This window comes from Archocentrus centrarchus, unplaced genomic scaffold (assembly GCF_007364275.1).
Source record: "Archocentrus centrarchus isolate MPI-CPG fArcCen1 unplaced genomic scaffold, fArcCen1 scaffold_33_ctg1, whole genome shotgun sequence".
NCBI classification, from domain to species: Eukaryota; Metazoa; Chordata; class Actinopteri; order Cichliformes; family Cichlidae; genus Archocentrus; species Archocentrus centrarchus.
In genome coordinates, this window is record NW_022060261.1 from 1,945,036 (window position 1) to 2,074,289 (window position 129,254).

The 129,254-nt window shown below is 42.9% G+C and overlaps 1 protein-coding gene and 2 long non-coding RNA genes across 4 annotated transcripts; 1 reads left to right on the top strand and 2 right to left on the bottom strand.

Moving 5' to 3' along the window:
- Positions 1–29,188: 29,188 nt before the first annotated feature.
- LOC115776503 (CD226 antigen-like) lies at positions 29,189–90,482 on the bottom strand. Its single transcript, XM_030724223.1, has 4 exons — positions 90,413–90,482; positions 89,603–89,968; positions 30,299–30,646; positions 29,189–30,061 (listed from the first exon to the last, which is right to left on the bottom strand). Exons 1-4 carry the CDS (start codon positions 90,480–90,482, stop codon positions 29,928–29,930), a joined length of 918 nt encoding a protein of 305 aa, XP_030580083.1. The 3' UTR covers positions 29,189–29,927.
- Positions 78,129–80,938, top strand: LOC115776513 (uncharacterized). Its single transcript, XR_004019470.1, has 3 exons — positions 78,129–79,040; positions 79,130–79,247; positions 79,632–80,938. It is a non-coding gene; the product is annotated as an uncharacterized LOC115776513 (long non-coding RNA).
- Positions 82,860–84,005, bottom strand: LOC115776512 (uncharacterized). Of its 2 annotated transcripts, XR_004019469.1 has the most exons (4): positions 83,945–84,005; positions 83,688–83,867; positions 83,427–83,595; positions 82,860–83,273 (listed from the first exon to the last, which is right to left on the bottom strand). It is a non-coding gene; the product is annotated as an uncharacterized LOC115776512 (long non-coding RNA). The 2 variants fall into 2 exon arrangements; XR_004019468.1 differs by having other exon boundaries at positions 83,688–83,972.
- Positions 90,483–129,254: the final 38,772 nt, after the last annotated feature.

The following is a 129,254-nucleotide window of genomic DNA, read 5'->3' on the forward strand; positions in this document are numbered from 1 at the left end:
AGGCATCCTTGTCAGATGCCCGAACCACCTCAACTGGCTCCTATCAATGTGGAGGAGCAGCAGCTCTACTTTGAGCTCCTCCTAAATGACTGCACTCTTCAGCCACCCTTTGGAAGAAGCTCATTTCTGCCCCTTGCATCCATGATCTTGTTCTTTCAGTCACTACACAAAGCTCATGACCATAGGTGAGGGTAGGGATGTAGATAACCTAGTAAATCAATGGCTTTGCTTCGCATTGACAACACTGCATACACAGACACAAGTCTGTCAATCTCCCACTCCCGTCGTTCATGAACAAGACCCTGAGATACTTAAACTCCTCCACCTGGGGCAGTAACTCGTCACTGAGCCAGAGTGGGCACTCCACACTCTTCCATGCTTTAATCTAAAACAATTATAAAGGCATGTTTCTTTTTTAATGTTTAACAAATTAGATTTAGCTGCATGGGCAAGAAATGAAAATCTAAAAAAATCAAATCTAATAATAAGAGATCATAATAAATGTATGAATTATCCAGCAAAACAAAACCATGAATCCAGAAGTCTGAGTCTCACCTTCAGGTTTCCTGTGAACACATCGTCTCACCAGAAGAACCAGTAACACCAGTAGAACCATAACACAGACTGATCCAGTAAATGACATAAAAAAGAGAACAGCAGGAGAGGTGGATGTAGGTGGAGGTGTGGATGTAGGTGGAGGTGTGGTGGTGTGTCTCTCTAAAATAAAGCAAACACAGTCATTAAGTTCTGGTCACATTGTGAATGCTGAAACCTGCAGAAACACAGACAGGTGAGTGTGTCACCTGTGACAGTGATCCAGCTGGATGGAGACTCTCCATGACCGCTGATGTCACACTTGTAGAGGCCTTCATCAGACCTGGAAACATGCTGGATGGTCATGTGACCTGTAGGCTGCTTCCTGATGAGGGAGCCATCTTTATAGAAAGCAGCTGGGAGGTTGGAGGGAGTGGTCTTTGTTTGACAGAGCAGAGTGACGTCATCTCCCTCCATCACAGGGAGGACAGGACTCTGCAGGATCACTGATCCACCTCAACACAGAGACAAACTACAGCATTTCATCCATTTACACACAGCTTCATCAACACTAACTCCACACACTCAGCTTACCAGAGACTGTGAGATTAACCATGTTACTGATGGCACCCTCTCTGGACTCACACCAGTAAAAACCACTGTCCCATGGGAAAATGTGACTGATGTTACAGGAAGAACCAGCTGGAAGTCCCCACTCATCTCCACACTGAGCCCTCTGTACATTGCTTGTGTTCCTCCTCAGAGTCCATCCAGCAGAGCTGTCGTCCTCCTCACAGCTCAGAGACACAAAGTCTCCTTCAAAGAACTGAGAGCTGCTGGGACTCACAGTCAGACGAGCTGTGAGGGTTACAATGAAACATGAAGCCAAACAGGTCATATTAGTGAGCATTTATCAGGTTGAAGCTGTGACAGAAGAAGGTTACTGACCTTGGTTTGTTGTGCAGCTCAGCAGTGAGATCAGAACTAAAGAAAAATGACACTCAGGTTGGTTTGAGGTGAACACAAAGAACAACTCCACACAAACAGCTGACAGACCCACAAACTCGTCTCTCTCTGATAGATCTGCTCATTTTAGAGTTGATGCAGCAATGAGGTTTTTAACTATTTATCCTATTCAGGATCTGGAGAGCTGGAGTGTCTCTAAGGTGAGTACAGGTCATCAGTCCATGACAAACTGACACAGAGACAAACATTCACTCTCACATTCACACCTGCAGCCAGTTTAGAGTCACCAGTTAACCCAACATGCCTTTGGACTGTGGGAGGAAACAGACACTAACCACTGCACCTCTGTGACACCTGCGCTGTTAAATATCATTTACACATCATTGAATTCTTTTTTTTTAATTAACATTTTAAACCACATTCAAATGTTTCAGGAGAGCCTCTATTAACAAATGTTTTTACACAGTTTTGACTGTTTAAGCTTCTCTAAATGTTTATCTAAGATGCAGCTCTCAAAGTGATAATGAGTAGATGATGTAACTGTTCTCTGACTATATAAAAAGTATCCTCTCCTGTTCAGTGTCACAGTAAAGTCATGTGTCCTCTGTGCAGCTGTGTTCATGTAATCAGTGAATGATCTGAGCTTTTCACTGCCTGCTGTGTTTCCTGGACTCCTGAGCAAAGATAAAGAGTCAGTTCAGACCTGCAGTTGGTCCTCATGGTGTTTGAACTTGAATTCAGCCTGATTAGTTTTTCATGTCTTCTCCTCCATCATCAGTTATCAGGAGAGCAGACAGTCAAAGGTCAATAATTCAAACAAACACAGAGATTCTACTTACAGAGCAGACACAGCACAGATGTTTCCTTCATCGTCCTTCTCACTCATTTGAGCTTTTTTTCATTTCTCTCACTGACACCAAGTAAAGCCCCGCCCTCTTCCTCTGAGCACCAGCTTTACTATTGGTGCAGAGGCAGTGGGGGGGACTCACTTTTTTCTTATCCAAAGATAGAAGTTAGTAAAGTTAATTAAATATACTTCATATCTGTAAAAACAGTTTAATGTATTTTTAATTTAAAACACCGTGGCTTTAAGCTGCCACACAAACACACAAGAACAGGAGATCATGAGTGATCATTCAGAAAACCCAGAAACATGTATAAGAAATGATTTTTTCATGATAATCTAATTATATCTCATGTCTGTGATCGAACATTTATCCTCCCACATGGCTCTGATATATATATATATATATATATAAAACCAGTAGGGGGAGATGTCTGACTTTAGATACATGATACAAGCAGGTTATTAATGAGTGTGTGCTGTTCCTAATGAAATGTCTGTATGTGATTTAACTGTGAGTAAAGTTTACCTTCACTTGTCTGTGTAGATTCTCAGTTATCCAGGTCATAGTAGTCTCTGGAGCTTGAAAAAGGCGACTGGACTTCTTTTTGTTTCTTGAAGACGTTTCATTCACACCTTTGTTCCAGTGACCTCAATAGGCCACAGGAAACAATGGAGCGGAGTCCTAAATTGGTTTCAACTGAAACCACTGATTAAATATGCCCCACGCCCCCTTCACCCCTGGGCACATGTGTTCAAGCACATGATCAATAGAGGGTCATAACCACCTCCAGGGGACTACGCCCACAGGGGTTTAAATACCTGGGTCTCTCCACCATTTGGTTGAGAACTGAAGAAGCCTTTCGGATGAGAGGTGAAACGTCTTCAAGAAACAAAAAGAAGTCCAGTCGCCTTTTTCAAGCTCCAGAGACTTTACCTTCACTTGTATATGTGTTCATGATGATGATGTAACAAACTGTGGAGGCTGTCTCTGTGGTTTCTGATCAGGTGGTAATGCTTCTAATATAAACTGAAAGAAAACTCATTTATTCCAGTGAACATATTTAATAATCACAGTGAGCAGTAACAAATACTTTATGCTTACAGTCTGCACTCTGCTGATCGACAGCAGCAGTGTTGATGTTCCACCTTAAAAGTTGCTGGTTGCCTTTCAACAGCGAGTTCATTCATTTTTAAATGTGAAGATGAGACAACAGGATATTTTTTTCTTAATGAGGCAAAAAAAAAGGTCAAAGTTAACTTCCTGCATCGATTTAAAATTAAAAGACCCACAAGGCTTTTATTGTGAAATGTTTGCAGTAATGTATTTTTGAAAACGGAAATGAAGATGATGAGACAGCAGAGATGAAGATGAGGCTGATAGAGATAATTTTATGATCTGTTCATAAAGTCAGTCTGATCAGGAGCTCAGTTGCAGCTGTGAACTGTCTGACTGGGAACAGAGATTGGTGCACATGAGCACATCATTGTGCGCCAGTACTTAAAGACCACACCCCTAATGATGACATCATCATCAACAACAGTGAAGCCACTGAGTTTTGAGTTCAAGCTCAGCTGAGCAGCATTATGGTGTTAGTGGGTAAAAGAACTTGGAAAGTAGAGTAAATGTACTGTTACAATCTGCTGGAAGTTTTTTTTTTTTGTGACTCATCTTGAGTTATAAAAAAAAAGTAAAATATTTGTCTTTTAACTCAGCCAATAACAAATCTTAAAATACTTAAATTGATACCAGCTGATGAAGTTTCAGATGTTTAAAAATGAATTTTGGAGCTAAAAATAAACTGAATATGTCACTGAAAAACATAAAGACCGGTGAGCTTCAAACAGCCTGAGAGGTGATCAACAAAAGTATCTATGATGATGATGATGAGAGATGAGAATAAGGAAGGTTTTAACGTGTGAAACTGAAGCTGATTTAAAGCTGTTGACAGCAGCTTAGCAGCAGATCCACTCTGTGAACAATCCTCCATCCTGCTGGTTCTTGTTGCAGGAACAGACTCAGGTCTCAGCTTCATGTCTCAGTCTGATGCAGGGAGACGGTCTCAGAGCAGCTTCACTGTCAGCTTTGATCTGTTTCTTTCAGCTCCATCAGTTCTTCAGACCTGCTCAGTGGTTTGTTTGGACTGATTCCAGCTCACAGGAAATCTGCATCAACGGCTTCAACAGGTCAGAAAACTGATGATGGAAAAACTTCCACAGACACAGAAAACAAATGAAGACTGAAACATTCAGTACTGCAAAACTTTATTAGCAATGAACAAAGTCATAGATAAAGACTGAAATGAATGAATCAATAACATGTGATCAGCTGTTGAACTGTTTAAGCTGCAGTAACAAACTGAAGAGTCTCCTTCATGAAGGAAAAGCTGAACAAAGCTTCAGAGGAAACATCTGCCTGCAGCTGCATGGAGATGGTTTCTCTGTGCTTCATGATACTGTCTGTAACACTCACTCAGCTGGAGCTGATCAGTGAGTCCTGAACACTGTCAGGCACATTAGTGACTGTCTGTGATCCACACACAGATCATCACACTCAGTGTGTGTGCTGTCAGTGTGTTCAGTCAGTGTGTGTAATGATACTGGAACAGCTGATCTCTACATGAGGATCAGTTTGTGTGGTTCAAAGCTCACAGAGCAGGTTTGATCTCACACAGCTGCTGAACCTGAAGATAAACACACACTGATCCTGATGCTGTAACACACACAACACTGAACTCAGCAACAATGAGGACAATCAAATTATACACAAAGGAAATAAAAGGCAGATCATTTTAGTGTGAAATGCTTTCAGAAACTGAAATGTGGCTAAAAGCTGAAATAAATCCCTGATTCTGATGCTGTGCTGTGAGATCTTACAGTGAAATCAGGAGTTGATGTAACGCAGTCTAAACAGCTCTGATGATAATCAGAGAAATGTGGAATCAAACTAAACCTGGACGTGTTTGACGTCTGATTGGTATTTGCTTTGTATCACATTCACTCGAGCGTGTCCCATCCTGAGTCACAGGGACTGCTTTATAAATTCAAGCAAACACTCAAATCAATGCTGCACATGTTTTGGTTGGAATCTGAGAAGTACAGGGATGATGGGGTTCATTTTCTGCTCTTTACAGTGAGGAAAGTGATAGAAGTCTTTAGGATTCAGTCCCTCTTAGCTTGTGTTTGCTCAGTCTGTGTGTGGCTGTTGAAAAAGAAATGATTTGATGAAGATGAAGCTCAGAATTTGCAGGATTGTGTGTGTGGTTCCCCTTTTAAAATTGTGTCACCCAAGTGAATTAGAAAGAGAGAATCTTGTGGTTTCTCAAGTTGAAAGCAGTTTTCCCAGCTGGTGAGTTTTTGACAGCTCTGGTTCCAGTCTGTACCCTTATGTCAGCGGGCCTTATTTGATCCAGGAAAAAGTGGGTGACCATGATTATCTGGTTGCTACCTCTGATCAAAAGTGCAGGAAAAGGCTTTGCCATGTTAATGTGTTGAAACTGTATCCTGAGAGTGGGGCTGAACAGCTCAGTGGTCCATTTGATAAGTCATCAGGTCCTGACAAAACCATCATGGGGAGCTGTCCGGTGCTGAACCAGGAAGGTCTGTCTCTACCAGCGTGCTGCACGTGTGACTCCTCCTGTGTCCTTGGTGGCACTGGGCTCTGCAGGGGGAGGAAGATGTTGATGTTTCCTGTAAAGCAATTAAACAGGGAAGGTTAAAAGAAATTCATAGTTGGTAACTAACCTGGATTCTCACCTGTCACATTTGTCTGATGTTCAGCAAGCATGTATGAAAGGGCTGATTTGATACAACAGCCATTATTTTCTGATGTGCCTTCCTGAATCGTGATACTGATGTTGGTGACTCTCAGCCAATTAAAAAGCATTTATATTGTGCTAATCCTGATGATGGTGGTTTAAGAGGAAGGTAGAGTACATGCTCAGGGATGGGATTGCTGGATCAAGGCCAGTCTCATGGAGTTCTTCCTTCATCTTAGTGGAAAAATCTGATAAATCTGATCCGTTTTGTACTGATCTCTCTCTGTTTGTAGAGATGCACTAACTGATTGGCCAGGGACAGGAATCAGCTGATTTCCAGTGTTCTTGTCCCAGACTGATGACCGGCCTGTCAGTCTCCCATATGACTGATTTTGAACCATTTCCTGCATGTATAAGATGTGCACAGCAGCACAGGCTAATGTACTCACAGACACGCTAATATCCACCAGATCACATCTTAACATTTTTTACATTTATACATGCTGTAGTACCATCTTGTGGAATATTTCAACTTACTATACATCAATAGAATCTTCATCACCTTAATTTTAATAATATGTATGAAAGAAATTCATAGGAGCTACAGAAAATAGCTAAAAAGTGCACTAACCCACAAAGAAATTGAAAATAGTTTTTTTGTATCTACATATTATGCTAGATACAGAAATGCCATAGCTGTACATGCTAATGAAAATGATGAAGTGCATGGAGTACGTTTGGTTGTTTGCCCTTTTTTTCCTTGATTTCTGTGAACCTGTTAGAGGACGTCACTCTGGGCCATAGTGAATGCATGATATGTAAGTATAAATTCTCTGGTTTTATATGCAAACAGAATTATTGCTCTATTCTTAGAGGTTTCAATTCACAGCAGCTAATAAAGGGCAACCATAGAAGCTTCTCACTGTAAAAGGACACAAACTTTGCCAAATTTCTCCCAGTAGGACATGCCTGGAGCACCTCACCCAAGAAACGCCCTGGAGGCTTCCTAATCAGATGATCAAACCACCTCAAATGGCTCCTTTTGATGTGGAGGAGCAGTGGCTCTTCTCTGAGCCCCTCCTGAATGGTTGCACTCCTCACTCTATGCTATTTCTAAGTTACAAAAAAAGTCAGGTAGAGGTGGGTGTACATCAACTCATTTTCAGTTAATTCTCAGTTATTTATACCTCTGTCCTGTGAGTTACTGCAGTCTGGGGGAAACTGTAAAGTTTAATCATTTCTTTTATTATGAAAATAATATTTAGCATTGAAGAGAAGTTGATTTTTATTTGTATATGCTGTCAAATATAATTCATAGAAATGCAATCAGAATCTGTTAAAATCAGTATCAGCAGGTTGGCCAATCACTGCATCTCTGGTTATCTTCAGGTCCCATTAACACAGCAGGCTGTGGTGATTTCCACATTTGTGACAACTGATGATTTCCTCCATTACATAGTGATGGCTTTGGGACTGGACAATGCATGTGTTACATTTCAGAGGCTGGTTAACACTGTACTGTTGGGTCACTCTGAGTGTGAAGCCTATCCGGACAATTTGTTCATATATTATAATTCACTTGGTGTGGGTGAAAATAAGTCTTTGAGTGGATTTTGAGTGGCAAAGCAAATTTAACAAATGTGAAATGTGACTTTGGTCAGGTGACTGTAATCACCTTGGAGAAAGTAGTGGGCCATACTGGTGTTCCCTGTTCCAGAGTCTGTTTCTTTGGGATGGCCGATTACTACAGGTGATTTTGTAATAACTTCTTTGTTGCTGCAGCGTGATTTTTATGGCCTCTTTGTCTTAGGACAGGGTGACAAAACTTTCCCTGGGAAAGTCGACCTCCGATCTCTAACATACAACATGCAAATACAGTTTACTTTTTAAAATGCAAAGTGTGTTTATGGCTGGGTTGTTGTTATTTTCTTAACAATTAGGGGATGAAGTGTACACTTTTGAACACTAGGGGGCACTCCATCTATACAGGAAGGCATTCATTCAGGTGTGTCACTGCAGGAACACAACAGTTTTTGACCTTACTAACTACAGCAGGTATGTCAGCAGTGACCATGTTAAGTTAGGCTGTATAATAACTAATGCTGGAACATGAACAAGAACAACATGTTTTGTGTGTTTGAATAATATACAAGAAGCAGTAGGAAAGATGCACCCAGCAGCTTCTCACTGAAAAGTTGTTACAGTGATTACAAGCTTTGTAGTTCAATCATGATCTCCAGTCTCCACCTCTCTGGGTCTCACACACACTCCCAGCTCAGATGTGTGCGTTGAGCTTTTAGCTGGTAAAGCGTCAGGATGTGGTTTGGTTAGCTTAGCTTAGCATGATGGCTAGAAACAGGGTGAGCAGCTAGCTTGGCTCTGTTACAGAGCAGCTGTACCTGGGCCTCCTTGATCTGATGGTTGTTGGTCCATAACTGATGTCTTCATTTCTCACTGCTGAGTAGACTGCAGCTGAATCAGTGTCTGCAGAATAAAACAATTAAATTACTGCAGGTACAACAACTGCAGCAGTACTGTTCACTCTACAGCTACAGAACAACAGTTTTATCATCTGTAATGATGCATTATGGAGAGATTAAGTGATGATTGGTTTTTATAAACCACAGCAGCTTTTCCGTCTTATTAACAGCTCTGCTCTGAAACAACAGTTGGCAATAAAGATCTGGGGGGTGTTTCTGTGAAAATAAAAAGTGGACGACCACAAAGCTGCCACCTGCTTTCAGTGCAGACTCACACTCTTCACCACAGAGAACAAAGCAAACAGCTTCTCACAACAGGAACACTCTTATTGGCCAAAGCAGTCCAGACTGTGGTGAGAGGCCTCATTAGTTTCAGACTGCAGTTAACTAGAATCAACAGGATGAATGTAGGTGGTCAACATGTCAGGATGTCACAGAAACTACCAAATTATGAACTTTAAACTATATATTCAGAGTTTAAGCATAGGTACTGAGATAGACTGGATTTAAAATGTTGGAGTCACTTAAATATAAAAAATTCAGAGTAAATTAATTCAATAATTGTGTGTATGACTTCATTTTTGAATGAATTGCTGGTCTGTGTGCAGAGTTTAGAGAAATGTTCCTTCCTCTTTTTTAAATGAACAGCTCTGTGCTGAAACACCTGCAGCTGAAGTGTTTTTATCAGAAACAGGATGCTGGACGACTGCAGAGCTGTTAGCTTCAGTTAACCACAGACCACAAACACGCAGTCCAGCTCACAGTCAGCAACACTCAGTAAGCTCAGTGTGAAACACACATGATTACATTTGACCAAGTTTGCAAACTTTAGATAAAACAAACAAATTCATAACAGAAGTATGAACTGAAATATTGTGATTTCAGGATTTGATTACATCAAATAAGAAAAGTGTTTGTTTCACTGTTACAATTAACATTTTTACAGATCAGAGAAAATGTTCTTATAATCCAAATTATGCTGATAATGCACATTGTCCACCCCTCCGTGAAGCACCACCTTATTGTGGTAGAGGGGTTTGTGTGTCCCAGTATTCCCAGTGGCTATGTTGTCGGTGGAGCTTTTGCTCCCTGGTAGGATCTCCCGAGGCAAAATGATCCTGGGTGAAGGGCCAGGCCAAGACAGAGTCAGATACAACCCTATCAAAGGAAATAAATCATACTGCGCCACCATGCTGGAGCCATTCCTGAGGAGGAAGCTCGAGGGAGAGCACCTGGTGGCCGGGCCTTAGCCCATGGGGCCCAGCCAGGTGCAGGTCAAAGATGAGACATGGACCTGATCTCCAGTAGGCTCACCACCTGCAGGAGGTGCCTTAGCTATTGGGCACAATATCTGTGTGTTAGGCGGTGATTAAGGGAGGAGGCACGTGGCAGCCCGATGCCTGGCTATTCAGGCTGGTTATTGGGACATGGAATATCACCTATTTGGTGGGGAAGGAGAGACCGGCTAGATATAGTAAGGTTCACCTCAATGAATGACTGGTGTTTGGAACAGTCTCCTGGGGAAAGGCTGGACTCTGTTCCAGTCTGATAAGTGGCAGGCTGGTGTGGGTATCCTAGTATCCCCACGGCTTGCTGTTTGTGCACCAGAGTTCTGAACTAGTGGACAAGAGAGCCACTTTCCTGCGCCTTTGGGTTGGAGAATGGGTCCTGACTGTTGTATTCGCTTAGGCACTAAACAGCAGTTCAGAGTGCCCAGACTTCTCAAGACTGCTCAAGGGTTCTCCATCTGGTGACTGCTTTGTCCCACTGGGAGACTTAAACACTCACAAGGTCAAGAACAATGAGACCTGGAGGGGCCTGGTTGGGAAGTACAGCCTGTCTGATCTGAACCAGAGTGCTGTTCTGTTACTGGACTTCAGTGATAGTCACATTTTCTATAACGAATACTGCGTTTAAACATTAGGATGTACATATGTGCACGTGGCACCTGGACACTTTAGGCCACAGGCCAATCCAATCTCATTGTACATCCTGTATAATGACAATAAAGGCATTCTATTCTATTCTATTCTATTCTATTCTATTCTATGATTTTGTAATCATATCATCAGAATTACGGTCCTATGTTCTGGACTAAATTCTCAACTGAACAGCACCTGGTGGGCTTGGATCAGGTGGTGGGGGGAGGATGCTGGACAGACCTGGCATGCCCACCTCCAGCAGAACTTCGACAGCATTTCGAGGGCGGCTGAGGACAGTAATTCTAAATGGTCCAAGTTCCACACCTCCATTGTTGAGGCTGCTGCAGAGCTACAGGTGCAAGGTCATTGGTGCCTGTTGTGGTGTAATCCTTGTACCAGATGGTGGACAATGGATATGTCTGCAATGTCACGTGGAGATCTGGGGTGGCACCTCTGAATTGCCAGACTGAAGTGGTCATTCCCATCTTCAAGAATGGGGATCAGAGGGTGTGCTGCAACAATAGGATGACCACACTCCTCAGCCTTCCCAGGAAGGTCTATGCCAGGGTGCTGGAAAGCAGAGATTGTCCAGTAGTTAAACCTAAGATTGAGGAGGAACAATCCAATTTTTGTCCTGGTTCATAGAATGCTGAATCAGTCCTTTATTGTTTCAAGGATATTTGAGTCTGCATGTGTTTTGTGGTGCTGGAGAAGACATTTGACCTTGTCCCTCTGGGTATCCTGTTGGAGGTGCTTCAGGGTTTCTGGCACAAGTCAGTCAGTCCTTGCACAACTGCAGCAGGTGCTTGAACCACATTGCTGGAAATAAGCTGGATTCGTTTTTGGTGGGTGCTGGGCTTTGTCTTCGATTGTGTTCATGATTTTTATGGACAGAATTTCTCGCCTTAACCAAGTGGTGAAAGTCTTCATCTCTGCTTTTTTTGCAGATAATGCGGTCCTGTTGTCTACATCAGGTGGTGGCCTCCAGTTCATATGGGAGCAGTTTCTGTGTCGAGTGTGTAGCAGTGGAAATTAGAATTTGCACCCAGTCCTGGTCAGGGACAAGCTGCCCCAAATGGAGGAGTTTTACTGTACAAATGTCCTCTCATAATAAAAAAAAGTTAAGAAAACACTGCACTACCGTCATGTCTCCTGATTGGCTGTTGTTGATCATTTGATATTTTGATGGCACTACACATGATCTCAGTTATGGCGTCATCATCTCCAGCTTCTTCTTGGTCTGCTGAAATGATCCAAAATGAACAATAATATATATATATTAAATATCTGAACAGCGATTACATTAAAGAAAGTTGTTACTGTGATCATAATGAATGTGAACTTTATTCTACTAAATAAACTCATGAATGAAAGATCAGGATGTCTGAGTCTCACCTTCAGGTTTCCTGTGAACACATCGTCTCACCAGCAGAACCAGTAACACCAGTAGAACCACAACACAGACTGATCCAACAAATGACATCACAGAGAGAACAGGAGGAGAGAGTGATGGAGAAAGAGCGATGGAGGTGGAACCAGGAGGAGAGGTGGATGTAGGTGGAGGTGTGGTGGTGTGTCTCTCTAAAATGAAGCAAACACAGTCATTAGGTCATGGTCACTGTGCAGGGTTTCTGCAGGGTAGTAAAAGGCAGTAAATTAAATGAGTTCATGGCTTAGTGCTGTGAATCCACCCCCACACCAAAAAAGGCTCCTGCTCAATTACGTGCTGGTAGTAAAAGGTAGTAAATTGAACTCTAGGATTCCTGTATAAACCCTGCTGTGACGGAGCGCCGCAGTCATTGATTATGGACAGCGGAAATTTATGCGCATCCATACACTACCCGGCACATATGTCATGGTTTACTTACGTCGGTGGCTAGAGGTCGCCGTTATCATTGTGGTAGGTTGCGAGCGGATTGTCAGAGTCAGAATGTCTACATTCTGTGCTACAGAAGCTGACAGTGAGTGGCCTTTTTCTTTTTTTACGTACGTGTCGTCAGGATAGTGCGCGCAGTCGGCCGGGTGCCTCTGTTCGGGGAGTTGGAAGCGCAAGACGAGGCTCACAGGTTAGATAGTAGGTTTGCGTGCACGTTTGGGGTCACGTGAACTGCATTATTTTGTTTGTTTGTTTATTTTTCCATTTGTTCCCTTAAACTCACCCGTTTAAGTTACAGGTAAATATTTATGTAAATATGGTTCCTTTGTTGGTTAATTATTTTGCATTGTAAATGTGAAGACATACTGTCTAGTGGGAAAAGAGTCTGAATTGTGTAATCCTGATGCCTACTGGGAGGGGCAGCGGGTTTACTGCTGTAACGCAAATGGTCAGTCTGCTGATGGTTGCAGTGAAGGTAACCTGGTCATTGTGGCACCATAGATTTGAAGAGGGCTGAGATTCCAGTGACATGTAGAATACTTTATTTTATTTTTTTATTCTTTCTCATTGTTTCCTGCTTTGGCATTGTTGTAAATAGTTTGTGCACTCTGGGAGGCTGGATGAATAAATTCCACCTTCAGAATATTCCGATTACGCCCTCATTTTTTTTGGAAGGAGTTTTTTTTTTGAGAGAACCCCGTGACAGTCACTTTGTGAATGTTGAAACCTGCAGAAACACAGACAGGTGAGTGTGTCACCTGTGACAGTGATCCAGCTGGATGGAGACTCTCCATGACCGCTGATGTCACACTTGTAGAGGCCTTCATCAGACCTGGAAACATGCTGGATGGTCATGTGACCTGTAGGCTGCTTCCTGATGAGGGAGCCATCTTTATAGAAAGCAGCTGGGAGGTTGGAGGGAGTGGTCTTTGTTTGACAGAGCAGAGTGACGTCATCTCCCTCCATCACAGGGAGGACAGGACTCTGCAGGATCACTGATCCACCTCAACACAGAGACAAACTACAGCATTTCATCCATTTACACACAGCTTCATCAACACTAACTCCACACACTCAGCTTACCAGAGACTGTGAGCTTAACCATGTTACTGATGGCACCCTCTCTGGACTCACACCAGTAAACTCCACTGTCCCATGGAAAAACATTGATGTCACATGAAGAACCAGACCATCTTCCCCACCCATCTCCACACTGAGTGATATTTGTGCTTGTGTTCCTCCTCAGAGTCCATCCAGCAGAGCTGTCGTCCTCCTCACAGCTCAGAGACACAAAGTCTCCTTCAAAGAACTGAGAGCTGCTGGGACTCACAGTCAGACGAGCTGTGAGGGTTACAATGAAACATGAAGCCAAACAGGTCATATTAGTGAGCATTTATCAGGTTGAAGCTGTGACAGAAGAAGGTTACTGACCTTGGTTTGTTGTGCAGCTCAGCAGTGAGATCAGAACTAAAGAGAAATGACACTCAGGTTGGTTTGAGGTGAACACAAAGAACAACTCCACACAAACAGCTGACAGACACACAAACTCGTCTCTCTCTGATAGATCTGCTCATTTTAGAGTTGATGCAGCAACAAGTTTCAATAAAGTTTGGACAACAGTCTGTCCTGTTCAGTGTGACAGTAAAGTCATGTGTCCTCTGTGCAGCTGTGTTCATGTAATCAGTGAATGATTTGAGCTTTTCACTGCCTGCTGTGTTTCCTGGACTCCTGAGCAAAGATAAAGAGTCAGTTCAGACCTGCAGTTGGTCCTCATGGTGTTTGAACTTGAATTCAGCCTGATTAGTTTTTCATGTCTTCTCCTCCATCATCAGTTATCAGGAGAGCAGACAGTCAAAGGTCAATAATTCAAACAAACACAGAGATTCTACTTACAGAGCAGACACAGCACAGATGTTTCCTTCATCGTCCTTCTCACTCATTTGAGCTTTTTTTCATTTCTCTCACTGACACCAAGTAAAGCCCCGCCCTCTTCCTCTGAGCACCAGCTTTACTATTGGTGCAGAGGCGGGGGGGGGGGGGGGGGGGGGGGGGGGGGGGGGGGTCACTTTCTTTCTTTGTCTAAAGATAGAAGTTAGTAGAAGTAATCCATCCTCTGGTGTCAGTGAGCTGTAGTTTGGTTCCTGATCAAATCCATTTCCATGTAGTGGACGTCCCCCTCAGTGAGAGGCAGATATGAGCTGAAACACAGGAATCAAACCAGGGACGCTGCTGTTATGGAGCTGATCTGGAACCATTCACACACTGAGGCCCTCTGAACACATTTTAATGACAGCTGTGCAGAGACACACTGATGACTGACTGGAACACTATGATTCACATTTTAGATTAACACCATCCTCCCACAGGCTTTAGATATGGACACTAGAGGGAGCTGCTTTTGATGTATTAATACTAATAATAATACTACACCCCTGTCAGAATTCCAGATTTTGTAATGATGAAAAATTAGGCCACAATAAGTCATTTCAATTTTTTCCCACCTTTAATGAGACCTATAACCTGAACAGTGTAATTTAATTTCTACTGAGTTGTTCATGTTACAGGTAACACATTTGTTTGAAAAACAAACGACAAATTTGTTAAGAAGAAAAACATGAAAAATAAAACAGCTGGATGCATGAGAGTGCACACTCTTAAACTAACACTATTGAAGCACCTTTTGATTTAATGACAGCATTCAGTCTTTTTAGATATGACTGTCAGCACGGCACATCTGAACTTGGTAATATTTGTCCAATAAAACTCAAAATGTCTTGTGCACACTGGAACACCTCTTCAGGTCAGCCCACAGATTTTCTATTGGATTTAGGTCTGGGCTTTGACTGATCCACTCCAAAACATTAATTTTCTTTTAATGAAGCCATTATTTGTTGATTTGGATATAAGCTTGGGGTCATTGTCAGGTTGAAAGGTGAGATTGCTCCCACATGCACGGACCAGTATCTCCTCTTTGACTCCCACCACCCTCTGGATCACAAACTTGAGGTGATCATGACCCTGCAACACCGGGCAGAAAGTGTTCCTTCTAATGCAGAAGGGAAAAAAAAGGAACACACATGTAAAGAAAGCCCTCAGAACACATTGTTATTCCAACTGAGCTTTCATCAAATCAGCCAAGATGCACAGGAATGAAAGTCAAACACAAACTAGAGAGAATAAGAGGAACAACATTGTCATCCCTTATGTGTCAGGCTCAACAGAGAAACTCAGAAGAATTTTCTCCAAGCATGACATCTCAGTATACTTCAAACCAAGTCACACCGTAAGGCAGAAACTGGTTCATCCCAAGGACCAAACCCCTTAAATACAAGATCAGCGATGTAGTGTATGCTGTTCAGTGCAGTGAAGAGTGCTCGGACCTCTACATTGGTGAAACCAAACAGCCTCTTCACAAACGAATGGCACAACATAGAAGAGCCACCTTGACAAGACAAGACTCAGCTGTACATCTGCATCTGAAGGTCAAAGGTCACTCTTTGAGGATGCCAATGTTCACATTTTGGACAGGGAAGACAGATGGTTTGAAAGAGGAGTAAAAGAAGCATCTATGTCCACTGTGAACAACCATCATTGAACAGAGGAGGTGGATTACGTCACCAACTTTCCCCCGCTTACAGTGCTGTCCTGAGCTCCCTCCCCAGACTTTTCAACCCCCATTCACACCTTTGTTCCAGTGACCTCAATAGGTCACATGATACAGTGGAGCAAAGTCCCAAATTGGTTTCACCTGAAACCACTGATTGAAATGACCCACACCTCCTTTCACACATTGGCACACGTGATTATGCACATGAACAATAGAGGGTCATAACCACCTCCAGGGGACTACGCCCTCAGGGGGTTAAATACCTGGGTCTCTCCACCATTTGGTTGAGAACTGAAGAAGCCTTTCAGATGAGAGGTGAAACGTCTTCAAGAAACAAAGAAGTCCAGCACCTTTTTTCAAGCTCCAGAGACTATTTTCTCCAATAGTCACAGGCCTTCTCGATTCCTTTTTTATGCTAGTGCATCGCTGAACCTGCTGTTTGGCATGTGAGTAAAACGCAGCCTAACCCTGACCCAAGCCAGTGGATTGAACTCTTGAATTGTTACCATTCATGAAGCAGTCTCTCTGTTGTAACAACCAATTTCCCCAGTAGATGGCAGCGGACTTTAAAGCTGGTTTGTCTATCTTACTGAGAGGTTTGATTGGAGGAACTCTGAGCTGGTTCAGGAGATATGGTCCAATAGGAAGTCCAGCCTGAGTCCACCGACAGAACGAGGTTTACTCTCCTCTTTGCTTACAAATTATTGATAAACTACAGTTGGAAATTTTCAGCAATTGTTTTTTTTCTAGAGTCCAGGTTAACATGTTGAAATTTCTGACCAGCAGACAAAACCCCCAAGTTTAGATTCTGGAGTGAAAAAATATTCAGATTTATGAAGCTGCTACCAGAGACTTTTGTTTATTTGTTTAAAATGAAACGATGACAAAGAAAAATGTTGCTGTGCCAGCGGCTGCTGTTGGTTTGTGGTTGAATGAGCAAATAAAGACAATAATTCTTCACACACACTCTGTGCTGAAGCTTTCTGTGCAGTCTGCAGCCACTGGAAAGTTGTGGCTATTGTTGTGGGTTACTTCTTTGTGTTTGTTTTTTTCCGTACTGAAAAGGCGTGTGTATCAATTAACCACAACCAAAGTGAAACAGGCCAAATGTTCCACCCGGCACACTGATGAAACCCACAGAACCACACGAGAAAAACAAGTGAGAGCAAAGTTTATTAATCCTGCAGAGAAACCACATCTCTGCTGCATGAACAACAACCAACAAATAAAACATATAAAACTGTAAAGTTACATTATAAATCTTAACGTGTATTTTCCCACTGTTGGTTTAACAACTAAATATACCTTTAAAGCTCCAGTTAAAAATATAATCACATTTTTTTAGTCATTTAAGTATAATTAAATGAAAAAAATAGGAAAAAATCTTAACATATGGATGGTCAGTGAGGTGCTGGGGGAGCAGTCAGAGAGCAGCAGCTGGACGTCAGTGGTTGGACTGCTGGATACTTCAGTGAAGAGTAGAAGACGTCTGGCTCTGGTTTAAAGTCTGAACACAAACACACAGTTCAAACAACAGGAAACATGATCACAAGCTTTGGAGTTCAATCAAGACCTCCAACCTGCACCTCTCTGCATCACACAGTCCCAGTTCAGACTGTACTGGGACCAGTTCAGATCCAGTCACAGAGCTTCATACAGATTTATTAGTTTATGAACTGCAGCTTCTCCCTCTCTTCTCTCCACCCTGACAGAAGATTTCTCAGACTTCTACAAACTTCACCAAGTATTCAGTCTGTACATCAGTGGATCCTTATAAACAGGACTGCACCCAAATTTATATCCAGATATGTATTTGCTCTGATGGAGCAGCATTTCCATGATTTACAGTTCAAAATAATACTTCTTTATCTTATACTGAGGCTTAGTGCTGCCCCTCTAGTTCATCTGTCTGAAACAATATTTTCCCCTTTAAGAAAACATCTTTCTGATTGGCTGCCTCTTAGGTGGGCGGGGTTTTGTGCCTTTGATGACATCATACAGATCCAAGAGTATTTAGGGCAATCTGACTTTTTGGCTGACAGGGATCACTTTACATAAACTGACCTCATTATTAGAAACTTTGGTCATGTTTGGTCACCACTGAAACAGCATATATTTTTGTCTATATTTGAACATAAATCTGACAGGTTTCACTTCTGTTTCCACTCTGCAGGATATTTCTTAAGACAAATTTATCATCAATCTTAAATGCTGATGCTTACACACTATAAAGGAATAGTTCAACTATTTAGGGAATAGCTGTTTTGTCTCTCTGAGACAGTGATGAGAAGCTTGATATCCTGAGCTTGAGTCAGAAAGATAAAGAGCTGTACCTCTGCTCCTCTTTGGTCTGATGGCTATTTGTCCATAACTGACGTCTTCTGTTCTCACAGCTGTGTAGACAGCAGCTGGATCACTCTCTGCAGAATAAAACATAAATTACAGCAGCTAAAACTACAGTACAGTTTATAGTAGGGATCCTCAAATCTAGGCCTCGAGGGCCGGTGTCCTGTAGGTTTTAGATGTGTCCCTGATCCAACACACCTGAATCAAATGGCTGAATTACCTCCTCAATATGCAGTCAAGTTCTCCAGAGTCCTGCTAATGACTTCTATATTTGACTCAGGTGTGTTGAAGCAGAGACACATCTAAAACCTGCAGGACACCGGCCCTCAAGGCCTGGATTTGAGGATCCCTGGTTTATAGTATTACAGTAGAGCCTTTTGTATTTGTGTTTAACTTGACATCACATGTCATGAAGGTGCTGGAAAGACTGGTTCTGGCCGGGCTTAGCATGCCAGTACAACATGCTCTCGACCCTCTTCAGTATGCTTACCAGCCTTGTGTGGGGGTGGATGATGCAGTTACTTACCTGTTGCAGCGAGCTCACTCTCACCTGGATGGTACTAGTGGCATGGTGAGAATCATGGTCTTTGATTTTTCCAGTGCCTTAAATATGATCTAACCACCTATGCTGAGTGAGAAGCTGCTCAGGATGGTGTCACCACTTCTGCTGTCTCCTGGATTGCTGACTATCTGTCAGAGAGGTCTCAGTTTGTACGGCCGGGGGAACCCTGTCTGATGTCATGTCAGGGGACAGTTCTATCTCCATTCCTGTTTACCTTGTATACCTCAGATTTCCAGTACAGTGAAACATGCCACCTGCCACCTGCAGAAGTTCTCTGATGACTGCAGTGGCTGGGTGTATTAAGTGTGGACAGGAGTTCAGGGAGCTGGTGAGGAGCTTTGTGGAGTGGTCCAGCAGAAATCACCTCATTCTCAATGTCAGCAAGACAAAAGAGATGGTGGTTGACTCCCAGAGAAATAAAACTGTGACTAAGCCCATTAACATCTTGGGAGATGATGTGGAAACAGTGGACAGCTACAGGAACCTGGGCATTCACCTGAATGACATGACTGGACTGGATGATCAACAGTGATGCTGTGTATAGGAAGGGGATGAGCAGACTCTACTTTCTAAGGAAGCTTATATCCTTTAATGTGTGCAGCAAGATGTTGGAGATCTTCTACCAGTCTGTGATAGTAAGCGCCATCTTCTTTGCTGTTGTCTGCTGGGGGGGCAGCATCAGTGCCAGAGATGCCAGCAGGATCAACAAACTGATTTGCAAGGCTGGAACCATCATATGGCAGAATTTGGAGGCGTTTGAGTCCGTGAGGGACAGGAAGTCACTGAACAAACTGCTCTCTATTATGGACAATCAATCTCACCCAGTCCACTCCACACTGCTGAAGCAGTAGAGCTCCTTCTCCCTCAGACTGACTCAACCTCGCAACCATAAAGAACACTTCAGGAAATAATTTCTACCGTTCTCCAGAAAACTGTATAATAACTCTTCTTTCTGCAACAGGTGAACATACCTGTCAGGACATAATATCCTACCACAAATTTTGTATTATATTCTCTTGCTGCTGTCTCTGGATTCTTTTTGTACATATTCTGATTATAGTGTATATACACTGCTCAAAAAATAAAGGGTACACTCAGATAACGCATCCTAGATCTGAATGAATGAAATACTCTAATTGAATACTTTGTTCTGTACAAAGTTGAATGTGCTGACAAAATCACACAATGAACCATCCATCAATGGAAATCAAATTTATTAACCAGTGGAGGCCTGGATTTGGAGTCACACACAAAATTAAAGTGGAAAAAACATACTACAGGCTGATCCAACTTTAAAGTAATGTCCTTAAAACAAGTCAAAATGAGGCTCAGTATTGTGTGTGGCCTCCACGTGCCTGTATGATCTCCCTATAACACCTGGGCATGCTCCTGATGAGGTGGCAGATGGTCTCCTGAGGGATCTCCTCCCAGACCTGGACTAAAGCATCCGCCAACTCCTGGACAGTCTGTGGTGCAACGTGATGTTGGTGGATGGAGCGAGACATGATGTTCCAGATGTGCTCAATCGGATTCAGGTCTGAGGAACGGGCGGGCCAGTCCATAGCTTCAATGCCTTCATCCTGCAGGAACTGCTGACACACTCCAGCCGCATGAGGTCTAGTATTGTCCTGCATTAGGAGGAACCCAGGGCCAACAGAACCAGTGTATGGTCTCACAAGGGGTCTGAGGATCTCATCTCGGTACCTAATGGCAGTCATGCTACCTCTGGCGAGCACATGGAGGGCTGTGCGGCCCTCCAAAGAAATGCCACCCCACACCATTACTGACCCACTGCCAAAGTGGTCATGCTGAAGGATCGTTGCAGGCAGCAGATCGCTCTCCACGGCATCTCCAGACTCTGTCACGTCTGTCACATGTGCTCAGTGTGAACCTGCTTTCATCTGTGAAGAGCACAGGGCACCAGTGGCGAATTTGCCAATCCTGGTGTTCTCTGGCAAATGCCAAGCATCCTGCACGGTGTTGGGCTGTGAGCACAACCCCCATCTGTGGACGTCGGGCCCTCATACCATCCTCATGGAGTCGGTTTCTAACCGTTTGTTCAGAACACACATTTGTGGTGTGCTGGAGGTCATTTTGCAGGGCTCTGGCAGTGCTCCTCCTGTTCCTCCTTGCACAAAGGTGGAGCTATCGGTCCTGCTGCTGGGTTGTTGCCCTCCTACGGCCTCCTCCACGTCTCCTGGTGTACTGGCCTGTCTCCTGGTAGCGCCTCCAGCCTCTGGACACTACGCTGACAAACACAGCAAACTTCTTGCCACAGCTCGCATTGATGTGCCATCCTGGATGAGCTGCACTACCTGAACCACTTGTGTGGGTTGTGGAGTCCGTCTCATGCTACCACGAGTGTGAAAGCACCACCAACATTCAAAAGTGACCAAAACATCAGCCAGAAAGCATAGGTACTGAGAAGTACTGGTCTGTGGTCCCCACCTGCAGAACTACTCCTTTATTGAGTGTGTCTTGCTAATTGCCAATAATTTCCACCTGTTGTCTATTCCATTTGCACAACAGCATGTGAACCTGATTGTCAATCAGTGTTGCTTCCTAAGTGGACAGTTTGATTTCACAAAAGTTTGATTGACTTGGAGTTATATTGTGTTGTTTAAGTGTTCCCTTTATTTTTTGAGCAGTGTATATCATATTATTTATCAATGAAATTTGCACTACTTTCTTGTACAATGGCAGCCTTTATATAAGTCTTCCTTACCTATGTTTTTATATTTTATCTATTTTTGTTTCTATATGTAAAGTTTTGCACTCATCATTGGTTTTATCAGGTTTTCAGAGCTTTCCCCAGGTTTTCACACCTCTGCTGTGAAACAAAGAACTGGGGGGTGTTTGTGTGAAAAAGATTGTAGACGACCACAAAGCTGCCATCTTCTTTCAGAGCACACTGACACATTTCACCACAGAGTGCACAGTGAACACTTTCTCACAATATGAACAAACCAGTCCACTCATTGTGGTGAGAAGGCTCTTAAGTGTCAGACTGCAATCAAATGGAATCAACAGCAGGAAGTAGCTGCTGTCACATGCAGCATTTTAAAGAAGTCAGACCGATTCATTAAAGGGCCTTTGGTCTGTTTAGTCTCATTATACATCTCATATTAATAACAATTTTATCCTGATAATAACTTGTGTGTACCAGACCCAGACAACAGACACGTGCCCATAATCTTGGCAGCTTTTGGTTGAGACTACGTGAAATACTCTCTGAAAGTCTACTAGAAAGTTATGGATAATCCCTACCATGACTATGACTGAAACCAATCAAGTGATGTATACCATGGCAACAGAGATCCTTGAGATGCTTGGCTATAAGTAGAACAGCATTAAGGAGCAATACGCCCCATGGAAAAGATGGCTAGAGGCTAAGATCAAAGCAGCACGGAGGGAAGTTAGCCAATTATTAGAGTTGCGGAAAGGTGTGAAGAATGGAGCGCCTATGAAATACAACAGGCTGTCCATACCTGAGGCCTTAGAGACCACCAAGCAAAGATTCACAGTCTTGGCTAATCACCTGAAGAGGTATACCAGAGAGATAGAAGCCAGGAGAATAAACCAGATGTTCTCCACCGAACCAGCCAAGGTATACTCTCAGTGGCAGGGGAACAATATGAGAGCAGCACCCCCACCAAGGCTGGAGACAGAGCAATACTGGAAGAGCATATAGGAGAAGGATGTATCACCCAACACCAATGCTCAGTGGCTAGTGGATCTAATAGCAGACCACAGCAACCATCCTGAACAGGCTCCAACACAGTGGCCGAAATCCAGGAAAGAGTCTCACATATGAAGAGCTGGACAGCACCAGGCCCTGATATGATACACACCTACTGGCTAAAGAAGCTAAGTGCACTCCACGAGTGCCTGGCAGCACAAATGAACCAGCTGCTAGAGGCTAAGACACACTCAGAATGGCTGACTGAAGGCTGGATGGTCCTGATCCCCAAGGACCCCCAGAAGGGACTGGTTTCCATCCAACTACTGGCCCATAACCTGCCTCAGTACAACATGGAAACTCCTGTCAGGCATCGTAGCAGCTAAGATAAGTAGGCATGTGGCTCAATACATGAGCGAGGCCCAGAAAGGAATTGGCAGAGATACCAGAAGAGCAAAACTCCAGCTACTGGTAGATAAAGCAGTCACTCAAGACTGTAAGACCAGACTGACCAACCTGTGCACTGCTTGGATTGATTACAAGAAAGCCTACGACTTGATGCTGCACACATGGATCCTGGAATGCTTAGAACTATATAAGGTCAACAGGAGCCTAAGAGTCATCATCAAGAACTCAATGGGAATGTGGAGAACAACACTAGAATCCAGCTTCAAGCCTGTCGCACAAGTCGACATCAAGTGTGGGATTTACCAAGGAGATGCACTGTCCCCACTGCTGTTCTGCATAGCCCTGAATCCCCTCAGCCAGATCATCAACAAGACTGGCTACGGATGCCGACTACGAAATGAAGCAAACATCAGCAACCTCCTGTACATGGATGACATCAAGCTGTATGCCAGGAGTGAATGAGATATAGATTCACTGATCCACACCACCAGGATCTACAGCAATGATATCGGAATGTCATTCGGACTGGAGAAGTGTACTAGGATGGTAACTAAGAGAGGGAAACTAGTCAGAATTGATGGGCTTGCAATACCAGTGGTTCTCAAATCCAGGCGTTGTAGCCCGGTGTCCTGCAGGTTTTCGATGTGTCACTGCTTCAACACACCTGAGTCAAATACACACCTGAGTCACGACTCTGGAGGACTTGACTGCATACTGAGGAGGTAATTCAGCCATTTGATTCAGGTGTGTTGGATCAGGGACACATCTAAAACTGGCAGGACACTGGGACACGAGGCCTGGATTTGAGAACTACTGCACTACCGGAAGGCAACATTGCAAACACTAAGGACAGCTACAAGTACCTTGGAATCCCACAGGCAAATGGGAACCATGAAAAGGCCGCTAGGAAAGCTGCAACCTCCAAGTACCTGCAAAGAATAAAGCAAGTCCTGAAGAGTCAGCTGAATGTGAAGTACAGGATCTGGGCAATCAACACCTATGCCCTGACAGTTGTCAGATACCCTGCTGGGATAATAAGCTGACCAAAGGGGGAGATGGAAGCCACTGATGTCAAGACAAGAAAGTTCCTTACCATGCATGGATGTTTCACCCAAAATCCAGCACCCTGAGACTGTACGCTAAGCAGAAGGAAGGTGGCTGAGGACTAGTGAGTGTCAGAACCACTATCCTAGATGAAAGAATAAAGATCCATGAATACATCAGGAAGATGGCCACAAAGGATCATGTGCTTAGTGAGTACCTCAGGCAATAGAAACCTGAGAAAGAAGAGGAGCGAGAACAGGAACCGTCATGGAAGGACAGGCCTCTGCACGGCATGTACCACACCAGATACAGACAGACAAACTTCTGATGGCTAGTCAAACGGACATCATAGTGGTGGTGGACAAACAAAGAATGTGGAAGGTAAAGGTAGCAGTGGTCCCTGTGATAATCAAAACACTCGAGGCAGTGACTCCCACCATGGGAGAGCGGCTCCAGCAGATTCCAGGAACAACATCCGAGATCTCTGTCCAGAAGAGCACAGACCTGGAAACAGCTAAGATACTGCACAGGACCCTCAAGCTCCCAGGCCTCTGGTAGAAGACCTTAGCTAGGAGGACAAAGACCACCGTAGGGCAACTAGTCTGGGATCACTGTAGCTGAGGTTACTCAGGTTACTTTAAAAAAAATAAAGTGGCAGGGCCTGTAGGGTCTGTAAGATTCATCTGGAGTTCTTTAAGGCTCTGGATGTTGTAGGTCTGTCCTGGTTGTTATGCCTCTGCAACACTGCATATAATTCATCCTGATTGTGGAACTCTAGCTCTTTATCCTGTCAAAGAGGCTCTAGGGTTAGTGAGCAATGGTCCAAACAGTCTACATGTGTCTTTTGGCCTTGAGGTCATTTGACGTGCCTCTTCAGGTGTCTTTTGGAGAGGTGCTTTGGGAATATGGGTATCAAGGCCCCTGCTGTGGGCTATACAATCCCTGTACAACTGTAATGAGAGCTGTTTGTATTGCTAACACTAAGTCAAACTCATTCCCAGTGGCTTTTATGTTCTCTGGACAATGTTTCTAGATGCAGCAAAGAAGTGGAAATGCTAGATTTGGTGGCATCAGACTCTTCTTTTTGCAGTCTGAAACTTTGGTTCTCGGCCAGTAAAGGGGGTAGTGCCTGCTCTGGGTTGGTACTGAGTTGCTGCATCAAGTGGAGAAGTTCAAGTATCTTGAGGTCTAGTTCATGAATGAGAGCAGAATATGTGATCTGGGAGCTTAGAGAAGACTGTGCCCAAACAGCTTACTCCTGCTTTACAGAGACACAGTAAGACAATTTTCAGTCTGGGTTTGGAAAAACTGTACTCTGCTCAAACTGCTCTGCTCAAAATATCACATGAACTTAAGACCGGTGTGTTTGTATTTCTAGACCTTTGCTTTAACACATCTGACCATCAAACAGACATTACTGAGATAAATGGAATTTAAAATGTTGGTATAGTATAAAACAATTAAATCAGTTAAAAGGTAAACTGTGCTAATAATACTAGAGCATCAGGAAGAGGATGCAGGATGACTGCACCACAGACGACAAGCACGTAATCCAGCATAAAGTGAACAAGTATCTGTGTCTGTGTGATGTTCTCATACAGCATGATAACCAAGCAAAGATGTCATATGTTTAAAAATATTATGACATTATGAAAAATATATACAATTCTAAGAAGTGTTCTCTTAATAGAAATACAGTAGTCCTCACACACAATAATCTAAACTGACATGCCAGATCCACGGCCAAAACAAATGAAAACTCAAAACAGCACTACCTCCGCTTCGTTTGATTGGCTGTTGTTGACAATTTGATATTTTGATGTCACTGTACTTCATCTTATCTTCTGCAGCTTCTTCTTGATTGGCTGAAATGAATAAAATCAACAAATAAATAAATTATGGGAAAGGATGTAAATGAAACTTTACGAAAGACAAGTAAAATATGTTTACAGCTTAGAGATAGCTGCGTGGGCAGGTAATGAAAATCTAATAAATCTAATCTAATTATAGGAGATCATAATAAATGTATAAATTATTCATGAATCCAGAAGTCTGAGTCTCACCTTCAGGTTTCCTGTGAACACATCGTCTCACCAGCAGAACCAGCAACACCAGTAGAACCACAACACAGACTGATCCAACAGAGGAGATCACAGAGAGAACAGGAGGAGAGAGTGATGGAGACAGAGTGATGGAGGTGGGACCAGGTGGAGGTGTGGATGTAGGTGGAGGTGTGGTGGTGTGTCTCTCTAAAATAAAGCAAACACAGTCATTAAGTTATGGTCACATTGTGAATGTTGAAACCTGCAGAAACACAGACAGGTGAGTGTGTCACCTGTGACAGTGATCCAGCTGGATGGAGACTCTCCATGACCGCTGATGTCACACTTGTAGAGGCCTTCATCAGACCTGTTAACATGCTGGATGGTCATGTGACCTGTAGGCTGCTTCCTGATGAGGGAGCCATCTTTATAGAAAGCAGCTGGGAGGTTGGAGGGAGTGGTCTTTGTTTGACAGAGCAGAGTGACGTCATCTCCCTCCATCACAGGGAGGACAGGACTCTGCAGGATCACTGATCCACCTCAACACAGAGACAAACTACAGCATTTCATCCATTTACACACAGCTTCATCAACACTAACTCCACACACTCAGCTTACCAGAGACTGTGAGCTTAACCATGTTACTGATGGCACCCTCTCTGGACTCACACCAGTAAACTCCACTGTCCAATGGGAAAACACTGATGTTACAGGAAGAACCAGACCATCTTCCCCACCCATCTCCACACTGAGTGATCTTGTTTTTGGTCCTCAGAGTCCATCCAGCAGAGCTGTCGTCCTCCTCACAGCTCAGAGACACAAAGTCTCCTTTAAAGAACTGAGAGCTGCTGGGACTCACAGTCAGACGAGCTGTGAGGGTTACAATGAAACATGAAGCCAAACAGGTCATATTAGTGAGCATTTATCAGGTTGAAGCTGTGACAGAAGAAGGTTACTGACCTTGGTTTGTTGTGCAGCTCAGCAGTGAGATCAGAACTAAAGAGAAATGACACTCAGGTTGGTTTGAGGTGAACACAAAGAACAACTCCACACAAACAGCTGACAGACACACAAACTCGTCTCTCTCTGATAGATCTGCTCATTTTAGACTTGATGCAGCAACAAGTTTCAATAAAGTTTGGACAACACAAAAAGTATAATACTTAAAAAAGGTATTTGGCCTAATCAGAGCTAAACTGACATGTAAATATTCACAATTTGGACTCGTCATGCTCTTTTACTGCTGTTTTTGTTCTAAAATATTCTTAAATCAATCATTGTGATACAATTTCTCCTCTCCTGTTCAGTGTCACTGTAAATTCATGTGTCCTCTGTGCAGCTGTGTTCATGTAATCAGTGAATGATTTGAGCTTTTCACTGCCTGCTGTGTTTCCTGGACTCCTGAGCAAAGATAAAGAGTCAGTTCAGACCTGCAGTTGGTCCTCATGGTGTTTGAACTTGAATTCAGCCTGATTAGTTTTTCATGTCTTCTCCTCCATCATCAGTTATCAGGAGAGCAGACAGTCAAAGGTCAATAATTCAAACAAACACAGAGATTCTACTTACAGAGCAGACACAGCACAGATGTTTCCTTCATCGTCCTTCTCACTCATTTGAGCTTTTTTTCATTTCTCTCACTGACACCAAGTAAAGCCCCGCCCTCTTCCTCTGAGCACCAGCTTTACTATTGGTGCAGAGGCCAATAGTGTAAAGACAGAAGTCAATAAAGTTAATTAAATATATACTGTGCATCCAAAAAAAACCCTGCAGTGCATTTTTTTTTCTTAAAACACGTTGAATTAAAACAATGTGGCTTTAAGCTGCCACACAAACACACAAGAACAGGAGCTCATGAGTGTTCAGAAAATCCAGAAACATGTATAAGTAATGTTTCAAGATAATCTGATTGTATCTTTGTGATGGACCATTTATCCCCCAACATGGCCACTAGAGGGAGATGTGAGTGCAGTGAACATATTTGATAATCACAGTCAGCAGTAACAACTACTTTCTGCTTACAGTCTGCTGATCAACACAACACCAGCAATGTTAATGTTACACCTTAAAAGTTGCAGGTTGCCTTTCAGCAGTGAGTTCATTCATTTTTAAATGTAGACTAAATAAGAGAGAACAAAGTCAGTCTGACCAGGAGCTCTTATAGCTGTGTACTGACTGCAGGAGCAGCGGTTGGTGCACATGCGCACATCATTCTTGTGCTCCGGTACATAAACAACACACCCCTAATGATGACATCACCAACGTTGAAGCTACTGATTGGTCACCGTTTTGAGTTAAAGTTGAACCGTATTATAGTGTTAGTCACTAAAAGTACTTGGAAAGTAAATGTACTCAGCTGCTGTCTGCTTGATGTTTTTTTAAATTTTAACAAAATGTAGAATATTTGTCTTTTAACTCAGCCAATCACAAATCTTTAAGTATTCAATTTAACACCCGCTGATGTTAAAGAACCAAAACTACATTTAGTTAAAGAGTGAATTTTGCTCATTTTATATAAAATGTTTCAAAGTTTTTTTTAAAGAAGTTTAAGATGTGTAAAAGTTAATTCTTTCTGTCAGGTGGAGCTAAAAATATACTGAATATGTCCCTGAAAGACATGAAGATCAGTGAGCTTCAGTCTGACAGGTGACCAACACAAAGTATTTATGATGATGAGAATAAGGCAGGTTTTAATGTGTGAAACTGAAGCTGATTTAAAGCTGTTGACAGCAGCTTAGCAGCAGATCCACTCTGTGAACAATCCTCCATCCTGCTGGTTCTTGTTGCAGGAACAGACTCAGGTCTCAGCTTCATGTCTCAGTCTGATGCAGGGAGACGGTCTCAGAGCAGCTTCACTGTCAGCTTTGATCTGTTTCTTTCAGCTCCATCAGTTCTTCAGACCTGCTCAGTGGTTTGTTTGGACTGATTCCAGCTCACAGAAAATCTGCATCAACAGCTTCAACAGGTCAGAAAACTGATGATGGAAAAACTTCCACAGACACAGAAAACAAATGAAGACTGAAACATTCAGTACTGCAAAACTTTATTAGCAATGAACAAAGTTACAGAAAAATACTGAAATGAATGAATAACATGTGATCAGCTGTTGAACTGTTTAAACTGCAGAAACAAACTGAAGAGTCTCCTGCATGGAGGAAAAGCTGAACAAAGCTTCAGAGGAAACATCTGCCTGCAGCTGCATGGAGATGGTTTCTCTGTGCTTCATGATACTGTCTGTAACACTCACTCAGCTGGAGCTGATCAGTGAGTCCTGAACACTGTCAGGCACATTAGTGACTGTCTGTGATCCACACACAGATCATCACACTCAGTGTGTGTGCTGTCAGTGTGTTCAGTCAGTGTGTGTAATGATACTGTAACAGCTGATCTCTACATGAGGATCAGTTTGTGTGGTTCAAAGCTCACAGAGCAGGTTTGATCTCACACACAGCTGCTGAACCTGAAGATAAACACACACTGATCCTGATGCTGTAACACACACGACACTGAACTCAGCAACAATGAGGACAATCAAATTATACACAAAGGAACTTCTGCTGAAATCAAAGGCAGATCATTTTAGTGTGAAATGCTTTCAGAAACTGAAATGTGGCTAAAAGCTGAAATAAATCCCTGATTCTGATGCTGTGCTGTGAGATCTTACAGTGAAATCAGGAGTTGATGTAACGCAGTCTAAACAGCTCTGATGATAATCAGAGAAATGTGGAATCAAACTAAATCTGGACGTGTTTGATGTCTGATTGGAGTTCAGCACCATCAGTTTCTGTCCTCAGATCAGATTTATTGATACTCAAAGACGACACTGACAATTTGTAACAACACAAAGAGACTCACAGTTCAGCTACACAACAGTCTGAGACTTTTTAACCTGCTGACATTTTCTATAGATCAGAAAACCAACAGCAGCAGCAGCAACAAGAAGCAGAGCAGCAACTGACAGACCAACGATCAGTCCAACAGATCCTCTTGGCTGACCTGCAGGTAGAAACAGGTGTGAGGTGTCAGCTGTCAGGTAGGTGATGAGTGAAGAACAGAACAGAATCCATTTCCTCTTCAAACTGCTGTCAGACATTATCTACTGCACTCTGATCACATCACTCAGACCAGCTGCTTTCTACAAAGTCTCATCAACAACATCTTTAGAAACAAACAAAAACAACCAGGAAGCAGCTTCACCTCTGATCACAGACACACTGAACTCTGCTCACTCACCTGGAGGAGGATCAACAACTCTCAGGTAGATGATGCTGACAAATTCATTTGTTCCTGACATGAAAATGCGACACTCATATCTTCCAGTGTCATTAATCATCACGTTCTTCAGAATCACAGACACATCTCCATCCTTCATCTGTCTGTCTTGCAGATCCACCCGGTTCTTAAAAGATGGATGCTGGTTGGCCGGTTCAAAGTGTCCATCCCGGTACAAAAGGACATGTTCATCTTTCAGGTCAGCTCTGCTCCACTCTACAACTCTGACATTATCATTGTTGTTGTTGTTTGGAGCTCGACATGTCAGAGTGACGTTCTGTCCAGACTCAGCTGTGATGTTTTGCTGCTCTGAAAGAGGAAACAACAGAGAGCAGAGAGGTTAAAGGTCAAAGTAAAACTGTGCGGATCAGTTTTATTTATTTAGCACAAATTCACAACAGTCACAGTTTTTGTCATTTTTTGACCAATAAATCATGAAGCTGACCCTGAAGATCTCAGTGGATGTGAGCCAGATGTTAATGGATTGTTAACATGACCCCCCTCTGCACCCCTACACAGTTTTATAAGGAGTCATTCAAAACATTTGGAGCCATCGAGTTTGCAGACATGCAAACATTACCAAAAACACGATGAGGTAAAAATAAGTGAACATGATCTCTGAGAGAAAGCAGCCTCTGATTATCAGACACCGTGAGTCTCTGCGTGCTGCCTTTATGCAGCTACAGCTGTTTGATACACTCAACACAAGGATACCTTTGTCTCTGATCACAGTCAGAGACGTTAACACCACACAGACTCCACCCAGCCACGAGTCACCTTCACACACACACACACAAACTGAATCATTATGTAAATAATTCTTGAGGAAATATTAATATGCAGAGCAGACAGAAACTTTTTCCTCCACCTCACAGAGTGAATCTCACCTGCAGACACAAACACAAAGAGGCCGACAAACAGCAAAGTCGAGCAGAGCGACTCAGATCCAGCAGCCATTTCCGTGTTCCTGAACTGCGACACCTGGATTGTTGTAACTGTGTGAGGACGATGGTCTCTGAATACCTGAACCTGACTTTAAAACCTGACTACAAGAGATTAAATTAAGGTTTAAATGATGCTGAAAGTCTGACTGTGAGAACAGATCTGACTTTGAGACACTCGTTCAGACTCCACATTTACGATTCAGCGTCTCTGAAGGAAGTCACGTGACGTAGGTGGGCTGGACTGTAAGGTAACCAGAAATAAGTGCGTCATAACTAAAGAGGAGAATTTAAAGCTAAATCATCAGCTACATACTAAAGAGCATCATCATCATCAAAGGACTTCAGAATGATTTCCCTGTATAAAAATGTAGATTGTACTATGGAGGAGGCAGCATTTAGCTGCAGCCTCCATCAAACCACAGCTATGCTGGAGAACTTTGTCCTCCTTTGATTCTCTTTGAGTTGTGTTGGAGCCACAGAGAGCAGATCTTTGTTCTTCATGGAGAACCAGGGAGGCTGTAACCAGGAAGCAGTAAAGTGAAGCTTTAATCCTGCTTCATTAACATGAACAATCTGTTAATCCACTGAAGCTCACAGACTTCAGTCAGATCAGCTAAAAGGCTGAAAGAGGTCATTTTAAACACTTACTGTTGATGTGAAGGAGCTCTGAGAGCCTCAAACACTCTGCTGATCATCAGGAGGACAATGATCCATGGAGAGAGGAAACAGTGTCAGGTTGGTGTACTCCATCTGCTTCTTCTTCACACAAGCAAAAAGTTAAACTAAAGTCAAATGTTCAAAAATCAAAATCAAAGATAAAATGTAACAAATTCAAATCTAAACGTTCCCATCAGCCTCCAACAGGGAAATGCTCCTGTGTTTCCTTGTTCTCCTGTTTTACATGTCTCACCTTAGACCTGTGACAGCATCACCATAGCAACCACATCATTCCTGTCCCCTCATTGGCTGACAGCTGTCAGCTCACATATTTGACAAACAAATACCACAAATATTTTTTTTCTGACCTTCATTTGATCCAAACAAAAGAACTGTTTTGTATGGACACACCTGCTACTGTCAATATCACATACATGATTCTGTCACTGCTGTAAGTCTATTTCTAATAAATCACACATGCAAAGAAAAATAGACGGCGTATTAACAGAAAATTAACTTTTTAATAACACAGGTCGATGTGTAGAGACAGCTTTTCACTCCACTCTGTGAATTTATAAACTTATTCTAATGGATTACAGTAAAAGGTCATGACCTCCTGTACAGCTTAAACACTAATAACAGAAGAATATTTCTGATTTAATAGTACAAACTCCAAATGGAAAGACCTAATGTGAGAGGGAATATTTCAAAATTAAGCTTAAACCTCATTAAATTTTAAATTGCAGAAGTTATGAATCACGTAGGTTTGATTCTGCACTCAAACAAAAAAAATAAAGACAGGTTATTAATGAATATCTGTATAAAAGGCTGAAAGAGGTCATTTTAAACACTTACTGTTGATGTGAAGGAGCTCTGAGAGCCTCAAACACTCTGCTGATCATCAGGAGGAAAATGATCCACTGAGAGATTAAGAAGTGTCAGGTTGGTGTACGCCATCTGATTTTCAATAAGTCATAAAGAACTTGTTGAACTTTTATTCCACACAAGCAAAAAATTAAACTAAAGTCAAATGTTCAAAAATCAAAATCAAAGATAAAATATAACAAGTTCAAATCTAAACGTTCCCATCAGCCTCCAACAGGGAAATGCTCCTGTGTTTCCTTGTTCTCCTGTTTTACATGTCTCACCTTAGACCTGTGACAGCATCACCATAGCAACCACACCCTTCCTGTCCTCTCATTGGCTGTCAGCTCATATATTTGACAAACAAATACCACAAACAAAAATCCAGAAGAACTGGAAACAACAACAAGCTGACAGCAGCTGCTGACAGCATCCATTATTAATGATGATCATTATTATTGGTGCTCACAGACTCAGCAGGTTAAACCTGTTTCAGCTGCTTTAACACCAACAATCCATTAATGATCACACTCAGCCTGTCAGCTGATCCACCTTTAAAGAAATCCACTCATTAAGTTCTAATAAAAACGTCCTCAAAGACAAAGAAACAGCAGCTGCACCAAACTGTGTCTGCAGTCACTGCCAGGCTGCTGTACAGCAGACTGTACAGCTTCATCACACTGTAGGTTCCTCTAAACCTGATAGTGATGCTTCATAATCAGCAGTTTCACTCTGTGGGTGTGGGTGGAAAAGAGGAGTGTGAGTCTGTGAGTGTTCAGGTTAAACTGGTTCAGCAGGTGAATGCAGACGTTATCAAAGCTCTGATTTGTTCGTCAGAGTGACGGCTGCTGGGACAAAGATGTTTTTCTGTTCTGCACTTTGTGGCCACAAACATTTGCTCAGAAGGAAGAAACTGAAAGTCACTGTGCAGGAGGCGCATCACCAAGTAACAATGAAGCAGCCAAGAAAATAATAATAATGACTGATTCTCATATTTTTTCTTCCCCCACTGAGACTGATGCAGTCACTCTGAATCCACCATGATGACTAATCATTACAGCAGTTTCTTTTCTTTAGGGCGGGAAACACAATTATTTGTTTAAATGTTTTTAATGTATTGAAAATAAAACCTAAGAATCAGAACAGTGTTGAAGTGGGTGGGCTCTGACCCCTGAGGCCCCCCCACAGTAAATTACAGGACAGTCTAAATAGTGATGGTGTGAAACAGCATCAAGGTTTCAAAACAATCTGACACCCAGCTCCACAGCAGCAGCTATTACCATATGATAATCATATTCTGTCAGATGAGCATTGTTCTCAACAAGGCTGCTTATTAAACTGGACTTTTAATTGATGCCACAAACACAACAGAAATATCTATGTTTCATCTGGCCTGGGATCACATCGGGAGCATATTTAAATACTGATCCAGGACCAGTACAGTACTGTACAGTAAGGCAACAGGACAGCTCAGACACAGGCACTATCAGACCCTCGGACCTTGGACTCTGGCTCTGGGCTTTCTGCTGTGCTGTGATCACTGAAATTAGATTTTTATTGCTGTTAAATGTTCTCAGTAAACTGCTGCTCTCTGTGTTAGTCACTGCTGTTTCTATTGGTGTTGTATTGTTATATTATATAAATACATGATTTTCAGCTCCTCCAGCACCTCTGAAAGGAACTGAAGCATGTTTCATTTTCTGTTTTATTATGTTTGTCACTGACCACACACACACACACACACACACACACACACACACACACACACACACACACACACACACACACACACACACACACACACGACCTGAGCTACAGACACACCAGGATCCAGATCAAACTGGAATAAGCTGATGCTGATTTATTTTTGAAAGTCAGTGTAGTGGCATTCTAACCACCAAAAGGCCACTTGAGGGAATTTGAAGCTATTTCCAACACGATGATGTGAAAAGACTGAGGTCTGTGATGTGCATGATGACAATATAAAAGGTAAGCTCCAAAAACAGTATTAAAATAGGGCATAACCCTCAGAACCAACCACCAGGGGCGTGGTGGCCATCGGGAGGTTCCTGGTCGTTTCCAGGCCGGACCGGCCGGTGAGCAGAATTTTATTTTTACCCAACTAAACACAGCAGCGCTGGCGCTGCAGCTCTTGCGGCCACAGATGCAGTGCTGGTCAGTCGTGTTACGAATAACATAAACTTGTTGTTTTGTTGTAGTTGTTTTTTTTTTTATTGCCCTCTGGCTATACACAGCCTAATGACAGCCGGTTAAACTGTAAATAAAATGAAATTACAATATTTAAGATCATAATACAAATAAACACAAATTTAGAACCTTTCACTATAAACCGTCTGAATAACTCACATTTAAGGTTGTGCTAAATTAATCACTTATAACTCTGAGATTCAAATTCAGCATTTAAACACTTTACAATCTCTAACATTACATTTTCCAGGTTGATAAACTGTCAAGACGCTTAGCTTTATACTCTAAACAAATGCAACAACACATCAGATTACACATTATGAGGATCTTACAGATCTAAACACAAAATTAAACCGAATTTGTGCATCTCACAGATATTCTGATTGAATACAGCGACATATCTCCTTTGAAAACCCATGCGGGAAAACGTATTTCACTTTTATGCAAAACAACGATAGTTTACATCTTCAAAACAACACAACGTCCGTTTACACAATTAAACAAATGTTTGACAATAATCAGATCAACTTACCACGTTGGGGCAATGTTATTTGGATAGTTAAGTGACAGGTTTAATCTTTGTCTGCTTTGTTTTTTCTGTTTGGCTCTCTGTAGCTGAAAAGGCTATCGTGTCTCCTTCTTCCTTGCACGTCAGACAGCCCAAAAAATGTAAACAATGATTGGAGCCCTCTAGTGGAAGGGAGTGATACCAACATCCCGGCCCCGATGACCTCAACAGATGGTCATCCAAGTAAAATTGGTGAACGACTATGTAATAATACAGTAATACATGCACTTTAGAGCAATAACTGTTAATCTTGAACACACGGCTAACAACTATTGTAACAGTCTCATGGAAAACACAAGCTGAAAGTCTGTAGAGCTTACTTGTCCATATTCCCTTCCAGCAAACATAGTTTGTGGATGGGGCGAGTATAAATACCTGTTTGTGTCTTTACTTGTACTGAACGTACCAGTCCATCAGCTCCAACATTGACATCAATGACCAATCCAAGGGGCCACTGACTGCGAGGTGTTGATTCATGCAGAACTAGTACAAGATCACCTACTTGATAATTTCTGGAATGGTGGGTCCACTTCTGCCTCTGCTGTAGACTAGGCAAATACTCCTTTGTCCATCGAGTCCAGAAAATGTCCGCCAAGTACTGGACCTGGCGCCAGCGTCGACGGTACAGATCCTGCTTCACAAAGTGACCAGGGGGTAGAGAACACTCAGGTCTTAACAGAAGCAAATCGTTAGGAGTCAGAGGCTGACCATCTCTTGGGTCCTCTGACAGCTTTGTTAGTGGTCGTCCATTGACAATTTTTTCAATGATGCAGAAGAGTGTCATTAATCCTTCATCATCCAGAGTCTGTTGTCCTGTAAGGCCCATGAGGATTGAACGCACTGTTCGGATCTGCCTCTCCCATACACCTCCCATGTGTGAGGCTGCTGGGGGGTTGAACTTCCATTGTGTTTCTCTTTGGAGCAGATGTTCTTCAATCTTTTGTTGATTCCATTCATCCAGCGCTTTCTGTAGTTCACTGCGGGCACCAACGAAATTTGATCCGTTGTCCGAGCGCATCAATTGAGGTGTTCCCCGACGAGCCATGAAACGCTGAAGAGCATTTATAAAGGAATCTGTGTCCAAACTGTGCGCTACCTCCAAATGAATGGCTCTGGTTGTTAGGCAAGTGAACAGGCAACCATACCTCTTCACCTCACCGCGTCCCCTTCTGATGTTAATGGGACCGAAGTAATCGACTCCAACACTGGTGAAAGGTGGTTGACTTGGAGTCACACGATCGGCTGGTAGGTCGGCCATGTACTGCGTACTGATTGGAGCTCTGTGCCTTTTGCATGGTATGCACCGTGCTAGGACTCGTTTCACTGTGATGCGTCCTCTGACAATCCAGAAGGATTGCCTAATCTCAGAGAGGACCCTCTCAGCACCTGAATGACCTGTGAGTTTGTGGAAGTGCCATATGATGAGTTCACTGACATGATGCTTCTGTGGCAAGATCACTGGGTGTTTTGCTGCTTCAGGTATTGGAGCATTGGTGAGTCTGCCTCCAACTCGAAGTAGTCCATCACTGAGGCGTACTGGTGCTAACTTCCTCAAGTTATTAACCCTCAGTGGCTTGGTGATCTGGGAGCGTTGAACATAGTCAATGATGGAAATCTCCGCCCGCTTCAGATCATTAAGCGTTACAGGTGCACATAGTTTAGTTTTCATCTTCTTCAAAAGAATGTCTTTTGCCCGTAAGATCAATGCAATAGCTCGCTTGAGTTTGTACCAGGAGGAATACTTGTGGAAGAAACAATCAACTGCTGAATGAGTGGTGACTTTAGATGAGATTGTGTATGTCTGACTTGATTTCTTTACCTCAGCTTCTGAAGGTAAGCCACCTAGTTCCGGCTGGAGAGGCCAAAACTCTTCTCTCTGCCAAAGGAAAGCAGGACCTTTGTGCCAGCGCTCATTGCTTGCAAGTTCTTCAGCTGAAAATCCTCTAGAAACATCATCTGCAGGGTTGTGCTCTGTGCAGACGTACTTCCATTGCGAGGCTGCTGAAACTTCACGGATCTGTGAGATTCTATTTGCGACAAAGGTTTGATATCTTTTATCTTCATTTCTGATGTAATGCAGCACAATGGTGCTATCAGTCCAGAAGACGGAGTCCAGTAGGGGTAGCTCAAAGCTTTGGTGGATTTTCAGGTCAAGCTGCACTGCTACCACCGCCGCCGCCAGTTCTAGTCTTGGGATAGTGGTTGTTTTGACTGGAGCCAGCCTGTTCCTGGACATGATGATGTTACAGTATATGTTATTATGGCAAACGAGCCTGAGATAGGAGACGGCACCGTATCCCAACTCAGACGCATCGCTGAAGTGATGGAGCTGCATGGTGACTGAAGGTACAGTATAGACTGTTGGTCTGAGGCATCGAGGAATTTGTAGCTTGCAAAGTCTTGGCAGGTCATCCAACCACCGGCCCCATTGCTCAGCAATCTTACTTGGAATGGTTTCGTCCCAGCCTAGCTTCATGCGACACAGTGACTGGAATAGTGCCTTTCCTCGTAAAATGAATGGGCCAGCTAAACCCAGGGGGTCATAGACCGAGCTTATTGTGCTTAACATGCCTCTTTTGGTGCTGGGTTTGCCCTTAACATTCACACTGAATGTGAGGCAATCATTTTTTATGTCCCATAACACACCCAGAGCTCTCTCCATTGGTGGATCTTGATCCAGGTCCAATGACGGTGAGCGCTTTGCATGTTCCTGCTCTGGGATGGACTTCAGGACCTCTGCAGAATTGCTTGTCCATTTGGTCAAGTGAAAGCCTCCTTGCTTGAGTAGGTTGGTCAGCTGCGCTGCTAGATGGATGGCTTGTTGAGGTGAGTCAGAAGATTTCAGACAATCATCCACGTAGAAGTTTCTTTCAACAGTGGAGATGGTGTCTGCATCATACAGATGTGCATGGTCAGATGCACATTTTCTTAAGGCAAAACTTGCTGCACTTGGAGACCACACTCCGCCAAAGAGGTGAGATGTCATACGGTAGGTAACTACCTCATTCCTTTGATCATGGTCTTTCCACCACAGGAATCGCAGAATGTCTCTGTGGTCTGGTGTTACATAAATCTGGTTAAACATGCCTTCGATATCTGCCATCATAGCAATAGGACCTTGTCTGAATCGAATTAGCACAGTTATTAATTTGTTTGTTAAGTCTGGTCCTTGATGAACAACATCATTGAGCGATACTCCATCGTACTTAGCTGCACAGTCAAAGACTACCCGTACCTTTTCTGGCTTGCGAGGATGAATCACTGGATGATGCGGGAGGTACCATACCTTGCCATCATTGCGGTCAGGAAACGAAGCAGGGACTGCTTCCGCATAGCCATTGTTGATGGTTGACTTCATTGCCTCTACATACTTCATTTGCAAGTCTGCATTTTTTGTCAGTCTACGTTCCAGGAGTTGCAGTCTGTGTGCTGCTAAGTTGACATTGTTTGGTAGCGCCACAGCTTCGTTCTTAAAAGGTATGTCTAAGATGTAGTGTGAGCCATCTTTAGAGACTGAATTCTCCCACTGCTTAATCACCTTCTGGTCGTTGATTGATAGGCTGTCCTTTTGGGTGGGGTCATCAAGCTTCCAAAACCTCTCCACCTGCATTTGCAGACTGTGATCTGACTTGAGGAAATAGGCCTTGACATTCTTTCCGCCTTCCTTGTAATCAATTGGTCCATTTATGGCCCAACCAAGCACTGTCCTTGTAGCATATGGATCATTATCTCCACCTACACGATATTCTTCAGCTCTGAGAAGGCGTGGGGCATCCTGTCCAATGACGAGGTGCACATCATCAGAGTTAACACTGGGAATAGGAATGCCTGCTAAGTGATCCCATCTGGCAACCTCATCAGGTGTGGCAAGGCAGCTGAGACCTATGTTTAACTTTCTTAGGGTTCTCACACCATTGAGTGTATACATGTTGCCATCATGTAGAGAGTCTATCTCAAGATTCACACATCGAGTAAATATGCCTTCTTGGCTGCCTCCTACTGTGTCAAGATCCAGCCTTGCAGGTTTGCCTTTGACCTTGAGTTTCTTTGTAAGTTCTTCTGACACTAAACTTGTGTTGGCTCCAGGGTCAAGCAATGCATATGTGACAGAACTGATGTTGCTAGCTTTGCCTCTAACAACCACAGGAACAATAGGTAAGCAAACTTTACCATTTCCAGCACCAGCAAATCCACAAGTGACGTTAGGTGATTGGGTAGATTGTGTTTGTTGAGTTGTTTTATTGTCACCCGTGGCATTCTGACTTGCTGCTGTATTTTGCTTGTTAGTGTGGTTTGGGTGTAGCCATTTGTTATGTTTCTGTCCACAGCCAGGTACGTTGCATACCCAATTGCGTGTGCATACCTCAGCACTATGACCCATCATGAAACAGTTTTGGCACAGGTGCTTCTCCTGAACAAACATGAGGCGTTCTGGCACAGTCAGTGATCGGAAAGCTGGGCACTGGTTCAGGAAGTGGAGCTCTGAACACTTTAGACATTTTGAATTAACTGGCCGTTTGGTGGGTGTAAACTTGTTCTCTTGAACTGCAGCTGCCTTAACATTTGCAGAGTAGTTTGGCCGAGGTTTCTTTGAGCTTTTGGTGGATAACATAACATTGCTTGGTTTCTCCTGCTTCTTGTAACTCACTATGCCACCAAAGACTGGGTCAGATCTCTTCTCAGCCTCTGTCTCAACAAAGTTGACAACGTCCTCAAGTTTAGGTAGACGTCCCCCCTTAGTGATATCGTAGTTTACATTTAACCATTTGGACCTGAGATCTGGTGGTAGTTTACTGATGATTTCAACCAATGTGCGGCGACCACTGAGCTCTTCCTCACATTTCATAGCAGAAAGTGTATCTTTGCAGCCTCTCAGTTGGTCCGCAAAATCTCTGAGTTGCACATTGTCTCTTATCTCTTTAAAGTTCAAAACCTTCTCAACCCAAGCCTGGGAGATGGTATGAGGATTTCCAAATCTTGTTTTTAGTCGCTCGAGTGCTTCCTTGAAGCCTGCACTGGGATCGGGATTGTATAAGCAGTGACTAACAGCATCTTGAGCTTTTCCTTCAGTGTACTGGTGTAGACGAGTTAACTTCTCTTCTGCAGCAACAGACTCTTTGTCCACCATTGTGGTGAAAAGCCTCATGAACTTCCAGTACTGAAGGGGGTCACCATTGAACTTTATCATGTTAGTTGGTGGGAGCCTCAGGGAGTCCACTTGGGCTTGATACTGCTGCCTTGATAATTCAAGCAGGTGTGAGATTGAATCTTCTGATATTGGTGACAGTGATGGTCGTGTTGTTGATGGGCTCTTGCCAGCCTTAGGTGTAGAATATAGATCTGTTGTTACAGCTTGTATCTTTTGTTGATTGTGTAATATCTGTGCATCTAGCTCGGCCTTGTGATGCATTCGCTGGAGTTCCAGTTCAAACTCCTCTTTGTTGCGCCGAAGCAATAGCTCAAAGTTTTCTTGTTCTTTCTTTCGTAAGGCACGTAGGTTTTCTAGCTCAGCTGACATGGGGTTGTCATCATCCGTGTCATCTGGAGGAGTTTGATTTATGATGTCCAATTCACCAGCAATTAGCTGATCATCAACTTCACCAGGAGTGTAAACTTCTTGCAGCCAGGCTAAAGCATTGTGGCGCACATCATGAACACTCATCAAGATGACCTTCTCATAGGCTTCCGACTCTTCTTTGTCAATATCATCAGTGAGCCTATCATGATAAAGTCTGTGTGTTTCCTGGAGTCGAGTGACAGCTAGGTCAAGGCTCTCCAGTACTGCCTTCAACTCTTCAGGCTCATTTTCTCTTATCTTTATATTTGCAGCTGTAATCATTTTTGTTATGGCTGCTTTGGCTTGTCCTCGCCTTCTCCTCAGTGTCGCGAGGTCTGCTTCTCCCTCAGACTCTTCTTTGTTGGACATGTTGCCGTCGTGTTTAACTTTATGTTACGAATAACATAAACTTGTTGTTTTGTTGTAGTTGTTTTTTTTTTTATTGCCCTCTGGCTATACACAGCCTAATGACAGCCGGTTAAACTGTAAATAAAATGAAATTACAATATTTAAGATCATAATACAAATAAACACAAATTTAGAACCTTTCACTATAAACCGTCTGAATAACTCACATTTAAGGTTGTGCTAAATTAATCACTTATAACTCTGAGATTCAAATTCAGCATTTAAACACTTTACAATCTCTAACATTACATTTTCCAGGTTGATAAACTGTCAAGACGCTTAGCTTTATACTCTAAACAAATGCAACAACACATCAGATTACACATTATGAGGATCTTACAGATCTAAACACAAAATTAAACCGAATTTGTGCATCTCACAGATATTCTGATTGAATACAGCGACATATCTCCTTTGAAAACCCATGCGGGAAAACGTATTTCACTTTTATGCAAAACAACGATAGTTTACATCTTCAAAACAACACAACGTCCGTTTACACAATTAAACAAATGTTTGACAATAATCAGATCAACTTACCACGTTGGGGCAATGTTATTTGGATAGTTAAGTGACAGGTTTAATCTTTGTCTGCTTTGTTTTTTCTGTTTGGCTCTCTGTAGCTGAAAAGGCTATCGTGTCTCTTTCTTCCTTGCACGTCAGACAGCCCAAAAAATGTAAACAATGATTGGAGCCCTCTAGTGGAAGGGAGTGATACCAACAAGTCGCGAACTTAGCTGGCTCTTTGAAGTGAATGACAGGAGCTTCACTGAGAGCCGTTTTCATCAGGAGGGGCTGCAAACACAACAGCCAGCCAGCACACCACAGGAGAGGTGAAGGGCGAGACACCAGCTAAGGGGGGGGCTTTGCTGCTCATCTTTCACTCTCAGTGGCTCCACTCTGCATCCTGCTGCAGCATAAAATATATAACAAATTATCATTATTATTATTATCTGTTGGGTAGATTTGTTTGCAGTGTTTTGTTCATTTATTTTTGTGTTAAATAAAAAGTGAAACTTTGATTAAAATATTATACAAAAGTAAGAATGCCTGCTTTCGCAATAGAACAAATACATAAAATCAAGCAAGTAAGACTTCTCATATACTGAACACTGACTGCAAAAAGGATTTATCTTACAAAACATTCATGTTTACCGAGTTAAGCTAAAATATACGAGGCTGCACACAAACAGTTGTTTTAATGCTGCGGGAAAAAAAAAGTGTTTCTATAATGCAAATAAAGTTCTCTTGCTTTAAAATTATGGTTTGTCCGTTGTACGATTGGAGGCCGCTTCCGGGCTGAATTTCAACCCCAGCCCACCCCTGCCAACCACACACAGTTGAAAAACTGTGTGGCTTCCTCCTGACTCTAATTCCCTACACCTGTGCCCCTAAAGACTTAGAGCAAGCGTGCAATCTAGAAACTGTGCCCCCTAGTGCCCAAACGACACCACTACATACCAAAATTGGCTACAACAGTCTGGATTAGAGGCCAGTGATACAGGATACGCTCGGATACAGGACTCCACAGGAGCGATCCTAAAACTATGGACTTTTAAAAAGAATATCACAGAAGCTCAGCAGAAAACAACAAAAGCAAAACAAAACACTGGCCACTTTATTAATGACACATCACAGACAGTAAAGGGTTAAAGCACTGCTAACATGGAAAAATAAAAATAGTTGAAATAGCTGTTTATTTAAAAACATATGTTCATATTTTTCAGAGAGTCATTCATTTGAGTCATCTGGTTGGACATGCCTAGAACACCTCTTTGGTGAGGTGTTCCAGGCATGTTCTACCGGGAGGAGGCCCCGGGGCAGACCCAGGACACACTGGAGAGATTATATCTCTCGGCTGGCCTGGGAATGCCTCGGGGTCCCTCTGGATGAGCTGGTGGAGGTGGGGAGAGGGAAGGCTGGGCTGCTCTGGGCTACTGTCCAGCCTCAGATAAGCAGAAGAAAATGGATGGATGGATGGATGGATGGATGGATGGATGGATGAATGAATGGATGGATGGATGGATGGATGGATGGATGGATGGATGGATTGCTCAGAGATGAGATGTTTGACCCTGTTTCACTCTGTTGAAGCAGACTTGTTGGAAACTGTGTGAGGTCAGAGAAGAAGCTGTTTGAACCAAGAAACAGATTTGACTCTGGAATAAAAACTTCCCACTAACACATTCCCCTCATGTACGTGATCACTTTACCTTCACACTGTGGCACAAGGACATCATGAATCATTCTGCAGTGCTGAATTTGGATCTATTCATATTTTGTGTAAACATTACAATCATGAAAAGGTATATGAACCAAATCCAGAGATATCCTTATGATCATAATCATCATCAGTGGTTTCCACTGAACTGCAATAAGAGCTTCTGACAAACCTTCAGTCAAACCTCCAAAACACTGAAATACCTTCAGTCATCAGTCACAGAGCTGTCATATCTAAATCATGTTTCAGGCGATTATGAGTAACTATGAGTATGAACAGGACAGCAGATTGAAACATTAGTAAACTGACATGTGAAAATGTTATAACACCTTCATGGGTGAACAAAGAATGAAGACACAGCAGCTTCAGACTGAATGTGTTGCTTTTGTGTAGGAACTGGAATCAAGTGAGTTTGTGGCTGCTTTAACTGCAGCTGATCGCTAGATGTCGCTGGTAGGTTCTCTCTTCAGGGTTTGAATCTTTTTCAGGAAGAAGCCTGAAAAGCTTCAGTGACGGGAGTTCCGGCTCTTTTGGCTCAGCTCCCTTAGAGGATGCTTCATTTAGTATCACTCAGAGCTTCTGTTTCAGCCACATTTATTTAATATGTTTTTGAATTTGGTAATTAATTTTTTATTCAGCATTTTCACAAAAGCCTTTTTTGTACATTTTTTTCATTAAAAATACAGTTAATAGTTTTATTTTGAATCTAAATTTTTAAATGAACAATGAACCAAACCAAACAAAGCAATTAATTAAGACACTGAATTAAAATCCGGCTCCCCGTCTCTGTGTCTGGCCTCTACCATTACACTCTTCACTGAGTCTGTCCCCCCTCTTTCTTTCACATAATGGTATGAGCCTAGTCTGTCTTTGCATGTGATTGGCCGGATGGTGTGTCCATCAAAAGAAGTTCCGCCCCTGCCTGCACGGAGCAGAGTACTCAGAGCCATGCAGCTGAGCACAGGAGCGGCTGAGCGTTCAGCTCTCCTACGACTGGAATCGGTTGTGATGGTGAGATGAAGCTTCATGAAGCTTTCCATTCAATCAGTGAACCCAAGGGTCGAAGCTTCACGGTGCTTCATTTGCTCTGCTGCGCCATCAAGTGGTCAAAGTGCAAAGTGGAAATAAATTGTGGAGACAGTTGTGATGTGATTGTGTTACTTTGTAACTGGCTCTGGTTAGTCGCCCCTGTGCTCCTTCACTGCCAAATGCAACCAGGAAGAAGGCAAAGTGGCAGCAGAGGCTGAACAACAGGCGCCTCTTATTATCCAGCTCTGACTGCGGAGCTGAGGGAGGAGTCGATGTTCACGCTGTGTCTGACACAGGAATACTTTTCTTCTTCTATAAGTGCAGTTAAAGCAGATTTTAACTGTATTTAAATATGCTTCCAAGATGATCCCAGGCCAGATGAATATAAATATTTCTTTTGTGTTTGTGGCTGTCATTTATAAAGCGGCTGCTGTGCTGTAATACCCAGTTTCACCAACAGGTGGCAGACTGTGATTCAGGGCAATTTTGTGACAGGTTTAACAGGTGAGACTGTGCTGGTTCAGGTACTGTCCACTCACACGTACACGATGTGGTAGTTTATCACTACACAATGAAGATGCTCTGATTGTTGGCAGAGGAAGCCCTTAAAAAAAGATACTTTGTAAACAACCTCTGTTTTTGTTTGTAAACAACTGTTTTAACCAGATTAAACAGTTGTTTAATGAAGATGAACATTTATGTCATGTCAGCAGCTGTTTTATTTCCGGGTGACGTAGATCAGCCATGGAAATGTCACCGCTGTGGTTTCATGCTTGTTCTTTGTTTTCTGAGGGGAGCATCGGTTAGCCACGACAAACCAGAAGAAGTCATATTTTCCTTCTGACACCTCAGTGAAAGCCACAGAATGAAATGAAGAAAAACAAGTGAGAACAAAAGTTCATTAATTCTGTACAAAAAACAATGGCTGCCATAGTAAAAAGAGTGAATAAACATAAGTAAAATACATAAATATCACTGAAGTTACTGAGAACAAAGAGTATTTTAATATATTTATATTTTCATTGCTGAATTAGAGGTAAAATTTGCTTTTAAAAAAAAAATTTCAAACCTGGAACCCACACAACTGAAACAATTATCTTAGTCTTGTCCATCCTAATTGGGAACATCAAAAACCTGTTTTATTTGTTATTATCTATCGTCCACCTGGTCCTTACTCAGAGTTTCTGTCTGATTTCTCAGACTTTTTATCTGATTTAGTGCTCAGTTCAGATAAAATAATTATAGTGGGTGATTTTAACATCCATGTAGATGCTGAGAATGACAGCCTCAACACTGCATTTAATCTATTGTTAGATTCAATTGGCTTCTCTCAAAATGTAAAGGAGCCCACCCACCACTTTAATCATACTCTGGATCTTGTCCTAACATATGGCATAGAAACTGAAGACTTAACAGTATTCCCTGAAAGCCCCCTCCTGTCTGATCATTTCTTAGTAACATTTACATTTACTTTAATGGATTACACAGCAGTGGGGAATAAGTTTTATTACAGTAGAAGTCTTTCTGAAAGTGCTGTAACTAAGTTTAAGGATCTAATTCCTTCATTATTATGCTCTTCAGTGCCAACACAGTGCAGAGCAGCTACCTAAACTCTGCTCCCAGTGAGGTCGATTATCTCGTCAATAGTTTTACATCCTCACTGCGTATAACTTTGGATACTGTGGCTCCTCTGAAAAGGAAAGCTTCAAATCAGAAGTGCCTGACTCCGTGGTATAATTCACAAACGCACAGCTTAAAGCAGATAACCCGAAAGCTGGAGAGGGAATGGCGTCTCACTAAATTAGAAGATGCTCATTTAGCCTGGAAAAAGAGTTTGTTGCTCTATAAAAAAGCCCTCCGTAAAGCTAGGACATCTTACTATTCATCATTAATTGAAGAAAATAAGAACAACCCCAGGTTTCTTTTCAGCACTGTAGCCAGGCTGACAAAGAGTCAGAGCTCTGTAGAGCCGAGTATTCCTTTCACTTTAACTAGTAGTGACTTCATAGATTTCTTTACAAATAAAATTTTAGACATTAGAGAAAAAATTATTCATAACCATCTCAAAGACTATTCTTCATGTTCGGCTGCTTTCAGCACTGCTGGTATTTGTTTAGACTCTTTTGCTCCAGTTGATCTTTCAGAGTTAACTTCAATAGTTACTTCCTCCAAACCAGCAACATGTTTGTTAGATCCCATTCCTACTAGACTGTTCAAAGAAGTCTTTCCAATTATTGATGCTTCAATCTTAAAAATGATCAATCAGTCTTTATTAGTTGGCTATGTACCACAGACCTTCAAGGTGGCTGTAATTAAACCTCTGCTTAAAAAGCCATCACTGACCCAGCTGTCTTAGCTAATTATAGGCCAATCTCCAACCTTCCTTTTCTCTCAAAGACTCTTGAAAGAGTAGTTGTAAAACAGCTAACTGATCATCTGCAGAGGAACGGTTTATTTGAAGAGTTTCAGTCAGGTTTCAGAATTCATCACAGTACAGAAACAGCATTAGTGAAGGTTACAAATGATCTTCTTAGAGCCTCTGACAGTGGACTCATCTCTGTTCTTGTCCTGTTGGACCTCTGTGCAGCTTTTGATACTGTTGACCATAACATTTTATTACAGAGATTAGAGCTTGCTATAGGTATTAAAGGTACTGCACTGCAGTGGTTTGAATCATATTTATCTCATAGACTCCAATTTGTTCATGTAAATGGGGAGTCTTCTTCACACACTAAGGTTAATTATGGAGTTCCACAGGGTTCTGTGCTAGGACCAATTTTATTTACATTATACATGCTTCCCTTAGGCAGTATTATTAGAAAGCACTGCATCAATTTTCATTGTTATGCAGATGATACTCAGCTTTACCTATCAATGAAGCCAGATGACACACATCAATTAATTAAACTGCAGGAATGTCTTAAAGATATTAAGGCCTGGATGACCTCTAATTTCCTGCTTCTAAATTCAGATAAAACTGAAATTCTTGTTCTCGGCCCCACAAATCTTAGAAACATGGTGTCTAACCAGATACTTACTCTGGATGGCATTACTTTGGCCTCCAGTAACACTGTGAGAAATCTTGGAGTCATTTTTGACCAGGATATGTCCTTCAATGCACATATTAAACAAATATGTAGGACCGCTTTTTTGCATTTGCGCAATATTTCTAAAATTAGAAACATCCTTTCTCAGAGTGATGCTGAAAAGCTCATTCATGCATTTATTACTTCTAGGCTGGACTATTGTAATTCATTATTATCAGGCTGTCCTAAAAGCTCCCTGAAAAGCCTTCAGCTGATCCAAAATGCTGCAGCTAGAGTACTGACAGGGACTAGAAAGAGAGAGCAGAGTTCTCCCATATTGGCTTCTCTTCATTGGCTCCCTGTTAAATCTAGAATAGAATTTAAAATCCTTCTCCTCACATACAAGGTCTTGAATAATCAGGCACCATCATATCTCAAAGACCTCATAGTACCATATCACCCCAACAGAGCACTTCGCTCTCAGACTGCTGGCTTACTTGTGGGTCCTAGGATACTTAAGAGTAGAATGGGAGGCAGAGCCTTCAGCTTTCGGGCCCCTCTTCTATGGAACCAGCTTCCAGCTTGGATTCAGGAGACAGACACCCTCTCTATTTTTAAGATTAGGCTTAAAACTTTCCTTTATGATCAAGCTTATAGTTAGGGCTGGATCAGGTGACCCTGAACCATCCCTTAGTTATGCTGCTATAGGCCTAGTCTGCTGGGGGGTTCACATAATGCACTGTTTCTCATTCACCTTATTTACTTTGTTTATACTCCACTCTGCATTTAATCATTAATTGATATTAATCTCTGGCTCTCTTCCACAGCATGTCTTTCTCTCCCCTCAGCCCAACCGGTCGCGGCAGATGACTGCCCCTCCCTGAGCCTGGTTCTGCTGGAGGTTTCTTCCTGTTAAAAGGGAGTTTTTCCTTTCCACTGTCACCAAGTGCTGCTCATAGGGGGTCGTTTTGACTGTTGGGTTTTCTCTGTATTATTGTAGGGTCTTTACCCACAATACAAAGCGCCTTGAGGCGACTGTTTGTTGTGATTTGGCGCTATATAAATAAAATTGAATTGAATTGAATTGAATTGAATTGAATTGAATTGAATTGAATTGAATTCAATTCAATTCAATTCAATTCAATTTACCGTTCAGTCTGTGTCAGAGCCTCGTGTTGATTCTCTGCTCGAGGAGTCCGGTTCATAAATACACACACATAAATAAACTCCCCACGGCTGTGATAAAACTGCACACTGTGACACACAGGATCAGGAGGCTCCAAGGTGGAAGAAGCATGCACATAAAAAATATCATAATCAACCACAGACACCTTAAGCCTCCTGATCCTGTGTATCCTGTTTGTCTCTTTGCGTTAAACAAAATTATTTTGTGGGTTCTTTCTTCGACAATCTGATGTTTCCTGTTTTTCTTTCATCCTTTAAAATGTTACTTCTGTCATATTTCTGACTCCGAGAACATGTCAGCGATGTCTGGCTGTCAGGAACTGGTTTTTGTAACTTATTATTAATATTCTGTATTTTGGATGGAGGGATTCAAGGACGACTGATCTCTCTGTAGCTCCTCTCTCTGATTGGCTGCTGCAGAAGTGAACAGTTGCACTTTGACCTCTTTAACCTCTCTGCTCTGTGATGTTTCCTCTTTCAGAAAAATTACTTGTTACAATCAAAATACGCTGAAGAGCATCTCTGAGTGCACAGATGTGCTACAGCAACACCTTTCACCAAAGGAGTGAGTCTACAATTCACATGGACTCATCAAAACAGAACTATAGAAGATTGAAACAAATGTTTCCTCGTCTGATGAGTCCTGATCTCTGCTGCAACATCAGAATCAGGGACAGAATTGAACATGAACGCATGGATCCATTCTGCCTTGTATCAACGGTTCAGGCTGCTGGTGGTGTAATCATTGGGGGGATATTTACTTGGCTCGCTTTGTGCCAGCTGAGCCTTGTTTGAACCCAACAGCCTACCTGAATATTGCTCCCTGAATGACCACAGTGTGCCCACCTTCTGATGGCTGCTTCCAGCAGGATAATGCACTGCACCACAAATTCAGATCATCTCAAACATCACAATGAGGTCACTGTTCATGGGCTCCACAGTCACCACATCTCAATCCAATAAAACACATTTTTTTTGAATATTTTTGAATCTATGAAATGAAGAATTGAGGCATTTCTGAAGATAAAAGGGGGTCCAACCCAATACTGTACCTAATAAAGTGGCCAGTGAGCGTGTATTACCATAACTAAATAAAAAAAAAATGACCACATGTGGTGGTAGTTAAGTAGGTGACCCATATACCAGAAAGGCTCTGACTGGGGCCTGGGTTTGATTCTGCCTTGGGTCATTAGCTGCATGTCTTCCCCGTCCACACTCAGACTGTCCTGTAACAATGACGGCTAAAAGGAAAAAGTACTTACAGAAACCATTTTAGGACATTTATGTCTGTTAATATGAAGTTTCCACCATATCACAAACAGAACAGCTGCTGCGCATTCATAAAGAGGGACATATGAAACTTTGGTGCAGACTTGAAGCTGGAGTCTGTTGGAGCACGTTGGTGCCACTAGATGGCAGCACCGGCCCGTGGTTTAATCTGACACATTTTCTGATGGTGTATCAGTACTACATGAAAAGTATCAGATCAGCATGTGCAGACATGCAGTGATGCTTTGATACATTTTAACCACAACATGAATATTAAATAAACTGAAATCCTCACACAGGTCACAGAAAAAGAAACAACAGGAGGCTTCAGCACTTTACTCTTACTACAGTAATTTTTACTGCAGTGAGGACGTGTGTACTTTTTTCCCCCACTACTGTAATACTCTGAACTCAAAGTTTGTGCTTCCTTTCCCTTCTCATGCTGCTGATACACATCATAAAGGAAAGGTTCAATCCTGCGGTCCATAATGAACACCTGGTCTCACTGCTGAGAGGACCTCAGCTGGATCACTGTGTGTGCAATGCAACACAAAGAGTTTATTTATAATAATAATAATAATAATAATAATAATGTTCAAAGTAAAAGTCCATTATGAGTATGTGCTGTTTTAGCTCATCAGGAGATCTGTCCCACTTCCATCAACACACACTCCTGTGCTGCTCCCTGTAATACAAGCACAACTCCTCACAATGACTCACATGGAACAACAACAACAGAGAAACAAAACTGTGACACGGTGTTTTCACTGTGAAGGCTTTCTGCACTCATAGGAGACATAGAGACTGTGGGAGGAAAGCCACACAGACATGGGGAGAACATGGAAACTCCACAGAGAGACGCCACCGACAAGCTGGAATCAAACCTAGGACCCTCCAGTCTCATTGTACATCCTGTATAATGACAATAAAGATATTCTATCCTATTCTATTCTATTGCTGTGAGGCAGCGGTGCTAACCACCACACTACCATGCTGCCCTCCTCCAAAAAAAAAAAAAAAAACATGAATCCTTTTAATACCGGTTATGCATAAATTTATGTAACAACTCATTTTGGCTGAATTTGGAAAAAAAGTCAGATCTAAAACTGCAGCCAGAGGAAATGTGGAGCTCTGCTTCCATCTGACAGCTTCATGTTTTACATGCTTTGCATCAATCTGTGTGTATCAGGGTCACTCACTACCACAGGCTGGTGCTACAGAAATAAGATTTAATTGAATGATGAAAACATTTTAACTTATGTTTTATTTATTTTACAGCCACTGCATTGCTGTTACCAGTTACTGTGTATAGTTGGTTATTGTGTATATATTGAGTATATATTCTATAATTTATACTCAATACTTTCTTCAGCATCACCTGACAATAAAAGTTGAGTCCTGGAGAAACAAAATGGGTTGAAATTTCCAGCTGTCTTAACTGTTGTTCTCCAGGTTTTCCCATTTCGGATTCTGGGATAAATACGTCATAAAGAAGATAAAACCAATGCTGGTTTCTGACTGATCCCAGAGCAGCAGGATCACTGCTTTAGTTTGAAACAGTACACATGTCTGAGCATACCTGCTCGGATGACGCTCACTTCGGTCCTCCCCCTCCTCTCCTGCTCTGCCGTGTGTTCTCTAATGTGGCAACACCACCGTGTAAACACATGAAAGCCACAGGTGTGTGTGTGTGTGTGTGTGTGTGTGTGTGTCCTTTTCAGGGTCACGGGGAGGCTGGAGCCTATCCCAGCTGTCAGGGTACACCTGAGGCAGGATACACCTGTACAGGTCACCAGCTAACACAGAGAGACAGACAACCATTCACACCTATGGGCAATTTAGGGTGACCAGTTAACCTAACCCCAGTAACTGCATGTGTTTGGACTGTGGGAGGAAACCCACGCAGACACAGGGAGAACACGATCTTCTTGCTGTGAGTCAAAAGTGCTAACCACTGCTCCACAAAAAGAAATAACACAAAATTACATTTTGTGTGCAGCACTCCAAGAAAACAAACAACACTGAATCACAACAGCAAATATCAGGATATTGTTGCAGACGACAAAAGTCTGCAAGTAACTGGAACAGTTTAGAAAACGTGTATTTGTTGGAACTGAGGTCGAGTTCACCCCCCCCCCCCCCCCCCCCCATCATTAACAGTTAATATTTGCAGACATAAGGAGTAAAAAAGGAGGTCAAAGGAGGAGACGAGTTATTGTAGAGAGGAAGTATTTGTGGGTCTGACTCATAAAGCTGGCAGTTAATTTTCTCTGTAACAGCAAATACAAGAGGCTGCACACACACACACACACACACACACACACACACACAGTCTGTGTGCGTGTGTGTGTCTGTTCTTTACTCTCTTTCACTTCCTTCCTTTGGTAAATTGGCACTGCTGAGTCATTTAGTCTTTCCAGACAGGAAAGGAATGTTAGCCATGCAGTGAGGAAAGCAGCTCTCTGATTGGTTGATAGAAACTTGCTGATTTGGCTTTATTGGTGTTTATTTCTTCAACAGGTTTTTATTGCTGCACACGATTTGTTATTCATGCTTGTGCGATCTTCAGCACAGATATATGAAGATGATGAAATAGAAGCCTGAGTGCTGGATTCAGCCTGACAACCTGCTGAAGGTAACCACTCACAATGCTAACACTAACATCACTGCATGTGTAAGGCTAACATGCTCAAGCTGAAGCTTGAAGCAGCTCAAACTAGAACAGGCAGGGAGCCCTGTTACATTAATACACAGTGTTACAGTAACGCCTGCAGCCTCTAAAATCAGGGTTGAAATGCTTTCTGCAAACAGCCTCATCATGTTACCAAATAACTTCCTGAGAGACTGGAGACAGTTTCAATGATCGCTGTCAGCCAGTGGTGTAGTCTACATGTTTGTAGTGTGTATACTGTGCTTAGAAAGAAAAGTACACCAGTTAGTGCAACGTAATCGACAATTTATTTATTTATGTTAATCATATTTAACATTGTAAAATTTCTCTGATGCTTAAATTTGAATAAATGAACAACAAACTGTACAACAGTTGGCTTTGAAATAAAATAAGCAGAGATTTTCAGCTCTAACTCCTCTGTTTTCTCTTCTCTCTCCCCACATGTATTTGCATGTGTGTGTATGTAAACGTGTCAGGTTCAGTGTGACCAGGAACTCAAACTGATTCAACTATCAGGTCGTTACACATGTCAAATGTTATGCGGTGCACAACAAAGCAGGTAAGCAAAGCAGTCAGTTTACCCAGCCTGCCTGTTGGAGGGCTGAGCTTCATCCTGGTAAACTCAGCCTCTCTGCTGTCTTTAGACAAACTGCAGCCTCATCATGAGACTCTGACCCTGGAAACACAACATGGATGCTGGAAAATCTGGGATGCTCTGCTGGATTCTGCTGTTTGTCTTCTTTCCACTGCCTACATCTGCAGGTGAGAGTTCACTCTTCAGTTTAAGCATGTCTTTATTTATCTAAACAAAGTGAGCAGTCTGATGTGTTTATCAGGGTCACTGAGTGTAACTGTGTTCCTTTAATCCTATAAATATGATTAAAGTTCATTATTTTGGCCATAATGGAGTGAAAATCAAATATTGTTACTTCCCTTAAGTACTCACAGGCTGAGTCTATAAAACTGCTGATTTGTATGAACAGAGCCGTCATGATGGGATGAACTGGGCATGTGCAGAACTGGGCATGTTGCTGGGTGAACAGAGCAGTGAGCGAGCTGTAGCTGACACCAGCGTCCTGATTGAAATGATGTTTTTACTGGAATATGTTTCACACTCTTCTTACTGCAGACTGGCAGGAGCTGCTTTAAAGCTTATTAAACCAGAGGTCTCTCTGATCCTCACTCTGATTGGCTGCTGTAAAAGTCAACAGGTGTACTTTGACCTTTAACCTCTCTGCTCTGTGTTGTTTCCTCTTTCAGAGCAGAAAACCATCACAGCTAAGTCTGGACAGAACATCACGCTGCCATGTCGAGCTCCAAACAACAAAAAAATCATAGTTGTAGAGTGGAGCAGAGCTGATCTGGATTCAGAATACGTCCTTTTGTACCGGGATGAGCAGCTTGCTCCAGAAGAGCAGCATCCATCCTTTAAGGACCGGGTGGATCTGCAGGACAGACAGATGAAGGATGGAGACGTGTCTTTGATCCTGAAGGATGTGACGACTGCTGATAGTGGAACATATCAGTGTCGTGTCGTCCTGGGAGATAAAAAACACAGGAGCAGAGCTCACCTGAAGACTCACCCCATCATCACCATCAACCTGAGAGTTGCTCCTCCAGGTGAGTGAGCAGAGTTCAGTGTGTCTGTGATCAGAGCTGAAGCTGCTTCCTGGTTGTTGATGTTTGTTTCTAAAGATGTTGTTGATGAGACTTTGTAGAAAGCAGCTGGTCTGAGTGATGTGATCAGAGTGCAGTAGATAATGTCTGACAGCAGTTTGAAGAGGAAATGGATTCTGTTCTGTTCTTCACTCATCACCTACCTGACAGCTGACACCTCACACCTGTTTCTACCTGCAGGTCCAGGAGGATCTGTTGGTCTGATCGTCGGTCTCTCAGTTGCAGCTGTGCTCCTCATTGCTGCTGTTATTGGTTTGTTGATCTACATAAAGAAACAGAAAAAACAGAATCAGGATCCAAACCAGCCTAATGCTGAAGTGTAGCCTGTTTGACATGTCTGAGCTTTTCCAGCTGATCTCAGTCTCCTTCTCAGAGCTGACACTGAACATTCAGGGGAGAGACAGATGAGGATATAATGAAATTAATGTCTGTGAGTGCTTTAATTTGGTGCTAAGATTTTCTTCTTTTTCTTTTATGCAAAAAAAAAAAAATCAACAATAAGGTGAGGAAACGTTTTTAGTTTTAATGTTTAAATGTCTATTAAAAACTTTTTGTTTTTAATATCTGAAAAATAATCCAAAGTCAAAGTTGTGCCTTTAGCTCCATGAAAACCAGCTGGAAGTCTTCGTCCTGGTTTGAAGAGAGGAGTTTGTTAAGAACAAAAAACAGAAGAAAATCTGATGAATTATAAACATGTGTTCATGCTGTGAGGAGCGACTGTAGCTGCTGCTTTATGTGTGACTGCTGCCTCCTGCTGGGCTCTTTGAGTCTCTCTTTAACTGCATCCAACGATCTGCTTCAGCTCAAAGAGACGATTAAACCCTCGTCTCTGAATCACAGAAGAATCTGAAGATTATTATAATCCGCTTTAAGCACTGAATGCAGTTCTGAACTTTGTTACAGCAAATCTTTATTTGATGTTTTTCTGATGCTCATTTTATTACAAATGTAATGTTTTGTTTCTGTAAACATGAATCTCCTTTTAAATTGGATGTGAAGAAACAGTGTTTAAAGGTGTGTTTTATATCTTCCATTTAAAGCGTGTGTGTGTGTGTGCTGCTGTTGCTGTTGCTGGTTCTGTGATCTACAAAAAATATAAACAACAACACGATCCATATCAGCATTCTGTTGAACCTGAGATGAAATGTCTCAGAGCATTTCCAGCTGATCTGTGAGTCTCCTGCTGGTGGTCCAACCTCTTGGAGTTTCATCCATCCATCATTCTCTTCCGCTTATCCTGTTCAGGGTCACTGGGGGGGCACAGTGTGAGAGGCAGGAACTTCTTGGAGTTGTCACTGAGAATTCAGGTAAGAGAGAGATGAGGATATCTCAAAACTGAAATCCATAACATCCTGAATTTCAAAGGAGATTGTCTTAAATTTTCTTCTTCTTTGGTGCAAAACATGGAAATTCACGTGTAAGAGCCATTTCCTGTGTTTTTATTTTGATTTACCGTGATTTTTATTTTGATTTATTGTGATTGTAGTTTGAGAGTCTGCATACTAGGGGCCTGTAAGAGTTAACAGTTTACACAGGTTAGGAAATAATGACAGTCAGGTGTGCTGCTATCAGGGAGGAAGCACAATTTTTTGACCTCCACTGTGGTTTGAGGTCGCGGGTGGCCAGCAATAAAGCCTCACCTGTCGCTGCACGCAAGTTGTTTGTGTCGAGCTATTATGTGTTTACTTGTTATGGACACTAATATGAAATATATGAGATGAGCTTCACTGCATGGATGTGTGGATGGCATTCATTTAACCCACGGGGATGTGTCAATCAACCAGTCACACTGTCACAGCAGCCCCACAGCAGTGGCCTGTAAAGTGGTGGATCAAGTCACAATGTTACTATAAATACAATTTAACAGCAAATATTACAAATACATTATAAACTTGCTCACAGTTTGTTCCATTTATAAACAAAAGAGCTACCATGAATGCTATCAAACACATTGTTTATGCTTTAAGTTGCTAATGTGGTCATTAAGGTAATACATTAAGGTAGTATTAATGATTTCAAAAGCTGACAGTGATTCAGCTTCCTGTAAAATTGAGTTAGAGTCCGTTGGCAGACTGCCAAATCATCTTTTGTTGTCCTGTTTCAAAAATACAAAAATCATTATGAAGTCATTATCAGAAAATCATGTTCAGTTCCTCCTAATGACCTCGCCTTGAAATGTTTATAAATAATTAATGTGTAACTATCTATGTAATGCATGCTAGATGACTGGTAAAGTATCGTTCAAATGTTTCTTTTTTTTTCATCACATTTCAAAGTTTGAGTTTTCTTTATCATTTCATACGTCAGGCAACACTGACCAGCAGACCAAAAGGTTTTCAACAATAAATAACTCAGCTGTGAATGATAAAAATGAACAAAGTCCTCTCTGAGACCCTTTAGAACCAACCACACATTCATACAGCATCTTATATAATGCACTTCATCTACTTCACAAACACGGCTAACTTAGAACCACCAGTTAAACTTGATGTGTATGACATATTTAGACTGTGTGACAAAGCTTTAGTACCTGCAGGAAATCCACCACACTTAGCCAAATTTACTCTGGAGCGAGTCAAACATGCCAAGTCCACACAGAAAGGCCCAAGCCAGGATTGGAACCTGGAACCAGCTTGCTGTAATGGGACTGATAACCTCTGCAATTCAATTCAATTTTATTTATATAGCGCCAAATCATAACATGGTTGGTTAATGTAAAGACCCGACAATAATACAGAGAAAACCCAACAGTCAAAACGACTCCCCATGAGGAAGCATTTGGTGACAGTGGGAAGGACAAACTCCCTTTTAACAGGAAGAAACCTCCAGCAGAACCAGCTCAGGGAGTAAAAAGAGGTGAATGAAAAGAAGCACTCGGTGCATCATGGGAACCCCCCAGCAGCCTGGTGGTGATCTGAAAAGTGGCTAAATTGGCAACAGTGCAGCACAATCTGCAGTCTGGAAGGCTGGTTGGTAACTGGACTCTTACTTATTTTTATAATGGTACCGCCTCGCGTCTGCCCCGAGGTCTCAAAGCCCCACCACTGCCACCTAAAGTCACGTGACTACCAGTTTACCGTCCACCAGAGGGCGCATTAACACTGCAGGCTTATTATAAAATCCAGCACACTGTGCATGAAGGCGGTTTATTGGTGGAATAAAGAATTTATTTCACAAAAAAAAAATCTTGATTTGGATCCATTAAAATATGAGTTTGACTTAAAAAACGGAATTAATGTTGTATTAATTCATGTGAAACTTTTACTGCTACCTCACATGACATTTCTTAATATTCAGGCATTAAATCATGTTCATTTTTATGTTCGCTGTATTTCACACTGAAACAGTTGTATGAAGTTCACAGCCAAACATCACATTCATAAACAGGAATTCATTCTTTTATGATGTAGAAAACTCTGAGTCACATTATTTGCATTATTATCAGTCTGCTCTACAGTGAATCAGCTGTGAGGTGCTGTGTGGAGCAGTCAGAGAGCAGCAGCTGGATTCCAGTGGTTGGACTGGTGGACGACTTCAGTGAGGAGTAGAAGACATTTGGCTCTGGTAGAAACTGTGAACACAAACACACACAGGAGCAAAATATCAGCACAGAGTCTGTTTATACAGAGCAAAGTGAGAGGATGAGGAGATGTTAGTGAGGATCAGAGCAGCCACAGTTACAGTGACATGAAGGAGCTTTTTCAGGACAGGCTCATATCAAAGTAAAGCTCTAAAATCTTTCAGTGGATCCAAACTCAGCACTTCCTGTTTTCCTGCTGCTAATTCACCACCACAAAGACCCACATGTTCTGCTCCACATACCTGCTGAACTTTGGACACATTTTCTGATGGTGTATCAGTAGTATGAAAAGTATCAGATCACAGCATGTGCAGACATGCTGTGATGCTTGGATACATTTTAACCACATAAATATTAAATATACTGGAATCTTCACACAGGTCACAGATAAAGAAACAACAGGAGGCTGCAGCACTTTATTCTTACTACAGTAATTTTTACTGCAGTGAGGACGTGTGTACTTTTTCCACCACTACTGTAACACACTGAACTCAAGGTTTGTGCTTCCTTTCCCTTCTCATGCTGCTGATACACATCATTAAGTAAAGGTTAAATCTGAGGAAACAGGTTTATCATGTTTGCACTGAAAGAAGAGCAGCTGTGCCTGCAGGCTTTGGTTTCTCCTGTCTGATGAGACATCCAATAAATTTCATTCCACTTCACGATTGTGTCCCACTTGTTGTTGATTCTTCACAAAAAATTACAATTTTATATCTTTATGTTTGAAGCCTGAAATGTGGCAAAAGGTTGAAAAGTTCAAGGGGGCCGAATACATTTGCAAGGCACTGTAGCTGGCTGGCACTTAGAGTGCGGATCCATTGAGACGTAAGTTTCCTTTTCCTTTGTAGAAATAATTTGAATTATGGATGTATATGCTTATTTTGTATTATGGGCTGATGGTTGTAATGATAAAGTCGTGGTGCTGTTCAGTGTGTGCAGCAGAATTGAGATGATGGTCCCCAGTAAAGCCATGTGTTCATGTAATTTGGTAATGTTGAATAAGAAACACACAAGTGTGGAAGTGGCAGCAGTTATTTAACAACCAGAAAACATGCACAACTGTTGTGATGCAGGAAACACACACGATTCACCCATTGGTTACATTTTAACCACAGACCAGGATGCTCACCACCTCCACCTGTATGAGAAGTAAACAAACTGCTGACAAACCAAACGCCTCACATCTCACTGCAGTCTGACACCGTTTGGCCATCAGCTGCAGAGCCGGCCCAAGGCGGCTGCATAGGGCCCCCTGACCACCAGGGGGGCTCCAAGCTCACCGACATTTGTGATGAAACTCTGTTCTTTTTTTTTTTTAACATGCCAGTGTCCTAAAAGAAAGAAGAAACTATTCCACCTTTCATATTTGTACAATTGTAACAGCACTAATTTTATGTGTTGCTGACTGACTGCGTGTGTCAGCCTGGTAGTTTGGGCAGCATCAGCAATGCTCCAGGTGACCTGGCAGAGAGGAGGGTATGTTTGAGCAATTACAAGTTTAGTTTGTAAGCAGATCCAAACGTAGTTGGTTATTGCTAGCTGGTATGTATGGTATTTATCATGTGGCCTGTCAGTCTGTGTCACCGTCCTCAGTGTGTTTCTAGTTAATATATATTTTCTTGGCTGTTATTGTCATGGTCCTGGGTTTTTGACCCAGAGTTTTTAGTTTTTGGACTTTCATTTTTCCATTGTTAATGATGTTACTGTTTGATTCCTAGTTTACTGTGTTTTTTTTGTCTTTTTCTGGTAATTCCTGGTTGGTTTCATTGTTTCAGCCCTCAGGCTTCCTCTGTTCCTGGCTTCGTTTGGTGTTTTATTGTTTCTGATTTCTTCTCCTGTTTAGTGGATTTAGTCCTGGTCTGTGTTCCTTGTGCTGTAGTTTAAGTCTTTAAGAGTGATTTGTTACCTTAGATTGGTAGCTGCACACCACGTGATAACTACAGACTCTGTGTTAGTGGTTAAAGATGTAGTTTTTTTTTTTTTTTTAAATATTTGATAATTATAAACCTATTCCAGCTGTCATAGGGCGAGAGGCACGGTACACCCTGTGCAGGTCGCCAGCCTGTTGCAGGGCCAACACAGAGAGAGACAACATCCACACTCACATTCACACCTGTGGGTAATTTAGAGTGACCAATTAACCTAATCCCAGTAACTGCATGTCTTTGGACTGTGGGAGGAAACCCACACAGACATGAGAACATGCAAACTCCACTCAGAGAGACCCCAGACAAGGTGGAATCAAACCTAGGACCCTCTTGCTGTGAGGCAATAGTGCTAACCACCACCCCAAAACTAAAAAAATAAATATAAAAAAATCATGAATCCTAATAATACCAGTTATGCATACATTTCTGTAACTACTCATGTTGTTTGCATTTGAAAACAAAGCCAGAGGAAATGTGGAGCTCTGCTTCCATCTGACAGCTTCATATTTTACATGCTTTGCATGTTATCAGTGTCACCCTGATAACTGTGAGTAATCAGGGTCACTTTCTACCACAGGTTGGTGCTATTGTCAGCATCAACTGACAATAAAAATCGGGTCCTGGAGAAACAAAATGGGCTGAAATTTCCAGCTGTCTTAACTGTTGTTTTCCAGGTTTTCCCATCTCAGATTCTGGGATAAATACGTCATAAAGAAGATAAAAACCAACGCTGGTTTCTGACTGATCCCAGAGCAGCAGGATTGCTGCTTTAGTTTGAAACAGTACACATGTCTGAGCAGATCTCCTCTGATGAGGCACAGTTCCTTCCTCTCCTGCTCTGTTGTCTAGTTGCCCTGTGGTCATGTGACAGCAGTGAGGAAGAGGAGCAGGGTGTGGAGGAACTTCGAGGCTGTAAATGAAAATACTGCAAACAGTGAAGTGTGTTCTCTAATGTGGCAACACCACCATGTAAGCACATGAAAACCGTGTGTGTGTGTGTGTGTTTGTGTGTGTGTGAGAGAGAGAGAGAGAGAGAATGGGTGAAAGCACTTAGAGCTGCACGACTGATGATAATTGGTCCATATCTGACATGTTCAGTTCTCACTGCTGAGTGGACCTCAGCTGGATCACAGGGGACAGCACTGATGTAATTTAAAATGTAACACAAAACCATCCATCCATTTTCTTCCACTTTGCTTTTTCGGGGTGGGTGGAGGTGTGGGGGCTGGAGCCTATCCCAGCTGTCATAGGGGCATGGTACCTATTAGAGTTAATATTTGCAGAAATAAGGAGGAAAACAAAAGGAAGTCAAAGGAGGAGACGATGTGTAGCAGAGAGGAAGTACTGAGTCATTTAGTCTTTCCAGCAGGGGAAGGAATGTTAGTCATGTAGTGAGGTAAGCAGCTCTCTGATTGGTTGGCTGAATCTCGCTGGTTTGGCTCTACTGCTTTGGTTTGTTCATTCAACAGGTTTTTATTGCTGCACATGGTTTGTTATTCATGGTTGTGCGATCTTCAGCACAGATATGTGAAGAGGATGAAATAGAGGCCTGAGCGCTGGATTCAGCCTGAACCTGCTGAAGGTAACCACTCACAATGCTAACACTAACATCACTGCATGTGTAAGGCTAACATGCTCAAGCTGAAGCTTGAAGCAGCTCAAACTAGAACAGGCAGTGAGCCCTGTTACATTAATACACAGTGTTACAGTAACGCCTGCAGGATTGAAGTGCTTTCTGCAAACAGCTCCATCATCACTCAGGATGTTACCACATCACCTCCTGAGAGGTCAAAGACTGTGTGTGTAAATGATTGTTCCTTATAGTACTGCGCTCAGCCGAGACACAGGCTGCAGAGGGCGTTAATGATTCATATTCATCTGTTTTACTGATACAACCTGTGGTTTTACTTTCTACACGACTGTGTAAAGTAATCTCCAACAGCTGAGGAAGCAAAACTATTACAGACACACCAAGTTCACCATGCAACAAATGACATTCCACGTGGATGAATCATTAAACAGTCACAAGTGCAGTTTAGGACGAGGTTAGTTATTTAAAAGACACAAACAAAATGAGGTGCATTAAATTCATAGTTCACACTTTGTAAAGATTAGAGCTTTATTCTGCCTGCAAACTTTAAAATATGTCCATAAACAGTTTTTTGCTCTGTGGAGTGAGTTCAACACACCCTCAGGATCTTTCCATTATCTCCATTATCTATCACTTTCTCCAGCATTGGTGATCAGGTTAAAGGGTCACACTCATTATGAACTCGATAACCAACCAAGTGTGACACTTAATCACAGAGATAACACGTAGGTCCTTTTTTACAAGGTCGAGGTCGCCGACATTCAGGTGTCCAGGGTTCTAGTTAGAGGATCATCGTCCGGTGCTGCGCCTGGCTGAGAATTTCAGCTATTAGCAACCAAAATAGATCGCTATCATTACAGTTAGCTAGTGTCACAGCCATTAGCACCAGCAAGCTGTCTTAACTTATTCATTTTATTCTTTGGGTAAAAAATAAAACCCCAACAACTCCCTCCTTTGACACCTTTTACCAAGAAGGTGTCAAAATACACCACCATGGTTATTATCCTATTGATAAGAAAAACAATGGCATGATTATAATTTAGTTTAAAGCTCAATAAGTCATTACAAAGCAGACTTGCTCTCTTGTGTGAGCCACTGAGTTTTTGTTATCTACATTTATACTCCACATGTTCAGCACACACATTTGTTTCAGGCAGACAGCTCAGGACCCCCATATTTATGCAGCTAAGGATGAAAAAATATAAAAAGCAATTAAAAGCATCATTATTACATACTCATAATAATATATACTCATATTTTCCAAAATCACCCTCCTTTTCTATAAATTAAATCCAAACAAACAAAATGCCAAAGCACGGGACACAAAATCATGATTATTCTGCAAACGTAATTCAGAATATATCTGTTAAAAAGACATTAAATAAGATAATTATTCATTATCACACCTTCATTATTTGTTACTTATTAGGTAGATAATTGATCCTGACATTAGAGGTTCAGACCCTTTTTTTTTTTGTCTGTTTCAGAGGAATCAGTCGTCTAATTTTTACAGTAACTGTAATAAAGACTAAAAGAGAAAAACTAGAATTTGTCCATCTGATTTCCGAAAACATTTTCCCATCATTAAAGATGCAGGATTTATTTATTTATTCATGCTCTGGAGAATTGAACTGCTATGATTAAGTATTATTTAGACTGAGTCAACAGCACGAGTCACATCTATGTCATTCTGCTCTGCGGTCAATGACCTTCTAATAAGTTAATCAGCATTCCTGATTTAATATTATAATTAACCCAATCTAAATTTTCTTTAATCTTGGCCTGAAAGGCACACAGTGACTCAAACTCTGCTGCTGTACCTTAAATGTGTTAAGAGCCCCACCGGGCACTCTGTATGAGAAGGACCCTTTGGGGCTGATTGTTTCATTGGCATTACAACCTGGACCACTGAACAGACACCATTCCATTTTCTCGGAAAACTGAGGACACGGTCTGCATCCCCTCCTGTGGCGTGTTCCCACACCAATAATACAGGTATCCTAATCTCTCAGGTTTTGAATTGTTTTTTAGATCATGAAAATAAATTTAAAATTTCCCCTACTCTATATCTATTCTATTTCCCTCCTTTGAGACATAACAGAGTTATGTCTCAATAATTCAGCTCATCTATCAAAAGGCAAACTGACTCTTTGTATTATTACCCTTTTTTCTTCAAAATTTGATTTAACTCAATTTGTGCAGACATTCAAAATTCAAAATGATTAATTCTCCTTCCTCTTATGATCTATATCGGTTTTAATCAAATCTGCCAAATAAATAAATGTAAATGCACAAAAGTGTAAATCAGGTCATTTCCTTTTATTCCATATTTTCAAAAACAGGTTTAATGGCCAGCTTTCACGCAACTGTTGTTCAAATTATTTTAACAAAACAAAAAGACAAAAATAGCAGAAATAATTCCCTCCACTCTCTCCTGCCTTCCAGTGTGGGCTAATAACAGGCCTATAAAGATTACTGTTAGATTAACAGACCTGTGGTGTTTCGCTTCAACGGTTCTGGGGCTGCATCGCCATCTAGTGGCGGATAGCTGCATAACAGGAAAATGTTTACCAGTGTTCCCATTATTCCTACTCTGTCTTCTACATTATAATTCCAGTGATTTTTGGCTACTTAAAGTATCTTTATAAACCTGTGATGCTATAAATAAATATTTATGTTTATATTTAAATGTGGATAAATAAATATTTTAAAGACACTTTTTCTGCTGCATAAATAAAATAAAATTATGCTTTGAAGCAGAGAAATAAAATAAGCAGAGATTTTCAGCTCTAACTGAATCTATAACTCCTCTGTTTTCTCTTCTCTCTAATCACATGTATTTGCATGTGTGTGTGTGTGTGTGTGTGTGTAAATGTGTCAGGTTCAGTGTGAACAGGAACAGGAACTGATTCAACTACCAGGAAATGTCAAATGTTATGCGGTGCACAACAAAGCAGGTAAGCAAAGCAGTCAGTTTACCCAGCCTGCCTGTTGGAGGGCTGAGCTTCATCCTGGTAAACTCAGCCTCTCTGCTGTCTTCAGACAAACTGCAGCCTCATCATGAGACTCTGATCCTGGAAACACAACATGGATGCTGGAAAATCTGGGATGCTCTGCTGGATTCTGCTGTTTGTCTTCTTTCCACTGCCTACATCTGCGGGTGAGAGTTCACTCTTCAGTTTAAGCATGTCTTTATTTATCTAAACAAAGTGAGCAGTCTGATGTGTTTATCAGGGTCACTGAGTGTAACTGTGTTCCTTTAATCCTATAAATATGAATAAAGTTCATTTTTTTGTTCATAATGGAGTGAAAATCAAATATTGTTACTTCCCTTGAGTACTCACAGACTGAGTCTATAAAAGTGCTGATTTGTAAGAACAGAGCCGTCATGATGGGATGAACACAGCCCTGGCAGGAGCTGCTTTAAAGCTTATTAAAGCAGAGGCCAGCAGTCTCTCTGTGATCCTCACTCTGATTGGCTGCTGTAGAAGTCAGCAGTTGTACTTTGACCTTTAACCTCTCTGCTCTGTTGTTTCCTCTTTCAGAGCAGAAAACCATCACAGTTGAGTCTGGACAGAGCGTCACGCTGCCATGTCGAGCTCCAAACAACAACATTGTAGTTGTAGAGTGGAGCAGAGCTGAGCTGGAGGCAGAATACGTCCTTTTGTACCGGGATGAGCAGCTTGCTCCAGAAGAGCAGCATCCATCCTTCAAGAACCGGGTGGATCTGCAGGACAGACAGATGAAGGATGGAGACGTGTCTTTGATCCTGAAGGATGTGACGACTAATGACACTGGAACATACGAGTGTCGTGTCGTCCTGGGAGATAAAAACCGCAGGAGCAGAGCTCACCTGAAGACTGACCCTATCAGCATCATCTACCTGAGTGTTGATCCTCCAGGTGAGTGAGCAGATAATATCTGACAGCAGTTTGAAGACTGTCACCTACCCGACAGCTGACACTTCACACCTGTTTCTACCTGCAGGTCCATCAGGAGGACATTATGGACTGATAGTGAGTCTGTTAGTTGTTTCTGGGCTTTTCATTGCTGGTTTTTTGTGGTACAAAAAACATCAACAACCAGAGAGGCCATACCAGCCTCCTGTTGAACTGCAGCCTGTTTGAAACGTCTCCAGTTTCCAGATTAGGTCAACAGAGGACGCCGTTGCCACAGCCCTCTGCTCTGCTCTCTCCCACCTGGAGCAGGTGGAACTACGCTCGGCTGCTCTTTGTGGACTTCAGCTCCTTCCTGGCAGACTGGTGACCAAACTGTCATACCCGGGAATACCACACTCCACCTAGTGACACTAGTGAGTGGAGTATGGAGTGTAAGAGGCTAGTTTGGGAATGGCAGTGCTGCCCTGGTGTGTCAGTAAGAACACCTCAGGAGTCCCAGTGTCTTTAAAGAGTTTATTTTGGGTTTATGCAGCACAGCCATACACAGATTCAGCACAGGCTCAGCCGATATGCTTCACAGATGAAAGTTGTGGTCTAAGAAAGGAAATAAAATAAACACTGGTTTGTGAAAGCTAACACTAATATAACTAAACAAACTAGCCGCTAATGCCAGAAGTGTTATGACGACAGGGAGCAACCACATCTAACAACGAAAGCAACAATCATCAGCAACGCACAATCTTGCACCTGACACAAGGTGAATAAATCCACGGCCATGTGAGCCGTGAACCTCGTTTACTACCTGTCTTTGGATCCAGGACTTCTTGACAGACCATTCCCAGAGGGTAAAAGTAGGCTCCGCCTCTCCTCAGCCTTCAGCCTCAGCTCTGGCGCTCCACAGGGCTGCGTACTGAGTCCACTACTCTTTACCCTCCACACACAGGACTACACCCGAGCAAGTGCATCATGAAGTCTGTGCATGACACCACCATGGTGGGGCTCATCTCAGGGGACGATGGGTCAGTGGGTGAGGTGCTGCTGCTGTTGGGAGGGTGCAATGAGAGCAACTTGACTCTGAACATCACTAAGACAAAGGAGATGGGAGTAAATTTAACGAGGGCATTAAATGTCATTCAACCTCTGTTCACTGTAGAGGACGGAGTAGAGATGGTCTCAGATGTTTGGTTCCTGGGAGTGCACCTGGAGGACAACATGACCAACACTGTCAAAAAGGCCCAGCAGAGACTGCATTTCCAGAGGGTTCACAGGAACAACAGTCTGACCCTAAATCTGCAGGTGTCCTCCTGCTGTTACTCTGCAGAGAGCATTTTGACTGTTTGTGTGTGTGTGTGTGTGTGTGTGTGTGTGTGTGTGTGTGTGTGTGTGTGTGTGTGTGTGTGTGTGTGTGTGTGTGTGTGTGTGTGTGTGTGCGCACAGCAGCAGAAAGAAACCCTGAACAGGATATGCAGATGAGGATGGATGGAGGCCAGATTACTTCTTTCCATTGTGTGTGTTTCTGCTCACAGGTGCAAAACACAAGTATCATTAGACAGGTGCATAAGGTACCTGCATTTATGCAGCACTTTTCTACTCTCACTGACCACTCAAAGTGCATTCTATACATTCAGACTCACAGGAGTACCCACAGGAAACCCACTAGAGCTTCTCTGGAGTGGGTCCCAGCCAGGATTCAAGAACCTTCTTGCTGTCGTGTGACTGTGATGACTTCTGCACCACCCTCTGACCTCTGTATGACCTCTGTTGCTTATGTGCACCTTATGTGCTGTTGTACTATTTGGCTGTTTGGAGATTCCCCCATGATCCTTCAGAGACAGTTCCCATGACAGCATCAGGGTCCTCCCCGACCTCTGTCACCACTGTCCCATAAAATATACACACAGATGTAACATGTAGAGTTTCACAGCTTCAAGATTCCCTAAAATCTCAAATTTTACAGTGTTGGCTTTAAAATCCACCTGAGGGTTCAGCCTCAGCACTTCAGGAAATGTCACCAAGTTTCAGACTAAAATAATAACATTTAGGGAGTTCTTACTGCTGTCAGATGTCAAAAAGGGTCAAAATTAAATGAACCCAACAGGATGTCAGTGATAGTCCTGTTGGGCCATACAAGCTTGATTAGCACTTAGCATGAGGAAGCTATTTGCCTGTGAGAAACTTTGTTCATGTAGAGCTTGATTACTGACCACAGTGATGAACTTCTGTGGTTTGACTTTTGGATGACAAACAAAGCAAAAGCTTCAGGTCCACAAACTACACTGAGCAGGCATGACGTCACTCCATCCAAGCTGAATGAGAGCTGCTGTCTGCAGAGAGAGCTGCAGTCAGCTGCTCCCGTCTGTCACAAGGAGTCGCCACTGCGCAGCTCAGCAAGCAGCTTCATTTGGATAAATATGACAATTGAAAACACATCGTATATAAATATCAGATTAAAGCAAATATTCCCATCTGATCTGTAATCCATGAGTAAATTGTTTAAAAGGCTTTTTAGTTTGCAGACAGAGCTTACAAAGATGAGCTCTTAGTTCGCTGATCTTTCTCCAGCCTGGCCACTTCCTCTGGAAATCTGTTTTTCCTGGCAGAAAAGAAAGCTACATTTTTTCAAACTGTTTATTTAATGTTCAGTATTATATTCGTATGGGGAAGGGTAAAGGAAAAAAGAGGTTATCTTAGTTTATTTGATTCAATAACACATTTCCGATTTTATTTTGAAAAGTTCTAATTTCCCTAGTTACTCAGGATTTCTAAGATCCTATTGGAGGGAGGAAACGTGTCCTCCCCCCTCCCCTCACTGAGCAGGCACGGTGCAGTTAGAGCGGGAACCCTGAGTGGCGCGAGCGATAGGAGACGAGAGCGGAATTTCAGAAAGGAAGGAAGCGAGGAGATGAGCTTTTCCCATGTCTCTGAAGTGGTTGTGGGAGAAAGTAAGGCCGATTGAAACGGCGAGCGATAAGTTGATACAGCTTGATTGCTCGCTAGTCGTCTTGGTGAGTAGACGTAACAGGAGCTGTAGCTAAGCTAAGCTAGCAGTCTTAGCATTAGCTCGTCAGCCAGCAGGGTGTGTTGCTGGGAGCTGTGCTAGCTGGGGGCAGTTATTCTCGATTGATGCTAACTGGTGGTATTAAACAGGGTTTCCGCGGGGTAGTAAAAGGTAGTAAAAGGTAGTAAACAGAATTTGACTTGGTAGTAAATTTTTCATCACCCCTTCAATATATTTTGACTTTTCCATTGATGCAAACTTTTTGTTTTAAGTTCGTTTAACTGTAAGATCTGTATAAAAATATAACTACTCAGCAGGACCTGAGCTGACGTTGATAGATGAGCGGTTCCACTGTCCGATCTGCTGTGCGCATGCGCGGAGTCATTTTGCGCCTCTTCATGAGAAAATGTAGTTTTCACAACTTTGGCTCTATGACCCGGCAAAGACTGGCTTAACCCTCCGGAGTGCACGGACGCGCTGGCGGGTCAAAAAGACATCGCCGATTTTAGATGATGTAGCATCGGGACGCTGCTGACATGAATCGAAAGTGCAGACTTCAAACTATGTACCAGTTTTTAAATTACATTGATAGGCCAAGTAAAACCAGAGTTATGCCCAATAATTTACGCCATGCTTTTTCCTGTATATCGTCCTCACCTTCGGTGCGCGTTTTGTGCAGAAATAAACTGCGAAAATGTGAGTTTCGCTAACAGGAAGTTCTTGCTAATAAAAACAACAAAACAAAATAATTCCTGACAACCCCTTTCCTATTGGTGGAAAAATCAACCAATCAGAAAATTATGCGGTAACATGATGCCTTTGGGTGCATTTGACTGCTGCGGAGCAGGTGAAAAAGTGATAAAAGAGACATTACTGGCAATTTTTGCCTGTGATGGGCCCCTCAGTGTTGTGGAGGACAGAAACTGTTTTTTGAGGTGGCATAAATAATTTGTCTAGCATCTTAATGTGAGTCCTGATTGCTCTGCCAATAGTTGTACACAAAAACACCTGAAGCCTTTCCTGTATTTTAATGTGAATAGTTGTATTTAACTGTATTTACTATATTTTTTACACAAGTTTTGCAAATTTACAACTTATATTTGCATTTTAATTGTAAAAATATTTTGTTAAGCATGTTTGTGATTTTTAACTTTTTTCTACTCTGGTTTTATGTTTTTATGTGATTATAAGTCTTAATACAGTATGTCAAAATGAAAGAATAACTATACAGTCACACACATGAGGTCGTACTGAAAAAAAAATTATACCAAACAAGGCAAGTTAAACAGTTTCTAAGGTCAACTATGAAGCTAAAAACAAAAATAGTCAAAAATGGCCAAATATACCCCGGACCCCAGAGGGTTAAGATCGAGAGGCGTTTTCTAAAGTGTGCAGAAAAAATATAAATTTGACCTGAAAGGTGTGACTGCGATCAAATCACACCGAGCATCCACCGTTCACCAGCAGCGGATTCGTGCGCATGTTGAGCAGATCCCTATTTTGTTTTTTAGTGCTACACAAAGCGCTGTGACTGCAACTTCAAGGTCAGCTACGAGCACAAGTATTGCCGTCACACCTCAGCAGCAAACTAGTATTCCAATATTGTATTGGAAAATAATCGGCTTGTGAAACTTGAATTTCATTGCATTTTGTTTATATTCTTCAAAAAACAAATTTAAATGGATTCAACTCATTGTCATTGGCATCTGCGGTCATGCAACCAGAGACCGGCACTACTGTTGGGCAATGTGGTTTAAGTGTCTTGCCCAAGGACACAACGCAGCACAGGGACAGGGACTCAAACTGGCAACCCACCGGCTGCAAGACAGGCGTCTACCTACTGCGCCACTTTTTGAAATGTGTTTGGAATATTAATTTGTATGAGGTCTTAGTCAAGACAAAGTCACAGTTACACCTTCAAGTAAGTGGGATAAAGTTTTATCTTTGGTGAGAGATGGGCGATCATCTTACATGGCTTAGTGCTGTGAATCCACCGCTACCCCAAAAAAGGCTGCTGCTCGATTTCGTCGTGGTAGTAAAAATAGGTAGTAAAAGGTAGTAAATTTAACTCTAGGATTCCTGTATAAACCCTGTTAAAGTTAATCGTGTTTTAGTGCTGTGTACTTAAAAGTGAGTGTATTTCATTGTTGCTCAGTGAATTGAGTCTGCGAATGTTTTGTTTTATGCAATTAAGTACTGTAGTGTGTGTAATTGTTAATGTTTGTAAAGTAGTTCATTGATAAGTCATTCAGTGTTCGTGAGGATTTGTGGGTTGTGCCAAATATGGCCACTCACAATTGTAATGCCAGAACTGTGTGCAATAAGGATTTATTATGGAGCTAAATTGGGGCCATAAAGTTTGTTGGAAAAAAAAAAAATCTGAAAGTGCAAAAAAAAAAACTTGAATCTGAAAAATAGTTTTGAATTTTTTTTTTTCCTGTTTCACATCTTTTTTTTCAGTTAGAAAACTTTTATTTTCCTGTTTCAATTTTTTTTCTGGTTCAAAATAATTTTTCAGTTTTAAATTTTGTTTTTTTTCCAACAAACTTTATGGCCCCAATTTAGCTCCATAATTTATTGTTATGCAGGCTGGGTTTTTTTCCCGTGGATCACTTTTGATAGCTGAACCTCGACCCAAAGGATTTCCTCCTAGACGCGTTTGTTTTAGATGTCGATGGAGAACTTCACTCATTCCTCCCCTGGTACCAGTGAACCTGTTGCCTGTGGTGGGATTGATATGAACACACACTGTCATTGACTATTGCACGCCAACTGTGTTGGGTGAATGCATGAGGAGACTGTAGACTTAACTCACTACTCTTCGGATTGGAGACGCAAGTGATCATGTGACTGAGACTCAGATCCACAGTGAGCTAGAAGGAAATACTTGTTATTGATACCGTTTCATTTATTGTACTGATTATGAAGACATGCCTACATGGTTGTGACTTTGTTTTCTTTTCTTTCCCTTGGATTGTAACATTCACACACATTCATACTCCGACAGGACAGTCAGAGAGCAACTTGGGGTTAAGTATCTTGCCCAAGGATACATTGGCACGTAGCCTGGAGTAGCCAGGAATCGAACCTCTGACCTTCCGATCAGTAGGTGATCTGCTCTACCTACTGAGCTACAGCCACCCCTAACCACTAACTATTGTTCTCTTATAAATTCCCATGAGGCCTCAGGGGGACACGCCCTGATTTCAGTTTAGATGACTAAAGATAACAAATCTGCAGCGAGCTGCATGTAAGGTCAACAAACAATGGTGTTGTATGACCTCTGACCCTAAAAGTATCTACGTTTTGACTAAAGACTGTCATAACATTTTTATTTTTATTCTAGTTTGTTTTATGTTGAAAATCCCACTGCAGGGTTTTAGATTCAAAAACATAGAACTACACAAAATTAAAAAAAAAAAATAGTTAAAGCTTCTATTTCACTGCTGAACTAGTAACAAATGCTGATGTTGTTTTAGGTCAAGGTTACCGTATTTTCCGGAGTATAAGTCGCACTTTTTTTCATAGTTTGGCTGGGGGTGCGACCTATACTCCGGAGCGACGTATATGTGACATTTATAACACATGAACCAAAATACTCCAGCCACTTGACATCTCCGTGAACTGCAGCTTTAAGGCAGTCTTGCGTAACCTGTGGGCGCAGTGGATGATGGACGGAGAGCACAGCTTAACGGCAACTGGGAGAATGCGCCACCCAACTTTCCTGGAAGTCATTGGATGGATCAAGAAAACATGGGCTTCAGTGACAACCAAACCATCCTGTTGGGATTCAGAAAGGCTGGAATAATTGGAACTGCAGCTGACGACGAGTCTGACTAACGCGACACAGAAGAGGAAGCGGCGCTTCGTCTACGGAGTGTATGGAATTGTTTAGAAGTGACACCGAGGATGAAGAATTCAATGTATTGATGGTTTGGTTAACGTGTTAGTATGTTCTTTATGCTATGGTTATCTGAATAACTTAATGTTACGTTAACATACCGAACACGTGTTCGTTGTGCGTCATGTAGCTGAATGTATTACGTTAGCATAACGTAGGCGTAACCGTGTTCGTCCTGTTCTTTAATCCATTATTATTTTAAATTGCCGTTCAAGATGGAATTTGTGCTCTTGGTCTCGGATTATATCACCCCCCCCCCCCCCCCCCCCCCCCCCCCCCCCTCCCCCAAAAAAGTGCGACTTATAGTCCAGTGTGACCTATATATGTTTTTTTCTTCTTTATTATGCATTTTTTGGCTGGTGCGACCTATACCCCGGAGCGACGTATAGTCCGAAAAATACGGTATGCATTTTTCCCCTTCATAATTTAGTAACTTGAGGTTTATGAAGCCATATTTTGTGTGCCATAATTATGCTTTTTGGGGGGGGTATAGATCCTTACAGAATAAATATAATTTTGAATCCAGTAGAATACTTTTAAATGAGTTTGATTGTCGATCTTTCTAAGATGGGACAGGCTGGCGACCTGTTCAGGGTGTACCCTGCCTCTCGCCCTATGACAGCTGGGATAGGCTCCAGCCCCCCCGCGACCCTGAACAGGATGAGCGGAAGCGAATGGATGGATGGATGGATCTTTCTAAGATATTTTATTTCTCCTTCTGCCAAAGGAGTCAGATTTGAACAGTAATTTTACAGGTACAGACAAAGTTATCCAAGAGCTGTTTAAAACTAGGGAACTTTAAAATGATTATTTTTAGATATTTTGAGAATCATCCCATGTTTTGTTTTTTGTTTTCTTGTGTTCTTTTTGTTCCACTCTAGCTTACATATAAGGTGTGTCAAATTTTAATTTAAACCATGTATCAATATGGCTGCTGTTTTGAATAGTGACCTAGGAAGTTGTTCCACTTCAATTTTAGGAGCTTGCTGCTGCATATCATGCAGCACTTCGGGTCACAAGGGTTCCACAATTGTTATGTAATTGTTGAGGTGCCATATTTACCACTTGCGGCCAGTTTTGCTGCTATGTCAGCATAGCTGTTTCCCAATACTATCAAGTCTGTGCCTGTTTTGTGTGCCGCGCATTTACAAATGGCCAGGGCTGATGGTAGTTTTATGTCCGTTAATAGGTTTTTTTAAACAGTTCAGCATGTTTTACTGGCTTCCCTGTAGAGGTCAGCATTCCCCTTCTCGCCCACCGTGCTGCAAACGAACGTACGGCAGAAACGGCATACTGGCTGTCAGTGTAAATCGTGACTTCTTTACCTGTATAATGCTTGCATGCTTTGGTTAACGCGATTAACAGGAAAAATCCAGGCGAGGTAAAAATTGTCTAATTTTTCTGTGTTCCAAACTTAATAGCTACATTCTCATTACAGTTACAGCATTGTTGACTGCAGAAATGAAAAATATAGCTTGTCTTCTTTACAAAGAGATCAAGCTTTTGCATGTACTCCAAAGAGTTCAGGAACAGCAGCTGATTTAATTTGGGTATGCTTTTTCAGGCGTTTTTGGTGATTTTGGAGCCGCCAGTTAAGGGGTTAAGGACATTAATTTGTGTTTTAAATTTCTTGACGAGTTTGAGACCAAAATACAAAAGTTAACTTAAACTGAGACAGCTGACTCTGACCTAAAAAAAAATACAAACACTTGCAGTGAAGAAGCAGCTCACACTCGCTCGCTCGCTCACTCACTCACACACACACACACACACACACACTCGTTCGCTCACTCACTCACACACACACACACACACACTCATTCGCTCACTCACTCACACACACACACACACACACACACACTCGCTCACTCACAGACAGAAGCTCAAATGAGCTTTTTACTTAATCTGACATTTAACTCTGGGTGCATTAAATCAGGTTCACTTTTGGTGGATTTACTTAGTAAATTAGTGGTATATGAAAATTGTAAGATCATTTTCTCAGGATGACAAACAAAATAAAAGATTTATAACTAAAAGCATTAAATAAATATATCCTTAGAATATTTATGGGCATTTTGATGTCCTGTCTTAGTTTGTGAAAATTTAATTATTGACCCACAGACCTGCAGTTCATGGTATTTTGTTTAATTGACAGGGAAAAATTGGAACTTTCCTCACTGGACTTTTTCCACAGGTACCTGAGATCATACCTGAGACATTATGCGCCTTTCACAGGAAACTAACCAGGATGACGGCCATTCGTGAACAGCTGTGTCTAAAGAGGTGCAGGAATGCATCTCCAGGGACGAGTGCTGAATACTGTGGTTTGAACATCCATGGCTTTGGTGAATATGAGCAGGCTATGCTGTATATTGGTGTACATGTTGATGCTTTCTGCAAAGTTCCCCTGTTTGCGTAGCTCATTACCAAAGGCAATGTAGTGGTAGATGTTTGATGAGGGTGATTCTCTCCTTCTGAGTTTCTCCCTGGCTGTGTGCAGGTCTGCTTTCAGTCTACTTTTCAAGTCTTCAATAGAGTCTGTTGCATTGAAGCTTGTGAGTAGCCACATACCCCAGAACTCATTCAGAGCAAACAAATATGAAGCTTCTGGCTTCTCGTTGCTTCTTTTGTACACATCATCTAATATGTGCAGATAATCACTGAAGAGCTCTTCCTTCTTCTTCATTTCTGGGATATGAGACTTCAAGTAGCTTGATAGTTCACCTTCCACTAAGCTGTCTCTGACCTCTTTAGCTTTGTTTATTTCCTGCTGTGATGTTTCAGTCAAAAGACCCTCAAGTATTGAAGACATATCTGCAGGTCCTTTTTTATTGTGGCTTCTCTGATACGACCTTAGCTGCAGATCAAAGAGATGTTTACTTGATAAGAGCAATAATTGGAGCAGCTCTGACAGATGAATCAAACACACAATGAGCTGAGCAGATCCTGGAGATCCTTGTTTTGCCTGCGCCTCCACACGAGCATTCTTGGGCATGAAGGTCTGCACAACAAACAAACCTCCAGCTCTCTTCACGTCATCAGAAACCTTCAGGTCAGTTCCACGGCCTGCGAGGTTTGTTGCTTTGATGACTTCTCCTGCTTTGAGCTCCTTGGAAACAATCAGACTGTTGTCCATGTTGTTGCTTCTATAAAGACTTTTGTTCTTGACTCTGTCTCCAAGATGATGATGGATCATCTTTGCTCGTTTGATGGTCTCACAGATAACGAGCACAGCTCTTGGGTTCCTGTATGATGTAGGCCTGGTTTCGGACCACCGTTGAATAAAGAAAGACACAGGATCCCGTAGTTGATCTTTTAACCTGCAGGGAGAGTCTCAGTCAGCTCACACTCGTGTGTGTGTCTGAAAGAGAGTCTGACTTCCTTCTTCCTGCCGGCTCTTTTATTTTAGCATCACGTGGGTGTGTGGGGGTGTGTGTATATGTGTGTGTGTGACGTCAGGAAACAGGCGTTACCTGCTTTCCTCACCTGGAGGGTCCGGGTGTATATGAGTATGTTTTGTGCTTACAATCTGATGGTCATGTGCATGTTTATGATGAACACATTGTGATACATAGAAAAACAGTTAAATGTTTATCTATTCTAACATGTAGTTGTAGATGGGAATCTTCTTCCCACTGCCTTAAAGAACTCAGCCAGCTGCTTCACAGTAACACTTTTAGTCATTTCAGTTCAGAGGCCCTGGTTCTCTCTCAGGTCTTTGACTGATCCTGTTGTCAGTATACCTGTGTCCTCTGCTATCTGACAAATGATGAACTCATCACCATCTTTGACCTTCATGTTTTCAAGCACTTGATACAAACATGTTTTTGGTCCCACAGTTGCAGCTGTGCCTGTTTTCTTGTACTGATTAACAGTGGCCCATATACATGCCAAGAGTGGATTGAGATGCTGCAAAGCAGGCATGTTACTGCTTAAATAGACTGTATGATGACCTTTGTCTAGCATCAGGGAGTCCACTTGACACACTAGGTCCTCTGTCCTAATATGTCTAATCTCTGAAAGTGTTGCTGGAGCCAGTCACCAGCAAACCCTTCTGTGGTGCCGTAAACAACTCGACACTTGTAGCACTTTTTGAAATCTTCATCTGCTTTGTTGCAGTTGTGGTCTGCACGGATCTTCAACTCTTTATAAAACTTTTGCCATTCTTCAAAATCTCTCTTTGCAAGAACTGGTGAGCTCGACATGATGTCGACTTTTTCCCCTCTCAGAGCCCTGAAAGCTGCAAACATGGCCACGATGCAGGACTTCCCCTCTCCAGTCCTGACCTGAAGTAACCGCCCTGTTTCTGAAAGAGCCACAAGACTCCAGCTCACCATCTGTGTCAGCCGTGGCCCAAATGGCTTCTTATTGTTTTCAGTTTGAGTTTTTTCCACTGCCAAACAGAGTTTCTTTAGGATGGTTTTCAGTTCACTGTTTTCATCAACCTGGTTCAGCTGTTCTTGCTGGATTTCATGAATTATTTCCTCCAAGGTCTTCTCTCTGTCACTGGCTCTGTCACATATAAGAGTGCTCTTATATGTGTATCTAGCGCTAACCAGCTGAACCAGGTTGATGAAAAGCTTTTAGCTGATGTCAGAGATACTGTAACATCAGTTCAGGAAGGACGTGATATTCCCAATGACGGCTCAAAGAACAGTCAACTGTAAAACATCCTCATAAAACAACACACACACACACACACAATGGAAAATGGAAAAACACTTCTGGAACTGATCGAAGACAACACACACACACACACAAACACATATATACATATATATATATAACATACATACACACACACACACACACACATGTACATGTATATATAACACACACACACACACACCCATGCCTGCCCCAGGCTCACTCTGTCCCGGCTAAGGGTCTCCACAGCATCCCCTGGAGCTCCTCCAGGAGAGAGGGACAGGCTCCACACACACCTGCCCGGGCCCTGGAGCACTCTAGCCCGGCTAAGGGTCTCCACAGCATCCCCTGGAGCTGCTCCAGGGGAGAGGGACAGCCTCCACACACACCTGCCCGGCCCAGGAGCACTCTGCCCCGGCTAAGGGTCTCCACAGCATCCCCTGGAGCTGCTCCAGGGGAGAGGGACAGCCTCCACACACACCTGCCCGGCCCAGGAGCACTCTGCCCCGGCTACAGTCTCCACAGCATCCCCTGGGGAGAGGGAGAAGCTCCACACACTGCTGCCCGGGCCCGGGAGCGCTCTGCCCCGGCTACAGTCTCCACAGCATCCCCCGGAGCTCCTCCGGGAGAGAGGGAGAGCCTCCAAACACTCCTGCCCGCCCCAGGCTCACTCTGGCCGGGCTACATTCTCCACAGCATCTCCCGGAGCTCCTCCGGGAGAGAGGGAGAGCCTCCACACGCTGCTGCCCGGGCCCAGGAGCGCTCTGCCCCGGCTACAGACCGCACAGCATCCCCTGGCGCTGCTCCGGGAGAGGGTGAGAGCCTCCACACGCTGCCCGGGCCCAGGAGCGCTCTGCCCCGGCTACAGACCGCACAGCATCCCCTGGCGCTGCTCCAGGAGAGAGGGACAGCCTCCAAAAAAAATACATTTTCAGTGTTATTTTTATTCCTTTGTCTCTCTTGATTTTTGGGTTGTCTGGAGCTTTGCTTAGTTCTTTTGTTCCCCTGGGGAGCAAAATATTTTATTTCACCCCATTTCTTTCTTTTCTTTTTGCTTTTTGCACATTCTTAACAGAGTGGTTTGATAAATAGTCCTGAATATCTTGGGAAAATTTGGGGAGGGGATAAACCCTGTTAAATTTCAAGAAAACCATGAGGAGCAGAGTTTTAGTGAAACCTTAAAAAGAAAAGTTAGAGGAAAAAATAAAACAGTCTGTGTGAATATTTTGTGACACAGCTGAATCAAAGCAAAGCAGAGAACTAAAAAACCTATTTATGAAAATGTAGGGTCAAATAAAGTCATCCGATTTACTCTTTTGTGCATTTCTCATTTGTTTATTTGGTAGATTTGTTTAAAGCTGAGATTATAAGAGAAAAGCAGAGAACATTTGAATTTTGAATGTCTGAACAATTTGATATTAAATCAACCATTAAAGGAAGAATCCAAAAAGCTACAAATATAAAAATCAGTACGCCCTTTAGATAAATAAGGTCAGTTGTTGAGACAAAACAGAGTTTATGTCTCAAAGGAGGGATATAGACTAGGAGAAGAGGAACGATTTACCTAATAAAGATTTCTCAGTTTGATTGTAACAGGAGCCTGAACAACATCACCGGGGCCGCAGGAGACTGGATCAGCTACCAATAAAGAAACTGGTGCAGGTGGAGGTGTTCAAGATCATACCAAGCTCTCCTGAACAGACTGACAGCTCTAAAGACTCAGGAAAAAGGCTCCTGGTTCCACACGACCCTCAGTAAGAAGGCCCAACTTCAGACAAAGAGGTGAACTGTAAGTTCCTTGACCCCTGACCTCCGTGTAAAGTCTGAGACCAGGAGGAGGGTCATCAGGAGGAGATCTCCTCGACGTGGGGAGTGGTATGTTAACAGAATAAAACAGTTGTAAAAGTTTTTGCTGCCAACAGGAAACCAAATCAAACATCTAAGAATCTGTATTTATTTCTGAGGTTACTGAGGAAACACAGTGACGTCAGACACTTCTGGAAAACTCCTGATCTCACCGCAGAGCTCCGAGGGATCCTCCAGGAAGAGTGACGCTATTCTGGAGAATTCATTGGACAATAGGTGGTGATTTCATACCTGCTGAACTTTAATCTAGAACCTAACCTGCTTCAGAACAGCTTTGGTTCCCAGTATAACTCACCATGATGAGTTACCCTAAAAAGAAGTGAACCATGTTTGTACTAGAAAAGCCCAAAGTTAACCCCAAAGTTACCTGGATAAACCAAAGTCCTGCTTTGCCCAGAGGTGAAGCTGCTTCCTGGTTGTTGATGTTTGTTTCTAAAGATGTTGTTGATGAGACTTTGTAGAAAGCAGCTGGTCTGAGTGATGTGATCAGAGTGCAGTAGATAATGTCTGACAGCAGTTTGAAGAGGAAATGGATTCTGTTCTGTTCTTCACTCATCACCTACCTGACAGCTGACACCTCACACCTGTTTCTACCTGCAGGTCCAACAGGAGGAACCACAGAGGATGGAGGGAAGGAGGAAGATAGAAGGATGAAGGACAGGTCAATTAGACCTGTAATTGGTTTGTGTGTTTTTGGTGTCTTTGTTGGTGTTGTTTGTTTTTTGATCCACAGAAGACACAAAGAACAGAGTCAGGATTCAAACCAGCCTCCTGCTGAACAGCAGCAGGTTCAAATGCTGCAGCTGAATCACGAGTCTCCTGCTCCTCTTCCAAGTGATCTGAGCACAGACAGAAAATAACACTGGTGAACATCCAGCAGATGGCTGCTGCATGTTCTTCTGCAATCATTTTCCTCACAAAACATTAAACAACACCAGAATTCATAAAGAAAGGAGGATGAAATCGCTGGCATGTTGGACACAAGTCAGGTCTCCTGAAGATCTCAAAAGGAGTCCCCCAAAGCTACGTTTTAGGCCCTAGTTATATTCCGTTCTGATTGTAATATTGGAAAGAGGATGCACATGACGCAGTACTTTACTCACTTGGCTCTACTTTAAGTCAGACTGTTGAGCTGCTTCAAACTGCCTCTCAGTGACTGCAGGGAGCATTGTGTGTTAACTGAGTTTAAAGCTGGTTCTAAGAAAACATAATTCATATTATTGTCCAGAAATTACTCCTTGATTCCAGATAATGCTGGTATCCATGCATCTCCATACAAGTACTTGAATATGATATGACTTTCCTTTAGAGTTCATATTGAGCACTTAGTGAAAAGTTTGAAGAGTAGACGGGCTCGTCTGAATTTAGCTACGACACTTGTACAAACTGTCATTAAATGTCCTGGATTACAGCGATATTTTACATGCACTTTGTTATCTAGACTGTGAGTCACAGTTCTTTACGTTTCATATTAATTCATTTTCCATTACTCACCTCTGTGCACTTTATAATGTTGCTTCTTGGCCTTCACTGACCCTAAGCAGATAACAGCACTGATACATTTTTATGTACTAAGCTGTGCTGCAGCTCTTATCTGTGTAAATGCTGAACACCTTCAAACAGCTGCCATGACTTTGCCTTCGTCTTCATGGTTTTTCTTGAGGGTACCAAAGATTCTGAACTTGTTCATAACCGCACATTAATACACAACGCTTCGGTCTCTGTGGGAGAGTTAGAGCTCTGACCGAGGCTTCTGTAACTGAAGAATGCAACTGATATTCATAAGATGGACTTCGTATTTGGTACTGTGTTACTTTGTTCCTGTTAATGTGTATCCATGTTATTTTTGCTTCTGTTCATTTTGTAATTTCATAATGGTGCATTATGGTGCTTACTTACTGGATCTCCCCTGGAAAAACAGATTTTAATCTGAAGGGGTTTCCTGTTTAAATAAATACTAAATAATTCAATAAAAATGAGTAATGTATTTCTGTTACCACCAGCAGGACCACATGATGTCCAGCAGAGTCTGGACTGGAACTGAGAAACCACAGACAGGTCTGCGTTCTCTTCAGTGACCAGCAGGGGGAGACTCGAGGCTGCTAAAGGATTTCTGGCTCTGTGAGAAGCAGCTCCTTTGCTCTGTGACCTCATAGATTCCCTGTGACATCATTAAAAATTAAACTGCCCCCACAAAGCTCACAGCCTCTTCCTGTCTCAGTAACATGTGGAGGGAAATTAGTTGAAGTCAGTCTAATGTAAATGTTGGATTTACAGCGGCTCACAGTCAGTTTCATCAGGAGGCTGAACGTCTGTTGGGTCAAACTATAACAGTTTTCATTGTGCGCTCTGTAATCCAAAGACTTTCTTCTCTGAGACTCACAAACTTCTGTATTCTTAGGATGACTCTAATTTATAAGATGGACTTGACTTTAAATGTAGTCACCAGGAATCCTGAGGTCACAGAGCGAAGGAGCCTCTTAAACTACGTTTGCAAACATAAGTCTCCCCCTGCTGCCCACTGGAGAGAATGCAGCTGTAATCCCTCACTTTCTGGACCTGAACTTGAAGTCTGTGCTTTATACAGTCTGTGGCATGAAATCACCAGTGACAAGTTTCCTCAGTCAGGAAACCAAAGTACTGTGAGAGTCCACATTTCCACACAGTAAAATCTGCTCTGGGGTAGATGCTGACCTGAGATCACGGTTCTCTATCCACACAAACAGGATGAGAACTGAACAGGTTGGTGTGGACAGTGCTGTTTGATCCATCCATCTCTGCAGCTCTGCCATGATTCATGCTGTAGAACAACACAATTCAGGGTTTGTAACAAACTCTGAAAGATCCAAGTCCTCTTCAAGAGGTCCCCAAAGTCCTTCTAGAAGCAAGTCTGACCTCTCACCAGCCATCTTTATGATGCCTCTGTTATGTGAGGCTCCTGTTTAAGTAAACAGGGAATGAGCCTTAACCTTAATTACATGTACACTGGTCAGAAGCAGTTTATTCCCTGCAGCTTATACTGCTACAGTCTCATTATCAGTTTAACCCCAGAGCAGCTCCAGCTTGGTGCTACATCACAGACTCACTTCTCCTGCTACATCATTCTCACCTCCTTCCATACACTCATATTATTAATGTCATCATTCCTGCGGTGAGGAAATGCTCTGAGCATTATTTTTATATGAGGGACATCCAGATTTGAATCAGTTGGTAATCAGCATCAGGTCTCACAGTGTGACCTCAAGCTTCTGTCCACCAGAGGGCGCTTTAACATAAACAGATGTGGCTCTGACACGTTTGCTCAGGTTTCTTAGGAAAGATCAGTTCATCAGTTTTTGGGCTCATTGTGTATTGATCACAGGAGCAGAACATGATCGTCCTCTGAAATCATGCTGTGGTTAACCTAAAGCTTTGTGACCATCATTGTGATTGGCTCACAGGTTTCTCCTCAGTGCTGTAAAAGTGTCTCAGTGAGATGCTGCTGGTTGATGTGGGTTCCTGAATTTAAACCTCCTTAGCAGTAAAAATGCACTTAAAGCCTTAAAAACTATCCAGACTCAAACAGTCAGACAGGAGCGTTTTCATGCAGGTGCAGCTGCATGCACCACACTACAAGCACATAGCTGCTGCTGTAATCTTACACCCACAGTCAGGTTAGGTTTTCAGTGATGACAGCAGCAAACCTCAGGTTCATGCTGCACATACAAGTTTCCCCTTGTATCTGCTCACACTGTGAGCTTCTTGCTCCTTCAGCACGTCTTTGTGCTGTCAGAAGAAAACACACTGATGGCGACACGCTGACCACACAGAGATTTAATCAGCTGGATGATGTCACAGAAGAAACAGCAGAAAAACAGATTTTACCACAATGAAATCCACATTTTATTCTGAATGAAGGGAGCTTTTAAGGTGAAGGAAGTTTGTAACAGAATCATAAAGAAACTGTTTGCTGCAGAGAGTCAGACAGTTTTAGATTAAACACCTGCAGCTTCACGTTCACTGACAGGAAACAGGAAGCGTGGCAGCTACAGAGGTGTTAGCCACAGGCAGAAAGTCCCACTGCTACCTGTCACCTACAAACACAGAGCGACTGCAGCATCAGCATTTACAGCCGGGGCTGTGCTGGTTCTGTGCCACAGAGAAAAAGGTTCTGTGGTAGTTTGTGTTCAGGTTCCTGTCCGGTTCCTGCAGCCTCGCCCTCCCTGGACGCTCCGTCACATTATGTGCCGTCATCTGAACAAGCTAGGCATAATTATGGAGGTTTTGATTGCAAACTCTGAATGAGCAGAGGCATATTTTATACTAAAAGAGAAGATTTTAATTCAGTATAAATTACTGTAGATGCTTATTACAAGTTCTGTAATTAGAAGTACAACAATCTGCTTCAGTTTCTACCTGATTCATCAGTAAGAGCCACATTCAGCATTTACACTGGTGTGAATGAGAGAATGAGATAACCTCCGTCTGACTGATGGAGCAGGAACTTCATGTCAGTTGTGAGCAAATCTCTGCTCAGCCTGGATGGGTGGAGCTGCTGCTGCCGTGGAGATGGTCATATTATTTCCTGTATGATGAGGTAATCACACATTTTTTTTTTTTAAATGGAGGCAAAATGAAAGAAGCATGATAAATAATGGAGGAACGTCAGAGTGTTACCTGTGGTTCTGTGCCAGTACAAAGATATCATGAGGAGAGTGCAGATGAAGTACAGACAAAACCCCACCACGTGGAAGAACTGTATGTGCACAGCCTGGAGGATGGAGGGGTCAAGGGGTGGAGCTGAGGAAGTGGGCGGAGTTTGAGACTTGCTGAGCGTGGTTGTGGTTGTAGGCATACCTGCAGAGAGAATCCCACCTGCTCAGGTGAATATGTTGATGGGGAAAAAACGGTGAAATTAAAATGAAGCTCCTCACCTGTGACAGTGATCCAGCTGGATGGAGACTCTCCATGACCGCTGATGTCACACTTGTAGAGGCCTTCATCAGACCTGGAAACATGCTGGATGGTCATGTGACCTGTAGGCTGCTTCCTGATGAGGGAGCCATCTTTATAGAAAGCAGCTGGGAGGTTGGAGGGAGTGGTCTTTGTTTGACAGAGCAGAGTGACGTCATCTCCCTCCATCACAGGGAGGACAGGACTCTGCAGGATCACTGATCCACCTCAACACAGAGACAAACTACAGCATTTCATCCATTTACACACAGCTTCATCAACACTAACTCCACACACTCAGCTTACCAGAGACTGTGAGCTTAACCATGTTACTGATGGCACCCTCTCTGGACTCACACCAGTAAACTCCACTGTCCCATGTGGTGCTGTAGCTGATGTTACAGGAAGAATTAGCTGATATTCCCCACCCATCTCCACACTGAGTCCTCTGTTTTTTGCTTGTGTTTCTCCTCACAGTCCATCCAGCAGAGCTGTCGTCCTCCTCACAGCTCAGAGTCACTAAACCTCCTTTAAAGAACTGAGAGCTGCTGGGACTCACAGTCAGACGAGCTGTGAGAAGAATGTTTTTATTTTATTTTTTTAATTTTGTGGATTTAAAGAAAATAAGAATATATAACACTAGACTCACTTTTAAGGGCCGTGTAGAAAAAACTATCAAAAACTATGAAGAAAATAAAGCTTTCACCTCCTGACAGCTGGTTATAATAATGGGGGTTGGGTACAAAAATGCCTTTAATTCATAAACAGATAAACTAAGTCTGCACTTTATATGGCATCTCGATCTTACCAACAGATCCTTTACGTTCTGTCAGCTGGGATGTCTATGAATCAGAATGATTGCGATATGGGGAATTTGCAGGCCAAGCCAACACCTCAAACTCTTTTTATGCTCCTCAAACCATTTCTTAACCATTTTTGCTTAATGGGATGGAGCATTATCCTGCTGAAAGAGGCCACAGCCATCAGGGAAGACCATTTCCATTAAAGGGCACCCTGTCTGGTCTGCAGCTGTGCAGCCCCATATGCACCAAACTGCAATGCACTGTGTATTTAGACACCTTTCTATGGAAGCTTGTTTCCGCCACAAAAAAAAAAAAAAAAAGAAAAAAAATCGCTATCCATAACTCGAAATTTTGATTTACATATCTCAATGTTTTGCATTAATAACTTGAAATTTCAACTTAGCGCTGTAAATCAGGAAGCTCTGTGATCTGCACATCATTTCCTTGTTAACCAGAAGCAGGAAGCTGAAGGCATCAGCTGTCCAACAGACTAACATGAACATATGGATTCCTTACCATTTTTGTAACTGATTTTTGCTAGAAGACATTTTGACCATTGACTATCAAAAACATGCTGACAATTTGTTTGCATTGGCTAGAAACTGCTAGCTCACTGATCCTGTTGCTACCCCATTTTGAGTGCGCATGTGCTGGTGGCATCTGCTTCCGGGTAACAAAGAAATGACCTCTTTCTCAGAGCTTCCTGATTGGTAGCGCTAAGCTGAAATTTAGAGTTATTAACACGAATATTTGAGATCCGTAGCTCAAAATTTTGAGTAAGTAACTTTAAATTTTGAGAAAACAACTCGAAATTTTGAGAAAGTAACTCAAAATTTCCAGGAAGTAAGTCGAAATTTTGAGAAAACTCGAAATTTCGAGAAAGTAACTCGAAATTTTGAGAAAACAATTTGAAATTTCGAGAAAGTAACTCGAAATTTCGAGAAAGTAACTAAAAATTTTAAGTTATTTTCTCAAAATTTTGAGTTACAGCTGGCGATTTTTTTTTTTATTTTATTTTTTAGTGGCGGAAACAAGCTTCTATACCTTTCTATCAGAACCTGCATTAACCTTTGTTGGACTGGACCGGTTCACCACCGTTCCTTCCTTGGACCATGTTTGAGAGATCTGACCACTGCACACCGGGAACACCCCACAAGAGCATCAGTTTGGGAGATGCTATCACCCACACAATTTGGTCCATGCCAAAGTCACTCAAATGTTTACGCTTGCCCATTTTTCCTGCTTCTAACACAACACATCATTTGTTCCCTAATATATCACACCAACTAACAGGTGCCACAATGAAGAGATAATTAGTGTTATTCACTTCACCAGTGAGTGGTCATAATGTCATATTAAAATCAGTCTACAGTGAAGCATGAAGCAGAACCAGAGCATCAGTGAGGTGTCGCTCATTCAGAAGGTTACTGACCTTGGTTTGTTGTGCAGCTCAGCAGTGAGATCAGAACTAAAGAGAAATGACACTCAGGTTGGTTCAAAGTTTGAGTTTAACAGGACAGCAGAGAAAACGACTCGAGTGTGAGGAAAACAGACGTCACAGGTTTGGTTGAGTTATGATAATGAGCGGCGGAAAGAGGAAATGGTTTTGTCTTTTGTGTCCTGCACAGGCGCATGTCTGTGGGTGTCAGGGCCTGAACATGATCGCAGGGTTTCTGTGTTATGCTGCTTTCTGCTTCTACTCCACTGCACAGCAGCGTATAAGCCATTAATCTAATCTCCAACTGCAAATGATGCACACATTAATGAATGAACAATTAGGCGAGGTGCTGATTCTAAATGCGTTATTAGCTACTTATTAAAACAGTCATTCAGCACAAAGTCCTGCTTAAACTGCTATAAGAGGGCTGCAGATTAAACTATAAATGAGCGTTTTCTGCAGCACATGCTGTCAGTTTATAATCAAATATTTGATTTCCTGTGAACAGTTCTCCTTCCTTGTCGCCACATCTGTCCCCTGCATCCAAAAAACCCTATAACCCCCCCCCCCCCCCCCCCCCCCCCCCGCATTCCACAACAAGCTGGACGTTTGTGTTGCAGAAAGACCCGATGGATGATCTTTTAGACCAATAATCAGCGTACTCACAGAGAAGGCACAGCAGAGATGTTTCCTTCATCCTACCTCTGGAGGATATCAGACCAGCACTTTGACCAGTTCACAGTTACATCAGCTCAAACTCTCCTCCTCTTCCTCTGTGACAGGATGCCACTGTTGTGGTTTTCATCGAAGGGTTCGTCTTGTTTTTTTTCTCTTGTGGCTGTAACAAAGCAGGAAATGAAGTTTTGCAATGTTAAATCTGATAAACAACTATAAAGATGGACGGAAACACAATCAGCTGACCTAAAGGAGATCCTCTCGACCTGCGCGGTGCCTTCACTGTCTTTAAATCAGAGAGAATCTCAGCATTCAAAATGAACTAAAAGGTTTGATAATTATCTTAAACACTGCTCGTGTTGATCATGTTTAATAGAAACATGTCTTCTTACTGTAAATGACTGCTGTTCGGCTGACAGGAAGTGAAACGCAGGTAGTGTGCATGAGTTGCAGCCTCTCAGTCTAACCACTGGCTTGTGGTCAGACAGTGAATAAACTCTCTGAAAACAGTCAGAGGGTGGAAGACGAGGTTGGTGGTCAAATGATTTAAGGACACCTTTGTTGGTGCTTTGGAGGCGGTAGCTGTTATTTTCCTGCGTGGACAGAAATGTTTTTACTGAAAAGCAAAGATGACCTTTAAGAAATGTTAAACCACGCCTAAAGCAGCCAGAGTTAAAGCACTGCTGCCACGGTCCTGAGTCTTTGAGTTTATTCTCCATCCTTATTTTATAGTTTTTCTTATGCAACTCTGAGATTTTTAGAAATGTCCAAAATACGATGACGATATTGAAAGTTCGATCCAGTCGAAGAGTTAAAAGCTTGATGAATATGGTGCTGCTGCTGGATTAAAACTCCTTATGTGCACATTGAAGCTCCACTGTGAGGCTGTGAGGCTGTAAAAATTGTTGCTCTCAGCCTACTGATCCTGTTTGGAGGTTAGCTTTTTATTTCATTATACTGAATATGAGTAAAAAGTCATGTGGAGACCCAAACCGTGACGTTCTGTGGTTTCTGAGAGTGTCGCTCAGCAGGAAGCTGGTGGATCTTTCTAACCTGTGGTTTTGATACAGCAGCATGTGCTGGAGCAGCTGATGTGCTTTCTCTGGCTGTGCTCTTTAATCAGCCTGCTGAGGAGGCTTTCTGGTTGTTGTGTGATAGTTTCTGTTGTGTGGTTGTTAAATCTAAAATCCTTTTATCACAGCACCACAACACTCACATTGCATCACATCCTGCCGATCTGTGTTTACCTCCTAACCGCCGGTCCTTTAATGTGACAGCAGATTTTTTTATCTGCACATTTTTTTCATATCATTTAATTGGCTCACATTAGATTCCTGTGTTTTATTACCTTAAAGACTGTGAAGATACCAGAGACACTTTCCTCCTCCCACGCTGCTTTTTCCACCTGTCTCAGTGTGATCTGTAAGTGGGCGCTGCGAGCTTCGTGCAGGCTGATATTGTGTTGGAGTGCGATGATGTCGCTCTGGCCTGTGACTGCAGGAACTCTGGTTACATAACTTTAGAAAGAGTTAGGACTCATTTCTGCACCTCAGGCGTCGATCGGCACATGCAGACCCTTCTGAAGTCCCCACCTGACCTGTGTGTACTTACTGGAAATGCAACTGCACACTGTAACACAACCCACACATACGCACACCACACGCAGCACCCACTGTACCGCCGAGATATCATGAAGCTTAAACTGTTACAGACTTCATCCATGTCCTTCTCACTGGTTCATTCAGAGTTTCATGAGCTCACAATCAAACGTCTCACTGTGGAACGATTTATTAGAAAAAGTTACAATAAATTAAAAAAAATAAATAAATAAAAATTTTAATGAGAGTGTAGTTTCCATAGTGAGTCAGAGTCTCCACAGACAGCCAAACAGCTCACAGCTGGAGATATTAAAACACCCTGATACATTTTCAGATCTGAGCAACAATAAACAGACACAACAGAAACACTAAAGCACACACTGAGATTAAAAAGTAAGCATAAAGATCAGAGTCTGCATGAATCTAAGCTCCTCCTCCTTCATTTAAATGATTCTGATCCAAGAACAAAAGTGAAACCAAAGAAACTGAGGAGGAAAGAAGAGAGGAAATGATGCTATGATATCAAAGTGGACACACTAATGTGAGGTGTAACTTCACTCACTGGCTTAACTAAAAGTGGACTAAACATACCCCCCCACACACACATACCAGACAGAGACACAAAAATCCAACCCAGGATGTAGCAGCCATCAGCAGCTGACCCTGTGGGTCACTCAGTCGTGGATTGGAGGTTTTTACCTGCTGTTCAGTACGAAGCTGCTCGTTTTTCCAGCTTCCGTCTTTGTTTGTATTCTATTAAAATCACAAAACTAACAACAACAATGAGCACCACAAAAACTTGCAGGCAAACAAAAACATCCTCCTTCCCTCCATCCTCCTTCCCTCCATCCTTCTTCCCTCCATCCTCTGTGGTTCCTCCTGATGGACCTGCAGGTAGAAACAGGTGTGAGGTGTCAGCTGTCAGGTAGGTGATGAGTGAAGAACAGAACAGAATCCATTTCCTCTTCAAACTGCTGTCAGACATTATCTACTGCACTCTGATCACATCACTCAGACCAGCTGCTTTCTACAAAGTCTCATCAACAACATCTTTAGAAACAAACATCAACAACCAGGAAGCAGCTTCACCTCTGATCACAGACACACTGAACTCTGCTCACTCACCTGGAGGAGGAGCAACAACTCTCAGGGTGATGATGCTGATGGGGGCAGTCTTCAGGTTAGCTCTCTTCCTGCGGTTCGTTCCTCTCTGGATGAGGCGACACTCGTATGTTCCCTCATCATTAATCGTCACGTTCTTCAGGATCAGAGACACGTCTCCATCCTTCATCCGTCTGTCCTGCAGATCCACGCGGTTCTTAAAGGATGGATGCTGGTTATCTGGAACAAACTGTCCATCTCTGTAAACAAGGAGATATTCTGGCTCCAGGTCAGCTCTGCTCCACTCTACACCTGTGATGGTGTTGTTGTTTGGAGCTCGACACGTCAGAGTGACGTTCTGTCCACACTCAGCTGTGATGTTCTTCTGCTCTGAAAGAGGAAACCACACACAGCAGAGAGGTTACAGTAACTGCAGCAGACAGAGGCCACTGAGCTCTGCTAAACCTGAGAGGTGTACCAGGAAGTGAGCTCTGTGGGTCAATATATATCCAGCAACAAAGCAAAGCAACAAAGTTGGTGACAACACAAAGAAGTGTTTACTGTGTCACACAGTATGGTTTTAATGAAACAGTGATGGCTGTGTGAGAGCTGGCTGAGAGCTGACAGCTGCTTCAATGTCCACAGAAACTGCCTCTGCTGTTACATTAAGAGCTAATTTTAATGTTTGTAAAGGTGTAAAGAGCTATGTGCATGACACTGTTTATATGAGGAAATGAATAATAAAATCAGAGCAGCAGCTTTAACTCTGTAACTGTGAGGAGGCAGGGCACAGATCACTCTAACACATATTTACATCATGAAGTTTGATCTCACCTGCAGAGACGAGCAGGAGGCAGACAGGAAGCAAAGTCCAGCAGAGAGACGCAGACGTTACAGCAGACATTTCTGCTTCATGTGAAAGGATGGTGTTCCTATCAGAGAACACCTGAGAACCTGACCGCACTGCAAGCTATTAAATGAAGCTGAAAGTGAGTGCTTGAGTATGTGTGAGTGTGGGTGTGTCCAGCAGTGACAGTTTCCTGGAACAGGTGGAGTCAGAGTGAGAAGAGTTTGAGGCCTGAACTCAGCACATGTTCCTCATGCTCACAAAGTCAGAGGTTAACCTTTACAGACACTGAGCAGGTCATTTCATTCATGTTATTTGGACTGTTATTAATCACAGAATCCATTCTTATTAACATACAGTGTTTCTTTCACCACCATCCAGGCCTGGTTTTGCCTGAAGGCCTGAATACCAACAGCACTCAGTCCTGTTCCTCAGGTTTTTGCATTCTCTGAATCGCTGAGTGACACGTGAACATGATCAAATACACAAAAGTGGAACCGATCGGCTCGTCTGACGGCAGTCCCGGGAGTCCCTGCGGCTGTCATTGGAACATGTGGCCGCAGGTCTTTTTCTAGTTTCTCTTTCTTTTTACTCAGTGTGTAAACTCCGGCATTACTACGACACACACACGAATGTGAAAAATAGCACGGATAATAATGAAAGGACAAACACTGACAGCAAGATCTACAGAGCTCATCTTGGAAGATGTATGTTTGGCACAACTGTGCATTCAGATCATAATTCTGCTTGAAAAACAAAGAGGATGTGGTGCAACTTTTCATTTACAGTTCTGAGAGATACAGCGATGACTGTGAGCTGCAACTAGCAAAAAAAAGAAAAGCAAAAACATTATTTTCAATTATTACATACATTTTGTGATATAGAAGTGGCACTACAGCATGTAAAAATGTAAAGCTGGTGGGCGTGTTCTGTGGTTATATTAATGATGTTCTTTAATTTCTTCTTGATTGTGACACACTTTAAATCAGAGCTTAATAATTAACAATAATAATTCCCGTGGTGTTATTTTCCCGCATTTGTTTGTTCAGTTTTACTCATAAAATCAGTTCCATTTCTTTCAGGTCTAATTTTACAGGCATTCGTTAATTTTAATAAACTGCTGGGTGTGGAGATGATTACCATCAGAGTCTTTAAACATCAGGTTTTTTTAAGCTTCATAATTCAGTAGCTGATAATATAGAAATGATGTTTGTGTCCAGCCCAGTGCAGAAAATGAAGTGAGCTGTTCTTGTACCTGATCGCCCCCCAGTGGTTACAGATGTTACTGTAAGAGGCTGTTCATTAAAGGGAGACCGTATTCAGGCGTCAGTTTGTCACCGAGCCACATGTGAAACACTCCTGTCTGTGTGACCAACCCACCCTAATCAGAATGCAGCCTAAGAGCTGCTGATGTGTTCAGATACATCACTGTTGGCTCGCTGTGCAAAGACACGAGGTCCAGTTGTTTTTGTTACCGCTGTCGGCACTAACCTCATGAGAACTGCAACTGCAGGTGGCAGTTCTCATGAGGCTAGTGACAGAATTCAATTTGGAGCGACACACGAATGCTTTTTAAAAAATATTATATTAAAATACGGGAAATTTAAGGGAAAATTATAATAGGCGGGACAGAGGGTAAAATATGGGAGTTCCCCAGCCAAAAAGGAAGACTTGACAGGTAGGCATATATGAATGAGGGCAACAGCTTCCAAACATGACCTCGGTTAACAATAATAAAGACAGAGAAAGCTGTCAGTGCGTAGTATATGATAATTAAATGCTTTTGGACCGTACCCCACAACTGCATCATGTGACATAAGTGTGTATGTGTGTGTATGTCAAACTGTTGAACAGCTGATTCCATCCGCCTCCTGCTTCCCTGATTGGCAGAACTAACATTGAAATATGACTTAATAGTGTGAACTTTTGCATTATTGAGTTATTAACTGGGCAGCACGGTGGCGTAGTGGTTAGCACTGTTGCCTCACAGATAGAATACCATCTGCAAACGTCACTTTATTCTACCTGAAATTGCAGGGCGAGTTACTACTACCTGCTTCAAGCATTCAGACTATTGTTGACAAGTTGCAAAGGATACATTAGCTGGGTCAGACATATACTGAGTAAAATTCACTGCTAAATCATGAAAATTATCAGACGAGGATATCACCAGAGTTTGTGAGTGTGTCACAGGATTTGATCTCTTTTCTGCATGGCATCCAGCATACTCAAGAGCTCAGTCTTTCAAAACAATGTTCAACTATGTGGAGACAGGCACAGATGAAGGAGCCAGTGAGAGAGACTTTGAGATCTTTGATGGAGTCAGATATGTGGCAGGCTTGTGTCTCAGGAGAGCGCTTAACTTAGTCTCCCTCAGATGTCCTAAGTGACATCAGTGATGGTCAGATTGTCACGGTCCGTTGGACCCTGTGTTTTTGGTTTGGTTTTAATTTGTCTGTTCTGGGGTTTTTCTTTTGTTGTGGGGTTTTGTTTATGGTTGATTTTCTAGTTCCTTGTGTTTCCCAGTGTTCAGTGTCAGGTCTTGCTCTCTGTTCCCTTGAGTCACTTCCTGTTTTATTTTGACAGTCTCGTGTTCCCTGTGCTTTGTGTTTCGTTTTGCTTCCCCTTTGTCATTAGGTTCATTTGTTTCACCTGTTGTTTCCACTCTCCCTGATTTCCTTGTGTGTATTTAAGCCATTCGTTTTTCTCTGTTTGTTGTGTTGTGGTCTTTGTTACCTTCAGTGTTTCCTCTCGCTGTGTGTTTTCTAGTTTGGGTTTTGTTTTTCTACTTTCTCCCAGGCTTCATGTTTTCTTCAAATCCAATGAAAACAGACTTAAAAGGGATACTGGGCACCCCCCCGCCCCTTTCATTTTAGGTTATTGATATTGCTTATTGTTACTGTGTTCATTTATCCTCGCACTGACACATATTATGCTCACTGACAATCTAACTGTAATATTTTAGTATGACATTTTTGAGGGTGTTTTGTCTTATGATGTTGCACAGATCCTTAAGTATTTCATAAAGAAAAAGGCGCGGTTAAACAGTTCAAATACTGTGCGTCTGACGCTTCTGCAAAGCCATGTGAAGTAGATAAACTCTCAGGACAGGCCATACAAAACTGGAGTTTTCTAAGGCTGCTGCCTGTCACCACTGGTGACCAGGTGAAAGATACAGCACATGAAGTTTGGCAGTTGACTCTGCAACTGAAAGACATTGTGGACATGATATGTGCTCAGAAAATCTCTGTGCCTCAAGTGACATATCTTGATGTTCTCATTCAAAAATATCTTGAATCAAGAAAAGCTCTGTTCATAGACATTAATTTGAAACCAAAACATCATTATTTATGTCACTACCCAGCCCTTATTCTGAAATTTGGTCCCTTTATCAGACTGTGGACAATGTGCTCTGAAAACAAGCACAGTTATTTCAAGAGGTGTGCAAGGAATTTCAAAAATCTCTGCGCTACGCTCTCTGAAAGACATCAGATGTTACAGGCTTATCGTTCAGAGGGAGTATTTGGAGGAGCAGTCTTGCAAGTTATTTTACTTCGTAGTATATAGTAACGTCATTCAAGATGCAGTCAGACAATTTGGCTTCACTGAGACAAACACAAATATCACAGTTGACATGCTGTACAAGGGAACATGATATAAGAAAGGACAGTTCCTTGTCACAGGGAACAATGACTCCATGGAATTTGATGAACGAGTGCCTGTAATGCTAATTATAAACTAATGCTCATCGTCCTCAGCATGCTCCTCACTGCTCCAGATTGGGTTGACAGATTTCAGATTCCAAATTTCCTAAAGGCTTGATGGACTGTTTGGAGAGGAGGAAAAGACCAAGCCCATGTGCTTTAATTATGTAACATTCACTCACATTCATACTCCGACAGAACGGTCGGAGAGCAACTTGGGGTTAAGTATCTTGCCCAAGGATACATTGGCATGCAGCCAGCAGTAGCCAGGAATTGAACCACTGACCTTCCGATCAGTAGGTGACCTGCTCTACCTACTGAGCTACAGCCACCCCAAGACAGGACGTGATGCGTTTCCTCTGCCTCGGATAGATGAGTGTTTTGATGCTCTGCATGGCGCTGCATTTTTTTTCTACCATCAATTTGGCCAGTGGTTACCATCAGGTGGCGGTGCATGAAAAAGACCAAGACAGCTTTTACGACCCCTTTTGGGTTGTTTGAGTATACCAGGTTGCTCGTGCAGGCTACGATGAGTGATCTGGTGTTTCAGATCAAGCTGGTGTATTTGGATGACATCTTGGTGTATTCGCACACCTTTCAAGAACATTTGAGCCGGCTTCAGAAAGTTTTGCAGAGGCTCAGAGAGACCGGTTTAAAGGTGAAAGTGGACAAGTGTCAGTTTCTCCAGTCCACTGTTCGGTTTCTAGGGCACCAGGTTTCATCTGAGGGGATAAGTGCGGACCCTGATAAAGAGCTGCCGTACAGAATTGGCCAGTGCCGAAATCTGTAAAAGATCTCCGGTCTTTTTTGGGTTTTTGCAGCTACTATAGACGGTTCGTTTCAGGTTTTTCTCAAATAGCTGACCCTTTGCATGATTTGGTTAACACCTCTGGTAAAGTAACCAGGCCCACCCAGTCAAGGAAATTTTTTGGGACTCAGTGGACATTGAAATGTCAGGAGTCTTTTGAGTTATTGAGAGAGAAGCTTACTAGCTCTCCGCTGCTTGCTTATGCTGATTTCTCTCTTCCGTTTATTGTGGAGACAGATGCCAGTTGTGCGGGGCTGGGGGCTGTTCTCTGTCAGGTTCAGGGGGGTAAGAAACGGGTGATAGCATATGCCAGTAGGAGATTGAAAAATGCAGAGAAAAATGATTGGAATTACAGCAGCATGAAGTTGGAGCTCTTGGCATTAAAGTGGGCTGTGTCTGAAAAATTTAGAGGTTACTTGTTAGGCTCTAAATTTACAGTGCTGACTGATAATAATCCTTTATGCTATCTGAGCACAGCTAAGTTGGGGGCTATTGAACAATGGTGGGTTGCACAGTTTACTGCATTTGATTTCGATGTACAGTACCATCCAGGCAGAAACAATGTTGCAGCTGATGCCCTCTCTAGGCAGTCGTTAGCAGGGGAGCCTCTGCCGGGTGGGGATGATCAGGAGCTGGACGACTGTATATCGATCTGCAACACCATCCAGAGGGGAACTGTTTTGGACCTGGATTTGGTGAGTGCGGGTGTTAAATGTTGCCAGGTTCGGCAGGTCCGGGCTGCGGCCACAGGGCCGAGTGCTGATTTCAGTATGCAGAGTAACATACCTACTCTGCTGGGCTATTCCAAAGAGGAGCTTTGCCAGCTCCAAAATGCAGACCCCACTATTCAGTCGTTTAGGAGTTTTTGGGACAGACAAAGGAAGCCTACCTATCATGAAAGAAGAGGTTTGACAAGATCAGTAGTCACGTTACTTGGACACTGGCCCAAAATGAGGAAAATTGATGGATTGTTATATCGTGTCATTGATGATGTGCACAAGGGGGAATGCAGGCAACTTCTTTTGCCTGTAAGCCAAAAGAGGTCATTTTTTGTTTTGAGAGTGAAGTGGTCCATGAATTGTGCAAATTATATGGTATCAAGAAAACGCGTACTACACCTCACCATCCACAGGGAAATGCACAATGCGAGCGTTTTAATAGGACCCTACATGACCTATTGCATACCATGCCTCCGGAAAAGAAACGGCGTTGGCCTGAGTATTTACCAGAATTGGTTTATGCTTATAATGTGACACCTCATGCTACCACGGGTTACTCACCTTATTATCTTTTGTTTGGTAGGCAACCACATCTTCCCATAGATGCTCTGTTGGGTCTGGAGCAAAGGTCTGACAGAGGGCAGGACTGGTTAGCAGTGCATCAGCAATGTCTGAATGATGTTCATGCCCGAGTGAGACAGTACATGGAGCAAAAGGCTGCAGAGAGGCTGACTAGAGATCAGGACAAGGTATATTGTCCCCCGGTAGAAGTGGGTCAGTTAGTTTACCTCCGCCAGTGGCCTCAAGGTAGAAATAAGATCCAAGATGCTTGGGGATCGACTGTGTCTGGAGTGGTTGAGGTGCGGGGTAGCACGCATGCAGTGGAGCCAGTCGAGGGTGGCCCCATTAAAAGGGTCCACCGGACTCATCTTAGGCCCTGTGTGTGTCCTATTCCGACCCCTAGGAGATCAAAGGGTGGTCTTTCCCCATTGCCAGTGCTGGATTCTGGTCCAACTTTGTCGGTAGAGCACCCCGATTCAGACCCTGAGTATGTGGTTGTGGAAGAAATTTCATATCCTAGTTTGCACCACAGCAGTAAGAAGGAATTAGGATCTGAGTGTGTACTTACTGTGCTCCAGGACGAGGTGGGGGCTGCCCCTGTTTCATCTATTTCTGATGCCATACTCATCAGCAACTGGGCCAAAACCTCAGGACTAATCGAGATGGCACTACAAGATGACTTAGGGAGGTGATAAGGATTAGAGTGAACTCCTGCAGTTAATCTTTGACTCCGACGGGGTGCTGGAATGGGTGCGGACTCCCTGACGCTGTCTGAAAAGCTGTCACCGGTCTGTAAAATGGGTACTGGTTTCTTTAGGAAAGCCATGAGTGAAATTAAGAGTGTGAGTTAAGTCACCGGAGACGTTGACTTTTTAGCAGGGGAGAGTGTATCCGGGTGGCAAAATGGGGTGGAGGATGTTTTCCTTTTTTTGGCCACTAGTCGGCAATGTGGGTTTTCCGGGGGACTTTTTTGGGGTTGTGAAGGTCGTAGTAGAAGGGGGAGGGAGGCTATAAATACTTCCATGGGAAGTAGGAAGTTGTTTTCACTCCACCCATCTAAGCTCAAGTAGAAGGCCACACCTGAGGTTTCTGGGGAAAGCACTTCTGAGGTAAATTTACCTGTGTTATGGCAACTGCTTATGTGAAGTTGAGGTCAGGTGTATCCTGTTTTTGTAAGTGTTAATTATTGTAATGTTTATTTGGTTTGGCCATGTTCCCAGGCTGCTTGGTGTGACAAAAGGTCAGAATCAGAATCAGAATCAGAATCAGAAGGTTTTTATTGCCATATGGGTGAACAGGTTCACAGCATTAGGAAATTGCTGCGGTACTTCGTGCTTACAGAAAAAAAAAAACAAATAAGTATAAAAACTATAAGACAATATACAAGTATACAAATTGCAAATATACAGAGATATTAGAGCTTACAAAATATACAGTGCAGAGACTAATTAAAAGATAAAAGAATGTAAACTATATTCCACTAATATGTACATCAGTGCAGTCAGACAGGTGCATAGACATAGGGTCATCAGCGTTTGTGGAGGGTGGTGGTAACAGTCTTAGGGTAATTGTTCATGAGTCCAACAGCAGAGGGGAAGAAACTGTTCTTATGGCGGGAGGTTCTGGTCCGTATGGACCGTAGCCTCCTGCCTGAGGGGAGAGGGTCAAAAAGTCTGTGCCCAGGGTGAGAGTGGTCGGCTGTGATCCGACCTGCACGCCCCAGTGTCCTGGAGGTGTACAGGTCCTGGAGAGATGGGAGGTTACAGCCAATCACCTTCTCAGCAGAGTGCACAACGCGCTGTAGTCTCTGTTTGTCCCTAGTGGTGGCTCCAGCGTACCACACAGTGATGGAGGAGGTAAGGATGGACTCAATGATGGCAGTATAGAACTGCACCATGGTCCTTGCTGGCAAGTTGAATTTCTTCAACTGCCGCAGGAAGTACATCCTCTGCTGGGCCTTTTTGACGACAGAGGTGATGGTGGGCTCCCACTTGAGGTCCTGGGTGATGGTAGTTCCCAGGAAGCGAAAAGAGTCCACTGTGGTGATGGGGGTGTCAGTCAGGATGATGGAGGGTAGAGGGGCTGTGTGCTTCCTAAAGTCCACTATAATCTCCACTGTCTTCTGGGCGTTCAGTACCAGGTTATTGTGGCTGCACCAGGACACCAGACGTTTGACCTCCATCCTGTAGGCCGACTCGTCCCCGTCTGAGATGAGTCCGATGAGAGTCGTGTCGTCTGCAAACTTAATAAGCTTGACAGACTGGTGGTCAGAGGTGCAGCAGTTGGTATACAGGGAGAAGAGCAGAGGAGAGAGGACACAGCCCTGAGGAGTGCCAGTGCTGATGGTCCGGGAGTCCGAGACATTCTTCCCCAGCCTCACGTGCTGCTTCCTGTTCATCAGGAAGTCAATGATCCACCTGCAGATGGGATCTGGCACATTCATCTGGGACAGCTTGTCTTGGAGGAGATCAGGGATGATGGTGTTGAAGGCAGAGCTGAAGTCCACAAACAGGATCCTGGCGTAGGTTCCCTGGGAGTCCAGATGCTGTAGGATGAAGTGCAGAGTCAGGTTGATGGCGTCGTCCACAGACCTGTTGGCTCTGTAGGCAAACTGCAGGGGGTCCAGAAGGGGGGCTGTGAGGGACTTGAGGTGGGACAGCACCAGACGCTCAAATGACTTCATGACCACAGAAGTCAGTGCCACAGGTCTGTAGTCATTTAGTCCAGTGATCCTTGGCTTCTTGGGGACAGGAACAATGGTAGCGGTTTTAAAGCAGACAGGCACATGGCAAGCCTCCAGTGAGGAGTTGAAGATGTTCGTGAACAATGGGGCAAGCTCGTTAGCACAGTGTCTCAGTGTGGCAGGTGAGACACCATCTGGACCTGGAGCTTTGCGAGCTTTGACACTCCTGAACTGCTTTAGCACCTGGTCCTCCTGAATACAAAAGACTGTGGGGGTGGGGGATGAGGGGGACTCTGGGGTGGGAGTCCTTGATGATGTGGGCTTCTCTGAGGTGTGGGGAGTGGGGGAGGTTGGGGGGTGAATATTTGTGTTGGCTGTATTGTAGTTGGGACTGGTGGAGGTGTGAAGGCTGCTGAACTGACCATCAAAACGACAATAGAACTCGTTCAGTCTTTTTGCAGTTTGTAGGTCGTCTGTGGAGTGGGGGGTTTTAGGCTTGTAGTTGGTAATCTGCCTAAAGCTTTTCCATACAGAGGCCGCGTCGTTCTCTGAGATCTGCTGCTGTATATTCTCAGAGTGATGTGATCTAGCAGTGGCCACTTCCTTGCTAAACCTGTACTTGGCCTCTTTGTAGCAGTCTTTGTCCCCACTTTTAAAAGCCTCCCTCTTCTCTATCCACAGCTGCTTCAGTCTGGGAGTAAACCAGGGTTTGTCACTGTTATAACTCACCCTGGTGCGTGATGGCACAATGCTGTCCTCGCAGAAGTGGATATACGAGGTTACAGTGTCCGTGTAGTCATCCAGACTGTCACAGGCAGCCCTCATTGAGTCCCAGTCTGTAGTTTCGAAGCATGTGCGGAGCTCCTCCACAGCCTCACGGGTCCACTGCTTTGTTGTCCTCACCACAGGTTTTGAGAGCTTCAGCCTCTGTCTGTACGCGGGGATCAGGTGGATCATGTCGTGGTCAGAGAGGCCGAGTGCAGCGCGGGGCACTGTGTGATAAGCCCCGCTTATCGTGCTGTAGCAGTGGTCTAGTGTCTTCTCCTCTCTGGTCGGACATGTGATATATTGTTTGTATTTGGGAAGTTCCTGTCTCAGGCTGGCTTTATTAAAGTCCCCAAGTACGATGATAAGAGAGTCCGGGTATGTCCGCTCCATGCACAGAATCTGCTCTGTGAGCGCGCACTGGGCCTCGTGCACGTCCGCGTCCGGCGGGATGTAAACAGCAGCCAGTATGAATGAAGCGAACTCCCGCGGAGAGTAGAACGGTTTACAGTGAATGAAAAGATATTCCAGTGAGGGAGAGCAGTGCTTAGCAATCACTGTCACATCCGTACACCAGCCACTGTTTATGTAGAAGCAGACTCCTCCACCTGTAGCCTTGCCGGAAAGCGCAGCTTGCCGGTCTGCGCGGAGGAGATGAAATCCCTCCAACTGGAGCGCGCAGTCCGGTATCTCCTCACACAGCCATGACTCCGTGAAGCATAACACACAGGATTTGGAAAAGTCTCTATTCATGCTCCTCATCAGTGTCAGTTCGTCCATTTTGTTCCTAAGTGAACGCACGTTGGAGAGGAAAATCCCAGGTAAGGCTGTGCGTAATCCACGTCTCCTTAGCCTCACAAGCACGCCAGCGCGCTTCCCTCTCTTTCGGCGTCTCACTTTCTGGGCCAGAGTGTGTAATAAATCCGCCGCAGATGCGACAAAAACAGGAAATAAATCCGAAGGTGTTGTGGACCTAATGTTGAAAAGCTCTTCTCTGGTGTAAGAATACCCAGAAGAGTGTCCAGACACAGAAATAACGCACAAAAACAAACAAAACAGAGCGCACCGAAGTACCAGGGCATCCATTCGCGGCGCCATCTTGGAACGTCAGATGACTTTACAGGCCTGAAGGGATGTGGACCATGTGTTTTGGTGACTGTTTATGGTATTTCTTTTTGGTTACTTTTTCCTGTTTATTTATTTCTTGTTTCTTTTTGTTGAATTTTGATTAAACTGCTTCTTTTGTTTCTTGTAGATTTAAAGGTTATTTTCAGGGGTGCATTTGTGGGTAGGCCTCGAAACAGTGCACCTTGGGTTAGTATTGTGTACATTTTATTTTGTTTAATTATTTTGGGGATTATTTTGTGATTGATGTTTTTGTGTTTCTGTTAATACAGGAAACTAGACCATTGCAGTTGTTAGTGCACTCAATCACAGGTTGTCTTTTATGGGTTTTATTGGTTGTTTTAAGAGAGTTGTTCAAATAAAGAGCTTTATTTTACGGAATTCGTGTTTTGTCTTGAGCTCTTTGGCCAGACACCACACATGGTTACGGAGAGAAATGATCTGGGTTGTTGTCTCTGAGATGGTGACTGCCTGTCCTTCTCCAAGTAAGCAGGCCTGGTTGCCAAATATCCACAGTCCCTGCAAGACATCACAGAAGGTGATGTGGTGGGACCAGGATATCATTCACTGGTCAAGCAGTTACAAAACCGAAATGCAAAGCGATATTCAGCACCAAAGATGATGAAACGCAGACGGGGATCAGATGAGGGTGACACAGATGAACTCCTAGCTGAACAAAAAGCAGCTGATCAGGACATATAAGGCTGCATAAAGTGGGAAGTGAAATTCATGCCAGTGACTGAGATGCTGGAAAGCCAGCAGGAGAAAAAGATAAAATGAAGATGCTCAGTGAAGAGAGAAATTTTAGGCCAGATGAGGTAGAGACTCTTATGAAGTGCACCTACTACTCCCAACGTAAAGACATAAACAAGGGAACAGATGTCCGGTGTCTCATGGAGGAGTGGCCATTTTTGTTTGAGGAGATTGGTGTGATCGTCCACTTCCAAGAGCTGACTGGAGTTTCACTAAAGGAGACGTTTCTATGCAGTGTAGAAAAAAAAAGGGAGAAAAGGGCAAACAAATGTTGCAGACTGTCACAAAGCTGAAAATCCTGAGAGGACAGTCGGAGGGCTGCTCAGAAGAGGTCAAGGAGATGGTCCTCCATCTTCTCTCATTTTTTAACGAAACAGAATACAACCTTTTTCCACTATGTCAGGTCATGTTTGTAAATGAGAACTGGTTCTCAAACATTTTACCTGGTAAAATAAAGATTTAATAAAAATGTAGAAGAAACATATCTTGCAAAAGAAGTAGAAGTGGAAAGCTTGCCTGTGACACCATGCATCATTGTATGCGGTAAGTCTAAATCTATTTTTGACTGAAGGAGCTGTTATAGGAATATTACTGTGCTTCCTCGTACACAGGGGCACAGCTATGGACCTTTTTACTGTTTGCAAACAATGATGACGTAGGTAGCGATGTGCGCACATTTTGGAAACGGAAATACGGCAGAGTTCAATAGTGTTTCAATCTAGGAGAAGGGATTATCAACAAAAGATCGTGAAAACTACCTGCAAAAATTAACTTTGACCACCAGCAACCGACTCCGATCCCTGTTGTACGTTAGCAAGTGGCCGAGTATCCGTGGGCGGATATATACATGTATTTGGTGGAGAAACCCAGTTTTACTGCCATAGTTTCAGTTTGTGTTTTTCATTTTGAATTATGCATATATTTTTGTGTCATTAGGACATTTGTTTTTGGAGTTTCTTAGTAGGAACTAAATTACGGGTTTTTGGTTCCGCTGGGGCACCTGAGAGAGATGCACCCCGCCTCTGGCGAAGTATGAACAGAAAAGGAAGTGGCATTAAGGAAAGCCAATCTAAGTTAATCATTTGTAACAACCTCATTTCTACCTCGAAGAAAGGGTCAGCCAGCGAGGTATGTTTGATATTATATTGTTTTATGTCTTTATTTTATCTTTTGCACCGTCTTACGGAAGTTTATGTTGTATTTTAGTTCGACGGTGGCAGACGATGTCGAAAGGTAGCGGAATACTGTCGGGAAGTGTTGCTGTAATGATACCTACTGTAAACTGCTACAGCCCATATTAAAGCCGACTTCATGCCATCAGTGAAAGAGCTCTTTATTGACTTTAAGAAGAGGTGGAAGTGAAACCCAGCGTACACACCGGAGGGAAGTTGCAGCGCATATAAGTCACTGGATGCTTACAATTATGTTTGCGGCCGTGTATGAACATCAAATATCCTGACAGACTCGAAGTTTTGTGTCTTGAAGGCAGAAGTTCTTCCAAGTCAAAGACGAGGAAACAGGAGCGCTGTGTCTGAGGCTCGGGTCATTGGAAACAAGTCAGAGAACTACGTCCTCACAGCGGATTGTACCTGCATGGCAGCGTGAGCAGTCAGTTTGCTTTTCTAGCTTGTTAAGAGTTTTCCGGCTGCAGATATTATTGATTTACAATGAAAAATATATATATACTGTTCCAGTCACACTGAGACTTGCTCAACCATTCATATGTGAGTCTGCTCAGACTTTTGACTGGCACTGCATTTTGTAATCTATAGTGCGATTAAATATTAATTTAAAAATCAGGACTCTGAGTCCAGCGATATCTCACCTGTAAACAGCCACACTACAGTTTAAAAGCCAAACAGCCTACCAGCTAATGCTGTTTACTTTAGATACCTGACATCCCGGTATAAACAACTGAAGATAAATAACTTTACCTGATATAAAATGGGCGCTTCAAACTTGAGCATTTCTGATCGTGTCCTCAGTCCAATTTTTATCAATACATTTGATGGCTTGCAACTATAGATGCCTCAGTTTTCTCTCAAACAGCCGGGATTCGGTACAACTTCAGTCCACTTTTGGTAGAGTACAAATTCTGACCATAGACATATATACCTAGCTGCCGCGTTGAGTGCTGACTCGTACGTCAACGCCTTATTGGAGGGGGCAAAAGCGGCAACGTAACATGAGAGAGATGCTGCACTCTTGTTCGAACCATTTTACAGTCAAAACGGGATCACATGGGATTAACTTTCACAGGTAAGTGTCACGGTTCGAGGGTGCAGGCCATGTGGCGTGGAACTGCGTTGAGGACCCAAAAGCAGAACGCAGGAGGGGGTGTTAAATGATGAACCAAAACAAGCCTTCATTATGGCAAAAAATAAACAAAGCAGCAAACAAACAAAGGAAACCTATACTGGAAAAATGAAAGATTCCCAGAGATCTGAAGATCTGGAGAGGACATGGTAACACGACAACAAGACTCTGACATCTGACCAGGGAAAACTCAGACAATAAATACACAGAGGAAACGAGGAGTGAGTGGAAACAGCTGAGGTAACAGGTGAACAGAATAACACTAACGAGACTCAGGGAGGTAAAGCAAAACACAAGCACACAGGACAAAGAACTGTCAAAATAAAACAGGAAGTAACCCAACATGGTACACACAGACTTGACACATAAGGAGACTGGCACACCGAGGGAATCTAAACATGACTAAACAGAATCCAACAACTCCTAAGCTGACAGCAGACAGGGAACAACTGAACAACGAAGACACCTGAGACACAAACAATGAAGACAAACAGCAGCACACAAGAACACGGGGAGACAGACACACAGAGGAGCACAGACACAGGAAAATCAGAATAACCCATAATTAACAAAAAACCAAAACAATACAAAACTACAACAACTGAGAAACTAGACTGTAAGAAAAAAACTAACAACCAGAAGATACAACAACACAGAACATCACTAAAAGAACTCAAAACGCCGGGCCACTGGCCCAGGATCATGACAGTAAGACCGAGGAATCGTTTTTGATCGTATTTGGTCATTCTAACATTTTGAAAAAGAAATAATTTTTTTGTGCCTCACAGTTTCCCAGTGTATATTAGTGCATATTTGAATGCATGAATGAACACATTAACTTAAATAAGAAAGGCACTTTATGAAGATCAGTCCATTCACTTGTATTAGTCCACAGTGCAGCTTTGCCTCCTCCAATATGGTGGAAACACAGTTACGTAACAGCAGCGGGCCACCCAGTCAACGAGGTGTATACATATATATGTCTATGATTCTGACAGCCAAACACGGAACAGGCAGACATTTTGATGCTGATATCGCTTTTAAATCAGTTTTAGGAGGTATTGACCATTGATGCCTCTTTTTCCTTTTCTTTGTTGGTTTTGTTTTTCATACCTGACAAATACTTAAATGTTAACTTCAATAATTAGGTGCCCCATATGTTTCTTTAAGTGCTTAACAGATTTATTATGGGCTCGACAAACGACAGGTCGTGTCACTTGTCTCCATGAAACTTGATTGGTTAAGAAATTGGAGGAATTTTGAGCCCATAAGACCACATTCCATAGAAAGACCATACAGCATCACAAAGTGCTTTAATGCACACTTTTATCTTTTTATTTCAACAGGAGTGTAGGATTTCAAACTGCATTATGTTATACCTGAATTTGAGCTTTTTTAATTCTTTTTCTGCCTTTTTCTGAAACTGAAGATTTGAAGATTAATGGATACCAAGAATAATAATATTTTACTTATATTGAAAATATCATTTGATTAAAGGATGATCTCCAAAGGATGATTATGCCGGTCCACATAAAATCTCAACACTGCTATACCTGCAGAGGACAAGTAATTGAATCAATTACATATTTTTCACAAAAACATGCCTAAGTGCAAAAAGTAATTTATATTTAAACAACGTGTCTTTGTTTGCAAAGGGCTTTATATGTTATGTCCTTTATAATTAACCATGGGCAGTTCTTGGTTGTAAAATCTTAGCCATTGTTCCATATTATTTCCGGTGAATTTCTGGCAACAAAAGCTGCCACTGTTTTACTGTAATGTTGATTTTTACAATAAAATACTGTTCTGTATCATACAGTTGTATTGTGTTTTTTATCACGGACTGTAATTAGGTTTAATGTATATCTATATTTGAAATTGTCTACCATAAACAGTTTTACATTGTCACCATATTTTATATGGTAAATACCAGCAACCACAGCTGCCAGTATTTTACAAAGAACTCGTATACGTCTTTGTATCCTAAACCCGTTTACGGTATTTTATCGTGAACCCGTTTACGATATTTTACCATGAATCTGTTTATGGCATTTTACTGTGAATCTGTTTACAGTAAAATACTGGGAGTACTGCCAGTATTTTGATGTGAACTTGTTTACAGTATTTACCATAGGTTTACAGTAAAGTACTAGCAACCACAGCTGCCAGTATTTTACCATAAATTCAACTTTTTTTTTTTTTTTACACTGTAACTGTCCCAATGGTGACTCAGTAAGTCCACCCTGTCACAGTAACCCCTGACCTCTGGAGGATTAAATGTTCACATGGCCAACAACCCACTAGATCGGCATCTTCTATTGTTGTGTTACACGTAGCTGACAAAGCAGAGGTGCTGTTTTAGCTGTCAATGTGAGGCCAGAGCTGCTGTGGACCGTTCCTTCACTGGCTTGATGGAAGTCTCAGATCGGTTACATGAAATCCATAATTGTGGTCATTTTCATGAGGATTAGCATAATCATCATTTTCATGCTGTAAAAATGCTTTTTGCTCACTACAAATTTTATACAACTTTGATATTTGTGTGCTAAGCATTTAGTCTAGCTTTGCACACAGACTGTAAGCAAAGGAAAAAAGTAGACATCCACAAACAGAAGTGATTTTAGATGCATGAGAATGCTTTTATTATCATCATATCTAATTATTCTGGGTTCTCATGGATGAAGAAACAGTTTCAGGATGATAAGGGAATTGAAAAGAGAGCAAACAGTAAGGGAAAGATAGAAGGGTAAAAGAGGTGAAAAGAAAGAAAAAGAAAAAGCAGGGAGAGAGAAGAAAGGGATGGAGAGGATGGCGAGAGGAGGAAGACGAGTCTAGTGTCGTCCAGGTGGGACTGAAGAAGCAGCAGAGTGATGCCAGAGAAATCTGAAGAGCTTCTTCTTCCTTAGGCAGCGCTCCTGCAGAGCTTTGTGCTGCAGTATGACCTTTTTCAGGTCACTGAGGTTTTCTGCGTTCTGCTCTTCGAGCTCTGTGATCCTGTCCTTAAGTTCCTCGATCTTTTCCTGCCTTTCTGCTTGCTTTTCTTCCAGTTCTTGATGCTTCTCTTCCCACACTTTCTCAGCCTCGTACACGGCTTTCTGTGCTTTCACCTTCAGCTGCAGCTCCTCGTTGAGTTCAGTATTTCTCTGATGCAGCTCTGCATTTTTTAACAATTGTCCATCGAGCATTATTCTCAAGCCTTCATGCGTTTTCAGGGAGTCTTCAAGCTGGCAGTGCATCTCTGTTAGTGAGGCTTCCATTTCATGGACTTTGTGCTGCAGCTCAGGGTGTTGGTCCTCCTCTTCCTTCTCCTCTTTCTGCAGGTTTCGCTGTTCCAACAAGCCCTATTTGTAAGATTTTGTTTTCTTCATATGAAGCTTCCACTGCAGCTCCATATGTTTTGCTCCGAGTTCTTTCTTTTCATGAAACAGTTCTCCATTTCTTTGGAGAGCTTCATCCAGGTTTCTTTGCAGCTCTTCATTTTTTTTCTCAGCGTATTCCAGCTTGCCTTGAATCCCCTTGTACATCACCTCCAAGTCATTGAGCCTGTTCTGGACTTGTAGGTGTTTCATTTCTTCTTCTCTGGACTCTTTCAATATTTGTCTGTTTCTCCCCAACAGTCGGTAAAACCGGACTTCATTATTTTTCTCTCCACCCTGGAGCATGCCCTGCATCTCTGTGTAGGTTGCTTCCATTTCTCGGAGCCTGCACTGCGTCTCTCTGTGCTTTGCATCTTGTTCTTCCTTTTCTTGCATCAAGATTTGAATGCGCTCCTGGGCTTCTTTAAGCATCATTTTCCAGTAATGCTCATTTGGCTGTCCAGCCGCATGAAGCGAGTCGGTGGAGTCGCTCTGTCTTTGGTGGTGAGACATGCTGCGATCCTGACTCTGTAGAGTTCCCAAAACTTTCCAAATATTTCTCAGCAGAGGACGAACGTTTCAATGCTGCAATCAAACTGGCTTCTAGACACAAAATGTTCTCCTGAAGTTTCTCTGGTCTACATAAATGCTAAAGATCAAAGCTGCGTTGTGATGTAACAGAGTCATAGATAATGTCAACATTCTATATGCAAATGAGGTGGTCACATGACAGTTTTAATGGGGATTTTTATATGTAGTGTGAATGCTGGTTCAGATACTGTTCAAATCCTCATTCAACCTCCTCCTCTTTCAACTCTAACTACTTCCACATACTTTCAGCTACAGACACCGTTCAAACTTTAAAACGATGCCAAGACATTGAACTATTGATCTTGTATTTATCTTTTCAATATCTTTGATGGCTTTTCTTCAGTCCCAGTTTAAGTTTCAGCCCTTTCAGACTTTAGAATAGAAGTGTATTGGATGGAATCTTGGTGGTTAAGGCCGTTTCACACCGGATGCGTTGCGTAAAAATGACAAGAAATTCCAGATCTTTCGGATGCGAACCTGTCGTGTAACCTACATACACACCGGGGACACGTTGCGTTTTTGCGAATAAATCGTCCTCATAAAACACACTGTGAAAGAAATGAAGTCAACATCAAACGATGATGTAATGAGGATGTGATGTTTCTAAACAAGAGAAGGGAGAAACAGATTCTGGGTTCATCCAACTCTTAAGAAAGCAGCAGGGAGAGTTTTATGGTTTGGTCCCGAAATTCTGAACTCCCAATCATGGAGTCTTTGGTTGTCTGTTCCTCTATAATCCAGAAGAATTGCTGCTCTCAGAGTGTTGATGTGATTTCAGTGAAACCAGATGAATGTGTGTGGATGTGACTGTTTGTGAGTCTCCTCGACTCCTCAGTGGATTTTAATTCTCTTTAGTTTGTCCAATACAGCCAAACAACAACAAGAAAACTTGTAACTTTCTTTGTGTCCTTCACACATTACAGTAACCTGAGAGCTGTGATGGACCGTGAGCCTGATGAGCTGCTACATCACTGATGTTCTGCTGCTTCACAACTTTTGCTCCTCTTAACACCTCTGCTGAGAAACACTGGCTGACCACAAAGAACTGGGGGCTGTTTCTGAGAAAAAGGCAGGTGGACAACCACAAAGCTGCCATCTTTCTGCAGCGCAGACTCACACTCTTCACCATAGCGCACAAAGCAAACACGCTTTCACAGCATGAACACGAGTTTTACCCACAATACACCTGGAGAAAATATCGGCTATACACTTGAAAATTTGCTTGTCATAAAGTTAAATGTAAGAGTGAAAATAAAGCCAGTCATGCAGCACATTTTATTCAATATTTTACACCTATTACATCACTAAAGTCAGTCGGTCTTGTAAAGTTTTTAGCAACCATGACTCAGTCCTGACTGTGGCAACCTTTAAAAGCCCCGTGTTAACAGTGACTCATGGGTAATGTAAAGTGGGCTGTACCTTTGGCCATACACTGTGCTCATCTGCCTACACTAAACAGAGGGGCCCCCCTTTTCTGATTCTCCTCAGATGTGATAGATGCCTGGCTACATGAAATCTTATCCTCCCTCCCATCCGAGCCCCCTCAAGGCCCGGGCCGGGGGCGTGCTGACCTCCCAGCCCCCCCCCCCAGAAGCTCCGTCCATGAGCAGAGCCATGTGGGCTTCATCAGAGCTGCTCTCAGCACCTGCTGCTCAGTTACAATACTGCTTATGTTCTGTGGGCCAGAAACACCCCTGACATCTGGACCTGAGGCTGAGTCCAGAGAAAACTACAAAGGGTATACATAGCATATTTTGTGCAATTAAATATGTTGCATATATAAAAAAACTTCTTCTACTTACTTCTACTACTATGTGAAATGATGCATCAAACTGCTCAGTCAGAACATCAAACCAAGCAGCCTGTAGAATCAAATGCTAAACTGTCCACCTTTGGTTCATGTTATGAGCACAGTAATCCAATGAAAACAATAACAAGCAGCTGAAACTAAACAGCTAGTAATTATATATATATATATATATATATATATATATATATATATATATATATATATATATATATATATTTATGTTCCCAGCTTACCCTGTGGGGGTTATTTGTCCTCCAAGCTCACGTCCTCTACCAGACACCTGGGAGCTTGAGGGTCCTGTGCAGTACCTTAGCTGTTCCCAGGACTGCATTCTCCTGGACAGAGATCTTGGATGCCAATCACCTTCTCAGCAGAGTGCACAACACGCTGTAGTCTCTGTTTGTCCCTAGTGGTGGCTCCAGCGTACCACACAGTGATGGAGGAGGTAAGGATGGACTCGATGATGGCAGTATAGAACTGCACCATGGTGCAGTATAGAACTGCACCATGGTCCTTGCTGGCAAGTTGAATTTCTTCAACTGCCGCAGGAAGTACATCCTCTGCTGGGCCTTTTTTGACGACAGAGGTGATGGTGGGCTCCCACTTGAGGTCCTGGGTGATCGTAGTTCCCAGGAAGCGAAATGAGTCCATTGTGGTGATGGGGGTGCCAGTCAGGATGATGGAGGGTAGAGGGGCTGTGTGCTTCCTAAAGTCCACTATAATCTCCACTGTCTTCTGGACGTTCAGCACCAGGTTATTGTGGCTGCACCAGGAAACCAGACGTTTGACCTCCATCCTGTAGGCCGACTCGTCCCCGTCTGAGATGAGTCCGATGAGAGTCGTGTCATCTGCAAACTTAATAAGCTTGACAGACTGCTGGTCAGAGATGCAGCAGTTGGTATACAGGGAGAAGAGCAGAGGAGAGAGGACACAGCCCTGAGGAGTGCCAGTGCTGATGGTCCGGGAGTCCGAGACATTCTTCCCCAGCCTCACATGCTGCTTCCTGTTCATCAGGAAGTCAGTGATCCACCTGCAGATGGGATCAGGGACGTTCATCTGGGAGAGCTTGTCTTGGAGGAGATCAGGGAGGATGGTGTTGAAGGCAGAGCTGAAGTCCACAAACAGGATCCTGGTGTAGGTTCCCTGGGAGTCCAGATGCTGTAGGATAAAGTGCAGAACCAGGTTGATGGCGTCGTTCACAGACCTGTTGGCTCTGTAGGCAAACTGCAGGGGGTCCAGAAGGGGGGCTGTGAGGGACTTGAGGTGGGACAGCACCAGACGCTCAAATGACTTCATGACCACAGAAGTCAGTGCCACAGGTCTGTAATTCAATTCAATTCAATTTCAATTCAATTTTATTTATATAGCGCCAAATCACAACAGTCACCTCAAGGCACTTTGTATTGGGGGTAAAGACCCTACAATAATACAGAGAAAATCCAACAGTCAAAACGACCCCCTATGAGCAGCACTTGGTGACAGTGGAAAGGAAAAACTCCCTTTTTTTTTTTTTTTTTTTTTTTCTTAAGCCTGTCATGTCTGGTAGATCTTGCAAGCAGAACTGTGATCTGAATGCGTTGTTGTGCCAAACATATTTGCTATTTCAAGATGAGCTCTATAGGTTCTCAATAGGCTCTTCTTGTTGATGTTTTAACCCTTTATTTTATTTATCTGAGTTATTTTTCCACATACTATGTAACAGCCAGAGCTGACAGGCTGAAGAAGAGGAAAATAAAGAGAAGAAAAAGGGAGAGAGAAAGGGAGCAAAAAAAAAGGGGAAAGAGCACAAGTCTATTAATCAGATACTTCATCACTTTAACATATAAAAAAATACTATCAATACTTGCAAAAATAAATTTGTGTGTGAAAAACAAAACTAACAAAGCATGTTACGCACACCAACAATTTTGTTGAGTTGTGATTGAGTGGGCGTTTGTGTCTGTGTCATGTTTGTGTCTGTGTCATGGAACGTACTTACCAATGAGGGCAAAACGCTGCAGCTCCACCCATCAGAAGCCAGAGGCAGGTATGGAAAGCCCCCGGAAACCCAGGCCACCAGCAGCCCACCAAGAGCCAGGAAGACCCTCGGCCACTCAGTCCAAAGACAACCGCACACCTACCCCAGCAGACGGGAGAGGGTGGTCTCAGACGGAGCCCCCCCAGTCGAGGAGCAAGGGCTCCAGGGAACCCAAGGCGATGAGAAGCCAGCCCCCCCCCAGCGGCCAGCCCCCTGCACTGGCCGGCGGCAGGGCCCCCGGGCCCACGGCACCCAAGGACCGCCCGACCCTCCACAGAGCCCCCCCCCCCACGCCGAAGAAGCCAACGCAGCCCCGCACCGCACCCCCAAGGGGGGCAGGCCAGCACCCACGCCAGAACATCCAGCCCCACCCAGGAACCCCGAGGCACCCCCATCCCAGGGGGGTAGGGGGGAGGAGGCAACCAGCAAGGAGCGGCCAGGAGGCAAGGCACAAGGCCCAGACCCAGGTCCAGCCATACATACAAACACACCCACACACCCGTGTACACATTTATACACAGATACTCATACATGCCCATACATACTTACCCACACACAGATATGCCATACATACACATTCACTCACCCACCCATACTCACGGAGACGGTGACAAATACACAAAGACACACATTCATCCATAGCTACCCACCCTCTGAAGGCGGGGCAAGTGGAAACCACCCCAGGGCCAACAGCGACCCCAGGACGCCACCAGCCCGGTCCCCAAGGAACCACCCGACCCCTACCCTGGGCGAGACGCAAGAAATCGGGGTGTAAGATGACCCATCCACCCCTCCTCCTCCCCAACTTGTAGGTCTATGTGTTAATGTTTGTGAGTGAATGAGGTGTATAGGGTGCAGTTAAAATTGAGGGGACAGTTATGCCACAAGCACCAACTGTTGGTCGTCAGTGCTTGCCCACACTGCCCCCCCAAAACCCTCCATGTCTAAAGTGCAAATAAAATTTGGGGACAGACAGTGACGAGGATCCGAGTGGGGCCACCTCAGCGGCCCCACCTCATCAACCTCTGAGTAACATGCCTGCCCCAAAGGTCCTATGTGTATCAGGTTGTAAGTGTGTATGTGTTGTGAGTTATAATGACTAAAGTGCAATTAAAACGGAGAGGCAAGTGGTGGTGCAGCTCTCCACGTGGCCGCTCCATCCTACATCTGTGAGTGATGTGTATTCTGTGTGTGTGTGTGTGTGTTTGTGTATGGGGAGGGGGGGGGGGGGGGGGCATATGACCAGGAAGAATCCTGGAAGAAGAGAGCCAGCTGTCCGCTGGCTCAATAGGCACCCCGACCTCCCACACCCCAGCACAGGGCAGGGGGAGGTGAGCCCGGGGCCGCGGTGACAGCATCCCAGAGCACTGCAGCACCCGAGGTTGGCGCCCTCGCCCCCACTGCAGAGGGCGGCCCGCTCTCCCTAGATGCCCAATCACTCAACAATAGACACAAACAGGCGACAGGACATACTGGCCTGGGCATGGAAATGCAGTGCCCAGTCCCCCCCAACCACCCCACCGCGGCCCCATCCCCCACCCCACCGGACATCCCGACGTCAGGCCAACCCACCCCACCCGGCGGCGCGGCCGGGACAGCAGAGGCCCCCCCCCCCGCGCCAGGGGGGACCCACCGGGAGCTGGCGCGGCCCCAGTGTCGGGGCCCCAGACCCCAGCCCCCAAGCCATACAGGGAAGACCAGCCAACCGACCGAGGGCCGGCACCACCCCCCCAAGCACCCCGCCCACACCCCAGGACCGAAGGCAGCATCATCCAAGCCCCCACCACCATCAACCAGGACAGGCACACAGACATCACCAGAAGGTCGCCCCAGGACTCCAGTCTCAGGAGGCTACCAGCTACCTAGGCACCCGGAGTCCTCACCCACCCCCCCACAAAGCACATCAGGAGCAGAGCCCGCAGCCCACCACCCCCACTAAGTAATGGAGCTGAGCAGTGGGAACCAAAGAGAGTCAAATTCCTCCAATTTGTTTTTAGAAGAAGCAGACATTCTCTCTAAACTAACATGATCTACTAATAAATTTCTGTACTGAGTAATACATAGTTTATTTTTTGTCTTCCAGTTCATGAGGATCATCTTCTTAGCGATGCACAAGGCAGTAAGAACTATGTGTGATATATTTAACTCCATAATTAATTCACTGACATCACCTAAGATGCATAGTCTGGGGGAAGTTGGGATACGACAGCTAAACCATGTGGATAGATCTTCACAAATCCTCTGCCAAAATCTCTGAACTGGTACACAAGACCACAGAGCGTGTAGATGATTATCCTCTGAATTGCTTGTACAGTGGGTGCATATGTTTGAGTGTGTAAGGCCCATTTGGAACATCCTTTGTCCAGTGTAGTATGTTCTATGGAGAATCTTATATTGTACAAGTTGTATTTGGGGTCTTTTAGTCATTTTGAAGATATTTAAACATATTTCTGTCCATAAATTTTGATCCAGGTTGACAGAAAGATCACGCTCCCATTTTGCAATTTGGAGGGAAACTGAATCATCAGTTTTTATTAATAATTTATATAATTTTGATAACAATTTTGGGGTACAGAGGTTAAGAAATTCTGTTACCCAAGTAGGCATTTCTAGATTCAATTGATTAAGGTTAAATCTTCCCTGTAGGACGGACTTAACTTGTTGATATTCCAGAAATCTACCGTTGCCAATTCTATATTTTGACATAAGTTCTTGGAATGTAATAAGGTTTCCATCTTGGATAATATGTTCTAAGTTATTTATACCCTTATCACGCCATAACGGAAAATTCAGCATTTTCTTTTTCTGACAAATATCTGGATTGTTCCAACCGGGTGTTAGTTTAAAGGGGATAAGTGAAGACTTAGTTATTTTTAAATATTCCCACCAGGCTGTCAGAGAGGTATTTATACTAAGGACTTTATAGCAGTTATGATGTTTAATACTGGAACTAATGAAAGGTAAATCTGAGATTTTTATTTTTCCACAAAACGCCTGTTCTAGATCCAGCCATGGGTTGTCTAATGAATTGGATTTGATCCACTTTGAAATATACTGCAATCTACTGCTTAAGAAATAGTAATAAAAGTTTGGTAATTCTAGACCTCCACTGTGTTTTGGCTTTTGTAAAGTTTTTAAGCTTATTCTTGACGGTTTGTTTTTCCATAAAAATTTTGAGATGTTTGAATCTAGTGACTTAAACCAAGGAAGAGTAGGTTTATTAGGGATCAATGAAAATAGATAATTAATTTTTGGTAAAACCATCATTTTAATGGCAGCAACTCTCCCCATGAGTGATATAGGTAAACTGTTCCAACGTGTGAGATCATCCTCTATTGTTTTTAATAAGGGGATATGATTTAATCGTACCAAGTCTGAGAGCCTGGCGGAAAAATTTATGCCTAAATATCTAATATTTCCTGACTTTAGTGGGGTCCTAGAGGTTCTCTGGAAATTACAATTCAGAGGCAAAACTGTTGATTTACTCCAATTGATAGAGTAATCAGATATAGATGAGAACTTATCTATCAGTGTGATAGTCTTCAAAAGAGAGCCTTGTGAATTCCCAAGGAAAAGTAATACATCATCAGCATAAAGGCTAAGTTTATGGTCCATATTTTCAGTTTGAATCCCTTTAATATTTACATTTTGACGGATTGCTGCTGCTAGCGGCTCAATGAAAATTACAAAAAGAGAGGGAGAGAGTGGGCAGCCCTGCCTAGTGCCCCTCTGCAGACTGAAACTTTGTGAAATGAGATCATTTGTCCTAACACGCGCATTCGGAGAGCTGTGTAGTGTTCCGATCCAGTTTATAAAGGATGAACCGAATCCAAATTTTTGTAGAACTGCTAGTAAGAATTTCCAATTTACCCGATCAAATGCCTTTTCTGCATCTAAAGACACGATTGTCGTCTCTAATTTGTTAATAGAACAATAGTCTATTATATTTATCAGTCGACGTGTATTATTGGCTGAGTGCCGACCCTTGATAAAGCCTGTTTGATCTGGATGTACAATAAATGGAGTAATACTTTCTAATCTTTTGGCAAGGGCTTTGCAAATTATTTTAAGATCTACATTAATGAGAGAGATTGGCCTGTAGCTGGATGGGAATGTTGGGTCTTTGCCTGGTTTAAGAAGCAGGCTAATGTTAGCAGAGTTTAAGGTTGGAGATAAGATGTGATCATTCTGAATCTGAGTTACCATTCTGAAAAAAATGGGAGCTAGCTCAGACCAAAATTCTTTATAAAACTCGGCTGGAAAACCATCTGGGCCTGGGGCTTTATTATTTGGGAGATGCTGTAGGGCTTCACTAAGTTCAGACAATGAAAGAGGTAAATCCAGAGCTGCAGCCTGGCTGTCATTTAGTTTTGGTAGATTTATATTATTAAGAAATTCTTCAATTTCAGTATCAGATGGGTTGATCTGTGGTGAATATAAGGCTTCATAGAAGTCTTTGAAAGAGTTATTTATTTGTTGTGGGTCATGAGTAATAATACCAGTCGAGTCTTTAATAGAAAAAATAGCTGTTTTTTCTTTATTCAGTTTTAATTGCTTGGCCAGGAATTTTCCAGATTTATTTCCATGCTCAAAGTTTTCCAAACGCAGCCTCTGCAACATAAATTGTGTCCTTTTATCAATTATTTCATTTAGCTCCAGTTTCAGTTTCCTCAGGCTGATAATTGTATGTTCTTGTGGTGAAGCGGCATAGGCAGTTTCTAAAGATTTAATTTTTTGTTCTAATTCTAACACAAGTGCTTTTTCTTTATTTTTCCTATGCGAGCAGTAAGATATTATTTTGCCCCGCATTACTGCCTTTCCTGCTTCCCAAAGAACACATGGTGATATTCCTGGAATATCATTATATTCTAAGTATGCTGACCACTCCTTTTTGAAATAATTAATAAAATCTTCTTCTTTAAGTAATGATGTATTAAATCTCCAGTTCCTGATTGGTGGTGTGACTCTTTTCTGTGTCAGAGACATAGACACCGGTGCATGATCGCTAATAGTGATAGGGTGAATCTGAGTGTCTGTGATATCCATCATTATGGAGCTGCTAACTAAAAAGTAATCTAAGCGGGAATGAGATTTGTGTACTGGTGAGAAAAAACTATAATCTCTCAGAGTGGGGTGATGTGAACGCCAAGCATCGCAAAGTCCAAAATCCTTCATGTACTGTTTAAGAATGTCTGCAGACTGCCAGTTCCTCTGACTCACTGCTGTACTGAGCCTGTCAATATCTGCATTAAGTACCAGGTTGAAGTCTCCTCCTATTACTAGTGTAGTGTCAGAGTGATCTGAGAGTGAAGTGAACAAAGCATGAAAGAAGGAGGGGTCATCAACATTTGGTCCATATATACTAGCAATACATAAATCTGTATTCTGTATAGATAAATTAAGTATTATAAATCTACCTTCAGGGTCTATTGTACTGTTGCTAATGTTAAAGTTTATCTTCTTGTTAATCAATATAGCTACACCTCTTTGTTTGGAGTTATAGCAGGCTGAGTACGTGTGAGGGAACTGTGGAGAGGAAAGAGTGAGCACAGATGTTTTGGACACATATGTCTCCTGTAGAAAAACAACATCTGCTTTTAAGTCTTTTAACCGATTAAAAATTTTTAGTCTCTTTTCCCTCGAACCAGCCCCGTGCACATTCCATGAGACAAATCTGAGTGTGCTCATATTTAAACTAACTGATGGACTGTTGTGTGCTCACTAAAGATGTGTGTGTGTGTGTACATATGTTCTGTATGTTGGCGTGTGCCCTTTATATTGATGTGTGCGTGTGTATGTGCGCTGTATGTTGGTGTGTGTGCATCTGCGCTGTATGTTAGTGTAGTAAACTGTAGCATTGTAAGTGACGTAAACATATTGCTGAGTGCAGAAAGAAAAAAGACATGTAAAAAGTGACCTAAGTGACATAAGAATGAAATTAGATGAGGGGAAAACAAAACAGAACAAACAAACAAACAAACGATCACGGTACTATGCTGACTCGTCGGCGTTAATGGTACTACTTAGACAGATTTAGACTATTTAATGGTACTGTTTAGATGGTTGAAAAAAAAACTCAGAAAAGAACGTTAATATGGACACAGATCACCTGATCGATCAGCAGAGCCATGGCGTGGTGTTTTTGTCTCGGTAAAGCTGTCCGTTTACATACAGTTTGTCCACGGCGATGACAGCCCGGGAGCCTCCCTGCATGAGCTTCTTCCGGATGGGGAATAGGGCCTTGCGTCGCTCCAGGATCTCCTTTGGAAACTGGTCGTTGACGCTGAAGTCCGTCCCTCTCAGCTCCCTGCCGCGGCTCTTCACCAGCTCTTTTTCTTTGAAGTGTTCGAATTTGGCCACGATCGGTCTGGGTCTGCGTGCTCCGGGTCGCTTCCCTCCCAGGCGGTGGACTCTGTGGAAGGCGATGGTCTTCACGGCGTCCTCCGGGAGCTTCAGGTGAGTTTGGATAAATTCCTTCACTGTAGCCTCCGGGTCCTCCTCTGCCTTCTCCGGGATACCTGAAAACACAAGATTTTCTCTCATGCTGCGGGCCTGAAGCTCGATAATCGATTCTTTAATTGTCTTATTTTCTTCTGAGAGCCGGGTCGTTTCCACCTGATGCTGGCTGAACTCGACTGACTCCCGCAGGGCCTGAAACTCCTTGTGGAGGATTTCAACCAGGGCCAAGCGGGCGTCAAAGCTGGACAATTTGTTATTAATGGACTCCAGAATGTCCACAATATTGGTGGTGGGTGGCGAAGTTGCCTCTGGGGAATCTTCGGGGCGGCTTCTTTTTGTGGACGGCGTTCCTTTGCTGGTGGAGGGAGTCGGCGTCTTGTCTGTTTTCCCCATGACGACTCGCTCAAAACACCCGTCGATGTACCGCAGCAAACTATCCAGGTCCTCTTCACCGTCCTCCAGATTGTTGAAAATAATTTAAGTTAGGCTAAGAAACTACCTATATTTTTTAGTTTTAAGCCTGTCTAGTTATAAATTGGCGAAAGAAAAAGGCTAATCACGCAAATGTTTGCTGATAGAGTCACGCCGCCATTAACGATACTGCCGAGATTCACAAAGTCTCGCGTGACTACAGCATAGTCTCTGACTGCTGCCCCTTCTGAAACCCGGAAGATGAGCTGTCACAACATCACAAAAAAACGTCACAAAAACTCCCTTTTAACAGGAAGAAACCTCCAGCAGAACCAGGCTCAGGGAGGGGCAGTCATCTGCCGCGACCGGTTGGGCTGAGGGGAGAGAAAGACATGCTGTGGAAGAGATTAATAACAATTAATGATTAAATGCAGAGTGGAGTATAAACAAAGTAAATAAAGTGAATGAAAATGAACAGTGCATTATGGGAACCCCCCAAGCAGCCTAGGCCTATAGCAGCATAACTAAGGGATGTTCAGGGTCACCTGATCCAGCCCTAACTATAAGCTTTATCATAAAGGAAAGTTTTAAGCCTAATCTTAAAAATAGAGAGGGTGTCTGTCTCCTGAATCCAAGCTGGGAGCTGGTTCCACAGAAGAGGGGCCTGAAAGCTGAAGGCTCTGCCTCCCATTCTACTCTTAAGTATCCTAGGAACCACAAGTAAGCCAGCAGTCTGAGAGTGAAGTGCTCTGTTGGGGTGATATGGGACTATGAGGTCTTTGAGATAAGATGGGGCCGGATTATTCAAGACCTTGTATGTGAGGAGAAGGATTTTAAATTCTATTCTAGATTTAACAGGGAGCCAATGAAGAGAAGCCAATATGGGAGAAATCTGCTCTCTCTTTCTAGTCCCTGTCAGTACTCTAGCTGCAGCATTTTGGATCAGCTGAAGGCTTTTCAGGGAGCTTTTAGGACAGCCTGATAATAACGAATTACAATAATCCAGCCTATCCAGGGTCTCAGGACCCTGCGTCCTCATATATCATGTGATGAGGATGCAGGGTCTCAGGGTTTAAGATTACACACTGGGTGACCATGTTTGAGCTGTGCTGTTGTGTCATGAATACTCGAGGTGGTAGGAGGCGGGTGCTCTCATGGCGTTAATGACAGAAGGAAAAGTTACATCACACTGTGGCTTCAGAGCTGCTGTCAGCTGGTTCGTTTGGGAGGAGGATGATGGGATGCATTTTTTTTTTTCTAGAAACCAGGAGAGCAGCCATGACAACAATGAGCACAAGAAGAAAATAACCAGGAGCCAGAAGTGCAGTTCATAACACACATCCCTCCTGTCCATCACTGCTCTGTTCATTAAACACAACTACAGAGCAAAATACACATTAGACATGCTAGAAATCCATAAATTAATGACTCTCCTGTTTATAAGTCGGACCTCTGACCTCAGACAGGCCCCAGAGCTGCAGCTGCTTCATGTGTGCTGTTTGTTGGAAATGACTCACATTTATCTGCAGATTCAATCTGCAGGAAAGCTTCTAAACCCTTCCTGTTAGACTGCTGTGTGGGTGCGACCCCGACTCTTCGCCCTTCCTCTCTGCTGTTTCTGCTAAAGTAAAAGTTGCTTTGAAAGCGGCGGCTGATTTCCCCTTTGTGCTCAAAGGAAGTTTCCTTCCTGTTCTTCAGAATGACAGGAACTAACAGTTTCAAACTCACACCACGATAAGTATTAACCGAACAGACCGGGACATGCGATGAGCTGCACATTATTTAAAGACTTCCCTCCTTTGTCTTTGGGTGAGGATTTGTTGACTGAAGGAACGATGTGAGCTTTCCTGGCTGCTCTGACACTGGGCTGATTAATGAGATGCTGCTGATGTGGTTTGATCATGTTGAACCTCCTGAAGATGGACTACACAAAGCTTAACATTCATCGATACACTTACTGTTTCATGCATGTGATATAAACATGTACAAATAGCTGTAACATCTCTGCAGAGGGTAAGAAAGAAAACACGCTTTCCTCTCCCTGCAGATCCATTTTGGCCCGTCCAACAGCTAATTTATCATCTCTGATAAAATAGTCTGTTTTCATTTTTTTCAAAGGTTTAGTTTGTTTTAGTTAAATCTAGTTTCAGTTAACTATGATAGGTTTTACAGTTCATTAAGATCTCAGCTCCTCTCTCCCCCTCATGTATTCTCTGGTGTGACAGAATAAAGCACTAATAACCAGCTGGTTAATGTGATAATCACCATCAATAATCTGAGTTATTGTAGTTTCTGGATGGCTGAGAGAACAAAGGCGAGACAACAGGCTCAAACACACAGTTTTATTATCAGCTCTGCAGAACAGAAGCTGCAGTCAGGCTGCTCACGTTCATCATGAAGATCACACAAAGCACTGAGGAGAAATATCAGTTCATCAAATTCTGATCAATGAACTGATTACCAAGCTGCTGCTTTCAGTGGACAGTAAAATATAAAACTGTACGTGCTTTACACAAACCTCCTGATAACATACACAACAACAACATTAGCATTTTGATTTCTAGCTGCAATGAACACATTGTGTTGAATGTCAGTGCTACATTAATATGACAGCTGAAGTTACAGGACACCTGATACAGATTTCACCTGTAAAACAGTTCAAAAAAACATGCTGTTAAATTCAGTTACTGTCAATCCCATAATATTCACGTAGCACCCGTTCACAACAACAGTGATCTGAAGTCCTGTGCACGAGTTCATGTGCATACAAAGTACTCGAGGTACTTCTTTGGTATTTGTATGAGTTCATGTGCTCTTAGCCTGGCCCTACCAGCCATCATGTGACTGTAACCTCTGTGTTTGCAGCATTTCAAGCCCATTTATTATTTATTACATTTACTTATATCAAAGTTTTTCTTTTATTTTCTCTGGTTTATAAAACCAGAAATCTCACTAAGGTCACTGGATCAGATTCAGGCTCTGCAGACACGACTGAAACGATCAAGAATAAGTTGTTGAATTGCTCTTAGTCTGGCTCATCCTCTGGGACCTGTTTGTCATGGGAGACCCTACCAGGAGCTGGACGCTCCAGACAACTCAGCTCCCAGGATCCTCTGAGCTCACAAACCCCTCCACCACGATAAGGTGGCAATTCAGGGAGGGGGATGAAAGAGGGTCACTAGCATGACGCGTACATGTCAAAATGTGCACGTCACATCAGCAAGCCTAGACATTTGTTAATGATACAGGAACATCCGATTTGTGGCCGAAAAACTGTCTTACATGTCTAAAGCAAGACTGAAACAGGGGAATTTTTTCTGTTTTAGATCGAATTTTAAAGATTAAAAAGGCCACAAAAACAATCACAGCAGAAACTGAAACAGCAGCTATCACTCCGACAGGTCGATCCTCTCTGAGGGCTCCCGGTGGATCTGCAGGTGAGAAACAGGTGTGTGAGGTTTCGGTCTCAACAACATCTTTAGAAACAATCAGCAATCAGCTCTGATCTCAGACACACTGAACTCTGCTGACTCACCTGGAGGAACAACTCTCAGGTAGATGATGCTGATGGATTTCCATGAGCGTGTTTCCTCCATGAAGACTTGACATTTGTATTTTCCGTTATCTGCAGTTGTGACGTTATTCAGAATCGAAGACACGTCTCCATCCTTCATCTGCCTGTCCCGCAGATCCACCCGGTTCCTGAATGACGGATGCTGGTTGTGTGGGTCAGGCCTCTGATCCCGGATTAAAAGCACATACTTTCCTCCCAGGTCAGCTCTGCTCCAGTTCACAGTTATGAAATTGTTGTTTGAAGCTCGACACGTCAGAGTGACGCTCTGTCCGGACTCAGCTGTGATGTTTTTGTGGTCTGAAAAATAAAGGTCAAAGTGCGACTTTGTGAAACAATCCAGTAACCACAAAAATGGCAAAATGGCAAATGGCAAAAAAAGGCCAATCAAGGAGAAGCATTAAGCGGTCCAGGCCAATCATGTTGCTGCACTGAGGCACATGGAGGCTCAGGTTAGTGAACATGTAGGTAAGAGTCCTACTTAGAGCAGCTTTTTTAAAAATCAGCTGTGATTATTGGTTACATGAAGGTAAAATTTCACAGCAATTATAAATGTTCAAACTTTGAACCAAAACTTTCTTATGCGAATGGGAGGCAGTGGAGCAGAAGACCCGTGCTGATCTGAGGAGGAAGGATCCTCCCTGAGACCTCTTAGAGGTGATCCTCTCTCCACATTCATAACAGCTGCGCACATCATTAATAAACCCTTTATAGACCCGAAACCTTAGCGGGCGCTTCACCTGTTCTACTGCAAAGCCACAGCAAAAAGTGAGACTTTAAAACCTGAATAAAATAAAGCTTTACCCCCCCACCCCCAGCAGCCCCACCTCTGACGGTCTCTGACTTCAGTAAAGTTAGAAAGATATAACGTCATAAGACAAATGTTGGAACTTTTTTTAATCAGTGGACAACTAATTATGAGCAGACTGCCATCGGACAGAGTTCAGGCAGAATAACCTTGAACTGTTAAATGTGCGGTTTCCACTCACCTTCAGCGGCTGAGACGAGGGCCCACAGCACGGCCGTGACGACCGTGCGGCTGATGTCAGCCATGTTCTGTGTGCACACAGAAAGTCGCCCTTTAATCCCTCAGACTGTTTTAAAGTAGAAGTTTCTTTTTTTGATCCCGTAAACCGGTTTAAGATGCTGTCAAACAAACACTGCGCACTCAAAAATACAACACACAATGCGACTTTCCATTATACACACAGAACCACCAGTAGCTCGTTTCTGGGGGGGCTGATAATTTATACCAGGCAGCGGAGTGATACGGAAACAGCTGCACGATCCCCATCCCAGCGAGAGGCAGAGTGCACCCTGCTGTTCATAACCCAGTTTGTGTCTGCGCTGTAATAAAGTCTCATTCAGACTTCTGCCTGATCCAGATATCAGAAGATCGACGTCTGACCTCATTCATTTGAGTTAAATGTGTGTTTAATTATCAGCAGAGGGCACCCGATGAGGCACATGTGCTGCCAACAGGATCTAACATAATGCTTCATACAGGAACTATTTCTTCTTGCAGACCGATCTTAACTTCCTCACCCCGCTGCTCTCAGCGGGAGGCACCAAGAAGAACAAACTGATCTGAGAAGAGGACTTAGACTCACAGCGGCTCAGTGAATTTCAACGAAAGAAACGAGAACTTAGACAGAAGAGGAGCCCGAGTCTGTCTGCACCTAACAGGACATATTTACTTATCCAAAATGAGTTCTACATGAAGTTTCTATAGACTATTCTTATTAGTGTTTTTTCCTTCCTTCCTTTATTTATTTATTCTATTGTTCACACAAGTGTGCGTGCAATATGGCGACACCGGAGCAGACAGGCAGGAAAAAACAGGGGAAAGTTTGAGTCTGGATGGGCTGAAAGTTTTAGGAATAAAGAAGAAAGATTAAAGTATTTTTACTTCAGCTGTGCAAACACTAAAAAGCCCTTTGTGAACTATGGAGAAAAAAAAACAGGTTACAATCAGGATCCTTATTCTGAGCACTTGATGAGAGCCCCAAATCACAACAACAGGAGCTTTATATTGTGAACTAATGACCCTACAATAACACAGAGAAACCCCACGATCAGATGAGCCTCTGAAGAAGCAAAAAACTCCCTTTAACAGGAAGAAACCTCCAGCAGAACCACAGTCATCTGCTGGGGGTGAGGGGAGAGAGACAGGACAAAGACACAAGAGAGACAGACATTAATAATGACACTAAAGTCCGCTTAAAGTTACAGAATGAGTCGGTCCTCATGCACAGCCACATTAAAACATCCAAATTTACAGCAGGAATGAACATGATGAAACTCTTACAGTCACACTCACACCTATGAGACCGTGAATATTTAATCACTGGTCTGACTTTGAGCTTTGTTTTAAAGCAGAAAAGCTTTTTGCAAATAGTTTCATGTCAGCTGATCCCTCACATGGTTCATCACCTACTGAGAGCCGTCTGTGCTCTATGGAAAAAACCAGCACTGTAACACAAATCATGACTTAACATTTCAAGTGAAAATCCTCTGAGAGGTTTGTAACCCAGCACTTTGGTTTTCCTTTTTTAAAAAAAATAACTTTAAACCTTTTAAATTCGGTTATTTTCCTGTTATCAGTAAAGTTTCAAAAAACAACGCCCACTCCCACTCACTTAATCTCTTCACTTATCACCATATATGGCCAGTTGTGTGCATGAGTGCCAGTTGTTTTCATTGCTGTGTGATAGTGTGGAGTTCACTCTTACACCAAGTGGGCGTGTCCGACAGTTTGATGCTGCACCTAAAACCACAAAACAGTAAAACCTGAAATCATGACTGACTTTAACAGAGTAAAGAAGAACATTGTGTTAAACGTTTCCAATCTAAGTGTAACTCTGTAAACTAAAGGACACCTGAACAAAAAGTTCTTCTTTTTTTGTGCAGAAAGCAGCTTCCTGGTTTAGGCTGTGGAGGGGGGGTAGAGAGGCTCCAGCTCTGGCCCCCACCCCTCCACTGATGCATGTGTGTTTATTTTAAAGGGGAGATGAGAGGGGAAGGAGAGGTGGATAGATTACGTCAGCGACAATGTTACACGAGTTTCTGCTTTTCTAGAGAAACACTGCCATGTCTGTTTACAACAGGATGGAACGAGGGATATTTTTTTTGTTCTGCAGATAAAAAAGGCCACAAAAACCATCACAGCAAAAACTGGCACGTAAACTGTGACTCCAACAGGTCGATCCTCTGTGTTTCTGCCTGGTGGACCTGCAGGTGACCTCCTGGAAGAGCAACAACACTCAGGCTGGTTCTGCTGATAGATTTCCACGAGCGTGTTTCCTCCACAAAGGCACGACACTCATATCGGCCAGCGTCACCAGCTGTCACACTCTTCAGAATCACAGACACGTCTCCATCCTTCATCTGTCCGTCCTGCAGCACCACCTGGTTCCTAAAAGACAGATGCTGGCTGTGTAGATCAAAGCGTCCGTCCCTGTCTGTCCAGATTCAGCTGTGATGTTTTTGTGGCCTGAAAGAGTGAAAACAGAGACACCTGGGCAGAGCCAAAGATGTTGTAAAGCACTTCTTATCAGATGTGATTAGTGATTACCTACTAAAGGTGTTGGCATTTTTTTTTTATTTGTAAAAATTAGACAGCTTTCTGAACACACACAGAACTGCTGGTAGTGTGCTGACGGCGTGAATGTGCATTTATACACGGCTGTGGATTGATACTCAAACACCTCAGTTTCAGCTCACTGCGGGTGGCAGACCCGCCCACTTCACTTCATCCTGAGCACTTTCACTTTCATCTTCAATTATCAAAACCATTGACAGACAGACAGACAGACAGACAGACAGACAGACAGAGAGAGAGAGAGAGAGAGAGAGAGAGAAAAGTGTAAAGTGTATTTTCCTTTTTTTAAATTCAAATATAAAAGTAAACAACATTGATGTAATAACCAAATATAAACTCTGACCAAACACAGCAGCCTGGTAAATCAGAGTAAACACTCACGGCTCAGAGAGTTCAGCCGAGCATGAAGAAATCTTCTATTACTTTTTTTTTTCATTGTATATTGTCATGGATGCAGTTTCTTATGACATTAACATAAGATATGGTTTCTGAGTCACTTCCTTTGTCTGCATACACCTGGAGTCATTTGTGATGAGACTCATTAACAGATGGATCACCTGTAACTAACAGATGAAGCCTGAATAAAAATGCAATAAAGGCCTTTATTGCATTTTTATTCAGGCTTTCACACAGTTTTATTTTTTAATGCTGCGTCACTTTCTGGCTGCGCAGTACGAGAGTAAAGAGGTTACAGTGAGAAGTCACTGAAGGCAGAGCAGTAAGTACATGCTCTATTGTAAGCAGACCCCCCCCCCCCCCCCCCCCCCCCCCCCCCCAATTAACAATAGACAGGAGTTTCTATTGACATAAGTAAGTGAATGTACTCTGCTGATATAAGCAGCTCAGCCAGTCTGTTTATTTCTCTCTGCCTCTCATATGTATGATGATATTTATTTAACTACACTCTGGATCTCAGTGTTGACGTGAACCGATGGCCTATATTGGGCTTCACCAGTTACAGCTAAACTAACAATCATAGATCAGGTTCTGTTTCCTTCATTTATGCATATATTTGTGATCCTTCTTGTAATTCTTATGCAATTACAAGGCCCGGCCCAAATACTGTGGCCAAAATCAGACATCAGGAGATCGATTATAGACTAATTTGAGTTCAGTACATGTTTGATTATCAATAGAGGACACACGATGAGGTAAAAATGCTTCAGACTGTTTTTAACACGTGGGTGCCACCTAGCGCTCATATCTGGTATCTCAGTGAAACACAGATTTGTTTGGGAGCCTGGAACGCAGCAAAAAGGGCACCAAGGTTATTGAATATACCCTATATGAGAACAGCAAATACTGCTTGTCATACTGCCGATTTTCTATTAAAAAAAACAAAAACTTAACATTCATTCATCCAAAACAGAAGACATTCTGTCATTTTTCTGTTTCATATCATTCCCATGGAACTTGTTCTCCAGTGTTTTAGTGTCTATTGAGAAAACTCACTAACACGTGGCTCAGGCTGGACTGTTTGGAAATCAGGTACTAAAATGCCAATTTGTTGTTTTTTAGATAACCTTTGGCAACATCTTGACATCGAAGTGGGCAGGCAGACCCAAAGTGCCTCAGCTGATGCCAACCAGGAGGTGCAGAGATACCTGGCAGAGGTCCCAGGATCCTTGGAGATCGATCCAAACTTCTTCCACCTTTCCTTACAGTTTCTCTGCACTCCAGCCTCATCTGTGCCCTGTGAGGGGCTGCTGACCAGGATGTGCAACATCTAAGAAGGGCTGGATGACATAAAGAATCAAGTCTGCTTCATTTTTTGACATTAACACAATAACAATGTAACAACAACATGAGCAGGTCTCCCTCTGACAGCACAAGAAAACAGAAGAAACAAAGTAACAAAGAAGCTTTTGTGATTTCACTCATCGTGATGTGATAACCACCATCAGACTGATGGAGCATCAGAACAGATGCTCAGTGGTCACCATCACAATGTCATCATAGTCCTCGGCCAATCCCTGCTCAGCACTGGTTGTTGTTGACACGAGGATGACGAGGTCATTTCCTGTCACATGAGGCGATCAGACATTTTAATATAAGGCAAAAGCAATCGAGCTTGATGAACAATCACGGAGAGTCGGAGTGTTACCTTTGGCTCTGCGCCGATATAAAGACACTACGAGGAGGGTGGAGATGAAGTACGGACAGAACACCAGCAGGTGGAGGACAAGTCTGATCACAGGGGTGCCCAAACTTGCGGCCCGCTTCCAGTCACGCCCCCTTCTGGTCCGCGGCTTGATGTCAAAAATAACATAAAATTTGGCCCTTTAAGTTACTTTTTTGACATTTCGCTTTACCCTCTTACTTGGAGGGGAATTAAGACTTATTGTAATATTATAATACACTTACAATAAGTCACAACAGCCTCTCTCACATAAACAGATTTATATATAAACACTTTCACATTATAAAGAGAAACATGATGAAATGAAGCATTTTAACCACCAGAAGTCAAACTAACAGCTGGTGGGAGAGCCAGAGATCAATGACAAACTGAACTCCTTCTTAAAGGTTCCACACAAACTCCCACTGAGCAGTTCACCTGTGAAGCTTTGTTCAGGGGGGTGAAGTCCTCAGGTGGAGCTGGTGGATGCAGCTTCTAATGAAGCAGCAGGAGGAGGCACAGAGGAGGAAGTCCTCAGCACTCAGACTGAGACAGGAGCACCATTTACACTGATATTAATGATTACTGCAGGAGTCTCAGCCACAGATTAATATGAACATCATTCAGAACAAAAAATCATTCACTTTATATCAAAAATAACTTAATACTTAAAGCAGATTTCAAAGACAGGAGGATTTTTGGTTCTGTGACTCAGTCTCTGTGAATCTATGATGCTTTACAGCTGCACAGAAGTTTGGTTTCTCTTCTTTCTTTCTCAGCACAGACCAAAGTAAAGCACACACCATCAGAGCTAATAATACTGCTGTCACACCAATAAAAACACTCCTCCTCCTCCTCCTCCTCCTCCTCCTCCTCCTCCTGTCTCTTCTTGTGGGGTTAAAGTTGGTCTCTGAGGTTGGAGCTGATCAGCAGCTGCTGCAAAAATAAAATATTTACTGACATTTGTTTGTGTGCAGAAATGAAATGAGGAGCATCAGGATGTCTGACATGTGCAGCACATAGTTTAACAGAGCAGCAAATATAAAAGTGATGATTGATTTTTAATAAAAGGAGCTGACTTCTACAAACTTACCAGTGACGGTGAGTCTGCAGCTAGCAGAGCTGAGGCCATCATCCGTGATCACCTGGCACCTGTATCGGCCTGAGTCATCAGTCCTGAGTCTGGACAGCTGAAGTCTGATTCGTCCTTCTCTGAGGGCGTCTTTGTCACTCTGGACTCGCCCTGAAAACTTCTCATCCTGAGACTCTGAGACCTCAGCACCATCATGAAGGTGATACAGGAGGAAGAGTCCATCATCAGTTATCAGGTCACAGTAGATGTTCAGATGTTTGTAGGATCTGTCAGTCTCTGCTGTGAAGGTCCACTCCAGTGTGATGCTGTGGTTCTCCTGGGCCTGATAGGAGGTCTGTGTCACCTTCACTACAAATGATCCTGCTGA

Coding starts and splice junctions, on each gene's coding strand:
- LOC115776503 (XM_030724223.1), bottom strand. CDS start 90,482: ATGTCTGCTGTAACGTCTGCGTCTCTCTGCTGGACTTTGCTTCCTGTC. Junction 89,969..90,412: donor CCTCCTGCTCGTCTCTGCAG/GTGAGATCAAAC, acceptor TTCCTCTTTCAG/AGCAGAAGAACATCACAGCT. Junction 30,647..89,602: donor AGTTGTTGCTCCTCCTCCAG/GTGAGTGAGCAG, acceptor TTCCTCTTTCAG/AGCAGCAAAACATCACAGCT.